A 144,179-nucleotide genomic window follows, 5' to 3' on the forward strand; every position below is an offset into this window, starting at 1 on the left:
GTTTCACAAAACAATGTTTTTCCAAAAGCACACGGAAGTGTTGTAATTCTTTTTCAAAACATAAAAAGCATCTGATACCTTTATTCAAATTCAACATTTAAAACTTAAACAACAGAGTTTCAACCTCAGGTTCCACTGGGGAAATAATAACATTACAATTCCAACACACTCAATTTATTTAAAACATATAAAATCCCTTTTTCGGGTTCCCCATCCTCGCATCTACTGTGCTCCATCTTCTTCTATCACCTCATCTGCTCCCGTATAATATCACACATTATACGATCATCGCATTCACATACACATACACAAACACACAACAGGGTGAGCTAACTTACACAAACATATACAACATCCATAGGTTCTCAATATCATATCATCATTCTCAACATAATTCATACACAATAAGCACACCCATTGAAACATAACATTACAATATTATCATTCCACAAATCATTACCCCGTTTATCAAAGTGTCATATCATACATTGCCCTACCTACTTAACAAAGCAGCGTAGTACTAATTTCCATTGCCGACTTACCAAAGTGGCACAACATTGTGATACTGTTTACTTACCAAAGCAACACAATATAAAGATTTATGCCTACTTACCAAAGTAGCACAGAACTACTGTCTACTTACCAAAGCAACACAGTCCATCTACTTCGTCTACTTACCAAAGCAGCACGAAGTACAGTATAGAGATTTTCGTCTACTTACCAAAGCAACACGAACCATCTCTTGTTAAAAGGAACATAAACTAATTTCCATGTATGGTTTTTAGTGAGAGCATATATTTCAGTAGCCATTGCCTCTTTGCAGTGTCACTTAGAGTAACTTCTTTGAAGGAAAAAGGTTCAGCTTAGGTAGAAACGTTGTGACAAAGGGAAGCATGATTAAATGAATATTTATCATAAGAAACAAAACGATGTATAAGTGATGACGGTAAAGTTGGGTTGTAATTTTTAAATTCATCACGCTTAAGCCCCAAAATCCTTAACATCATAGAGTATCGAGTTTTAAAAGATTTATCCAGTTGTGTGACCTATTGGCAAGTGCACCAAATCATTTATAGTTCAGTTGAATTAGGGTTATCGTATCCATAAGGATTTAGTAAGCATATTGGTAGTTTGTTTATAGGTTTGTGTATTTGAAAAATATTGATAATAGTATATATTATGTAGATTGAGTGAAGTAGAGGCTATGAGTGGATTTCATCTCATCCTCTTGTTAGCATAAAGCTAAAGAGCAGAAATTTTGATATCTTAAAGTCAAGTCTCAAGTGCTCTTATTGCAGGAAGATCTTCATGAATACTTGATTTTATATTAAAGCTTTTATAATTTAGTAGATTTATGTATAGGATGTGATTTATATTTGATTCTATGTTTTGTTTGCCTTAGGTTGCGTTAAAATATATTTTGAATCAGAAATCCTCATTTTATACTCAAGATAATTTATTATCAATTTATAATAATCGATTATCAGTAATCAATTATGACTTGCCACAATTGATTACAATGAGCAATTATGAGAATTTTTAAGCAAGTTTTTTTACCGTTGTGCATTCATTAAAAGCATAACTAATTACAATAATTGGATAATTGGTTATCACACGTTAATTAGTTGACAACGGATTTTTGGAGGTATCCTTGAGTGAGATCTCTATAAATTAGATTGGGACTCTGATTCAAAAATACGAAATATAAAATACGTAATAAGTGTATTTTGAAAAATCTTATCTACAGTATGCGGTGATAAATGTTCTAGGGTTTGCTGAACCCTTATGTTGTAACTTTGAGAACTTGGCGTGTTGGCATAGAGCGAGAACTTTCACAGGGAGTGTGATTGAGTGTTATTGTTGTTGCTGAGTTAAAAGCCTATAATCTTTCGTGAAGCATTCGAAGGAGGTGTCCATCCGTTGTGAAGATTCAGAGGAGGTGTTTATCCCTTGTGGGTTACAGGGGAAGTGACTTTCATCTCTTGGGTAACAAGAGAGGTGGTTTTTAAACGTTTACAAATTGTTTCCTTGTGATTGTAATTTGTAATTGTTGTGTGAGTAGTGAACTATTTATCTTTATTTGAGATAAGCGACTATATGTAGGATTGGTAAGATCCGAACCAGGATAAAATCATCTAAGCAAATTTCTCTCAACCTTACTCTCTTTATTTGTTATTATTATTTGATTGGTAAGTTTAATTGAGTAGAAATTAAAAGGCACACATTCGTATTAAAAACCCTCTTGGTTTGTTATTCGACGCTAACCATTTCGCTGCAGCCGATTTGACAATTGTTATCAAAGCTTGATTTGATAGTTATTCAAATGGCAAGATCATATCAAACTTTTGCAGAGGGTGCTTCTATCATAAACCACCCCTATTCACAGGTGAAAATTATGCATTCTGGAAGGTTAGAATGCAAATATTTATTGAGTCTATTGATGTTGATATTTGGGAAACTGTTGCATTTGGCCCTTTTGTTCCTACTAACAATATGCAGGAACCAAAGCCCCGTGTTCAGTGGACTGCTGAAGATAAGAAGAGATTTCAAAATGATGTGAAAGCTCGAAACATTATTTCATCCTACTTTAACCGTTGACGAGTTTTACAGGATCTCGGTTTGTAAGACCGCTTAAGAGATGTGGAAAGTGTTGAGAGTGACCCACGAAGGTACAGATGACGTAAAGAGAGCGAGAAAGAATACCCTAATTCAAGAATACGAAATGTTCATAATGAAGCAAGGAGAAACAATTTCAGACGTTTAGAAGCGCTTCACCAACATCGTTAATCATCTCATTGGACTAGGTAAGTCTTTTGAAAATGATGAGCTTAATATCAAAATTTTAAAATCTTTAGACAGGTCGTGGCAACCAAAAGTGACTACAATTTCTGAGTCACAAAACCTCAACACAATGACTATGGCGACACTATTTGGAAAGTTGAGAGAGCATGAGCTTGACCTCGGAAGGCTAGATGAAGAAGAAGTAAAAGAAAAAACTAAGAAAAGGACTCTAGCCTTAAAATCGGAGGTAGAAAGGAGCAAGAGCAAAATAGAAGATGAGGACTTAGAAGATGAAGAAAATTTGAGACTCATGATAAAAAGGCTCAACAGGTTCATGAAATCAAAAGACAAAGGAAGAGTCAAATACTAAAAGAGAGAAAATCAAGGATCTTCCTCAAACTATATATGCTATGGTTGCAGAGAAAGGGAGCCTTTAAAAGTTGACTGCCCAAATCAAAAGAATGGTGAAGAAATAAAAGAAAAGAAGTTCTTCAAGGAAAAAAAGGCCTTCATTGCATGGGAGGATGACAACGAAACAATTTCTAATTTGAGCGAATCTGATGAAGAAGCAAACATTTTTTTGATGGCAGACGACAACACTACTAGCCAAGTAAGTACATCTAGCCATTATGATAATTATAGTCAATTGGGTGAAGATGAATTGCATGAAACTTATGCTGCTTTAATAGTAGAATCTGAAAAATTAGATAAAGCTCATAAGAAATTGAAAAAGGATTTTAAAGAATTAAAATTTAACTTTAATAACGTTCTTGAAGAAAAAAATTTAGAATTAAATGTTGAAAATCTTTCTGAAGAAAATAAAAATTTAAAATCAAATTTTAAAAATATTCTTGAAGAGAATAAAAATTTGAAAAATAAAATTTTATTTTATGAAAAGGGTAAATTTACTAGTAATGATGAATGTATATCTTGCATAATATGAATAAATTACAAGAAACAACTCATGCTGAAAGTAGTAAAAATAATCCAAATGTTAAAACGGTTGATAAAAATGTTCCTAAATATAATTATAATTACTACGATTATAATTTTTGTAATAAAATTGAAAATGTTCCTAAATATAATTATAATGATTATAATTATAAAAATAAAATCAAGTATGTTCCAAAATATAATCAAAATTATTATGATTATAATTATAAAAATAGAAATTATAGGAACCCAAATGATGTTACTTGTTTTTATTGCATGAAAAATGGTCATACATCAAATAAATGTATAATAAAACATTATGGTGTTCCAAATGGAATATATGCATGGATTCCAATTATAAAATAATATGTCTCTAACTTTAAAGGACCCAAATAATTATTTTTGGGTACCAAAATATTTTTTTTTTCTATTTTGCTGGTTATTTCAAAATTAAGGAAGAAGTTTTTTGGTGTGCACCAAAACTTGGTAAAGTATGGTTTGTCAAATTAAGGGGGAGTTTTTAACTTGAAAAGAAAATTTTGTTAATTTTTTTTAACTACTTCTCTTTCATCCTTAAAGAATCAAATGCAATTTAATTATGTTTAAGTTACTCAATAATAGAGGAGTATTTCTTTATCCTGTTTTTATTTATTTATTTATTATGATTTCTAAATTTATTATATTTTCTATGTTTTGAATTATGCCTCCTATTTCCCTTTAATAAAAATTATGATAATTGTTATTTATTTGTTTATGACTTATATTCAGGGGGAGTTCTTATATTTAGGGGGAGAATTTTTTTTTAATCATACATAGTGCCTTTTTAATATTGATCAAAACGGGGAGAAATATGTTTAAAGGCTTAATTATATTTATCTTTTGTCTACTAATCCCTCTTCTTTAAGTTATGTATGAGTTATAGATCAGTACAGGTTACAAAAAGCTTTAAATTAAAATATTTTTTATCATCATCAAAAAGGGGGAGATTGTTAGCATAAAGCTAAAGAGCAGAAATTTTGATGATGTCTTAAAGTCAAGTCTCAAGTGCTCTTATTGCAGGAAGATCTTCATTGAATACTTATTTTTATATTAAAGCTTTTATAATTTAGTAGATTTATGTATAGGATGTGGTTTACATTTGATTCTATGTATTGTTTGCCTTAGGTTGCGTTAAAACTTATTTTCAATCAGAAAACCTCATTTTATACTCAAGATTATTGATTATCAATTTATAATAATCGATTATTAGTAATCAATTATGACTTGCCATAATTGATTATAATGAGAAATTATGAGAATTTTTAGGCAAACTTTTTTACCGTTGTGCATTCATTAAATGCATAATTAATTATCATAATTGGATAATTGGTTATCACACGTTAATTAGTTGACAACGGATTGTTGGAGGTATCCTTGAGTGAGATCTCTATAAATTAGATTGGGACTCTGATTCAAAAATACGAAATACAAAATACGAAATAAGTGTATTTTTAAAGATCTTATCTACAGTGTGCGGTGATAAGTGTTCTAGGGTTTGTTGAACCCTTGTGATGTGGCTTTGAGAACTTTGCGTGTTGGCATAAAGCGATAACTTTCACAGGTAGTGTGATTGAGTGTTGTTGTTGTTGCTGAGTTAAAAGCCTATGATCCTTCATGAAACATTCGGAGGAGGTGTTCATCCTTTGTGAAGATTCAGAGGAGGTGTTCATCCCTTGTGGGTTATAGGGGAAGTGACTTTCATCTCTTGGGATAACAAGAGAGGTGGTTTCTAAACTTTTACAAATTGTTTCTTTGTTATTGTAATTTGTAATTGTTTTTTTTTTTGAGTAGTGAACTGTTTATCTTGATTTGAGATAAGCGATTGGATGTAAGATTGGTAAGATCCGAACTAGGATAAAATCATCTGTGCAAATTTCTCTCAACCTTACTCTCTTTATTTGTTATTATTATTTGTTTGGTAAGTTTAATTAAGTAGAAATTAAAACGCACACGTTCGTATTAAAAACCCTCTTGGTTTGTTATTCCATGTTAACCATTCTGTTGCAGCCGCTCTGACACCTCTTCCATTGCACCATTATTGATATTATTTATGTACTTACACAAATAATTTACTGTCTTAGGAGTGTAACACCCAAATAATTTAAGGGTATTACTAGTAGTGAAAACCAAATTAATTCGATATATGATATAAACAACCAAACTTTATTTCAATTAAACCAAAGTACGGTTTCAAACTTACAAACTTTAAACAATATAGTCTTCACCATTTAACATAAGTTTGAAATTAAACTTACAAGTCTTACACAACATATTTTCCTAATGCAAATTTATTCTTTTTACAAAAATCCCTGAAAGTTTTTTCCCAGCATGTCTCTCAAGCTTTTTCAACCGCATCTGTAACATTATCTGCATATGTATAACATGAGTTATACGATCATAGCACAACCAAATAAGAGTAAGCTAACCATAACATACAATCATTAAACTTATTTATAATATATAATTCAATCATGTATTATTACAATTTATAAACACAATTATCCCGATGTCATTAATTCATTTTTTCTTAACTTCTTTTAAAATCATCCTTCTCATTGTCATAAATCTTACAAGTATGCTATGCTTACTCACGAAGCCTTATGGTCAGACCGCTCTCTGCTTGCTTCCTTAAGCCTTACCCGTATACTATGTTTTTCTTTCTGAAGCCTTATGGTCAAACCGCTCTCTTCCTGCTTCTATAAGAGTTATGAGTAATATGTTTAAGTCAAAGTCTTATGGTCATACCACTCTCTGCCTGCTTTCATAAACCTCATGGGTTGCTCTACTTATATCAAGGTCTCATGGTATAAACCAAATATATTACTCCCGGTAGTAAACATCATTTCATAATTAATGATTGATTATATTCACCCCAACATTTCCTAAAATCAACAATTCATATCATCTCATCAACCTAACTCAATCATGTTCGTTCTCTAATCATAAATTGATAATAACCCATTTTCGTGTCAATATCCAAAATAAAATAAACCTATTGCCAGATATCATACTCTTCTTACAATCTTATCTTTCCCATAACGAGTACAAACTCAACACAATTTCATCAATCATAGGTTATAAATCAGCCAAATTTTTTTTATGACATTACATAAAAATTTGTTCCTATACAAGTTCAACATTCACTACAAGAAAAAATCGAATTACATACAGCCAAAATCCATATATAATATTTGGTTATATACGGATTACAAACGGGCAAAAATCTGTATATAAAACTATGGTAGCTAGGTTATATACGGATATATCCATATATAAGTCATCTAAAGATATCAATCGAAAGAGAACCGTTTTCCTTTGGGATTGACACTTGAAATTGTTATCTAGTACAACCTTTCGGATATCTGAGAGTTGATTCATCTGCTTGTCTTCATATATCCTCCAGATTGTAGTTAATGAAGAATCCCATAAAGAGTGAAGCCTTGGAAGATTCATCAATAGCCGCTATAAATCGTTCTGCAACCTTTGTAATTGATGGGCGTGTTATGAAACGAAACAACCTCGCATAAAAGCTTCCGAATTGTAGGATTTGTAATAACCCATAATGGTCACAAAACAAGCACAAAACACTCAACTTGGAAACCTAAACACTAAACTTAAGATTCAAGAATGAACAATCTCATATTAGCTCTCTGAGACATTCAAGCAAACACTTTATGAGCAAAATCACAAAAAAAAAACTCAAGGCAATAATGAACGAAAACAAAACGCAGCTTACAACAGATCAATACATTAAAGGAAAAGTAACATTAACAACGCAACAAAATTGAAGAAAACTCAACAAAAATATGCAAAACTCAAAACAAAGAACAATCAACGTGAATCAATTCAAGACAAACAAATAAAAACAAGGAAAGCAATACTTATCTCTTGTAGCGACGCAGATTCGACTTGAACTACTTCGAAGCTTCCTTGATTAACAAACGCAACGGAATAATGAGACAAATCGAGATCTAGAGCGAAACAGAGAATGAACGGAAGAAAATGTTAGAAAACCCTAAACGATTGAATAAAAGCCAGAACGATTGGGGGAAAACTCTAAAATGGAGGACGAACCCTAATCTGGACCGAAGGAACCCTAAAAATTGGGAGAAACTCAATATGAACCGATTAATCGATTCAAACGCAAGATTGATCGGTACAAAAGTGTTTAAAATGTGCAAATGGAGGTTTAATCAGTGGAAATCGAAGAACAAACGGTAGAAAGGGTTTTAATCGGTAGAAAAGTGGTTTTAATCGGTTAAAAATGAAGGAAAAGTGAAGAGTAGGACAAAACCCTTGGATGTATATGAAAGTGAAAATAGAAGGAAGAAATTGAGATTTTTGAGGATGAAGTGATTCTGTGATGAACAAACCTGTGGATCTATGAAGAAAATATGGATGGCTGAGAGGCGCTCTCGAGAGAAAATGATGAAGACACGAGGCAGTGAATGAAAATGAAATGTGGTTGAACGAGAGGTAAAGATGCACAAAGGATGGCTTGCGCGGGAGAAGCTGTAACGGAGTTGCGTTTTGTCTTAGATTAATTAAAATTCGTATGTAAAGTCTGTATCTAACAGGATTCTTATCTACTGAATAAAATCCGTATATAATAATCTATACGTAAATGGTATTTTTCTTGTAGTGATTCAAGATCTAAACTGGTAAATTGAATCAAAATTTACCTATAATCTTGGGTAAAAATTTCAGTTCAAACTAACTATTAATAAAGTGAAAATTTGAAATTTTGCATTCGTAATTTAGGAACATAAATTGAGATCCTTAATAGACATCACTTGGTTTTAAAAAAATTGAACAGTCAATCAATATACATCAACAGGTTTTAGGAACTACATATCTAAATTTTAAGTTAAACTAATGGGTAACTATGTAGAGATTGAGATTTATACAACTCAAAAACATTATTCAATTTGGGTGTTCGACTCTATAAAAATGTGGAATTAATTCCTTTAAGTACAAACATCCAGTTACAAATCCGATTGATCAAAATATAGTAATATATTTCTAGAATCATTTATCAAAATTTCCAACTTAATCTATCAGTAAAAGAAGGGGAATTTAGATTTTTTTTATAAATAATTTAGATATAGAAATAAAGTGATGGTCATTCTACCCAAAATTATAATATTATTTCCTCTAAGTATAATTCTCAAATTAAAGATCCTAACCGTCAAAGTTAATTCCTGTGTCTTATAAACTATATATTAAATTTCCCAGACTGATCTAACGATAGACTAAGTAACAATTAGAGTTTTACTAAGGTAGCTTCAAAAAATGGAAAACATGATCAAAATTTTAAATTTCACAATTTGATAGAGTATTTACTCCAACATTTTTATAGTTTACTTATTCAACATAATAAAATGCATTCATCACATATTTCTTACAAAATGAATATATCACAAAATAAATTAACAATAATAAAATATCACTATAATTGGGTCACCGGGGAAGAATCAAATGTTTGACGAATCAAACTCAACCTAAACGCTAGTGTTTAAGATTCCTCTATCATAGCATAAAAAAGAACCTTAATATGAACGTTCTGGGGAACTAAGAAGTTGAATCTGGCATAGTCGATTAGACAACTTCTTATCCTTCCAGAAAAAATGCAAGAGAAAAAGAAACACAATAAAAGTTCTGGGAAAACAAGAAGTTGAATCTGGCATAGCCGGTTAGACAAATTCTTATCCTTCCAGAAAAATGCAACAGAAGCAGAATATCATTCTAAATCCATACAGAGAATCAAAATTCTAAACCTATTCAAGATTTCATATCATACAAAAACAAAAGACTCAAGGTTAACTTCCCTTACTTGATTCTCGCTCCTTCCTGGATGAAGCGCAACTCTTTATAAGCTCTTACTACCTTCTCTACAACTCATATTCTAGTCCTAATATCTCCTTATTTTCTACAACTCATTTTTATCCTTCCCCCAAAACTTCCTTTCTCACCCCTATTTATAGTTGAAGTTAGGGTTATTGTAGTTGTACTACATTTTATTGTAGCAGTACTATAGCAGTACTACAATTAACTATAGCAGTATTGTAGTTTGTACTACATTTTTCCTGTAGAAGTACTATAGCAACACATGATTCACAAGATATTCTTATGTAGCATTATACATATTTCACTGTAGCACTATACGTATTTTACAGTAGCATTTTACTGTAGCATTTATACATAAAATTATTTTTTATTTCAAAAAAATCTAGTATCTTAATTACAACTATTTTCAAGGGTCTTACAGGGAGTGTTCTTCAAATATAACTCAGTCCATTCCTGACACTTAGAGCCTGAGATAATCAAATTTCATTATCATTCCTTAATGATTGTTTGAATGAATCATTTGCATTAAGATCATGACTCTATAACTAGATAGAGCCTTAGACCTATTCCTGACATCTAAAAGCAAGAGGAGAATTAGTTAGACCACAATGTGAAACCAATTCTCTCCCAAGCAAGTAAAATAAGATGGGTGATAAGATTATCTAACAATAAGCACAAACTAATTTACAAACAAATTGAATGAGAGCATAACTAAATATCCAAAAAGTAAATGTACAAAGAGTTAGAATTGATTACATCCAACCTCGACACGAGAGAGTTCAATTACTCATATAATATTACAATACAATTCTAATAACATCTCAACAGACAATTTATAATGAAAAAATCTCTCTTGAACTTCACAAACTCATTTCTACTTTACTACTACATATTTGACCCTCCACTCAATACATAAAATGAGAACATAAAATATGTATTTATAAATAGATAAATAAATATATATATATATATATATATATTATATATATATATATTCAAGTCCTTGGTTTTTGTGGTTTCTACTTTTGTGTTCTTGATTTCTTTCTGCTGGTTTGGTATTGTAATTTGAGACTAGGGTTTGAATTAGGATTCTGAATTTTTGCTTAGAGGATGATGACTGCAAATAGGAGTTTTGATTTTTTTTTTCTTTTTGGTTTCTCTTCTTGGACTGAAGACGTTGATGGAGAAGAAAAAATAAGCAAATTAATTTGGGTAAAATTAAGAAAATTGCAAAGTCAGTTGAACTTAACGTGTCACACAATTCATAACTATATAACTCATTCAGTTTTGGCCAAAAAACAATTATACTATTAGCGTTTTTAACGTCATAAACAGAAAAGACTAACTTAAATAATTTTTACAAAATATAATATCACTTTAAATAAACTTAACAAACCGAGAGAGACGTATTAAACTTGTATATATTTACATAAGAAGGTAAGCGAAAAAAAAAACAGAAAACAGATTTAACATAAGTTGATAATACATTATCAATGCAGAAGAATAGATGTACTATCTCATCATTACTTTAAAATAAAAACAAAAATAATTAAATCATAGGTGGTGCAAAGGAAATTCCAACTTTCGAGAAATTCAGGGCGAAGACATACTGCATCCGTACTTTGAACAGAGGAAATCGAATTTTTAGAAGAGCGTTGCAAAAAGCTTCTTTTGTTTATGGGTCAGAGAGAGTTATTGTTGTTGAGAAAGATTATTGTTCTTTTATTCATCTTATTATTATTATTATCACTATTGTTGGAGAGACAACTTTTGTATTTCCAATAACTATGGATCCTTTTTATGTGATTGGCGTGATTAAAGGAAATGAAGAGCGATAACCCTTAATTTTTGTTTTGGTTACCAAAACTATTTGTCATTTTTTGTCATAGTTATTTGGATCCTATGCAAACTGTCTTCTTTTCACGGCACTGACGTGTCTTTTTCGCCACATTCACTTTTCCATTCGCAGACTATTTTACAATTTTTCACAACCACCACCACGCAAACTCAAACATGTGGAGTTTGGTTAACTACTGTTCAAGTAATGTTTTCGTTAATTAAAAGATTAAAAAAATAAAAATAAAACACAACAGACACTAGTTTGTTCACGTGTCTTGAGAAAATGTAGCATTACAATAAAAGAAATAAAAATATGTATATGTTTCGAATATAATTATTAGAAAATAATTTTAAGTCTAACTCAATCCATAAAATTGGTTAAAATAAGTTTCAATCATGATTTTGATACAAGTGGTTTTAAGTCTAATTCAATCCTATAAAACTGACTTTGTAAAGTAAGATTTATACACACTTATATATTATAATTTAACTTTAATTTTAATCGATAAAAACTTCCAACCGTAAGCAACCATTACAGTATATATATTTATAAATAATTGGTTTAGGACATTTTGTTTTCTAGTACAAAGACTCCGGTGTTGGCAGAACGCAAATAAATGGTTGATTTTTAGTCTTTTTGTTTTTTTTTTCATTTTACTTTCATGATAAAAAAAACTTTTTAAACCAAATATAAAATTTAGTTCTAAAATGTTTTTGGAAAGTTTGTAACTTTTTGTTTAAAAGGTATTTTAGGTGACTAAAAAGCTTAAGTTGAAGATTTTAAACTCTATTTTATAACAAAATTATTCTACTGTGATCTAAATGAGTAAAATATGAAAAGAAAAATTTACATTAAACAAATGGTTATGTCTTTAGACTCTTACATGTTATATATATATATATTATAAAAGAAAGCTTCATTTAAAATAGTAAACATTTAATGGAAAAATACATGTAATTCAACATATTAGGCTATTTTATTTACAATGTTTCGAAACAGTTGTTTTAACTTGAAAAACTTAAAACATCTTAATTATGCTCTTTCGTATTATATTATAAAAAAAAGTTTTATTTAAAATAGTAAAAGTTTATAGAAAAATAGATAAATTCAACAAAGTTAGGTTATTTAATTTAATATGTTTCATAACAAATATTTTAACTTAAAAAACTTACAATATCTCACTTGTACTCTCTCATATATATTATGAAGGAAAGTTTCATTTAAAACAGTAAACATTTAACAAAAAATAGATACAATTTAAGAAAGTTAGATTATTTCATTTAAAATGTTTCGTAACAAATGTTTTAACTTGAAAAACTTAAAACGTCTTAGTTTCATAATCTTTTTAAATGATGGCAAAAGTCTAATATGAAAGTCTGATTTTCTTCTTTTAAAATTGATCACATTAAAATCTTCTTCAACCTTAAGACTACAAATATGCTTTCAATTAACAGTTATTTCTTCCCTTGAAGCAATATCATTGATCAATATAAAATACCTAATTCAATCTCTTGAGTAACAACAATATGACACTTATAAATTCAAAAGAGAAAATAGTGGTATCACTAATCACAAAATTGATCAACTAAGCTCTTCCTATCATACATAACATCTTGTCCTTCAACTCTTGCAATTGCATTTTAATTTTTTTTATGATGGACCTTGAGCATTCATTTTTCATAACCCTTTTCAAAATTAGCACTTCAAATAATTGAAAGCCAAAGAACCTCTAATATAGTTCTAAGAAAGATTTAATGACTTATTGAGTTGGTTAAAAACTTTTTAAAAAGTATAGAAAATAACTCTTTTATTCAATTTGTTCTTTTTTCATCTTTTTATATTTTTATGGAATTGAGTATATTTAGTTTTATTTTTATCTACACTATTTATCTTTTCTCCACCAATTAAAGTATTAGTCACCGACACAAAAATAACAAATTATATAGTCTTAAAATAGTAATTTATACGGCAAACCTAACATAATTTATTCAAACAAAAATGTCTTCAAATATATTTTATTTATTTTAATAAAAAAGCTAGAAATATTTTACTACAACATCGAGGTAGAGTCGCTCTCAAATTATTAATTAGAAAAACACATCTTTAGAGCTTAAGGAATAAAGATGAGTGAAAATAGATTTGAAAATAAAATTTGTTAGAATTAGTGTAAGATTTGACCGACTAGATAAAGAAAATTATTTAATTGGTAGAAATTGAAGATTACCAAAATGTCCCTAGTTATTAAAGTAATATAAAATGATAATTTTAATGTTATATTTAATTATAAAAATGTTTATAAAGAGAAAAAAATTAAAATAAATTGTTAAAATAAATTTTAAAAATGTAAAAAAATTATAATTTAGTAAAATGAAATAATATTTTTTTAAAATGTAGTATTTTTGTAATATAATTTACTACCAAGTGATATGATTTTATTTGTTATTGAAATAAAATTTAATATTTTTGAAGAAATAAATAATTAACCAAAATTAGAATATTATATACATAAAAAAAAGTGTGAACATAATAAGATACAAATATATTTGTCATAGTTTATGATAAAATTATTTTGGTTAAGTAAGTAACCTATTGAAACAATACTGTATTAATTTTTTATTAGACGTTTTTGTGTTTTTTGTGTGAGATAATGTGAAGATAGAAGTGGAACCACAGTCTGAAGAATCATTCTCTTTGTGTTCTGACTTCTCAACTCAACCATTATCTTTATCTAACATGACGACAAAAAGGTTTTGCCGTAAAGATTCCTTAGTTTGATGCTATTCAACATAATAATTGGGTCCAAAGTCTGCTGTGTTTGGTTCATTGTCAAAAATAACAAAACTCATTTTGTCTACATCAAATATAATTTTATTTATGACTTAACTTTAGAGAATATATTTTATTCATTAATTAATCTATAATAGTTGTTTTAATTTTCTTTTAAATCTGACAAAATGATCTGTTTTTCTAATTTTTGCATAATCATGTTTCATAAATAATTTCTAAAATAGAGTTTTTAACTAACAGGTCAAGTCCATTTAAAAGTTACTTATACTTTAATTGGGAACAAAAATGGATTGTGCAGTTTATGCTTATGAAAATTGCTTCAGTTTCTGAGACCTCATATCAGACCATGCTATGCCCTTACTCCATAAAACATTTCCGTTCAAGTTGAATCATTGAAAAAATTATCAAATGAAGTGTTTGATGTACACTGAGAATCAGATCAGAGTTGAGGCAGTGATGTTCCTATCATCATAAGTTTATTTAGTTCTTACATTTTACAGTAGAATACAAAAGGTTTAAACTTAGCTACACCAACTCACCAGTCACACAATTAATGGAGAAAAGTTGTTGAATTCTCAAACATGTGATAGTAACAGAAGATAAGTGTAGTGTAGTTTTCAGTCACAAGATCAAAGTTACTCTCTTTTTCACTTTTTTGGGTACAACAAGAATGTGTTCTACATAAGACCTACACATGCATTACATTAGAAAGAATAATGAAATGAATCAAAGAATGAATTGATTTTGTACATTTATAGCTGATTTCTATGGCTAGATCTCAACTACACCCACAAACTCTGCTAAAACTTTCAAACTCACCTCATTTCGTCGCTCTCAGAAACCTCTAAACACAGTCATTTCTGTTCATATAAACACAATCAAATAATTAATACTTAGAGTTGCATACTTCAAGAGCTAAAAACTCTAATTCACGCATTTTGTTTTCCAAAACAACATAAAAAATTTTCAAACTCATATTAATGTGTTGAACATAGTAAAAATTATCGATGAAATTACGTCTCTTATGTTGAATATATATATATATATATATAGGGTTAAATATGTTTTTAGTCCCTAAACTATTGGCCGTTTCTGGTTTTCGTCCCTCTTTCAAAGTAAGGTACAATTTGGTCCTCATTCTTTTCGAAAACGTTCGTTTTAGTCCTCGAAAACTAACACCGTTTAAAAAGTTGGTCCTCATTTAGCAACAAAATGAGGACTAAAACCAAAGTTCCAAGGACTAAAACGAACGTTTCGAAAAGAATGAGGACCAAATTGTAGCTTACTTTGAAAGAGGGACGAAAACCAAAAACAGCCAATAGTTTAGGGACTAAAAACATATTTAACCCATATATATATATATATATATATATATATATATATATTATTTATAACAAAAAAATATAGACTAAACCTAAAATATAAATAAATAATAATAAATTAACTAAAAGATAAAGATAATATCTAAAATAGTGTATCTTGTAACATCCCAAAAATATAGTAATAAATCATATAATAGAATATTAACAATTAATAATAACTCAGATCACTCTTAACATTAAAAAGGGAGTACCGTTATGGCCGAACGGCCTTACATAACTTCAAACTAAAACTGTACAACTTAAGAGAAACTTTGACCTAACGGTTTACAAAACCAACACCGAACGGTCATAGAAAAGAAAGGAAAAGGGTGATCGAACGATCACCTTACCAAAACTACTCTACTGATCGAACGTCCTACTGTTCGGTCTTAACTTCAACATCCACCAAGTTCTCTTCTTCCAGATATTGCTCTTCCAACGCCTCTTCCAGCAGTGCGTCTCCTTCTGCTCACATCCACACGGATGATCATTGCAACGACAAGGACGGACGTACAAACGAGACAACACAAGGAAAAACACAGGGTAAGCTTATGTAATTTAATTCAAGTAATAACATACATTTTCATATGCAAGCACATTCAATTTCATTCCAATAAACAATTCAATCAAAACCCTGATACTAGACCGACTGTCCGGACTGTATGAATTCTGTGTAGCTACGACGTTCGTGCACCCGGGTGATGTAGTAACTGGAATTCTCATCAGCTGCCACCCGAGGTTAGTCCGTTCCGTCCAAAGTACCCCTAAGGACTAGGACCTCCTGTCGTTCCCACGCATGACGTACCCCCTCTACGTGAGGACGAGTACTCACGGAACATCAGGATGAATCGTCAGCTCAGCTTTGTCCACATTCATACTTTACGATATCAATATTCATCCAAGAGTCGTTCCTCCCTGGAACGCTCGTTCAACTTCACATCATTTCATTCATATCACATTCTCTTCTTATTTCGTACACAATCATTCTCAATTTCCATCTTTCATTATCACATTTCTCAAATTCATCTTTTATAATCTTTCACTTTAATATCATTTCCACCATCCATTCCAAGGACATAAATTACCGAACGTTCATCCCTCTTCATAATGAGGACGAACGTAGGAACGAGAGCGATAAATCTCCCGTCCAGAATAGAATAAGACCGATTACCATAATATACCCTATATGGCGAACGCTATTTACCACGTGAATCAGTTGAATGAACTGACTCTCGTGAGTTCTGACCCACACTCAAAGAATAGAGTAAGTACGTAGGCTCTAGGCCGGATCCAATTGAATATAAACACATCAAGACGTTAAATAATCATATTTAGAATAATTCAATTACAGAAACCTGATGCCCGTCAATGACCGAACACGATAAAAGGATTTACTGAATTTGGACGAACGCTATTCTTCATCAATATAGATTATATAAGAACGAATACGAGCGCTTGGTGTAAGACCGAGCACTACTCAGTACAAGCGCTATTCTCGTTTCTTGACACTTGGCGTCAGCGTAGAGGGGTTTTGGGTGCGTTTTAATGAGATTAGACAGGTGGGTTTTGGGTGCATATTTACGAGGTCTGACATATCTCATCAACTACGCAAGAAAATGCTTCTAATTATCATATATTCATTTGCATTAAAAATTTATTTAACTTATCAGTGTATTATAACTAAAGAGCCGCGGTTAAGTTTATTAGAGTGACTTATAATTCAGTGGAACGGTTTGATATGATTAATTTATCAGCAATTCATTATAGCTAGTAATCACAGTAAAATAATTAAAATATAAAATAAATATTTTTATAAGTTATTTAATTAGAGATATAAGTTGACTAATTAAAAAGACTTAAAAGCTATCACACAAGTGTGTATGTAGTGCGCTAATATGATGGTTTGGTCAATCCATCTCTTAGCATAATGCAATTTGAGTTTGTCTAACATGATGACTTTGTTTATTTTATTTTGCTTTTTTAGAGGCTAATAATAAATCAGATTATATTTATTTTTACAATTTTATTTTGTGACATCCCAAAAATACAATGTAAAACCATATAATAGAATGATCACATATAATAATATTACAACTCAATTCTTACAAAAGATAGGACGTACGGTTAAGGTCGAACGACCTTAACAAAAATAACAGGGAATTAAAATTGTACAATTGGCTACAAATATAGGACGAACGACTTATAACTCTACCTATGCTTAACGGTCACATCAAAAGATAGAGTAAACGTATGACCGAACGCTCCTACAAAAGAGTAGGCCAACAACTGACCGAGAGTCATAAGGTTCAACCTTCACGTCCGTCTCTTCTAATGCTTCATCCAACAACTCTTCTCCTTCTGCTCCCACCCATAGGGTGATCATCGCAATGACAAGGACAAACGAACGGGAATACATGATAAGATAGGAAATAAGGTAAGCCTATGTAATTTAATTCATGTATAAACATATATTTCACACAATCAATCAAACAAGATAATTCATCATTCGTTCATGCAAAGCCTAATACTAGACTGATTGTCCGGACTATATGAAATCTGTGTAGCTACGACGTTCGTGCACCCGAGTGATGTAGTAATTGGGATACCCTCAACAGCTGCCACCCGAGGTTAGTCCTATCTGCCCAAATTAACCATAAGGACTAGGACCTCTTGCCGTTCCCACACATGACTTACCCTCCTTTACGTGAGGACGAGTAATCACGGAACATCAGGATGAACCACCAGCTTAGCATGCCCACATTCATACTTTACCAATTCCAATATACATTCATGAGTCATTCCTCCCCGGAACGCTCGTCCATAATCCAAAACATTTCATCCATATCATATTCTCTTCATCTTTCATTATCAATCATCTCAATTTCACCTTTGTACAAAGATTATTAAGAACACTAAATACCGAACGTTCAATCCTAACTCAGAACAAGAACGAATACTTGGAGCGAGACAGAAAGGTCTCTAGTTCCAGAACAGATTAAGACTGAGAGGTTTTTATCGGGTTGCGAAAGAAATCGAGTACAATCATATATCACAAGAACGACTAGAACGAACGTTACTTACAAAGTGAGCCAATTAAATGAACTGACTCTTGAGAGCTCAAACAGAACACCGCAAAGACCATTCCAAATGTTAAGACTCTAGGCCGAAACTAATGAATACGGACACTTCAAAGAATAATACTTAGAAGAATTCACATGATGAAACCGTATGCTTATAAATACTTAGCTTATTTGAATTTAGCCATCAAGAAAACCGAATGCCAGTCAATGACCGAGCACGGTAGAGAGAAAACTCTATTGAAGTTGGACGAACGCTATTTTCATCAAGATAGATCATAAAAGAAAAGAGAATGAGCGCTTGGTGTAAGACCGAGCATTACTCAATACGAGCGCTTGGTGTAAGACCGAGCACTACTCAGTACGAGCGCTTGGTGTAAGACCGAGCACTACTCAACTTATAGTAGAAGACTTGATAAATATAATAATATACGATTTGGAATAGTGTTTAAGAACAAACGAAAATATACAAATACATACATATATATATATATATATATATATATATATATATATATATATATATATATATATATATATATATATATAATATATACACACAAAAACTTAAGTTTATAACCGAATACTAAGAAATAACTATGCTTGGCCGAACGCTCATGCATAGTATCTCGAAACGAAGACGCTCGTCCTCAACTAGGATTCTTCCCAAATGAAAGAATCCAATTCCAACCAAGTTCACTAGAAAAACTCGAACGGTCAAGGATCGTTCAGTGACGAACGTACTCTTTCATAGGGGAAATTCATACTTGGAAATCATTTATCTCAATTCAATTCTCACCATATATCTTCATAATTTCATACATTCATATCATAGTAAATTTCATATACTTCATACATCAGAACATAGCAACCATCATATTTCATATAGTCAAACATCTCAATAATCATGCTTCATTTTAATTTAGCAACTCAACGAACGTTCATGCAATACAACAACATACAAATTAAATTAGATAAGCTTCCCTTACCTCTGAGCGTGATCGAACGTTCCTAGAGGCAGAAATACGGTTCGCCCTACTACAAGTCCTTCTACCCTCAATGCTCAATACTTCTCCAAAACTAAACCAAACAAAAGACCAGAAATGGCTCAGAACGAGATGAACTCATGCAACCATAATATTGGTTTACATGTGCCAGAAAACGAATGGCTAAAGGAGAAGAAGAACTTACCAATTCAGAACCCGAAACCGATCGGTTCAAACTGAAGTTCTTGACGTCGGAAGTGCTTCTACGGTGGCTGAACGGAGATCGGAGAAGAGAAAGGGTGAGATTTCGTAGAGAGAAGATGAAGGAGATTTAGAGAGAAGGAGGAGAAAAATGAGATTTTCAGAATCTGGAAAAAAAGGGTGCATGCAGAGAGTGTGACATGAATTTTTTAAAAATCAAGTTCTCCTTACCACGTCAAAACGAGCGTCCGCTCATCTGTCGACACCTGTCTTCCACTATCTGATTTCCGGATCCTCTTCGCTTAACACTCGGCGTCCGTCATCTAAGTGTCGAACCCCCCTCTTGACACGTGAACTCCACTAAAACAAATCCTAAGTGCGTTTTAAATGAACTCTGACATATTTTAATTATAAAATACTTAAAAAAAGAATTTATTAAGGGACAAATTTTGTCAAATATTTATTAATAAATCAAAATCATCAATAATTTATCAATAATAAAAAATTTATTAACAAAATGTTATTTGATATATTAATAATTATCAACAATTAAAATTTTATAAATAATAATTCATCAATAATTATTTATATCTAAAATTTGTCAGTACTTATTCGTGATTAGATATCCAGATGTAATTATTTATTGATATATTTTGACTGTTGCTAAATATTCATTAATAAATATTGTAATTTAATTTTTTTTCCCTTCTCTTCATTCTCTTTCCTTATTTCTCCTCTTTCTTTTTCTCTCTCCTCTTCCTTTGTGTCGTTATCATCCTTATTATTTTCTTCCCCCAATTTATTTTCAATTAATTTATTGACGAGTTTACTGTGAATTTTAAAAGATTAAATTAACAATAAATTTCGTAACGAATTTACTGATAAAATTACTTATGACTTGAAAAATTAAATATTAACAAATTTATAGACGAATTTTAAAAAATTGAATCACCAATTTTCATTTTATTGAGAAAATTTATCAATGAAAATTATTGGTCTTAATAAACATTACAAATTATTAACAAATTTTATTAACAAATTCATTATCAACAACTATTTTTATTTATAATAAAAATTCTAATTTATTAATAAATTTTACAGATTCATTAATAATTCATAATATATTAATATATAATATTCATCTATATGTAATATTAAGTATAAAAAAGATAAACTAAAAAAAAAGGAAATAATGAAACTGGTTGTAGTTTGAAAAATAAAGAATCCAATGGAAAAAGAGCCAACCGGGCCAGAGCTATGGAATGGAGACAAGGAGCGGAAGAAATTTGAGTGATTGCCGATCCAATTTGACTCCCCAACATGGATCATTATGGTGTGGGACCATAAATCTGATACCTGCATCTTTGCATTAGATTGATTTGTGCATACATATAATATATTTTCTCATAAAAAAAAGTTATGTTATATTATATAGCACACTCATGTTCATTTAAGATCTTATCTGAGACACACATTACTCCCTCCCAAAACCAAATATTCAAATTTCAAAAATAAAAAAAATGTGGGACAACTTTTATAAATTAATAATGAATTTCATTGTCATTGTTCGTAATATACATGTATAGTATGATTAAAATTATTTATTGGATAAAATATCTTATTAAAGATATTTTAAGCGGTTAAGATATTTATGAGTAATTAACCAAATTTTCAGATAAGGTTGTCTTTATTTAGCTTATGAAACACTTATAAATATAATAACATAAGATTATTTGGGTTTTAAAAAAGAAAGTGAAAAAAGAAGATTATTTGGGTTTTAGAAAAATGAGAATAAAATATTAGTGAATGATTCATAAAATGTAATTGATGTGATAGAAAAATTATATCAATTATCTAAAAGATGTAAATTATTTTGAGTATTCTAACTCATAATAGAAAATTAATTTCTTACAGACCAAATTATGTTTGATTTGCTTAACAATTTTTTTTTGTTTATAATAAAGAATTGAAATTTTTATGCTTAAAGTGAAAAAATACATCTAACCTAAGTATTTTAGGAAAATATTTGTATATATTTAACGTTTTTTATAATATTTTATAAATAAGCATGGTTTACATATATATATATATATATATATATATACTTTTTAGCATCAGAGTTGGAAATAGAAAGAATGCTAAACATATATTTTACTAATTTAAATATTTTTAAAATTTCAATATACTTTTTTTATTGGATTTTTTAATTTGTAATATGTTAAACTCTGTAAAGGAAAGTACAAATACTAATGAATGTACTTTCTTTTTATTGAAGAAATCTCCACTCTAAATCCAAAATTTACGTTTATAAGTTTACTTTACTTTTTCTTTTTTATATAAATTCTACTTATATCTCTTATAAGTTTAACGTCCTATCCTAAACCTATTTTTTAAAATTATTTTATTCATGTGATATTCAGTGCTTCTCTCCGCATAATGGTGCTCAATCCATTAATATAAGAAAGTGAGCAACACATTTTTAATGGATTTTCATTCCAAAATGGTTCTTCTAATCTCCTTTAACCTTTTCACACTTTTAAATAAAAGTTCAAGCAAAATTTTACGTTTGGATGCCAAGTCGCGGTAAACGGTTTATTATTATATTTAGTTATTAATTATCCAAATGTTCGTTGTTACACTATCACTAGTCCTTATCATTAGTTTGTTATATTTGAAAGTTACCTCTAAAAGGTACTATGATACCAAAGTCAATAAAGATTTGACGGTTCAAATTATTAATGCGTATTAATTGTCATCATTTATCTTTTAACCTCAAACATGTATTTATAAATTTTGGAATGAGTTTTGGATTAGTGATGGCCTAATTATGGTCCAATTGATAATAATCATACTTTGTCTTAAATTAATCAGTGTTAGAGGTAATCTCTCTATAGGCTGAATGTTCCTTTGGTCTCGGAATAATTGTCATCATTTACCTTTTAATGGTAATTAATGCAAACCTTAACCACTTAACAGCTGTCGTTGTGACATTAATTGCGCATTAACTCTGCTCAATGGTTATCGGAACCGAGCGATCATGAGATGCTTTCTGGCACGTCAACCGTTCGGTCCTTTCCATCCAATTTGTCACCGTACCCGATCGGTCAGCTATAAGCCCGTAGTAACATAGGCCCCCCAAGCCCTAGCAAAATTTTAAATATTGCGTAGGGTTTTGAAGTATTAACCGATCGATTTTGGGTTCTCTTGTTTCATGGGCCATTACAACTCATCAATCGTCACATCCCTTCTATATTTGTAAAATGGCAGGAAAAGCGGGAGTCGAAGAGTCGCGACTGTAAAAAGAGCGGGAAAATTTGTAAGACATAACGTCACGACATTTGAATCGTCAGATCTTTTCCCTTTGGACACTCTAGATGAGTTTAATGAACCACCTTTACCCCTATAAATAAGGGTAGGGTCATCTCATATTTTCACTTTTTCCCTCGAGCTCTCTGACTACCGAGCGTTTTCCCTACCTTTCCCCCTTTCCAAAGCTTCAAACTCAGTCTTCCAGGTAAATTATGTCATCTTCAGTTGCTTCTGAGTTCTCCAGGAGAAAAGGTGTGGGGTATGCTGATGGCGCTATTGCTTCTTCTTCCTCTACCAACTTCGATTCCGCCAACAAGAGAAACCCTCCCGCCGATCACTAGGTTGAAACCCCAGCCTCTGAGAATTCTTCCCGCCTGCTTGAAGATAGTGGAAAGGAGGAGGTGGGAATAAACATGGATTATGCCGGCGCGTGGGACGGAAGGAGCAAAGCTCTGCCTGATGTCGTCGGCTATGACTGGGCTCCCCACAGGGTAAAACTTTATGCTTCCTCCGTCATCACCAGACGCACGCTAAAGGAGCTAGTCAATAGGCTTAGCTTCGTGAAGGCGGCTGGCGATGCAGACTTCTTTAAAGTGGCGCTCTGTCAGTTGAACGAGCGGGCGTGCCACGATCGGGAAGGGTATGCCTCAAACTTTTTCTATGCATATTCCTACTTGTTCCGTGACCTCAGATTCCTCTTGGCCTTTTTCAAATTTTCAAATGGGCGTTCTAAGGGAACTCAACATGGCGCCTACCCAACTGCATGCGAACGGTTGGGCTTTTATGCAAGCCTTCTCGGTCGTCTGCGCAACTCTCGCCCTTTGTCCCACTCCAGCTTCTTTTCTCTATTTTTTTCGGGTCTTGCCGCACCCCAACCAACCTTGGGTTTCCCTCATTTCAATCAAGGAGAGACAACTTTTCACGTTTTTCAACACCTCTTACAAGGATTTTAAGGGAAATTTCCTCAAGGGAAGTTTTGCTCTTTTTCAAGTCTCCCCAACCATCTTAGACAAGTAATAGATTGGTAAAAACCTCAATGTTATAAACTTTCTTTATTATATAAGTGTATCCTAAAACATTCTATTTTTCATAGTTCAATTACAATACATGTAATGTTGTTAGGGAAATCAACTATTAAGGTTAAAAAGCTTGCATGATTGTTCCTCAATGTTTGGTATTTTAGACCATATATTTATAATTGTTTTGTTCCAACGATATTATTTAATTATTTATAATTATGTTGATATATTGTAGTGTAATAAACAAATCAACTCATATGAGCGTGGTTACTATGTAACGCATTGAATGACAATCATTATTTGTACCCGTATTACAACTAGTTGGGAAACACTAATAATAGCATTGAATCAAATACTTTACAACTTTGTCTTTTTATATATTAATTGAAATTATTATATTTTGTGTAGAAATTCAAGAGTCTTATATTAATTTTCGATAAGTTCATTCATTATTTAAGGAAAACTTGTACAAAATATCTAATAAGAAATGTACAATAATATTTAATTGTTATAACGATATCATAATTTGTAAGGTTTTATGAGCATTTACCACATTTACAACTATCTATATTCTTATTTATTTTGTTTCTGTTCTAGATTTTGTGCAGATTTAATATGTAGTTTGAAAAAAAATATTTAAAAAAAATGCTAATATTAGACTTCGATTATAACCAAAACCAAAACAAAAAGGAGTATTCGACTTCGATTCAGGTCATAATCAAAACCAATACTAGTGCAGAAAAGGCCTTTAACGTCACCCTTTAGACGTTCGACCCTCGAATATCCCACGTAAAAAATGACCGGCGGCACTTTTGTAAATAAGTTAATGTTGTAGACGTCCGACCTGGCTAGTCTGATGGAAAAAATTTATGATCACCAAAATATGATGTCACAAACTTGTTTAACAATCGGCAAGTATGACCGAATCGTTTCAAGTAATAAACTCGGTAAGACCAAGTATCGTTCTCCCAAAGGACTCACGGCCTAGTTTACTTATGTGATTTGTTGATTAGCTAAGACTTAAGAACAAAATAATTGGATTTTACTATGCAAAAGACGAAAATAAACATGTATGCATGAGGTTGATCAATGGCTAAAACAAAAGACAAACACTTTCAATGAAATATATTGATGAATATGTTGTTGGGGGTCAATTTCATCTTATCCACTCTCATATATTTTAGGAATTCAACATTCAAGTCATCATTGTTAATGCCACTCTCTAAATTACCTTTCAAGAAGGCTTCTCCCTAATTACGAGTTCATACGATTCCTAGCATTCCTAATAATTAGTTTTTTTAGCACAGGAGCTTAAGGCAACCAATATACTATTGGGAGAAATTCCCCGGATCTAGACTTCCCCGTACGTTCCCGTATCGACAAAACCAATAATCATGCATTGAATGAGTTAAACAAAGCAAGCATTGAGCAAAGAGGAAAAACCCTAACTAATGATGAAAGAAAGCATAAGTCTTAGATTAAGATGCAAGCAAAAATTCCATATATGAGAGCTTCAAAAGATTACATTGATTCCCCAACAAACATACAAGGTTTAGTTCACCATATTCATGGTGAACCTAGATGAACAATAATGAAAGAATGAAAGATAAAACCCTAGAAAGGTGAAGAGGTAGCCTGAGCATCCAAGATCCTCCTTCAAAGAGGTGGAGAAGAGAGTGTTTGCTTTGTTTCTGCCAAAGATACCAACCCTAAGACATCTAGGTCTTTAAATAGGACATAAAAATAATAGAAAACGGGTCCAGGCCCAAACAGATCATAAAATCGCATAAAACTGGCCCAAAACTCGTCTGGTTGACTTTTTTCGTATTCTGGTTGACTGGTTGACTTTTTGGTTGACTGGTTGACTTTTCTGGTTGACTGGTTGACTTTTCTGGTTTCTGGTTGACTTTTCTGATTCCATCTCTCTCCTTCTTCACTTCTTTCACTAAATTCACCTTAAAACCTGCACAAAAACACTGAAATCAAGCATAAACCTGTCCAGCTCTCTTATTTCTAAAAATATGGGTAAAAGTATGATTTCAAGCTAGTTTCTAAGTGTAAAGGTTGCTTTTTGTGTCAATTTTAAGCATGAAAATAACAGTTTTTCAACTGTTATCATAGTCCCCGACGTCTGATGGGGGTAAAAATACCAAAAGTCATTTTATTTCGCAGTGTAGACATCCGGGCTCCTATGTCTGACGCCTAAAGACGTGACAGGTAGCTAAAAATTTGCCCTGTCCACTACTTTAGACGTTTGGGCCCCTAAATCGGACGTCTGATGGTGGCAAAGAATAACAAAAGTAATTTTATTTCACATTGTAGACGTCTGGGCCCCTATGTCGAATGTGTGATGTCTGTATAGGCTACCGGGCCCCATATATCGGACATATATAGCCTCCACAAAATTTAATTTTTTAAATACACATAGACATCCGGGACCCATGTGTCAGACGTCTGATGTCTCTATAAATGTCCGATGGGGGAGGTCCCCGATGTTTAATGTTGTTTATTACACTTTGCGCGAACTCGGGGTAGTTACGCGCACTATTCATCATCTTCTTCCTCGCGTTTTCTCTCGCGGCTTTGCATTTTTGGGTAAGTTTTTTCTCTTTTGGACCGTTTAAACTTACTTTTACTCCAATTAAATTAGTCTTTGATGGATTATCTTCCATTTGAATCGATTAAAGTGAGTTTTCATTGTGTTTTGGTGCAGTTTTGCTCGTTTCCTTGGGCGAAAATTTCTTATGTTTTGGACAACATTTGTTTGCGTTTTCCACTCCTCCAATTCCTCCATTACGTTTGTAATCGGTTAAGAATGTTAGCATTCTTGTTTAAAAGTTTTTGTCTATGCATGTTATGGCTTTTCGGTATACATGTTTTTGGCATTTGGATATGCATGTTATTAACTTTCGAATATGCATGTTATTAACCGTCGAATTTGCATGTTGTTGACTTTTGGATTTGCATGTTGTTGGCTTTTGGATATATACATGTTATTGACTTTTGTGTATGCATGTTATTGGTTTTTACGTATGCATGTTATTGGCTTTTGAATATGCATGTGATAAAGTGTTGTTGTGTTGTTATGATTGGTATGTTAGATTATTAGTATCTAATTGAGTGAAACTTAGTTCCCGTTTGAAATTTAACACAAACGATTAATCTTTTAATCGTTTGTGTTAAATTTTGAATTGTCCGATTGGACAGTTTGGAAACATGAATAGTTGAGTCAAACATAGACATATATTTTGCGCCATACATTGATGGGTATGGGTTGCTTGATGTAAAATTTCATTAAAGTTTTCTTAATTAGTTTACTAACTATTTATGAATCATGATAGGCCTTATTGGTAGCTGATGCTCATCATTCCCAAACAATGTAAAATTGTATGGTTTTGTTTGCTGCACAGGAAGATGAAAAATGACTTGAGAAACATGCTTCAAGGGTAAGTGTTTCTCTTTTTATGTTTCAAATTCATTTTGACCTTCAATTTTTATGATAAATATAGTTATATTAATATTACCTTGTGTTTTCAATGTAAATAGAGTAATGGATAAAAACCGAGGTCAACTAGTATATGTCCTGTAATCAAACGTTGTAAGTTATTTATAGTTCTAATTTATTTTACTAGTTATTGAATGATCTAAATGCTTGACTATTTAGTTTGTCATTTTAGTGTAACAAGCAACTAGATTCATGAGAATGTGGCTACTATGTCATGTCTTAGATTAAGACCATCATTCGAGCTGTCATTATAGATGACTGAAATGAGGTAATGATGCTTAACTTATTTAGATTCTTAGTTTCTAACAACTTAACTTTGTTGTAAGATAGGTACATAATGCATCTTTGTTCATTTTGCAGCGCTTCAAGAGTACATCTGCTATACTAAAAGGACACAATTAAGAAGATAAGACAGGAGTGAACAACTTATCTTCTGCAAAGATGGACTTAAATAGGAAGATTTATTATTGTTGTTCAACATATTTAGATTTAGTTTAACTTTAACTTTTGATATTTTAGGTTTTGGATTGTTTTTTAGTACTTTGTTAACTTCAAACGAGTTGATATATAATATTACAATGTTCTGGGACAATTTTCTGCTTTTCATGTGTGGTTTTATTGCAAAAATAAATAAATGTTTTTTAAAAAATACCCCCTAGACGTCTGTTAATGCCACATGGACGTGTATAGACGTCTGTCAGTGTATACAGAGACGTCCAATGAATTACAGAGGCTAAATTTGTTCTAGGGTCTTAGACGTTAGACCTGTTTAGTCGAACGTCTATATAGACGTCCGACTAAACAGGTCAGACGTCTCATCAACGTCATCCATATAGAAGTCCGATACGGATCAGACGTAAAAAGCCCAAAATAACGGGCGTCTAAAGTGATTTCTGCACTAGTGCAAATTCCCTTTCAGAAAAAAAAAACCTTTAAAAAACATTAGATTTTGATTATCTATATAATCGAAGCATAAATAGGTATTCAGCTTCGATTCATTAAGAACCAAAGTCGAATACCCTTTAAGAAAAAATATTTTAAAAAACTACAATATGTTTAAGTTATCCCAATAGCCAAAAATGAAAAGATATTTGCTTTGATATGAAGAAAACCAAGATCATAAACCCTTTTTGATTTAAAAAAATTATTTAATTTGAAAGGTCTTTAACTTTGATTTTGAAAAAACCGAAACCAAATACCCTTTAAATTATATAATTATTTTAAATTAAAAAGGAATATATAATCTCATTTATGATTACAATCAAAACCATATGAACAATTTTTTTTATTTTTTATTTTTAGTTTAATGGCTTCAGCTATTTTAACTAAAGTAAAATACTAACTTTTTTTATTTCGATTTATAATCGAAACCAAAAACCCTTCCAATTTTATATCTTCTTAATTTGTTTCAATTATAAAATTGAAACCAATACTGAAAACAACTGTATTGTATCATTTCCCTACAGTCATGTAATTATTAACTTAACAATACTAAAATTTTCTTATTCAAATAGTGATAATTTGATGAGGTAAAAGACAACTTTTCCCTATTATTTGAATGCTTCACATATACACAAAACATTTTGTTCTCAAATATATATATATATATATATATATATATATATATATATATATATATATATATATATATATATATATATATATATATATATATTATTTATTCTCAAAAACATTTAAACAAAATAAAAGAATCTTAACTGTACATATATACCCAACTTATTACAAATTTTATTTTATTTATTCAAAATGAAGATAAGAAAATATTAACCATATTACAGGCCTTAACAACCCATTTTTAGTGTAAAGTACCTTCCTAAGGTAAACACATTCTTTCATGGAACCAAAAATAAAAAACACTCAAGATATTAAAAAATGTTTTATATCACAAACATAATGTTATATAAAACCTGTAATAATCTCAACCTCTGGCAGAATATTGACTTTTATGTACTGCTTATAGTCCAATCGTGCAAGAACGAGGATATATACGTGCTTATTGAGAGAAGTGAAATGAATATACTCTAACCATTTTGTGTCTAAAGACAAAACATCTTAAAGCCAGCAACCATGTGCAGAGGGTGGCTACAAGACAAACCCGAAAACCATGCACAGATAACCATTGACTTTGGTTAATGAAATTTCTTTTCCCCCCTTAATTAAACCTTCCTTCGAATGCAAATAATTTGAGTTGTTACCTTCTAACACAAGAAACAACAGAACTGTGTAAGGAACTGTTTACCATATATCGACAGTTGGTTAGATAATATAATATTAACACGAAACATCTTCACATCTACGATGTTTCCATACAAGACTTTATTTAAAGGGATCGGATGATACTACTTGAACCAACGAATTCAGGCTGCGTGTTCATACTTTGATAATTGAACTCAAAAGTGTGAACATTTCCGATATAATGTGGTTATATATAATGGGAATCAGTCCCCGGCTATTCTTTCTTTGGCAAAATAATGGAAGTTAATGCTTCAAAACGGCTCAATCTAAATATTAAAACACATACGTTGTTTCCTAAACTAAACTTTTAAGAATTCTCTGTGTTTGCATCTCACTATGATTCGTTTGATATATATGTTAAGAGACATGCATAATTCAGAGAGTTATAACTATACAAGAAACTTGGAAGGGGTTGACCTAAGAAGATTATGACAAAAAGGAATACAATTATTCAAGGCTGGCATGTTCTAACCACTACAGAATTGAAAGACTCAGTTGATTATTCTTTGGTTTTATATTCTAATAATTTCAAAACCGTGTCATGACTGTTCATTGGTTGGTGCATATTAGAATGAAACTATAGCTAATAGCTATGCCCTATGCATGCATATTGCGTCCAATGATTGAAGAGATGCATGGAATTATATTTGCGCATAACTAGAAGAAACCTCTCCCACACAACTAAAATATACATAATATATGCTTTAGAATGGTGACTTATAAGGTCTATAAAAGGGAGCAAGGTCCTTCTAGCTAAGCATTCAATTTCTCAAGCTAATAAACACTATATACTTACTATAAGAGAGTGAGTTAAGAAGGGTTTCATTTGAATATGAAGATCGGAATTTTGCTATGTGTTGCACTTTTTCTTAGGGTTTGTCAAGGAGGTAGCCTGAGGAAAAATTTCTACCGCGATTCCTGCCCTCAAGCCGAGGACATCATCAAGAGCCAAACACAACAGCATGTGTCAGCTAATCCCAATTTGCCAGCCAAGTTGATTAGATTGCATTTTCATGATTGTTTTGTCAGGGTATATACAAACATATTACTATCAATTCCATTGTTTTACGTATTCATGTTTTCTTTTAAGGGATATTTTTATCCAGTTTTGGTACACAAATTTTACAACATGCAAAAGTGGTAAATGTTTTGGAGCTATGTAACAATGATAATGTGTGTATATATATATATAGCATAACATGGTTTCACTGCAAACGGACATTTCAGGGCTGTGATGCGTCGGTTTTGTTGAACTCTACTGCGAATAACACGGCAGAGAGGGACGCTATTCCAAATCTTTCTTTGGCTGGCTTTGATGTCATAGATGCCATAAAAAGTGCAGTGGAAGCAAAATGTCCCAAAACTGTATCTTGTGCTGACATACTGGCATTGGCAGCAAGAGACGCTGTTTCTGTCCAAGTAAGCTAACTCTTCATATGTCTACTCTAGTTCTACTACATACATCTTGAATTTGTTTCAACACATATATATATTCTTATTTCCTGACAGCATGTTTTCCTGAGAATTTTCAGTTTAATAAACCTATGTGGGAAGTTCTCACTGGTAGAAGAGATGGCACGGTATCGACAAGTAACGAAGCCTTGGCAAATATCCCAGCACCTTTCTTCAACCTCACCCAACTCAGACAGAGTTTTGCTAGCAAAGGTCTCACTTTGCACGATCTGGTTGTATTATCAGGTAAGGTTCATGATATTAATTGCTAATACAGTACACATTAATTAATTAACAGTCTAATTAACACCCATATATATGATTTTCATATCTTAGGGGCACACACAATTGGAGTTGGGCATTGCAACTTGTTCAGTAACAGGCTTTATAATTTCACCGGGAAAGGTGATCAAGACCCTTCTTTGAATGCCACCTATGCTGCGTTCTTGAAGACCAAATGCCAGAGTCTTAGTGACAGCACCACAACGGTGGAAATGGACCCTGGAAGCTCGACCAATTTCGATAGTGACTATTATCCTAACCTTCTCCAGAAGAAGGGTCTGTTCCAGTCAGACGCTGCCCTTCTAACACTGGATCAATCAGCAGATATAGCTGGAGAGTTGGTGAATGAAGCCAAGTTCTTCACAGAGTTCGCACAATCAATGAAGAGAATGGGAAACATTGAGGTCCTCACTGACTCTGCTGGACAAATACGGAACAACTGTTCTGTTGTCAACTCATAAACAAGTTCACCACTAGTTTCTGCTCTTAATTTCCTTCAGTTATATCATCTGCCAGTTGTTCCTTTCAGTTGTTTAAATGTCTTTTTAATTATAAAAGAATGTGTTTGTATACACTGACGTCGACTTCTCACATAGATCTATTACATCCTTTAAAATAACAACAACATATTTTGAAACTGATTTATTTGGTGATATTTTGACACAATATTATTAGATGTCAACAAACAATAGTGTTAAATCTCTATGATATTATTTATTAATATAATTTTCATATTGTTATAAATTTCTATAAGTTATATTACATGTTTATTCAACAAGCAATTCATATTTTATACCAAGTATATAATAAATACTCTTTGTAATAATGGTTCTTGTGTATCATATTAAGAATCGAAAAATAATCAAAAAAGGATTCTATTTGACAAGGTTTCTTTTTATACCTATGAACTCCATTGGACCCAAAAATATTAAGGTGGACCATGAAGACTAAAGTGTCTATTTTCATGATATTCAAATTACACAGACAAGAATGCAATAAAAGGCCAATTATGAACACAAGAATGCCAGACAAATAAAATTAAACAGTAGGCTGCCTTAAGACTTGAACGAGCAACTAGCAACTAATGATGTCCAAGCTGTGCTGTTCTCCAACGTAATCTCCCAAAACAGGATCAAATATACATGAAATATTAAACGCAATATCTAATTCCAAATTCCCACCAGTGAAGGAACATAGCATGAGAAAAATGCTTTAGAAAAATATCACTCAGGTATTTATTAGAATAAACGTATTATTTACACAGAACAATAACAAAACAGACCAAGTGTAAGATGGATCCACAAAAAAGACTGGATAGTGTCCAGTTTTGAAATCACACCACTCATCAATGTTCTAGCTGTATGTATTAAAACTAGAATTATTAAATATAAAAACTAAGTGAGGGTTGAGACTTCATCCAGTTCTGACAAAATTGGAGAGGATCCTAGTCCGTTTAAGATTAACCAATTTTGTTAAAGAGCACACGGGGGCATATTAACTCCAACCATCACTCGGCAGATTTTGCGTCAAATTGCAACAAATTGTAGGTAAACATTTCTAGACATGGTTTTTGATGGAAAAACAACAGACAAAGTGTAAGGCTAATTAAATACAACAAACCATTCACAAAATGTTAAATCCACAAGCAAAGGCAAGCACGCAAAAGCTTGAGGCTCCCAGTTAGTGGCGTCAAAGGAAAATAAATGTAAGCAATCTTACCCCCAGCAAGCAGAGAAACTGTCACCAAGATTTAAATCTGTAAACCTCTGGATCACTAAGCAGCAACCTTACCAAGGGTACATAGGAAAAGGTACATTTTTAAGAGCACGCTTAGACTGAAGTCAAAATAATGAACTACAATTGCCAAGTGCAGAACAATATCCCTCGAGACCTCAACCGTAGTTAACATATGAACTTCATAATGTTTATGACATATACTAACATTAACTCCTAAAAACAAATTTGGTGATCTTCTAGCAAAGGTGAAATTATTATTAACAGTTTAAGAATATGGATTTGATATTTTCACATGTTAGTTCGTGATGAGAGAGATGGAACTATGTTCTAATGACAGCAAAGAAATAAAAAGATAGAGGATTATGCGATAGAAGATATCACATTAAAATGGGGGCAGACAAGAGTTGATCGATATTCTAAACATAAGCCATTTTGATATATGGGCAATGTTAATCTACAAATGCATACACTTAACAATCTTACATTATGTCTCCTGCAGAAGAAGGCAATCCATTTTATAAATCAAATCACCACTGACCCAGAAGATCACCAAATACTTTAGAAGGGAGCTTTCAGCTGAACAAGGGCTGGTTCACGCATAAAAATTTGCATAACATACCAAACAAAATCAATATTTCAAAATGTAATATATGAATAGCTGTGGAATAACAAATATTCTTTTTGTATGGACTGCATAGTATGACTTTATGTATAAATGGTTTCAATTTCCTTTGCTTGGCTTGTAATCAGGGTCTGTGGTCATTAAAGCCAGTAGCTTTGTTAAAATCAATAACACAAACAGAATAATAAAGTACCAAAATCAGCTGCAAGTACTCATTACCTAACTCAGCAATATCTGAAAGCTATAAAATAATTACTAATTAACGCTAACATAATATAGCAAGAAATAGAACCCAGCTTCAGATATCCCATCCAATTAGAGATAAAAAGATGACCACATAGACTTGGGCTTCCAACCACAAATTCAGGTTTTGTATCTAAGATATAATGCTGGAGGGCGTTAGCTTCCAAAGAAGACCAGACCAAGAGATCAAACGAGTGAAGTAACAGCCAACAGTGTGTGGTTCTATACCTATTGCAGCATCAGCATTCAACTATTCCTTCATAAATCCTCCTATCATCACTCAGGCACAGCAGAGAAGTAAATACTAGACACTAATGAAGCCAGAAACTCGTAAGCCCCGAAGGTTTAGATTCTCAAAGTAAAGCTTAAAATATCCCTTGCAGTACTTTCAATGCTTTATAGTTTAATTTGAGTTGATTATGATAATTGCTAAATCATTGGATCAATCCATGTACATTATTTATAGCTAAACCATTGATCCACCTAGCCTGAAAACTTATCTGACTTCTTATTGAATATATAAAATAAATTTGTACGTCAACTTAATGAATAAATAAAATCACCATGAACTCATTACCAACTTGCCTTATTAAGTCTATCTAAACATTCATATGCATATGAGCAACCCTTTTAAGAAAGGAGTAATGATACATTGCAAAGCATAGCAAAGACGCATTTTAACGAGTCATTTTGCCAAATTTTTGTTAACAAATTCGATGTACTGTAACCACTGCAGTTCAAGGTTCAGTGATTTAATACAATAGCATATTACATATCTATTTAACAGTAGGCTGCTAGAAAATTTGGATACCTGCTAGATAGGCGCACAAAAGAGCTCTAATTTAATAGCACTCAATCTAATTCTGAGATCAGAAACACAGCAATATCATATACACAACATGCTAGAGGATACGCATGTTGTGAGGACCATCATACCAAACAAAATTATATAAATTAGATGATAGATGGAAATGCAAGTTGAATCCCTTAAACACAGCTGGCAATAATTTAAAACATTTCCTGATGCTTTCCTAGGATCAAATTTGCCAACAAAATTCTAGAGAACCTTACATTGCTTAAACCAAATTCCAGGAATAAAGAATACATTCTTAGATAAAAAAAGAAAAAAGATAGCCTAACAAAATCAGCTCATAGATGAGAAACCCAAAATTTCATCTTCCAGCAATCTTCAACAAAGGAGAAATTATACCCTGTATCTCTTGCAATGACTGTTGCACCCGAATCTCCTCCTCAACAGACCTCTTAAGATTTCTCACATGGCTCTTGAGGGCTTGAGAAGCTCTAATGTCATCCGCCCTCATTTCAAGAACTTTCTTAGTCAACCCCATAAGCAAACTGGAATATCTAGGCAGGGTACAATACTTATGCAAGAACACCATGAGGAGTTCCAGCTTCTCCACACCCAAGTTGGAGACACACTTGAGCAACTTCTTTCTAGCCACCAATTCCTCCATCACAGCCAACACATTCTCGGGGTTCTTACTTTCCAACACAGACACCAGAGCCTCCGCGTGCTCAAACTTATTCAACAATTTGTCATGCTCAGCCAACTTCACCTTCTTGGGCTTCATAACCAAGTAATCCCCTGCAGACGGTTTCTCTCCCTGCCCTCTCTGGAAATACCTAAAATGTGAAGGCCTCAACACACTCTTCTCGGTACGCTCCACTGGCGCAACTCTCCAAAACGAACTGGACTCAATCTCCTTCTCCTTTTCACTCTCCTTCACTTTCCTTTTGCTAGCATAGATCACCCCATTGGAGGTCCCAATCACTCGCGTTGAACAATCCGGCGAGCAACCAACAGACAAAAGAGGCGCAGGAAACCTCATAGAATGTGTAACCTTGAACGATCCATAATCAAACACCTTCAAGTAGCCATCCAACCCCACACTCATAATCCTAAACTGATTCGATTCCTCTCCAAAATCATTCCCAATTCTACCAACACATAACGAAGTAACTGTCTTGTTGTGACTCTCCATGGAGAACAAAAGCCTCCCGCCGCCTATCAAGTCCCACAGCTTAACGGAATTCCCACCCGCCGTCGCAACCATCCCTCCGGACGGCAAAAAAACAGCATCTTCCACGGGCGCTCCGTGGTTGACCTGCACCGACGACTTCGAATCCCTAACCCTAACATCCCAGAGCTTGACAACGTGGTCATAGGAACCGGTAATGAAGATATCGGAGTTAACAGGTGAGGAGTCTCCGCACCGGACATAGTCCTTGTGGCCGACGAATTCTGCGACGGAAGCCTCCTCGGCAACGTCCCAGAACTTGACAAGGGCGTCGTCCCCGGCGGAGATGAGGTGGAGCTTGTCGAGGATGGGGAAGTGCACGAAGCGGACGGGACGGGTGTGGGAGCGGAGGCGGCGGAGGGGGGTGCGGGACTTGGCATCAAAGACCTGGACGAGGCCAGAGAGGTCGGAGGCGGCGAGGAGAAGGGCATCGGAGCGGAAGGAGGCGCAGGAGACGGCGTCGGAGAAGGAGGAGATGGTAGCGGTGGGGGAGAGGGTTTGGGAGCTGAAGAGAGTGAGGGTGGCGGAGTGGGCGGCGGCGAAGGAGTGAGGAGGTGTGGGAGAGAAGGTGAGGGAAGGGACGGAGATGAGGTCAGGGATTTGGCGTGTCTTGAAGGAAGACCAGTACTTGGATTCGGGTGTTTGCTTTGGATTTCTCGCTTTCGATTTCAGCTTCGGCTTCACTCGGAACCTCCTCTCAACTTTTCCTTCCTCCATTCTTCCTCCTCGCAGCCAACTCGGGTTTAGGGTTTAAGGCTGCGTCATAAACGTCTTTTTGTTTCAAGCCCCCTATACCAAAACAATTTTACCATCATATAATAATATAATACAATCAAACATTAATTATTTATAAATTAAACTCTTCCTTACACCACTTTTTAATAAATCCTTTGTCTATTTTTTTTCTTATTCAATTAAACTAGTTTATTGTACCCAGTCAAAAGATTCACCAATTTCTCACCTTTATCTCTTGTCCACCATTTGAAAATTTGGTAAGAATTCCGAGGTTGAGTTATAATAATTAGTAATTATATACACATAAAATTAATAATACATTAAAAATATTAAAGTTTTATTTTACTATATAATTTTAAAATATTAATTTAAATTATTGTATAAGGAATTAAAAGGTTGAAGACTAATTAGAGGAATATTACCACTAATAATAATTAAGTCATTTCATAATTGATATTAAGTTTTATATATATACAATTTTCCTTAATAGAATAAAATAATTTTTAAAAAAATATTTAAAAAGTTTCATCTTAAGAACTTAAAAACACATACATTATAATTAATATATATATATATATATATATATATATATATATATATATATATATATATATATATATATATAAAAGAATCATCATCTACACACAATATTTGTATGATTACTAGTCACTACTATTAACATCTCAACCAATAACTAACAAGAAGAAAAAACAAATCTCAATTTATTCATAGTATATTAGGATATTCATCAATATAACAACAACAATCTCAATCAATCTAAACGTTTATAAGAGTAAACATGTACTCTAGACACAAATTCTATTTGCAAAAGATGTATGTAAATATGTTGGATTCAAATCAAGTCTTAAACTTGTTATGTGATTTTACAAAGGATTGTAGAAAACTAATGATCATGGCTTCACGTAGTCTGTCTAACTTACCATAACAAGGTTAGTTCCTATCAATCATCTAAGTTACGACACTATTTCATACCAATTCCGCAAATAAAGAATTTCTTTCAATTCTTACCACATAAACCTCATTTTTTATGAGTCTGTGAGTTTAGTATAATTAAAATAACTTCAAGTAAGAATTCATACTCAAATGCATACACTAACACCATACAATATGAAAAATATCCTTAGAAATGACCATATTCATACATATTATTCACACACAAGATAGAACAATTACAACTCCATAGATTTATGGCATAAAGTGACTCTAGCTCTACTCAACCTCATACTAATGTGAATCCAACCAATTGATGTGAATCTCATTTGCACAAGGACTAATTTAGGATTTGTTAGGAAACCTTGTAAAAAATTTGGAAAATTGGTGAAAAGATTAATAGTAATTTAGAAATGTTGATATCTTCAAGAATCACTTAATTTGGACATGACGAATGAAATTTATGACTACAAGATAAACTTGGAAAAAATTACGAAAGGTGGATGAAAGAATCACTCTTTCCAAGAGAGACAACACATAAAGGATGAGAAAGTCCTTCGATACGACCAAGGGTTCTTGAATCACTCAATAACTTATGAGAATCACTCTTACTAAGATAAAAGAATTAAAACTCTAATATTTCTACATAAAACTTCAATTTTTTTAATGAAAGTAGTTCAACTTATTAAAAGCTTTCGCTATTCAAAATACAAAAATGTTAATGGATAATTGTAATTGAAATGTGGCAACCAAAAGTCATCCAAAAGCATTCAGCTTTGCATCTTTTTGGCCTTCCAAATGTTGATGACTAAGTTTTACAAATTTAAATAAAATTCATTAATTGATTAACCCACACCATAATTTAGTCAACTAATTTTACAAAGGATTGGGTCATTATTTAAACAAACTAATTACTTAAAAATGGCAGGAAAGCTGCGAGAAAGTGACGTGTCCTCATCATTGACTGGATTCACATCACATACCTAGTAGATATATGGCTATACTCAACCTCATACATAAAATCCCGGTTAAATTTCATCTTATGTTCTTAGCTCTACTTTCTCACTTAACCATCAAGGGATTCACCCAACAACTCTAAGTTTGTCGTTTTCTCAAACTCATACTCGCTCAACAAATCCTTTACTCTGCCAAGTGAGACACCCCTGAAGGTATGATGGCTCAACAAGATCTTGATTTTCCTATCAACTCTCGTTCTACTACTCACTATTTTTCATTTTAAAATTTTTCCCTAACAAAGAGTAAAGTTGCCCAATGAATTGAGTTTCGGAGGTAAATCCCCATAAATTTGCCTAGTGTGAACCAAGCTCGCCCAACAACCAAGTTATCCCCGAGTCACTAAAACTTTCAGAAATCATTTTCATTCAGTGACGGGTTCACTCACCCAATTAACAAGACCATTACGAGTTGGTTTCACCAAATTCACCTAGAAAATTCTACCATACCCAGTGAGTGAACCCACCTGAACTCATTGGATTTAGAATTTTTTATTTTCGTCCAACAGGAGACTCGTTTGCCCATTGAGTTTGCATAAAACTATAAAGCCAATAGATATATTAGATCAATCATTTGATTGCTCTAAGAACTCTTACACATTCTTTTGTTCAAAAATAACATATATATATATATATATATATATATATATATATATATATATATATATATATATATATATATATATATATTCTTACAATGCTTGGACAAGATGCAACAACATGGTGGTCTCTTGGCTTGTGCATTCCGTATGTCGCAACATCCTCTAGATGGACAACGCCCAGGCCATATGGGACGACTTGAAATCAAGATTCTTCCAAGGAGGTATGTACTATTGAGAGAGATAGAAAACCATATGTACGTTGTGTTTGTTTCAATTTGTTCATATGGAATCAGATTGTCCAACAAGGTATAATATTGTTATTTTATTGCTTGCCAAGATATACTTTATCTTCAAGTATTGTCCTACAAGGTATATTTTTGTTCTTTTATTTACTTGTCAAGATATACTTTGTCTTCAAGTACTATAACGTTTAATTCAATGGTAAGGAATATCTTATAACGTGTCAATAATGATATAAATGCTTAAGATACTTTTTACCTAAAAATGAGTTACCCTTGTATACCTGGTTTTCATTAATTACCCATAGGGACATTTAAAATTCTTCACAAATGCCAATGATTACTCTGTTGTAGCGGTCCTAACATTAGGGATGACTTATTTCTTTATGGAAGCTAGCCAATCCATGTCCAATATGTTTCTCGTCTTATACCTTTAATCCCTATCTAAGATGTTCTTGTCTCATACCTTTATTCTTTGTCTGAGATGTTCTCATATGTATGTGTTTATATATATATATATATAACCTAGATATATCAAGCTCATCCTTGCATCTCATATTCACTAAGTGATATGAGGATTTCAGATGGGTGGATTCGTTTGCTTACGGATCTATCTAGGTTAGAATGGTAATAAGTAAAAAATTTGGGCAGAATTAGTTTTAAATTTGGTGAAGAAAAGACAATAGGTGAATATGAAAGGTGGAAGGAAAGAATCACTCTTTCCAAGGCAAACAATACACAAAGGATAGAAAAATCCTTTGATATAGTTAATTATTCTTAAATCACTCAAGAACTTAGGAGAATCACTCTTACTAAGATAAAAAAGATAAAGCTCTAATATTTTTTAATAAAACTCAATTCATATTCATTTGATCAAAATAGTCAAACCATCAAAATTACAAAAACAAAATTAATTGCAATTATATTCCACATCCACTAAACTAATGGTTGATTGTAACTGCAACTGTGGTAACCAAAAGTCACCCAAAAGAATGCAACTTTGCATCTTTTTGGTATTCCAAAGGTTGATAACTAAGTGGCCAACTAGGCTTTTATTATAACTTGAAATAAAACAAAAAAAAAGACTCATTTAATTGATTAACCCAAAACATAATTTGGTCAACTAACTTTTCAAAAAATTGGACCATTATTTATATAAACTAATTACTTAAAAATTGCATCAAAGTGACATAATATCATCATTGGTTGGATTCACATCACTAGGTTATCTTGATCAAGATGTATTAAACTCATCTTTATCTCCCAGAATCATTAAGTTACCTTGATTGAGATATCGGGCAGGCTAATACTTACACGATCCTACACTATACACAATTTATTTGGAATTATTTGCCAAGATAGAAAAGTATGAAATGGTTGAAGGATTTCCGAGCATTGGTGAAGAGAAGAACTATCATTGTCAATTGTTGAATGTGATTTGACATTATTTATCCTTGTTTAATTTTATTATGAATGTGAATTTTTTGAGATTCAATAAAACATAATTTTTTTTGAAATGTAAAATAATCTAATTTAGAAGTTGAACAAAGCACTATTATAACAATAATAATAATAATAATAATAATAATATTAATAGTAATAATAATAATTTATATAAAAATAATAATAATATTATTAATATAAAATAATATAATAATATTAATTATATTGATAATAATTTATTTAAACTAATTATATTTTATTTTAAATTAGTATTAATCACAAAAGTAAAATGGACAATCATATAATTTTATCAATTAAAATATTTTTTAATTTATCAAATCCATCTTATCCTTTACAATTTGTTGTAAAAAATAGATATATTTTCCTTCATTTTTTACTATTTTTCTCATCATCCAAACAACCTTATTTTTTTTATCTTTTTCTTTCAAATTCACTTAAATCCATTATTTCAAATTCATATTTGAAAACAAGTCTTAGAAGAAAGAGCTTAATACACAAACGAAGAGATTAGTTAATGATGATTTTCTCAAAACTCTAAACTAAAATTCATTGACATAATTGAGATTCAAAATAAAAAAAAAAAAAAAGATAAAATAAGATACTCATCTCAAACCAAACGACAAAACTAAAAGACAATCAATCACGATGAGAAATATTTAAACATAAAAAAATTTCAATTTAATCTTAAAAGTCTAAACATAAATCTAAAAATGTTTGCTAAATAAATTCATTTATTAAGTTAATCAATTGTTAGAAAAATTGTTGGTAATAAAATTTAGAAATTTAAATTAATGTTATAAGTATGACTTTAATATTGAAGTTAATAATGTAATAGACAATCAAAATTATTAAAAAAGTTGTGTTTCCCATAATAATCAATCGGAACCACTATCTTACTCTTACCCTTCATTCTCCTTCTTCCTTGTACTCAGCAATGCACCCATTGAGCAAACTTGTGATGAATAAAAGCACAGGAGATGGAGAAGGAGCAGCGGAGGATAATATATTCATGAATAAGGGCAATGAATAAAATAGATGCGTGGAGGAACTAAAAAGTGAATATTTGGGAGGAGAATTATATGAGAATGTTAAAACATGGAGGATGAAGAAGAAAATGTCTCTTTTTGAAAGGAAAATTGCCTTTATATATTTTTGTTGAGACCTTTTCTTTTTACTAGAGAGGGGATACTCTCTTATAAACCTCGGAAGCACCGACTTTCATGGACGTGAAATACTAAAAATTCAGAGACTCGAGAGACGATTGATCCAAAGGTTATGAACATTTATATAAAGAGGAAAAAATATTTCTCTATGATACAATATATACTAATCAACGGTATTCCCTCACTAAGTCATACATCCCATGTTTAAGGGGAGCTGACACTAACATCTCTTCCACTTTATCCATGTCCCAAGCCTTATAAACCCAATCTCCACACGATAATCATTCTCTAATTGGCTAACATAAAATAATGTACTCTCTCAAGCTATTTGCATGCTAATGAGTTTGCTTTTCTGAAACTACAGAAGAAATACAGTACAAAATATGTATTCAGTCAACAATGGCAAGTATATTTGGTTGGCAGGATATCAAGCGATAATGAGAAATCCCCAATGTGCAGTACTTATTCATGTCCTGAACTGTCTCATATATATGCCAGTGAACCACGGTCAAGGTCTGGTTGAGGTCTACCCCGAGTAGGAGTTGGTGGCCTCTGAATATTAAGCTCCTGACAAAAGCAATTATGCAACGAAAATGAGAATTACAGTGTAACAAATTCAGTTTAGTAAATGTTAAATATAATTTTCTGCATAAGGGGGCTCACCTGCATCCATGTCTCATCCATACCACGTTCGGGAGAAGTTTCAGGAGACTGAAGGGGAGGTGGTAAAGGATGAATTAATTTTGGAACCACAACCAAACCCCTGCCAACTACCAGTATAGCTCCCGCATTGTTTGCAGTTCCTAAACAGCACACATCATTAAGATAGAGATGCTGTAAGATGCAAATTAGAAAGCACCTGAGAAATTATGCTTACCACAATAGTTAGTAGCAGAAAAAAGGGTGATTAGTTGTCCCTGGGCAAATCGTTCAAAACCATCCATGACACACTCATGGGCCCTTATAATGAGCTGTAATTTATTTTTCTTGCAGAAGTCTGTGACGCGATCAGGCTGCATAAAATAACACAAGTAATAGGTCAGCTTCCATTTAAATAGCAAGAACTTTGAGGCATGCCCGCCATTGCCTAATATTCCATTGTAAAAAATATAATGAGTTAATTGGGTCCAAAACAATAGTTAATATTTCATAATAGTTTTGCAGTTCAAATGGTGTCTTAATTACTAATATAAATGGAAAGTAATATTATAATTAGTTTCCAGAGATGCAACAAATCAGTAGGCACTAGGGCTAGGTAATCAAATGGTAGAAATTGAAATTGAAAAGAATAACGCCCAAAATACAACAGAGATTCTGTTTATTGATTTTTGACATATAAATGGAAAGGGGGGAAGGGAAGATGAAACAATGGTTCTTCCAACACGGAATGTGGATGACATGCATGATAGTAAGATAAATCATCAACTAGGACCACACCATTCATACAGTAGTTTGTAATCTTAGCTGTAAACACGAGGATACATTTTCATACATCATAACCTAAAAGAGGTGGGATTCGAAAATTGACAAATAAAGATAACATATATACTTACACCAAAAGTGACAAGCCCTGGGCCTCTAGCATTTGGTCTCAAACCCTCTACACTGTCATTTTCTGTGGGATCAGACCTACACAAACCCATAGAAATTGTAACAAAAACAGAACAGAAAAAGGTGACCCAAGGCACATCACGCCCAACAAGTGGGGTTGGGGGAGGGTAAACGTTCCCTAACTGTTGCATTAAGGATCACCCTCAATGAAAAGATTGAGAGTGGGGGTGCAAACATAACAAGAAGCCACATGACAAAAATAGAGGATAAACAAAGAAGAGGTACCATAGAAGGTCCATTAAAATAATAGATCCTGCATCCATTGTTATGGGTCTTTCAAGCTTCTCTATTTGTTCTACTGAATTGATAGATCTTCCTATGCCACCATGCATACAGATAATTTTCTTTTCAACAAGAGCAGCTAATGGAAGATAGTTAAAAAGTTGATTGAATCGTGTCCATGCCCATATACCATCATTTTCACCCTAAAATAACGTAGTCAGTTGCAGAGTTGAATCAAAAAATTGAATGAATACAACTTGTTTAAGTCTCTACCATTCTTTCAATGCACTCAATACGAAAACCAAACAATGCATTTATGTCAGCAGCTTCGTGATTTCCTCGTATCAAGTGAACATTATCAGGATATTCAATCTACATAATAAGAAGAACGTCAGTAGTCAATTACAAACACAAAGAAAGCTAAATACAATAATACCAGACAAACAACATAAAATTAAATAGTAGCCTGCCTTAAGAGCAAGTAGTAAGGTAATGGTTTCCAAGCTGTGCTGTCCTCGATCAACGTAATCTCCCAAAAACAGGTAGTCAATATAGCTGAAACATTACACTGGTTAGCTAATTCCAAAATATTCGTACTAAGATGCATGGCATGAGAAAAATGGCTTTGAAAAAAATCTCACTTGGGTGTTGACTAGAAGAAATGTATTATTAAGTTAACACAAAAAAAAAAACAGTGTCAGATTAACCAATTCTTTTAGGAACATATGGCACATATTAACTCCCAACCATCAGTTGGCACATTTTACTTCAAATGACATTAAATTGTAAGTAGTAAACATGTCTAGACATGGCTTTTGGACATGGCAGTTTTTAAACAGTGTATAGTTAATAATTAAATACAACAAACCATTGAGAAGAAGAGAAAACGACAAGCAAAGACAGACAACACAAAGTTCAAGGCTCCCACTGAGTGAGTGGGGCCAGGGGAGAACAAATGTCAGCAATCTTATCCCAAAAAGCAGAAAAATCGTTACTGAGATTTGAAACTGTGACTTCCCATCACAAAAAGCAACCTTACCAACACGCAGAGGTATGTTTTCAAGAGTTAATTTGTCTTAAAACTGATTTCAAAAGAATAAACCACCGTTACTAGTGCAGAATATTATCCCTTAAGATCTCAACTGTAACTAACATATAAACTTCAAAAAGCTTTTACACACTAACAAATACTCTTAAAAAAGAATGTGGTGATGTGCTTGCCAAGGACAACCCATTATTTTAAAACTTAATATGCATGGTTGACCTTTAAAACAAGCTAGTTCATTATCAGAATGATGGGACTAAGTTCCGATGACTACAAAGTAATAAGATCAAGGATTACATGATAGATATCACAGGAAGTGGGCCAGAGAAGATTTGGTTTATACTCTATCTATACTTTGCTATTTTGATACATGACCAATGTCATTCTACCACGAATATTTGTAACAAACTTACGTAATGTCTCCTGCAGTAGAAGGAAATCCATATTCATCAAATAGCCGCATCAAATCACCAAACTGACCATGAAGATCACCAAATACTTTAACAGGAGCTTTAAGCTGAAGAACAGTTGGTTCATGCATAAATATTTGCTCGGCTGCATAGCAAAGTTCACCCACTTCATAAGAATCCAAGAAGAACCGCCTGTTTGCAGGAGCTTTCCAGTTGCGAGGCCTAAGCAAAGTTGAAATTATCTGGCAAGAAGAAAACGAAAATAAGAGATTGTCTTTCTTTTTTCTTTTTTGATTGGTGGTAATAAGAGATTGTCTAATATAGAAATATGGTAATTAAGTGGGTAGAGACTAGGCAATATATTATGTCAAGCACTATAAACAAAGCACAATAAAAAATCAAATAATGCTTGCCTTTTTATGTAATCCCTGAGGAGATTTCTGCCTGGTGAACTTCTTTGTAGAATATGGCAAATCATTATTTATGGGAATCATGCGTCTACTTTCATTTTCAAATTGATCTAGTGATAATTGCCTCACCATTCCACCCAGGTTACCAACAGCCTCTTTCGCAACTACAACCTGTAATGAATGTACATGATTTTACATGCTTGATGATAGATTTGATAGTTTATAAAAGAAGGAAAAAACAAGGTAGTTAGTACAGTTGTAATTACATAACTGTAACAGATTAGTATAAATGGTCTTATTAGGAGGTGAGCAGAGAGTTTTTTGGGAAGGAAAAGTTCAGGATTATTGTGCAGAGTGAGGTTCTCTCAAACAACCTCTGGGGAAAATATGTTGTAACATTCTAAGCCATTTTTTATGTCTATTACATTGTTAGGTGCAGAATTGAAAATAAAGCGGTAAAGATTTACAAGACAGTCTTGTTTTCAGTTGTACTTTTCGTAGTTCTATCAGTTGAGAGGAACATTATCAGTTTTAAACAAGGATTCCAAACACATACAGCTCTAGGATGAAGGCGAACATCTCCCTCTGTATCACTTCCATCTGAAACAGTTTCAGGAGCTTGCGAGTTGTCATCTGATGCAGATGTTTCTTCAGCAGGACTACTGGATATGGCCTGCACAGCTTGCCAGACAGCAGTAGCTGCCTCGGCTTCAGCAGCTGATGCTTCCCTCAGTTTCTCCAATGAATTTCTGTCCATGCTGATAAAATGAACACATCAAGTTGTCATAAAACTGAAATAGCCTGAGCATAAGAACAGTGAAGTAGAAGTGTTGAGCTTATAAAGAAGGAAGCAATAAATGATATACCCAAAGCCACTAGATGAAAGAATGTCTGATCCACCATCCAACTTTGGCGTTGTTACATTATAATTTAAGTTAGATTGACTTGGTTTGGAGCTTGTAACAGATGAAGCTCTATCAGGAGAATTAATGTCAGACTGCAATGGTGAATTTTCAGCTACTAAGAAATCGTCTAGTAATATATCTGCACAGGATAACATGTTTCTATTAGTATTGATAAACAAATAAATTTTTTTTAACATATAAGAAACATTAGTGTTAAGACAAATTGTAAAATGATCTCAACACTTGCACGCCATAACACATTGGAGTATTGTAACACCTTAGCTACTTCAATAGGCATTGTTTTGCTTCTACCTAACTATTGATAACTGAAAATTAATCAACTCAAGGCATTATAATGTGTAGCCCTAATGTCAACAATGCAATCAGAATATTTCCAGAAAAAGGATATAAAAGAGCAAGTGAGCAACAAAGGCTAAGAAAAATAATTATGCTAAAATATTTTCAAAAGAACACAATCATTTTTCAGCAAACCAGCACAAGCGCATGACATGTGAAAACCTATTTTGTGATGGCTAACTATAAGACCATGCTAGACAAACTATTTTTCTTGCTATGATAATAATATGGAAATCAAAAATTGTTATATTGCTAAAGTCATTGAACATAGACTAGAAATTAGTTAAACAAATTTGTATCAATTTAATTACAGCCAAACAGGTAGGACTTAAGTAACCCAAGGATCCTACATATTCTTGCTAAGAATGCACAAAGAGCTAGAGTCCACAAATCAGCCAATATATATTTAATCCGTATATTAGTATGGCAGACTGCTTTGATGATGTTAGATTTCATCTTAAAATCAATGTTGTAAAATAGCTGTCATAACAGCACTATTACGCTGCAGAATTCATTAGATCCACAATCACAACTCTGCTGCAGTGCACCTTGCACCAGAACGATAATTGTGGCCTCTATGGGTGTAATGGTTGCACACATGATATGGTGTCACAATCTTGAGAGATGGATGTGGGACTGCATAACTTATTTCCCATACTCAATCCCATTATCTCACTCCCCCCCACTCACTTAAAACCTATTAAACTTCTCCCGTACATATACCTCTGTTCATGTCTTCAAGCAAGGATAAAGGAAGGAATCATCCACTCCTCTGTCAGCTCTTGTTCACCTCCCCATGCAACCTCTAGTCATCTTTGGCGAGTCTCTAGCGAATAGAACATCTGAGTTAATATTATGTCAATATTTCTGCTTTTTATTAGCACACAACTCAATTTTTTATACATATATATTATATATAACATAGGTTAAATTACCCTTTTAATCCCCCCATATTTTAATTTGTTAAGTTTGGTTGCTCAATTATCAAAAGGTTCAGGTCATCCTCTAATTGCCTAAATACATGCAGAGAGGGTTTCCATCTGTTTCTCACTATGATGTAAGCTCGACAATGATGTGTCCATTTTCCACGAGTATGTTAACATAAGTCAAAGACAGAACAGACCAAAAATGCCACATTGCACATATTTTGGCAATTCTAAGACTACATTCAAACTTCAACAAATTAAAAATAGAAAAAAAAAACGGAGCAACCTAGAGAGCAATAATATCATATATTTCAACCTCTATTTGCCTGCAATGCTATCCCGTATATGATACAATGGACTTTTGGCTTTCTACCATTTTAGCAAGAAGTGAAATTTCCCAACATGTATATAAACTCCACCCTAATAATTGAGACAGGAAATGTGGGTTCTCCAACACTCCACCACAACTACCTACTAGACCATGTGAAACACCACAAAAAATGACAAAGATCCCCTCCACAGACCACAGAAACTATGGATATGGATCATGGGCTCTCATAAGAAGTTGTAGACTCCTCATAAATTCAATTGGCAATAAGTCAATTGGTACACAAGTACATGAACCAAGCCCTAACAATTGAGGTGGGTGATGTGCACTTTCCAAAACCCCACCCACCATAGCTGCTTGTTAGAGACCAAGCAATACATGACAAAAAATGAGAAAGATCCCCTTCACTAACAATGGAAAATTAAGGTTGGGTTGAAGGCTCTAATATTATATTCGATTTCCTCTTAAATCCAATTGGCATTAGGGAAATTGTCAATAGGTATATAAACCGCACCATAATAATTGAGGTTAGCAGTGTGGAAGATTCTACAGCCCGCACTCCCCTCCATAGAAAACTAGCTCAATTGATACAACACAAAAAAAAAATGACAGATTCCATCAACAAACCATGTAAACAGAGGACATAATACACTCCAATTCTCCTATTAAATTCCTTTTTAAAATGAATTGGAATTAGCACAGTTGGTTGCAGGTGTATAAAACACACCCTAATAATAGAGGCAAGTAATGTGGGACTTCCAACAATGGCACCTTTGTTGTGTAATTCATAAAGACTAATTCAATTGTAATAAACACAAGACAGATTCTATCTATTCTTGTGAGCTTCACTGTTTTTGTAATAACGAATTCAATATGCCTCATTCAGTTTTTCAAGTCCCAGTAATCTCTCAAATCTACAATTTCAACAGCATCTCTCATAATGCAAGTACTTAGTTCTTACCTCCTCTTAGCCCACCATAGATAAATATATGAGTACTAACAGCTGCTGCTGCATGGCGACAACGACGCATAAGCTCCAAAGAAGGGTCATAATCATGACCTTTGTTTGAGCGTGAGGAGGATACAATGCCATTTCTGTCCAACCAAACCCCAGCAGCAGTGTCCAATACTGTCAAAGCAAGAAAAGAAAGCATAGGCATGGAGTGAAGGAGGGAAATAGAAAAATAAAAAATGTGACAAGAAATATACAATAAAATAATTGGTAATAACATAGAAAAGCAAGTTACCTGCAATGGATGCTTCACCTTCCACGGACCGTCCACCCCTAAGAACACCTCCCGTAACATGTAATCGTGCACCAACAAAAACCTGATAAAATGCAATTTCACATACAATCAAAACACAATCTTCAGAGGTGTTAGACCATCCAAATGATATCTCCATATATCACGTGATTATATCAAGAATATTTTGGCCTTCAAAGATTCTTAGATGATCTCTTATTAATTCCATATATATTAAATTAGGATTAGGAGTCTTCTACTAGAGCTTAGTACTTTATCTTTTCTATCACATCTTTCAGAACAATACTGATTTTATGTTGGTCAGAATAATCTGTTTTTTCCTACTTATGTACCCAGATACCAAAAATTTCAACAAAAGGAATAAGTTGGTCAAGAACAATTGACATCAGTTTCGAAGTAGAGAACTCTTACACCACTTCTACGGCAGTGATGTTGTTTTGATCCAACAACTACATCAAAAACTTGTTGAAGAATATAGAATTAAATAGGAAAGAAAAAAATTCACTTTAGATTCTTTTAAAATTTCAGTCTCTATTTATTGTATGAAGACAAAATGATGATACACAAAGAAAAGTAAGCTAAACATTCAACTTTTGAAGAAGTAAAACACAATATGAGAAAACACGTGTGAGCAATAGAATAATATTTCCAGACAATATAAACCACAAATAGCTTATTAGCACGATGGACTACGTGAGCTAAATGGCTTAAAACATTTATTTTAGGTATTGTGTACGAAAGATACCTTTCAGGTGGCTATGAAATATAAAGCCTAGTTATAAATCCTGGGTGGTGACAGAGTAGTTGACCCTGAAACCCCCATAGCTGGATGGCCACTACTAATTTTTCATATATAAATGAAATAACTTATATAACATGCATGAATGCTAACAATAAAAAAGTAACCATAATTAAAGGTATATTCATAACTAAAAATTAAAAGCCTTAATTTTAAGCTAAAAACAAAGAAGTTAGTAACAATTGTCAAGTAATAAAAAATGACAACAAGAAAGACCAGCATAAGGTTGCATATCAGAACAAAAGAATGAAATAAGGAATATAAAACAAAACATAAAAACTTCTTTCACGTGAATAGAACAGACCCCAAAGAATGTGAACAGAGTTGAGACCAGAGAATGGTCCGCAAAAATTCTTGACAACAATGACATCAGAAGAGCATCAAGCATTTGAACGAAGAAGTTAGAGAAGGTGTTTGAAGAGCTCAGGAATAAAAATTTTGTAAAAGTGAAAAGCTTTGTTTTAAATTAGGTCGGAAGATTCTAAAATTTTCAAGAATGTTCTAGAACAAGGAGTTTAAATGTCATAAACTAATTCGAACTACTAGCAGTTAGAGTTGGTTTGTGCACCTAACTACCTCATTATCACACGAGACAAGGAAGCTGCAACTTCCTAAGATTCCGTGCATGTTGATTTTTTTGGCCAACTCATTTAAATGTTTTTTTTTTGTTTCCCTCTTTACTTCTTGAACACACCTCATCCTATGCTACAAACAAAAAGCTCCCTCATGTATTTGAGCTATATGAGAACTAGAGTTTTTGTGAGATTTTCAAGTGTCTTCAAAGTTTGGTAATCTTAGCTTAGCTTTGTATATTAAGGAGTTTCGTCAAGTGGCGAATCAATAATGCACTTTACAATAGGAATCTCTCACTTACCGCAGCATGTTGATACCTTGGTGAAGGGGAAACTCCAGGTGCAAGGGTCCATTCCCACTGGCCATTCCTATGCATGAGCAGTCCATAGGCATCTGCTAGTGGCTACAAAAGAAAAATACAATATATGCCATTATATTTCATAAATTGGCCAGAAGAAGATTCAGAAGTCAGAACAATACCATAACAAAGTAAACTTTTCTGCTTTCATATAATTACTTGTCACAGTACACTACAACTTAATGCAAATGGAATGTTGAAAATTAAGGTATGATAGATTAGCACATTAAGTTTTCTAAAAGCAACAGAATATGATGATCTGATTAAAGGAATGTGATCAGTCGTACAGCTCCAGAAGAGTCTCTTCCACCACAGAGTAAAAACATCCCATCTGAGCGGGCACTAGCAGTTGCATACCTATAAATTGAGGTAGAATAGTGAAAAGATTCAATACATCCATATGTGTAGAAACAATTCAGACAGTTAAGACTTCTTTAGCAAGGACGACAGATACACTTACATTCTTGCAGAAGGTCTGTCACCTTCTGGATTCAACTTCTGCCACACATAAGGTTTTTGAGCAGTATCCAAAACCCAAGCATCAGATACAACTCTTTTCCCTGACATATGGTGTAAAAAATTAAACTATTTGTTATGTAGCACAATACAAACAACATACACTTTCATCACAGGAGTAACAAAGGCAATCATTCTATATCCAGACAGAAATAAGCACGAGTGCCAAAGGGAAACAACTCAGAGAAACATCCACTACCAATTAAGCTGTATTTATCTTCAAAATTTTGAATTAAAATAAGATGAAGTTATTATGTAATAAGAACTGAATAAAAGAGAGTCAAACTTTAAAGCACCAATTATTCATAGATTATATTGTGACTTTGCTTAATTTTTTGCAGACATTCAGCCTATTGAAGTGTGGAAAACCTAGATCCACAAGGAACTAAAGCACAAGACATTCACAACTGTGATTGGGTTCCCATTGGGAAGTTCCAAGTCACAGTCCTCGTATAAGCTTGTCCAAGTACAAGCTTGTCCAAGTATAAGCTTGTCCAAGTATAAGCTTTTCTCAGGCAGCTTTTTCCCTAAACACAATTTGAAGGTTCCAAATTGAAATTAAAAAAAAATACCGTAAGTCTATGCTCTATAATTTTGCCAATTCAATTGTTCCATCAATAAAGTCTATGCTTCATATCTTGTTTTATTTTCTACAACTAAAATATTCACCACAGTTTTATTACAAAAATTTGAGAAAGGACAACCCAGTATTAAATTTGTCTCACCATCATTTCCACTGACAGTTACTAGGTATCTCTGAGCAACCAAATCCATTACATGGCCATAACGAGGTCCAGGTCCTTGCCCTTGTACCACAACCCTACAATTAAATCAATTGCAACATTGACTAATTGCTTGATTTTGTCAAAATTCTAGATGTAGGGGAAAATAAAAATCTATTTACAACCAATATCACCTGTGCCATTTGTATTTATCGTTGGTCAAGTCAAGCACATAAAGATCATCAGTAGAATGCCCAGCTGGTCCTATCCCACCCTACCCAAGGAACCAGTCAAAGAAATGTTAAGATGGCTAGACTAGTCAAGAAGATGAATCTCAATCTTCATTATCAATCCTAATTCTGACAATCACCTGAAAAACAACCATGGTACCAACTGCAGCAGCTGCATGAGCAGCTCTAGGAGAAGGCGGCTCCCCGGCCGGTTTAAGGCTAAATACTCACAGCAGAAAAATCATTACTTTAGTACCAATATTTAAAGAAAAAAAAAATCTGAAAACACATACAAATGAGCTGAATTCAGAAAAATTAAGAATTGTGAAATTGTGGAATCAACTCACCTAGTCCATTTTCTAGTTTGCACGTCATATGAATGAACTGTATTTGTGACTCCAGCTAACCCTGCAAGGTAAAACACGGAAATTCAGGCCACCAAAATCGGAAAAGAAAGAAAATAGAGTGTTTATGAAGCAACTTACTAATGCCAGGAGCGGAGGAAGATCCTCCTTCAATGGCAGTGGCGCCGCCGAACAGGATCAAACGAGGACCCTGTGTCTTGGTGGCAGCAACTGCAGTGAGGGTGTGTCCACAACGAGGACCAGGCGCGTCCTCATCGGTATCCCAGAAAGTTTCCAAATTTCTATAGGTGGAAGCAGGGTAAAGCCACGGTTTCGACCCCATCAATTTCTCAAGAATTTGAGGATCAGAGAGAAAAAGACAAGAACCCTAAGATTCAGCAACTGTGATGGTGGGCCCGGACTTCCTCCGGACCCCTTGAATCTTATAGTATAGTACAATAGAGTACACCCTCTCCCTCTCTTCTTGACCTGTTTAATTTTCCAGATCAGAAAATTGATTAGAGGCAAATATAAGAGATTGAGAATTTGATTAATTGAGAACAGAGAGATTAGAAATGAGGGTTTTGGTTTGGGAGTAAAGGAGTTACAGAGCAGGAAAGAAGAGAGGTTATGGTAATTTATGTTATTCCAATGCCACACAAACATAAACACAAACACAAAGAAAGCCTTTTGAATAAATAAGGAAGGAAAGACACATGGCAGAAGTCAAAATAAGGTTACAGGCTGTCATTTGTGAAATTGAAAATGAATGTCAAAACGCTCGACCATGACACTTCCAACTTCCCCAATTGTGGATACATACCAATTTGTGTTTGTATTGTACTAATACTACTATTGACTTATCCTCTGACAAAGGATATGTTTTCTCATCGTTCAGACATGGAAGTTAGTTTCTTTCGGTGGTTTTATCGCATGATGCACTTTGCCTTAAGATCTTTTATCCTCATTATTTTAACTCCTTTTCTCTTGAAAGAAAAGGACATGCATTGCAGCTTCAATATCCTCTTCCAGGAAAATTAGATTCCATTTGTTTATTATTATTTTTTTCTTTTTGGAGTTCTATGACAATGATACACACATATCTTTTATTAAAATTTATTTCTTTTTTTCTTTTTATCTCTTTCTTTAACCTATTATCTTATAAATTTATAGGGTGTTAGATAAAAATTTAGTGTCTACATCAATGATTTTCCAAGTAGAGCTAGATGTGCTTGCAAAAGTCTTGGAAGAATATTAATGAAATTATTATTAAAATACTAATAAAATTATTATTATTATTATTATAATTACAATTTAATTAAAAATAGTTAAATTTAAAAAAGTGGATACATACAAAAAATTGATTAAATAAGAGATAAATAAAAAAATGAACAAAACTAATTATTGACAAAAATAAAATTTTACAGGTTGAAGATTTACTATAATTTACTTCAAATTCTATAAGAAAACAATAACACACCCTCGATTAAAGATAAGAGAATATAACTCATGATCTTAAATTTATTTCCAAATAAATAAAGAGGATATAAAAGAATTGTAATGATATTTGAAGAAGTTCACATTGGTTATAGTAGAAATTGGAGGTGTCAAAGAGTTTCACTCCAACGTGGTGAATTGGTCATTAGGATGTAATTGGTCTGGTCAAATTCAAAAGCAAAAAAGGTGACAGTTTAAAACAATGAGGGCAATGAAAATGAGATGAAAAGGGTCTAAGAATAATGAAATAATGAAATATGATTAAGAAAACTATAAAATATGATAGTTGCTTTCATTTAACAGAAAAAAAAAAACATACTTGTCAATGCTTTATATGTGCTACATATTGTCGGGGAAAAAAACAACTTCATGCAATATAACATGTTTTGTTAGTTAGTACATTCATTCATTATTTTCGTCCATATAAAAGAAAAAACTAAGGTGTCTACACAAATTAAATGGAATACAGCGTAAGATTGATATCAGGGTTTTAGTAAAGAAAAAAAAGAAGGAAGTTTGCCAATTAAGTACCTAGAAGATGCATTTAACATGCAAATATATTTACAAATTGACAATTCAGAAAATAAATACTAATGTGCCAATAAACTACAGGACAAAAAAGTGTTGTCAAACAGAACATTTATAAATGTTGTAACAAAACACGATGTTACCATTACCTTTTTCTTTTCGGAACAGTAAAACCCTAGATCAAAGAGAAAGATATGGTTATGAATATTGTTTTGGATATAAGATCGAGATCAATAGTTCAATGTCCACTAAGTCACCTAAGTCGAAAGTTATTTTTAATTCTAAGTTTTTATTATAACTGTTCATCTAAGTCATTATAAGGGTACATTTAAAAAGTAATTTAATGTCAAAGCTTAGTATTATAGTTTAGATATTAATGTTATAGTAAATACTTAAAATATCATCTACCTTTTTATCTCAAATCTATATTTATAGATTTTGGAATGAGTTTTTTGTTAGAATCGATCTAATTACGACCCAATTGCGGGTAATTATATTTTACTTCTAAGTTGGTCAGCATTAAGGTTAAATGTCTTAATCATTGACCGATCGGTTCAGCTCCCTTACCGATCGGTTCAGCTCCCTTACCGTCCGGTCCTACTGATGGCTAGTGTGTGCATCCAAACAGGATGTCACCACCCGGTTTGCGACTGAGTAGACGATCTTACGATACAAATATATATGTGCGAGATTGGTGGCAACCGCACATTATCCACATGATTTCTTCCACTTTTTATATTTTCTTCGTGGGAGGTACCTCCACACATGGGTTGTTGATTATATCACTCACCACCCCCTCCCCCAAAAAAAACACAATTTGATCTTCTTTCACTTTCTCATCTTCTCTTTTTTTTCTTCCTCTCTTCTATCCTGGGTTATGTTGCTCTTTCAAGAGTATATCTTGCTAGTTTCTAAAGTGTACTTCATCAAACATAAAGGTAGAAAATCATTTGAATAAGAAAATTAAAGTGATTAAATTAGATAGAGGTGATGAATATGTATTGTTCAATGAATATTGTGTTAGAGAATGTATTATCCATGAAGTAACCCCACCATATTTACCTGAGTCTAATAGAGTAGTTAAGAGAAAGAGTAAAACTCTTAAGGAAATTATGAATGTCATTCTTATTAGTTCTAATGCACCTGATAACATTTGGGAAGAAACTCTACTTATTGTATGATTTTTACAAAATAGGACACCTCATAAGAAAACTAGTAAAACTCCCTATAAGTTATGGAGAGGTTATCAACCTAATCTTAAATATCTAAGAGTGTAGGAGTGTCTAGCTAAGGTAATGCTACCCGATCCTAAGAAAAAAAAATCTAAAATCTTAATTAATAATTTGATTTATAGATTTTTTATTTGTTTTACTTCTAATATTTTTTATTAACTCAACTTAGTTTTTATTTTTTTTTTTAATTCTATTGAGTTTTTCTTTTGTAAAAAAGTTTTAATATTTTCTTTTTCGTTATTAATGCTCAAAAGTGTGGTGCTAAAATTTAAGTTTTTCACATGTCAAATATGTTCTATTGAAAGTGTCACGTATCAAAATCAGAGGAGTTTCTAAGTAGAAAATGACAAATTTTTAACGGATGACAGATCTAGATCTTAACACGTAACACTTCTAAATAATGTTAATGTTAATTTAATGGAATGAGTCACACTAAGTCTTTCTACAAAAATAGGAACTTAATTGAGTAAAAGACAAATATAAATACCTAAATGAATAAAAAACCTAAGTATATTACTAATTAGTAGATGAGTGTAAATCTTATTTTATATTTCTGTTTACAACTCATCTATCATATTAAATATGTTATGATTATTATATAGTTAAATGTTTATATTTTAGAATGTTATATTAATTATCAAGAGTAATTTAATATACAAATATAATTATTATTCTAATTTATCTAATTTAAGACATTAATATATATATATATATATATATATATATATATATATATATATATATATATATATATATATATATATATATATATATATATATATGTGTGTGTGTGTGTGTTTTTAAAAAAATGGTATGCCGCATTGCTAACCTACCAACCCACCTTTCACCTAACAAGTCAAAAATTTTAACTTGTTTCAGTACATCTAATTTGACATTGGACGTGTATAAATTACCACCTCTGTTTTTATTTACTCTCTTCAATAATTTTCTTCTATAATTTTTCCACAAGAAACAATATATTTATAATCACACTTATTTCTTGGCAGTTTTTGACATTATGTTACTAAAAATTTTAATTTATATTATATTTAAGTCAATTTAAAACAAACGGAATATGGATATTTAATTTTTACCTTTTTTTTCTGTCTTAGTTTTTTTCCGCTAACAACTCATTTCCACACCACACATTGTTTTCTCTTATTTCTTTGTTTAAGCAATGGATTGAAGCAGTTGGCCTGATCATTCTTTTCGTCAATGATAGAGAACAACTATTCTCTCCAGATCCATTTTCCTGAAAGCCATCATTTATTGTTAAACTCACCTGGTGAAGTGTATTTGTCTAATGTTGACATCCCTAACTATTGTAGTAACAATCACTAGTGCATAAATAGTGTTTAACGTTACGCGTCTAACGTCTAACGAAAGAAAATTCAACGTAAAAAAATGATCGGTAAAATTTTTGTAAATAAAACGTCATTATAGAAGTCGGTTCCTCGAGAGTTAGATGTCAAATAAGGTATAGACGTCGGTCCCCCCAGATTAGACGTCAAAAAGGTCCGAAAATACCTTATTTTATGCGTCAATATTAATTTTTTTACAACATAGACGTCGGCCCCTCAAATCAGACGTCAAATCCTCCTTTAGACGTCGGCCCCCCTAGATCAGACGTCAAAAAGGTCAGAGAATGTCTCATTTTAAGCACCAATAGTATATTTTTTTACAACATAAACATCGCCCCTAAATCAGACGTCAAATCCTCTTTTAGACGTCAGCCCCCTAGATCATACGTCTAAAAGGTCCGAAAATAAACGTCGGTGCTCCCTAGATCAAACGTCAAATCCTCTGTCAGAAGCTGCAAAATTAGAATTGAAAAGTCACTTTTCAGACATTAGATGTCGAACGTAGAGAGGGATGACGTCTAATACACATTAGACGTCAGATCTCCTTTCCCAGATGTCAATGAGCTGCGAAAATACCCAAAATGTAGCACCAAAATGGATTTATTTTAGTTATTAGACATTGGATCTGGAGGAGGGAAGACGTCAAATGCCTTTTTAAATCCCAAAAACTCAGAATGCGAGCCTCAGTTTCTTTCGCATTTTCATTTAGGTTTTTTCTTCGTTCGCGTTCGCCATTGGTTCTATAAGGTATGTTTGATTAATTTTCTTCCAATTAATTTATTTTTGCACCGATTAACTTTAGTTTGCACCGATTAAATTTCATTTGCACTGATTAATTTTGCATTATGATGATGTTTTGTTCGTGAGTTGATGAATCTTGGCGGCGACAGCGAGTGCTCAATCTCCATTGCTTGAAACTCATAGTATATACACTTTTATGACGTGCTATAATGATTTTCTGTATTTTAGGTGTGGTAATAGTGTAGAAACAAATTATTTTTGTAAAAAAAAAAACAAAAGGGACGTCAGTTTAGGAGGGGTCTGACGTCAAAATTGACGTCCGGGGAAGGAGATCGGACCTCCAATTGACGTCTCCTAATAAGACGTTGGATCTGAATTAGACGTTGAATGTCGAAAATAACAAACGTCAAAATCTTTTTTTGCAGTAGTGAATTGTAGGTTAATGGTATCCTAATATGTCATTGACATCCCTAACTATCATATTTGTCTAATGTCACTCTCATGTTCTCTCCATATCAATTGTTTTCAACTCTACCTTTTCTTTGTTTTCAAATAAAAAAATTTCGCACACAATTAACTTTCAAATAATATTGCATAATAGATCCAATTTTAACAACCATTACTTACAAATACAAGACTAAGGAGTAAAATAATTGTTAGGTTATTATATATGCTATAAAAGAAACTGATCTTTTATGTTTGGGAATGAAAGTACCTATGGTTGGAGGGATTAATTATGTAAGGTAAATGAATTTAAACACTGATTAACTTTTAATTCCATGTTAGAGAATATCCTAATTTCATTAGGAAATTATATTTATTTATATTTAGTTTTAGTTGTCACTTTTAATGATTAAACTTCATGTTGCATACCTTTCACTAAATGGCTTGTACGATTATCAATCAATGTTTCCTTGATAAAATATTTGTGTTATCAAAGCATTTCAACTTTAACCTTAGTGCATTTCGTTTACAAAGCAATGATGTACCAGTTAACTAAACAAGAAGTACTAAGTAGAGGTTGATAATTGTTTGGCAAGTATATCAAGTCGTTCAAGTAATACAGTGAATTAAGTTAAGAGTATCGTTCTCACAAGGGAATTTGAGTCACATTATTCAATTAAAATTACTTATCAAGATCAATTACTGATGATAACATTTGTGATTTCAATTTGGAATTTAGCATGAAATTAACAACGTAAAAAAAATTAAGATTGAAAAATACGATAAAAGATCACTAGAATTGGTCTTTGACTAACATTACAATAAAATCTTGGAAACATACATTCTTTGTTCAAGCATTCACATAAGAGTATCTTGATTTAATTCCTTAAAACAAGTTCTAAAATTATCTATTAAATTATTAATTCCTTAATTAATTCAGCAAATAATTTTTGCATTAAATTCAGATGTTGAGAATGACCAAAAGCACAAAAGTTATTCTTAGCGTACATACTTTTAGTTTCTTTTCTTACGTTTCCGGTTCTAAAAATATTTCCCAGTACAAAAGAACTTTTAAAGAGAATTATACTTCCGTATAATCAAAAGCAAGTCAAGAAAAGAACAAGAACAGAAACATATATTGCACAGGAAATTTACATTAATGTATCGTCATACAACCAATTCCAATGAACAAAAAATTTAGCCTATCCTAAACATCTCAAACGTACTCTTTACAGCAATTCCTTGCAGAAAGTGAAGTCTTGATGTCTTGAAAGGTCTCCTGAGTGTCTCCTGAAGTTCTCCAGTATTTTTCTCGTTTTGTTTGTGTGTCAGAAGATGGTTTATGCCTTTCTGTCACGTCTTTTTAAGTCACCTAACTTAATTAATTTGCTCAGCGCACAAGCATGTGTGCACTCTGCGAATTTTCAAACTGATGCTTCTTTAACTGGTGTTATTCGCTTAGCACACATGTGATGGTGCGCTATGCGAACTTCTTCCTACTAGCTCTGCGAATTTTGGCTTGCATTGAGCGAGAATTGGCTGACAGAGTCCAAATAATACACTCTTTCCTGTACAATATTTTACATAACAATCTACTCCCTATTACAACTTTTCACTGAGGAACAACATGAATAATTACAAGATTGAGCTCATTTATAAGTGTAAAAACAACTCTTTTTCACACTTATCAACTCCTTCAAACTTGAACTACTTCATGCCCTCATGAAATCACAGAAGAAAATGAACAACACAACAGACCTTTGACATTTTGATAAAATGACTTTGCACATCAGAAAAAATCACATGCACTCCCAAAGATTTCAAACAAATATGACATGGTGCATTGCTCACAAAATCACCTGTGCATAGAATGTGAACAACCAGATCAACATTTATCATTACTCACCACTCAAGTGTTTGTTGGACTTGTTGTTGGTATGAAGACTTCCCTCCTTGAGGACTATAACTTAATGTGCATCCATATATACTTTATTTTCTAATTTTTGTATATAGAAAACTAATTATATGGTTTATATTGTACTAGATTTTGATATAGTAGGTGCATTTGAACAAAACTACAACGCTAGCCTATACATTGAGGTAATGTATCACTTTTTTTTAATAGACATGAGGTTGAAGAAGGTGTATTAGAATCACAACATGGAGGAAATATTATGGATAAAGAGTTGCTTGATTTATTGAAAGATAGGGAGAAACCACTTTATGATGGATGCATAAAGTATTTAAAATTTTCTTTCTTGGTGAAATTATATCACATTAAAGTTTCGTGTCAAATTATCAACAAAGCAATACACATGATCCTTAAGTTGTTGCAAGATGTCTTTAAACATGCAAACATCCTTTCATCTAATTATAATGCAAAGAAGCTCCTCAACAAGTTTGACCTTCATTGTACTAAGGTTCATGCTTGTCCTAACGATTATATGTTATATTAGGGAAAGGATGAAGGTAAAGAGGTGCACAACATGTAAGAGATCTAAATGGAAGCAAAAGGGTCATGAAACTACTACTGAACACAATTTGATAAATGAGAAGCAATAAAAACATTTGCTAGCAAAATTTTTACAATACTTTCCATTGATCCTACTATTGAAAATGTTGTTTATGTCTTCAAAGACATTTAAGAGTATGGTTTAGCATACTAAGAATAATACCAATGATATGTCGATGAGGCACCTTAGAGATTCAAAGGCAGACTTTTGATCTAAAATATCTTGATTTTGCTTCAAATCCTCAAAATGTACAATTGTCCTTAACAAGTGATGGTTTTGATTTGGATCTTTGAACAATAGTTATAGTATTTGGCCATTAGTTCTCATTCCATACATTGCTCCTTCATGGATGTGTATGAAGTAAACAAACTTTATTCTCTCAAGTATAAATCCTGGAAAGTGAATGTCAGGTGATGACATCTACAAGTAACCCTTTACATTAGAGTTGAAAAAGTTATGGGAAAAAGGTGTTGAAACATACGACTTCAAAAAATGAAGTGTTCAAGATGCAAGTATGTCTTTTATGGACCATTAGCAACTTTTTTGGTCTTAGAATGCTTTCAAGATAGAATACTTAGATTAGCCTAACTTGTCTATCTTGTAATTTTGATACAACTCGACTTTGTCTTCCATTAATAAATGACGTTTTATGGGTCATCGACCTTTTTTTTAGAGGGAACAAATTTTGATTCAACCGAGTCCAATTTAATGGAAACTTTGAGAATTTTTTTGAGCAAGTCAATAAAATAAATATCACATTTGAGAATAAACTAAATCATTAAACAAATGAAAGAGAAATTGGAAAAAAAGCACCACTACATATCAAATGAACAATGGAAGAAGTAAAACATATTATTTCAACTTCCATAATGTGAGTTTAATTTATTGCGATACAACTTGGATGTCATGCATACTACAAATATGTGATAATATAATTTTCACATTGTTAAATGACAAAGACAAAAGAAAACATCATCATGTTGAGGCTCGAAAAGACTTGCAAGCAATGGGTATAGAATAGAACTTTGGCCACGAGATGATGGCAAAAAGTTTTGTGTAGCTTTGTTTATACTAAAAAAAATAGACATTTTATTGTACACTTTGAAAATTTTTAAGGTGCCAACTGGATATTCAACATCTCTATGTTGATATAATTGTATTTTTGTTTCTTATAATTGTATTTTTGTTTCTTATAGGTCTTTCTCTCCTTTCAAGTCTCTTCATCTTTTCTCTCTCTTATTTTTTCCTTTTTTTTAACAACAATGAATTGAAAAAAATATCAAATATATTTTTTAATTTTTAAAATGAATTATAAAAAATTTTAAAAATAAGTAATGCTTATTTGTATAAAGTTTAATATCAAGCACATGAAAGAAATTCAATTTTAGACTCTAATATTTGAAAGGATAGAAAAAATTTTCTACCCTTGTTCGGACGAGTGAAAAAAAAAGAATAAAATAAATAATAAATAAAAATATAAAATATATTTTTATATTTATTACAAAATAATTTTTTCCTTTTTCAATAAAAATAATATTTATTATTTTAAAAATCAAATTAATTAATTTATTTATAAATTGTTCTCATATATATATATATATATATATATATATATATATATATATATATATATATATATATAATTTCAATTGACATCTAAACATTAACAATTGAGAAATAGAGGAGACTAGTAAGAAAATATAAAATGAATATGCACAAGTGAAATGAAAATTTTAATAATCAGTACATCTTAGCAAAAAATCATGTAAGTAATGGTATTAAACTAAAAAAAAATGTATTTATTTATAAATTCGTTAAAAAGTAAAAAATCATGTATGAGCTATGGAACCATATTTATTGATTTTCTTGAATAGTGTTATACTATCTACAAATTGTTCTATTAGGTTTATAAATAAACTATTAAACAAAAATTAAATATATTATAATTCCCATTTACAATATAAGTTAAGTATGATGATTTGTAACTTATTTGAAGAAATGTTTAAATTTGTTCTAAGTTTTATAGAAAAAAAAAATCTAAGCCAATTCTGAAAAGATATATAAAAAAAGAAAGAAGTTAGATAAAAGAATATGGAAAGAATAAATTTTATATTTCATTTGTTTTCATAAATACATTGTGTGAACGAATGGACGAACGAGTGTGTTTCATCATTGTTTTTAGTGATTAGAATGAACTTGTGGGATGGTGGCTTATGGTAGTTGGATGATAGTTTTGTGTGAACCTTAAAGTGGATGGGAACCATGGTTGGAATTGGTTATGGGTTGGAAGGGAACCGATTCTCTTTTGTGTTGAAAATAAGAAAAACAAGTAGATGAGAATTGGTTCTCAATGGGAAGATAGTTTATTTCTTGTGTTGAAGATGAAAAATAATATATAATAAATATCAATAATAATAATATATTATTTTTAATTATAAGAATAAAATAATAAATTTATATTTTAATTTATTAATTTTTTTATCATTACATAAATCAAATTAGTTTGAAACTTCACCAATCTATTCACTCTTACCTTCAAGTCTATTATTACAAGAAAAATACAAACTTTAATTTCAAATTTATTCTAATTTATAACTCTCTCCAAATATTTGTATAAAAAACTAATTAGTTCACTACGAGCTTAACAATTAGTCTCTTACTCAAAATAAGAAAAATATTGCAGTACATGTTCAATAATTTATTTCATATATTTTAAAAAAAAATTATCAAGCCAGTAACATTTACAAAATAATATCTTACAGGTGTTGTCTATAAGTAAACATTTATTATGTGGGTTCCTTAAATTTGGGATCTTCCTTAATCAGTAACTATTAATAATATCTTTAGTATATCATCATCAAAATTGATGGTAAAAAGGTTCAATGAAAGTGATTTGAAAAAAAAAAATCGAAAATGATGCAGTGCCTATAGTTGGAAAATTTCATTGGCTTTCAAATAAAGTCTTTACAGAAGCAAATTTGATAACTTCCATGTCACGACATAAATCGAAAATTTTAAGGGAAAGTTCACGAATTATAAAATAAGATAATATTTTCCTGATTTTTATTAGATATTTAATAAACTAATTATTTTTGTAAAATTAACTTAGACAAGTCTATTTTTTATAAATATATATTTTAAAACTTTGGTTAGAAAATTGTGTGGTAATATTTTATATAATACTTAGAAAAACCTAGAGAGAAGAATTGACTATGTAAGAATGAAAAATAATTTTAGTAGAATAGGTCATATGTGTCCTTTGAATAGGGACAAAGCAAATTTTAGTTTTTGGCATTTGATAGTTATTTATCTTTCTTTTAGTCCATGACTTGTTTTACAATCTTTGGAGTTACGCAGTTCATACCTCAACAATGCCATAAAGTTGAATAAAAATATTCTAAGAATATGAATAAATAATTTAAAAAGTGACTTTTGGGAATAAACTAATAAGAAGGCCACGTCAAAATGATTAATATACCAATCTGTCTCTTTCATTAAATGAGAATGACGTTGTGAATTGTGTGACATTTAATTCAACAAGAGAACTCTATAAAATCTGAGTGTCAATGTTTTATTTAAGGTACAACACTGATTTGCAAATTACGTGATTTTGTGGAAGTTCTGTGCCTAGTCGTGTCTAGAAATTTTGAGATACATGATTGAATTTATATGCAAATTTAATTTTAATAGAATCATTACTTTTTTGTTTTGTATTAATTACAGTATTATTTTTCGAATTTTTGTAAATTATTATTTTTAGATATTTCAATTTTAATGTCTAAAATAACAAGTTTATTTAATATACCTTTTGTGTATAAGAACCGATTTTATGAGTATTAAATGAGAATATTTAAAATAATACAAAATGAGGTAATAATTTAGTTAAGGTTGGAAAAGTTATAAATAGAAAAATAAAGAAGTAATTTTATATTTCGTAATAGTTACTCTGTGAAGCATGATTCCGAATTTGAATATGGATAAATTAGGCATAAACCAATTTACACACATATAATACATACTTTGGATTTATTAGAAAATTTTAAAAACTTGTAACATCTCGAAATATTCCAAAATATAAAATAAATATTATAAAAGAGTTATCACAATTTTAATAAAATAGACTACTCGACAATCAGAAATATAAAATTATTTATAGTCATCTAAGTACTATAAAATAAATTTTATATACAAACTAGTTAAAGCAAAACTTTATACATCTACTAGTTATAATAAAACTATCATCTAAGTACTATAAAATAAATTTTATATACAAACTAGTTAAAGCAAAACTTTATACATCTACTAGTTATAATAAAACTATAATATGTTGATCCTTCCTCCAAGACTTACTCTACAGACTCCTTATTGTCATCTGCTCACACCCACTAGATAATCACAGTCAAGAAAGAAACACAAGAACACACAAACAATACATAAACAGAAAGGATAAGCTAAAGATACAAAAGAATTCATATAATACATTTGTAACATCCCAAAATTTCACACTTGATAATTCATAATTTATATATTGTAACATTACATTTACGGTAACATCCCGTAATTTCACTCTTAAAAATTCATAGTTGATATATGTCTATACATGTTTTAAACTCAGATTTCAACTAGAAAATTATAACTTGAGTTCTTCTACTTTATTCTTCTATCTTTCTCTTCATTGGCACTCAGTCAGACGACATTCCTTCATATGCTCCCGTATAACGAATTATACGATCATCGCACATACCCAAACACAAACACAAACAAGTAGGGTGAGCTAACATGCAACCAATCATTTATAAAACATGCATAATTACTTTGATGCACTCAACAAACCTCATATAATAATTATGTCAGACACCCTCATACCATCATACAACAATCGCATCATAGATACTCATCCATTACTCAACAAACCTCATATAATAATTATTTCAGACACCCTCCTACCATCATACAACAATCGCATCATAGATACTCATACCATCATACAACAATCGCATCATAGATACTCATACCATCATACAACAATCACATCATAGATACTCATACCATCATACAACAATCACATCATAGATACTTATACCATCATACAACAATCACATCATAGATACTCATACCATCATACAACAATCGCATCATAGATACTTATACCATCATACCACAATCGCATCATAGATACTCATCCCACCATACCCCAATTACTAATAGACATTCGTCCCACAATACTTAATGGATACTCGTCCCACAGTACTCAATAGACACTCATTCCACAATGCCCAATAAACACTCATTCCGATGATATGTTAATGAGCAGTCAACGGGAGGTTACACACTTGTGATGCCTTCTTAGTCCTCAACACTATGTCCAAAACCAGCACATAGACCAGGACCTCCTGCCCTCCATACCATCCATAAGGTTAGTCCCCGACGATATGTTGATGAGTGGTCAACGGGAGGTTACGCACTTGTGATGCCTTCTTAGTCCTCAACACTATGTCCAAAACCGGCACATAGACTAGGACCTCTTGCCTTCCATACCATCCATAAGGTTAGTCCTCAACACTATGTCCAAAAATGGCACATAGACCAGGACCTTTTGCCCCTCTCACCACATAATTCATCCTTTTCTACTTGAGATTGGATGATTATTAGAGTATCAGGATAACCTCCAACTTCAGGACCCTCAACATCAACATATACACACATACCATGACATTACAAAATCTCTCCGGGAGACTCATACCATGCTCACATTCCTCAACTCATATTATACCCTTACGAAATCTCCCCAAAATACTCATATCATGTTCAGACGCATAAATTCAAATCCAATATAATAAAATCCAATCATCACAGAAATAATACAAAATGAATATATCACAAAGTAAATTAACAATACTAAAATATCACCATAAATGGTCACCGGAGAAGAATCAAATGTTTGACGAATCAAACTCACCATAAACGCCAGTGCATATGACTAGTCATAACTTACTGGATTGGACCAGAGCTGCTCTATGATCAGGGATGTACCAACTCCGGTTTTTAAGATTCCTCTATCCTACCATCACAATTATAATTCATAATTCCATATCTACCACAATAATATGAATTCATCATACATTCTCATTCCAACGAGATATATTGCACAATAGTTTAACAATACATAATCTCTTCAATAGGATTTAAGTTAAAAACTTGTCGAGTAGACTTCCAAGAAAGAGAGGTGCGTCACAATGGACAACTTAAGTACCAAGTCTTTCCTTAGCCAAAGTGTTCCTCAACTAGTTTTTAACAAATTTCTTATTTACAGATTCAAAACAACAACATATAATATTAACACAGAAATTCAATATAGATAGATATACAGTAAGCATTAACAGTATTCACACAGAATTTCAAGACATGAATAGTAATAAAACAATATTAAATCATAATATAAAAGCTTAGAAAGGTTATCTCCCCTACCTTTATTCCAGACTTCTCTTGCTCCGAATGTGTTTTCCCCGAAAACCCTCCAGAGCCTTTACTCTTCTTGCAACTAAAAATTTCTTCCTAACTCTTTCTTCTCTATTTCTCAAGGTTTCTCACTTTATTCTTCCTCTCTTTGTGCAAAATAGCCTCCCCTCTCATGGCTATTTATAGTCCAAAAATTTTACTATTCATCAATTTTTTAATATTATTTATTATTTTAATATTATTTTATTATATTAATATCTTAATCACCACTTACATAATGGATTCCTCAATAATGCCTTCAAATCTGAAGTGTTTTATCCACTATCAATATTTAATTTTTTTTAATTTTTGTTTTAATTTTTTTTTAGAAAAAGGTAGAAAAGAGCTTGTACCCATGTTCTTGAAATCAGTACAATTTTCTACCATTTAAGCTACCAAAATTTCTATATTTAACTTATTAATTATATTTTTCATTCACAAAGAAATTTATTACTACTAGTAATAAAATTGTTACAATTAAGGTAAATATTTTTCATGGATCTTACAACATTAACAATTCACTCATGAAACATAATTCACATACTAAAATCCAAACATCATAATAAACACGTCAAGACCTAGATTGGACTATTCGAATTTAGTATGAATGTCAAATTAAGGTATGCACTTATAGTGATAATATATCTAGCTAAATCCAAGCTATCACACAAAGTTAGTCATTTATAAGGTTTTTTGCCAAAACAAGGTCCCTATACAAAAACCTCTTACTACTCTCATCACATGTCTCATCCCTCTCTACTAGAGAATGGATGATCATTAGAGTGTTAGGATAAACTCCAATACGTAATTCCATACATTTATACACGCAACACTAGATAACAACATTAAGAAATTTCTCCTTGGAATTCTTTTCAACAACCCTTCATTCACATAATTGGTTTCATATAAATTCAGTAGTCAATCATTTACATTCATTAAGGTATCACAAACAATGAATCAAAGATCACAAAACACCCTAAAATTGAAAATCCAAAAACCTAATCAAGAGCGCTCAATGCCTGGAAAAGGGGTGCCCAAGCGCCAAACTCACTGTAATGAAGTGCCTAGTGGTACTCAAGGGCGCTTAGGCAAATTCCTCTCGACAAAAGGGGCGCTCGAGCGAATTCCTCTCGGTAGAAGGGGCACTCGGGTGAAATCCTCTCAGAAAAAGGACGCTAAGGGGCACTTAGAGGATGCCTAACGTTACAACATATTCTGATTTACTTCTAATTTGACCCTCTTTACCCTCTATACATGTTTAATTGATCTATAGGACCTTCTGGACATTGTGAAACCTCTGAAAATACATTCATAGCTTAGAATAACTACCATAAACCCATTTGATCACTATAAACTACACAAACTCACCTATACTCCTTCTACTTCAAAACCTTGAAAACTAAGGGTCTAAATTATTTTGAATACTCATAACAACTCACCCCAAACCATCCAATTCATTGTATTCCTTAAGAAATTCAACACTTAAAACCCCGTTTAGACAAAAAAACATGCAAATACACACTCATTAACCACTATTGGATTCCACATCATATTTTTTACTAGTTTTAAAGTTTTAATAAGTTTTAAATGACATAGAAATTGTCCCCAAACTTCTATTTTCTCTAACCAACTATTTTCTCATAAATTCACCTATTGAAACCCTTAAGATACCCTTTAACAACATGATAACCATTCCATGATGACCCTCATTCCACCTAAACCATTTATCAGTTCATTCTTCTTCTCAAACAGTCACAAAAGACCCAATTACATGTTCTAAACTTCAAATATTCCCTTTAGACCAAAATTTCTAGATTCATTCATTCATTATTTTTAGTTAAATACAATTGGCACCAAAACCAACATTCCATACACAGACAACCATATATACAACAACATATATTATCATAATCAAAATTCATACATTATAATCCAATTTAAGTACAAACACTAGATTCTCTTACCTCTAAAGAGTTATCACAAATTTCACATTGATTCTAAACCTTTCTTAGAGCTCAAGGAACTCTAAAAACGCTTACAAATCACATAAATGAGATCAGAGAGAATCCTTAGTACCTCTTATCAAGAAGAAATCAGAAGAAGAGATAAAAGCACACATGTGATGGAAGATCACCATGCATGATCTCAACCTAAAACGAAAAGAAAAAAGGAACCGAAACTTACTTGCTCAAAACTAAAAATTGATCGGATAGAAGTGAAGATTACTCCGTCGTGATCTTCTAGGAACTGCCTGATCGTCAAATAAATTATCGAGGAGTTAAGTTTTTTAGAGAGAATCTAGATAAAGTTAGAGAAAGAGTTTTAGAGAGATGATTTTTGTTTTAAGTAATAAGACGAGTTTAAGAAATTCTATTTATTTTATTGAATTATTTTAACTTTAAAACATTTAATCTCATTATTTTAAATCACCTATCAATTTTAATACTTTATTTTCTAAGTTATTGCATAATTAAATTTTTATTTTAAATTGTTTAAATTTTACTAAAAAAATTAATGATATAGAAACTTTTGGAGTTTTGATTTGATTTTATTTTATAGTTTGAGTTGTTTAACTGGGTTGAATGTTTTATTGGATTTAATTTATTTTCCGTTCATATATGTGCATTTATCTTCATATATTTATATTCTATTTTTATATTTATATTCCGTTTATATATTGTTTCAAACAATTATATATATGTAAAATTGTACTCTCTTCTTATGGAATAAGAAATACAATTCATATCCTTTCTTTTCTCATAACATGGTATCAGAAGAAAATTAATTTTTTATCACGTTCTTCCGCAACCAATTCTTTTCCTGTCCAGATCTTCATTTTCTACCTTTCGTTCTTGGCTTTTCTGCCTTTTTCTTCTCCTTTTATGGCTACTCCCTCTGTTACTCTCGCATCGTTGCAAGATACAACACATGACTATTACATTCATCCTAATGAGAATCCTTCATTGGTGCTTGTTTCCCCGATTCTTGAAGGTCACAATTATCATGGATGGGCTCGCTCGATGTCTATGGACTACAAATGAAGAATAAATTTGGCTTTGTTGATGGTTCCATTCCTTGTCCAGCTGGTACAGATCCAATGGTTCAAGCATGGAAGCGTTGCAATAATCTAGTTTTATCTTGGATCAATCATTCTGTTTCTCATGAGATTGCTACAAGTATTATTTGGATTGACTCTGCTGCTACGGCATGGAAGGATCTCAAAGATCGTTTCTCCCAAGGTGATTCTGTTCGAATTTCACAATTGCATCAAGATTTTTATTCAATGCATTAGTCTGATCTAAGTGTTACTGCATATTACACTAAAATGAAGATTCTCTGGGATGAACTTTGCAATTTTCGCCCTATTCCTGAATGCCAATCTTCTGCTTCTTGCTGTGTTGTTTCTAAGACAATGAAGGAATATCGTGAAAATGATTGTGTTCTTTGTTTTCTTAGAGGCTTGAATGATAATTACTCTGTTGTTCGCTCTCAGATCCTTCTCATGGATCCCTTGCCTTCTTTACCCAAAATTTTTTCGATGATAATTCAACATGAGCGACAATTACAATCAGGAATTCTTTCTCAACCTCCAGTCATGGCGTCACAAGTTTCTCAATCTAAACCTTCTTTTTCTACCTTCAATGGCAGAGGTAAACCCTCTCCTGCCAATGATTATGGCCGGGGAAGATCTTCATATCAAGGTTCTCAAGCTCGTTATCAAGGTTCTTAGGCTTGTTCCTCAGGGGGAAGGTTTGGTGCACCTCGACAATGCACTCACTGTGGCAGGACAAACCACACCATTGATACTTGCTTTCTAATACATGGATTACCACCTGATCTCAAATCCAAAAGAGTCCACAATGTTACAACAGATTCTTCTACAGTAGTTCCTTCTTATAATAATTCTCCGGCACAGTCACATTCCGCAATTTTGGGACTTTCTCAAGAGCAAATTCATGGTTTATTGGCACTTCTTCCTCAATCTAATCCCACAATCCCACATTCTACTAATCTAGTGAGCTCTCATAATGCTTCCACTTCTTCCCAGGCTCAAGGTAATATCTATTCCAAATGGATTCTAGACACAGGTGCTACTGATCATATATCTAATTCTTTGTCTCATTTTATTTCTTATCATAGAATCTCACCAATTACAGTATCACTACCCAACAAGAACTCTTCATTTGCTCATTTTTCTGGCACTGTTTCACTTAGCCCACACCTTACTTTACATAATGTCTTGTTTATTCCTAATTTTTCTGTCAATCTTATTTCGGTCACAAAGTTAACTAAATCTCTATCTTGTAAACTTAACATTTCTGAATTTTCCTGTGAAATACAGGACAAGTCAACCCTGCAGATGATTGGCAAAGCTGAAGAAAGAGATGGCTTGTATGTCATGATAGTTCCTGCACCCACACCCCTTGGTTCACCAGCTGCTATTACTTCTGAGAATTCTATTGCTTGTTCTACAATAAGACATAACTCTATAGATATTTGGCACTATAGACTAGGGCATCCTTCTTTTTCTTGTTATACCAAATTACACAACATGTATGCCACTTTACCCAATACAAAATACACGCATTGTGATGCTTGTCATTATTCTAAGCAAAGAAAATTACCTTTTCAATTAAGTACTATTGTTTCAAAAGCTCCTTTTGATTTAATTCATGTTGATATTTGGGGGCCCTATAGTACTTCTTCTGTTGATGGTTTCAAATATTTCTTAACTATAGTGGATGATATGTCTAGATACACATGGATTAAATTAATGACAAGTAAATCAGATACAAGATCACAACTTATTGGCTTTGTTTCTTATATAAAAACACAATTTGGCATTGATGTAAAAGCTGTTAGATCAGATAATGGTAATGAGTTTGCAATGACAGATTTTTATAGACAAAAAGGGATACAACATCAATTATCATGTGTTGAAACACCTCAACAAAATGGAGTCGTTGAGAGAAAACATCAACACATTCTCAATGTTGCTAGATCTTTAATGTTTCAATCCCATTTGCCCATAATTTTCTGGTCTTTTGCTGTTCGTTATGCTGTGCAACTCATTAATATTTTACCTTCCAAAGTTTTGACATATTTTTCTCCATCTCAGCTGTTACACAATGTTAAACCTGACATTACTTACTTACGAGTTTTTGGCTCACTTTGCTATGCTTCAACTCTTCAAACTCATAGAACAAAATTTCAACCTCGTGCAAGAAAATGTGTTTTACTGGGTTTTAAAACAGGAGTGAAAGGCTACCTTTTGTTAGATTTCAATTCTAGGGAAATTTTTCTATCAAGGAATGTAGTATTTTATGAAAATATATTTCCTTTTCTTACTAGTGACAAGCACTCACCTATTAATACACAAAATTCCTTGGATTTTGTCACCAAAATTATTTCACCTCCATCACCTCTTTTCTCAGAAGTTACTGATCAACCCTCTTTACCACTTACATCTCCTCCTTCTATTGTTTTCGACCCTGTTATTTTCTCTTCTCAGCCTGTTTCTGTTGAACCTGTCACTGCTACTCCACAAAGGAAATCAATTAGGCCAAAACATACACCATCTTATCTGCAGGACTATCATTGCAACATGTCATCTACTTCTTCCGCCACTCAGTCATCCACAGGTACCTTATATCCTATCTCTTCATATCTATCATATGATGCATTATCATCTCTTCATAAATCATATGTCCTTAATCTTTCCCAAGTTAGTGAACCTAAAACCTATAACCAAGCCATCAAACATGATTGTTGGAGAAATGCCATGGATCAAGAAATTGCAGCTTTAGAAAATACCAAAACTTGGGTTTTGACTGATCTACCTAATGGAAAGCAACCTATCGGATGTAAATGGGTATACAAAATAAAGAGGCATGCTGATGGGAGTATTGAACGATACAAGGCAAGGCTTGTAGCCAAAGGCTACACACAACAACAAGGTTTAGATTACTTTGAGACTTTTTCACCTGTTGTCAAACTCACAACAGTAAGATTGGTTCTAACTTTAGCAGCTTCCAAACATTGGTATTTACATCAACTAGATGTAACTAATGCCTTTTTACATGGGGATCTAGATGAAGAAGTATACATGTATCTTCCTCTTGGTTATAAATCTGAAAAACCAGGACAAGTTTGCAAGTTGTTGAAGTCTTTATATGGACTCAAACAAGCCTCTAGACAATGGAATTACAAGTTGACAACTACTTTACTTTCTTTGGGCTACACACAATCAAAATCAGATTATTCACTTTTTGTCAAAAGTGATTCTGCTCATATTACCATCTTACTTGTTTATGTAGATGATATAGTTTTGGCAGGTGATGACATCCAGGAAATCCAAACTGTGAAGGCTCTATTGAATGCAAAGTTCAAGATTAAAGACTTAGGCCAACTCAAGTATTTTCTGGGCTTAGAAATTGCAAGATCTCAACAGGGCATTAATTTGTCACAAAGGAAGTATGCTCTAGAGTTACTAGAAGATGCAGGATTGTTGGGGTGTCAACCTGTTTCTACTCCTATACAGCCAGGCACAAAATTTTCCAAGACAGAAGGGAAACCCTATTCAGATGTGCAGGCCTATAGAAGACTTCTTGGCAGGTTACTATATCTAACCAACACAAGACCAGATTTATGTTTCGCTGTTAATACTCTCAGTCAATTTCTTTCCAATCCTTTGGAAGATCACTATGCAACAGCAATAAGAATCCTGAGATATATCAAGAACAATCCAGGACAAGGATTATTCTTTCCCTCCAACACAGAACATGCTCTCAAGGCTTTTAGTGATTCTGATTGGGCTGCTTGCCCTGACACTAGAAGGTCTGTGACTGGTTTTAATGTGTTCTATGGTGCATCATTAATTAGCTGGAAATCCAAGAAGCAAGGTACTATATCTAGATCATCAACCGAAGCAGAATATAGAGCTTTAGCTTCCACAACATGTGAAATTCAATGGCTTCTGTATTTGCTCCATGATTTGAAACAACCTCTACCACAACCAGTTTCTCTGTTTTGTGACAATCAATCTGCTATACAGATTGCACAAAATCCAGCCATGCATGAAAGAACAAAGCATATTGAAATTGATTGTCATCTCATAAGAGATAAAGTTCAAGCTGGTGTAATTAAGCTCCTGTCCATTCCTACTTCAGCACAACTTGTAGACATTCATACTAAAGCTTTGCATCCAGCACAATTTCAATCTTTGTTGTCCAAGCTGAGCATTAAGGATATATATGCTGCAGCTTGAGGGGGATATTGGATTTAATTTATTTTCCGTTCATATCTGTGCATTTATCTTCATATATTTATATTCTATTTTTATATTTATATTTCGTTTATATATTGTTTCAAACAATTATATATATGTAAAATTGTACTCTCTTCTTATGGAATAAGAAATACAATTCCTATCTTTTCTTTTCTTGTTTAGTAATTAATTCATGTCTTAAAATTATGTTCTTCTTGAATTTTTTGTTTTGAAATTTTTACATATTGAATTTGATATTGGATGTAATTGTTTTCGAGAAACTCTTTAGTATTTTAATTTATTGGATCAAAATAAGTTATTTTGAAAAATAATTAATATGAAATTTGGTGGTTATATAATTAATATATATATATATATATTTCTTCTTCTTTTCTTATTTGTTAGTTTATCTCTTAGTTTTATTAGTGTTCGATTTTAATTGATGTAATCATGATTTGACGAGAGAATGCACGAGATATATACATTATGATATATAAAGATGATAATTAGGTTAACATATTAAATATGTTATATTTAAATCTTATCTAAATATAAAATATTTTAAATAGATTTACAATTATACACTATTTTATTTTTTAAATATTTTAATTTATAATTTATTTATTTCGAAATATTTCTTAAACATATTTAAAATATTTTATATTTAGATAAGATCTAAATATATCACGTTGAATTAACATAATTATCATCTTTATATGTCATAATATATTAAAAATTATGTATATATTTCGTCAATTAAAATCTATAAATGTTTACACTAATAAAACTAAAAATAAATATTTCGAAATAACAATTATACACTATTTTATTTTTTAAAACAAAATAAATAGTTAAACTGTCAATATTATTTTCAAATAGAGGAAGACTTTCTAAATAAAGGATCATATAAAGTAATATTTTATGGTATAACCCGGGTTCTTATAATTAATATATTTATTTGGAAAAATACCATCAACATAGTATTTTTCATTTCCTTAATATCTAATTTTAATTTTTTTAATTTAAATAAAAACTAAAAATAGATTTTATATTTAAATAATTCAAACTTATTTTCACTTAAATAGACGTTAATCAATTTAACATATTTAGGGGACAATAGTTAGTTAAATGTGTAATTTTATTTTTATAACACATCAAAATCTTTAGTTTTTGGACAATACAATAACAAAAAATTCCATAATATATTCTTTCTTGTTGCATATTTAGTATATGGTTATATTACATGTTCTAAATATACACAACAAACATAAATAACCAAAAAAAATGTGTTTTTGAAATATCTACAGGATATATTTATCTCTTTTTCTGTAAAATCATAAGTCATATAAAAATATAATCACAAAATATTACAAAAAATTTCAATAATTATTAAAGAGGTAATAATAAGTATCAATAATCATAAAGTCATTAAATTTATCAATCATAAATATATAATAACTGTCATTAATTTTAAATCTAAAGACTAATAATATTTGGATTGTCTTACAATCTACTTTCTATAATATAATTTAGATGTGAGTATGTTGCTTAAGTGACAACTCACAAACTTGAACGATAAAGTTTTCTCTTAGACGATCCGACATATTTCTTGAGCTTCATTTGAATGTTTGAGCGATGCATTTATGAAAGAGAAAACTGAGCCATCATCAACCAACATTTCATTACTTAAGTTTATAGTAAAGAAAGAATCAACACTCACTCTCTGTGTGCACCAAGCCATCGAGTTTTAGAATCACAAACAAACTCTGATTTTTCAGTATTTGAGTGACTAGCTGTCACTTCAATGATGAGAGTTCCAAAAGGAGAGAAAATTGCGTCTATCTCTTACTCAAATTTCAGGATTGAGTGAGAACCTTTATCACTCAAGTAAAAGAATATACACTTTAACAATTACATGAATGTTTGAGTGATAATGATTTGTACTTGTAATAAAATTCTTTAGACATCGAATAATAAAACTCCAACATATAAGAATCAAACTCAGTTTATACAAAATTCTTTAGACATAGAAGAAAATCTCACCTAATCAACCAAATCCCTAATAAAAAACTAGACCAAATAAGATAACTTTTTTTTGTTAATGAAACTTGTAAAACTCGATAAGACTTTCCAAGCTTCATACTCGGTTGTGTGCCTAATCAGGCCAATGAAACGAAAAAAAGAAATGATCATTTTAGAACTCATGTTTGCAACTTGGTCTTATGTCTGAAATTTGAGCCTTTAAGATCGCTCCCTCAGGGCGTCACCATGATCATTTAAGTTGCTCAAACCATAAAAGGCTTATTCGGCAATGTAGTGATATGGAAATGATATGGTGGGATTAGACTCCCGGATGCATAAATTAAGTGTCAAATGAAATTCTTGTCTAAATACTCAACCCAAAGTAAACATAAAATGAATGATATTACAGTATCAATTTCAGAATAACTGTTGAGATTTCGCTTATCATTATTATTGAATTGGATTTGTACAGCTTCATTTCTCATTTCATCAACCAAGCAATCACCAAGGAAGATTCCACACTACACATAATATATACACAAAACAGAGATTTGGATTCAGTGATACATGAGTGTGTTAGATTTAGAAGGAAGAGAAACCTGATTTTGGAAAGAGTCGAAAAAGTGAAGAGGGTGAGCTGCAAGATAGGGAAAGGATTTGAGATGTGATTGAGAAGCACCATGAGTGATCAAGAAGAGAGCAAGTTGCAAATGCCCTGCCTCAGCAGCACAATGCAGGGGAGTGTAGCCAGCATCATCCACAGTATCAACCTCAGCACCGTGTTCAAGCAGCACCTTCAAGCTCTTTATTCGACCCTTGAATGCAGCCCAATGCAGTGGGGTCCACCCGTTCTGGTCCCTCACGTTCACACTCGCCCCTTCCCCCAAACACCTCTTCACGCCCTGAACATCGTCAACCCTCGCCGCACGCATCAGCGCGTCGCCCAACCCCAGCAAATCCACCAAACGCCTGCGCGCGTCGGACTCTTCACTCTCCGCCGCAACACAAAACGCCGTTCTCCCCTCCCTGTCCTTCACGCACTTCACGTCTGAGCATTCTAACAAACACTCCACGGCCTTCACGTGTCCCTTCCACGCCGCGTAATGGAGCGGGGTCCTCCCCTTACAGTCCACAAGATTAGGGTTTCCTCCCATCGAGACGCAGAACTCGATAACCCTCACGTGCCCCTCCCTCGCCGCCACGTGAATCGGAGTTCTCCCCTCCGAGTCCACCGAATCCACCTCCAACTTCTCGTCACAACGATCCAGCAGAAACTCCATCACGTCGATTCGATCCGTTGCCGCGGCCTCGTGCAGAACTGACTCCACGATTTCGCAACCAGAAGCTTCCAGAAGCTTCACCACGTCGAGGCTCCCCGACCTGATTGCGGGTGGCATGAGGGACTCTGCCGTCGCGGTAGCGTCCGCGCCGGCGTCGAGCAAGTAGGCGACGGCGTCTGCGCTGCCGTTTTCGACGGCGGGTTTAAGCAGTTCCGTGAGCTGCGATCTCGTGCACGCCGATATGGCTTTGGTGAAGAGGTTGTGGGATTGGGGTTTTCGGGAGATGAGGTATTCGGCGACGTGGGGTCCGACTAGGGAGATGGTTAAGACGGCGTCCCGAAAGACGTGAGGGCCGGGTTTGGAGAAGAGGTGGCGGAGATGGTCGACGGTGGCCTTTCCGGTGGGGAGCATGGTGGCTCGGACGGTGATGGCATCGGGGGGGTCGGAAAGATGGGGTTGGTCGGAGGTGTGGGAGAGGTGTAGAGTGTATGATGCGGACGAGAGTGGTGGAATTGTGGAGAAGTGTTTGTTGATGGAGAATAGAGATGGGTTTGTGGTGGTTAGAGACACTGCCACTGACATGGTGTGCATTAGATTTGTTAACTTAAAGGAGGAGCTGCACTTTTGGCCCTTTAAGAACATCACCTCGACTTCCTTTGCTTCTGCTTTCACCAGTCTGTCCATCTTCAATCTGGTTGATTGATGGATTGATTCTGACTTTGAACTTTAAAGGGTGCTTGCTTGAAAGAAGGTGATTGATTCTTTCGCTGTCTATTTAGTCTATGTTTTTGTGAATTAATTAATATATGTGTAGCATGCTTGTTGGTTGGGGTGTGACCGTGACAGGGAAGGTGGGAGACGTTGACCATGACTGCTTGAGACAATGGAGAAGGGTGGAATAGTACTGCGCCGCTTTTGAATGTGTTGAAGCATTTTTAGCCACGACCCGAGACTCAAGAATGTTATTCTTATTCAATTGCATAAGACGCGGACAAGAGTTGCCTGATTTGAAGAATTTGCCAGTAAGATCTACTATTCTGGTTAAAAGTTTTATTCATTTTTTAATGAAAATTTCAATTTCAATAAAAATTTAGATTGCAAATATTTTTAGGAAAGGCCTCAGACTAATTCTGACCAAGTTAGTTGGTGATATGAGTAGGTCTCTGAGGATCATCGGTTTGGGTTTGAACGAGTTACTCAATATCATGTTTGCTGTGTTTAAACGGGTCACTCAATATCATTGTCCGAGTACTTTTGCGAACAAGATACACTTTTAATAAATTGTTTCTTTTAAACTGTACCACTTAGATAGTGGCCTTTGGATAGATAGGGTGTCAGGCAACCCACTTTAGAAACCAAGCATATCGAATGTGCGGGATCTACTACCTAAAAACTTTGTTAGAACAATAATGGTCTCATCATCTATAAATGAAGAGGGAATTTAGCATATATTAGAATTGATTTGGGTTGTTTGTTTCTCAATGATTCAAATGATCGAGTACTAGACTAACAACCAAAAGTCAGTATTCAAGTGTATTTATTTACTGCCAAATATATTTTCTATTATTTAACCTTATTATTGATGCCCTGTACATCTTCTGCACGAGGACTTTCTTTTGGTCTTTGTCAACTAATTAAAGCTTATTGTCAAGGAGTCTATGAGTTTGCAAAGGAGACTTCATTCTTTTTGCACCTCGGTTATAGTGACGCTTTTCCTTCTGATAAGAACACAGCTCATTATGAACGCTATGGTTTGGAGTCCCCCAATAATTTTGAACTTGAACATTTTAGAGCCCATTGTATGATAGGTAAAACTGTTCCTACTTCTGCAAATTCAAACAATGAGGAATCAAACTAGTGCCACTCCATTGGAGGATGATGGTGAGACTTCCACCTTGCAGCGAGTCATGTTAGCCAATGACCTACGATAATTTAACCAAAAAAGCAAAACAAAGAGCAGAGGCAGCCTGACAAGCAGAAGAAGCACACCTTAGGGAAGCATAGGAATCTCGTCTCCATGTAGAAGAAGCTTTGAAGGCTCATGAGCAAACTTATCACACCTTCGCAAGCTGCTAAAAGAGCCAAGGTGGTGACATAAGTGTTTTGTCGAAGAAAGAAATCACATCTAGTCTTTACACTCCTACGACAACCGCACTTTAATACTATGGTCCAAATATTCGAGGGATATTGGCTTGAAACTATGGACATCGGGTTGCCTAATTTGAGTAGTCCAAAATTGTCATTAATTATGGCATATACCATTTTTATGTTGGTTTTAATTTATAATTTTCATTGTTGCCTCTCGGTCTATGTTGAGGGAGGAACCAATAAAGTCAACTAAGCTTGTCCTGATTGATTTTCACCTCAGCATAGACTAAGTAACAGACACTACGAACTAAAAGTGACAAAATGACATTATAATTAGTGAGGATTTTGGACACTATTAGATATATTGTATTTTATGTTAATTAGGGAAACATAGACTTTTGATCTTGTTTGATAGTGGTGGATACGGTTGATATTGGTAGATATTGTTCATATTGCTTTTTAACAATATCTTCTATTTACCATATTTGTGTTTGGTTGCCATATATATGTTAGAAGTGGATTTTAAGCCTAACTCAACCCCACAAAACCGGCTTGTAGGGTGAATTTTGCACCCAGTTATAAACTATGAATTGGCCTTATCTCTAGTTGATGTGAGACTTCCAACACCCTCCCCTCACGCCGAGGTATATATATCTCGAGCGTGGGATTAGACATTTTTAATGGGTGGTCCGATAACGGGTGGAACAATATGCCCAGCAAACAACGAATATCGCTAGGATAGGCTCTAACCATGACTCTGATACCATGTTAGAAGTGGACTTTAAGCCTAACTCAATCCCACAAAACCGGCTTGTAGGGTGAGGTTTGCACCCACTTATAAACTATGAATTGACCTTATCTCTAGTTAATGTGGGACTAAAAACAATATACATGTATTATTCTTCATTATAAATATATTACCCTGTGTGTGTTTTAGACATAAGGGAGATTAATCCTATACCTAGTTTTACTATATTCGATATGGTATCTAGAGCTGAAAGCTTTTAATAGTAAATATTTGAATTTTGAATTCATTGAGAGAGGATTCTATTGGTTCTTATCATATAATAGTGGTTCTTATCGAAGATTGAGATCTTTGTGACGAATCTACATTGACTCATCAATCTGCTAGATTGTGGCGTCTCCATCTTTGTTTTATTTTCAGATTTTTTTCTGTTTTTCTTTTTTATCCTATGGGAGGAATCAAATTCAGAAATGGTCATACTCTTTTTTGGATAGGATCGTATCATCTGGGCAACGATCAATAATGCTAAAGTTGTCTCCTTCTCTTTCAGGATATGTGCTTGTTGCCTTCAAACCTTGGTGTTTTAGGGATTTTCTCTCTCTTCTTCCATGGCGTCTTCCGATATCTCTTTTGCCATTAGTGTGTCTGACCCGTTTGTCTTTACTAACTATGTTAATGTGTACTTGTTTATTGATAAGTTAGATGACAATAATTATGTCACTTGAGTGTCAAACATTAAACTTTGGCTTGAGAGTCAGAGACATCTTAATCATCTTACTCAAAAAGTGACTGATATTGCTCTCGGTGATTTTTCTCGTTGGAAGATAATTGATGCTCAATTATGTATGGTTTTCAAGAATACCATCCAATCTTCTTTAAAACCAATGATACTTAATGTCTTTATGGTGTTTGTCACACGATCTTTTCAATGTTGTTGTTCCTCGAAATCAAGACTCTGACTAATTATTTGTGTAAGATCCATGCTCTTTTTCATGAATTTAATGATGTTTTACCTTTTGCCTCTACTCCAGCTCAAGAAATAGAACAATGATCGAAGTTCTTCATGTAGGATTTACATAGACTTGTTGATCAATATTCCCATGTTTGTGATTAGATTTTGGGTTCCCTTGTTATAGCCATGGTTATCAAACTCGCGATTCAACTCGTAGAGTCATCCGAGTTTACATTCCCACACTCATATCGAGTTAACTCGGTAGTAAACTTGTTTTTGGAGTAAACTTGTTAAACTCGTTGTGAACTCGACTAAACTCGTGATCTAGGAAACGAGTTGGTGAGGCCATGTGACTTTTCTTCATATCTAGAAAGACAACAAAGATTATAGTTTCCTATGTGATATTAGCTCGACGTTCTTCTCCTCTATTGTGACTCGTGATAAGGGTTCCAACTCTCTGCATTGTCACTCTTGCGACTCGTCACGTGATCGTTGATGCAGTGTAGTTCTGTTATGGTTATTCTCCGTTGATCGTGATAAGGGTTCCAACTCTCTAATAGTAACAATAATATTTCATTAAAAAATTTAAAAAGTTATTTATAAAATCATATAACAATAAAATATTATATTATTTATAAATATTTTAATATTTTTTATATAAAGTAAACTCTTATGAGTTTACGATTTGAGTTTAGATTTGAGTTTACCATTCTCTCATGAGTTTACGTAAACTCTCGAGTTTAACAACTTTGTTTATACCCAAACTTACTTTTACTTGTTCCACCCTTTTGTGTGTGCCAAGTAAACCTATCAACGATACACTTGTTTCTATTGATGATTCCTCTATTTTGGCATGTCAACGTGATGATCGCAATCGCTCTCGCAAGCCAGGAAAAGGGTGTCACAAGTGTGACCATTGTGGCATGCTAAGCCATAAGATTGACAAGTGTTATGCATTACATGGTCGTCCTCCTTGCTCTATTGCTGTTGCTTAGACTGATTCCCCTCACAATCATCTACTATTGATCCTCCATCTGGTACTGTCGATTAATCTGCTATCTTCAATTAATTTCTTAAATGGTGTGAGGATCGTCAACCCTTTAGTTCCACTGCATCTGTTGCACGCACATGTACATCTTTTGTTGGTCTAACTCAATCTTTATCTATTGGTCCTCAAGTTCTCGACTCAGGAGCCATAAATCATATTGGTAACAAATCTTTGTTTTCTTCTTTATCCTCTCCAAATAATTTACCCTTTGTTACAGTGGCTAATGGGTCTAGGGTTTTAGCTCATGGTGTCAGGACTGCTAACCTTTTTCCATTTGTATCCATTGATAACGTTCTTTACGTTCCTTGGTCTTCTTTTAACTTATTAGCCATCTAACTCGTTTGCTTCATTGTGTTATGTTTTTTACCAAAACTTCTATTTGTTTACAGGATTGGAATTCGAGACAGGTGATTGGCACCGAGTGTAAATCTCATGATCTTTATCATCTTTACCTTTCTACACATGTTGGCACAGTTATGGAGTTTCCATCTCTCCTTCGTGCTTAGCTAGGTCATCTTAGTCTGACCAAATTATAACAACTCGTTCCCAGCTTTTCCAAATTGTCTAGTTTGGTGTGTGAGTCGTGTCAATTAGGAAAACATAGTGATAGTTCCTTTCCTAGTAGTGTCTCACAACATCCTTCGACCCCTTTTGCTTTAATTCACTCTAACATTTGGGTCCTAGTCATGTTAAGTCTAATTTAGGTTTTCAATATTTTGTTACTTTTATGATTCCAAATGTATTTGGTTATTTTTAATGAAAAATCGTTCTCATTTATTTTATATCTTTCAAACTTTTTATAATGAAATTAAAACTCAGTTTAATATTTCTATTCAAACTTTACGAAGTAATAATGAGTGTGAATATCTTTCAAATTCTTTTAAACAATTTATGGCTTCTCATGGCATTCTCCATCAAACTTCATTTGTTTATAGATCTTAACAAATTGAAAGGGCATTTAGGAACAAAAATGGTAGATTTAAGATTTAGGAAAATGGAAAGTGAAACTTGATCAACTCCCTTTGAGGAAGTTTTAGAGCCATTTGCCAAGGTTATGAAATGATGGTTTCTTTGAAAAGAAAGGGATGAGAACAAAGAAGCATTACCAGAAATGTGATCACAATCACATGATGTACTTGGATAGCTTTCATGGATTGCAAGTTGTTGATGTACTTGGAGTTTCAGGTGTTTGTGCCAAGCTATTGAACTTTAACTTTAGATACTCGTGATATTCATTCTCAATGAATTTGGAGTCAGATGTTTCAAACTTAGAGACATTGGCTGTCTTCAAGGGAAAACCATGTAGAGAGTAACAATTTTCTTGGGTGTGACCTATCCTTCTACATTTTGTGCACTGAGGATGCCCTCGACCTCCACGTCCTCCTCTTCCTCACGTGGAAACCATGACAAATGGTTCTTCTAGTTCATGAGCTTCCTTAGATTGAGGCATTGAGACTTGAAGAAGGCGTGTTGTCAAGCAATCCATGGAAGGGACCTTAGTCCAGAGTTGATCTCTCACAAGATTAAAGTCTAGATGCAAAGCACAAAGGATCAACACCATATAATATTTGTCCAGTTTCTTCTTGATTTCCTCCAAAAATTTGACTTCCAAGACCATCTTTAGTTATTCCAAAGCTGATTAGGCTTCAGTCATGAACACACCATATCATGGTTAGTCATTTTGAGAGATGCAAGCTTGTTTACAGAGTCATAGAGGTGTTGGATATCATTGGAGTATCATGTTTAGCAAGCTCTAAGGGATATCAGAAGTCTTGGTTACATATATTGTCACAATAGGGCACACAGTTAGAAATCTGCTTGTTTTCACTATTAATCTTTTTCAACAAGCCCATGGCTCCAGTCTTGCTTATTGTGGTCAATGTGTCCTTGGCCAAAGAATCACATTTTAACACATGCAGCCTACAATAGATAATTTTGTCCATTTAGTTTCTCGGAAGAGTGGACATTTACATAAATCAATCTCAATCAATATGATGGATGTTGGGTTTTCAACAAACACTCCCTAAGACAACTATAATGTTCATTTTGGGCAGAAGACAATGTCCTGACCTGAAAACCTTGCGTGAGTACAACGGGATCTTGATCTGGTTTGAGATAAACACTCTAGGTGGAGATTCTTCCAAAGTCAACCTTGCTACGTGTTGTTGAGTTAGCTTCTAGTGGGAGTCATTTTTTATATATGTGTTAGAACACAAGAAACATAGACATCCCTACAACACAACGACAACAAGGAGGAGGGGTTCAAACAAATCGAAAGGATTTGGTGTACCTAGGATTTAGAGACAAAATATGGAAATGTTTGCCCAAGTAAAAAGTGATAAAAGAAACAAGTAGAAACCCTTTTGAAGAAGTGAAGTAATCTCTTTTTTCACACAAGTTTGAGCCTCATTAAGTTGTTTTTTGTGTCTTAAACCTCTCCAAGCATTACAAAATATTTGCGAATCACAGTTTGTCATATGTACATGTGTAAAACCATTTGCAGTGAACGATGTGACATTTCCTTTCCCATCACGCCACAACTAACGACCTTGTGTCCCGTTACAATGAATCTTCTAGAACTAATCTCCCACCATTTCGCTCCCTTAGACAAATTTTGACTAGGTTAGTTGGAGCCTATCCAGTCTCCTCAAATTTGCTCAAGAATGAGGGTTTGTTACCCTTAGGAAAACTCTTGGACAATTTCCCAGTAGGTAGTCAAATTCAATCTGTCACCTAGGCTCTATATTGAGGGTTTGTGAACACTCAGGAAAACTCTCTGACAAATTGTAACTAGGTTAGTCGACACCTGTCAATTATAAGTCAATCTTTCAGGCTCGTTGATTGTTTTTGAGATAGTCACTCAAAACCAGTTTACAAACTACACAAACTCTTGATAAATTGGAACTGTTTTCTATTAGACCAGTTCATCTTGATTCTGGACCCTCGATAGTTAAGGTGTGAGCCAACTGTCTTGGAAACCAAACATATCGAACATGCGAATTCCACTACCTAAAAAATTGCTTAGATACCAACATCTATAAATAAATGGAAAATTAACATAATAGGTCATTGTGAATTATCTGATCTGAAGTTGTACTGGTAGTTATTTGGTCTTCACGAGGGATATTCACATGAAATTCAAGAGAATTCGGATAATATCTCTCACGATCAAGCAAATCCTTATTTACCATTAAATGCTAATTACGGAGTGAATATGAACTATTAATGGGTTTCTTATTCTTGTCATCGTTTTAATAATATTTTATTAAGACAATAAAATCAATATAATAAAACTATATTTTTAGGGAAATTAGGAGTGACAAATTCCTTATTATTGTGACTTAATTACACACCCAAGAAAAGAAAACTTTGTTTTAAATATAGGAGATTCCAGACCCAAGATGTTCAAGACACTAATATTGAATGTTCTGACTTAAAGGGTTTCCTAAGTTCTTAGCTAGAACACATTCAGTTTTTCAAAACGTTGGACATGGGTGAGGAGGAGAAAAATAAAGCTCTTGACTTGTTGGATTGGATTGTCATATACTAGTACTGTGTCCTCTGAAATTGAAAACAGGGCATCTGTGTTAACCGTCAAACGATATTCTCTACAGATACAGTTTTTGGCCGTACGTGAACGCAACTACCAACTTGATTAGTAGTTAATAGAATAATGCAATGGTTCCAACCTCAAGGATCTTATTTTTTTTCTTCTTAATACAATGACGTCATTGTCAGCAGCCTTGTGTCAATTCTTTTTATTATTTTCAATTATATAAAAAATTAGTGCCCCTATGGACTATTCGAGAATTTCCTCCGACGTGATGCAAGTTTTTTTCTTATGATAATTAGGTCTCAAAAATGAATTCCCACGAATATTGCCAATGAAAAGGCATCTCTTTTAAACAGTTGACCCGGCAGTCCAAAGGATTTGATTTTATAAAGTCTATTAACCTTGCTTGGTGAAGCATAATTTGTGGTTTCATTTCTATTTTGATGAGCATCTTATTATTAAAAACCTTTCTTTCTGTTTATTAAATATAATCTTGGAAATGCACAAAAGCACAGATATTTGTATTTATTCTCACTTTGTGAAGCTCTTAAATTTGGACTAACTACGGCTTGAGTTTAACCTTGGGTTTTCGCCGATCATAGATGTTGATATGTTTATATACTATACTGTCAACACTCAGGAAATCAACTTGTTTACATGTCTGTTGTAATGGTCCTACGGGTTGAACAATAGAAGCCCTTATAAAGTTTTTCATGGCACGAAACCTGACATTTCTTACTTGAAAGTTTTCGGATGTATCATTTATATGCATGTAAATGAAAATAAACGAAGCAAGCTTGACCCTCGCTCACGTAAATGTATCTTTCTGGGATATAAAATTGATACTAAAGGCTGCATAGTCTTAGATGTCAAAACTAGAGAAATCATGATATCTCGTAATGTTGCCTTCAACGAGTTTAGCTTTATTGGTCTCTACTTTCCTATCAAAAAGGATGATGATCAAGAAGAGGAAGAGGATCATAACGCTCTCTTAGATCCTTTTCCTTATCAGCAAACCAGGACAGACGTAGAAGAGAATAATGTTGTTGACACCAATGTTGAAGCACAAGATCTTAGAAGATCTAACAGAAAACACAAGTTACCAATCTATCTGCAAGACTATGACCATCAAATTCACGAAACCTCATCTTCCAAAGACAGGAAGATCAAGTATCCCTTAAACTCTGTGATATCCTATAAAATGTTATCTTCCAATCACTTACATTTTTCTCTTTCCATATCCTCACAAACGGAACCAAGAAACTATGAGGAAGTTGTTTTATTCCCAGAATGGAAAGAGGCCATGCAGGCTGAACTTAAGGCACTTCAAAGCAACAACATGTGGACTATAGTTGATTTACCTCCCAACAAGAAACCAATCGGATGTAAATGGGTCTATAAATCAAATATAGAGCCAATGGAGAGGTTGAAAGGCACAAAACAAGGCCAGTAGTGAAATGATATACATAACAAAAGGGAATTGACTATCAAGAAACCTACTCACTTGTGGCAAAATTCACTTGGTTCGTGTTCTCTTAGCACTCACTGTTGTAAAAGGTTGGCATCTTGAACAATTTGATGTCAACAATGCATTTTCGCACGGTGATTTAAACGAGGAAATGTATATGAGCTTGCCACAAGGTCTTCTTCATTTCAAAGCAAATCATGTTTGCCGTTTGAACAAATCCTTATGAGTTAAAACAAACTATTAGACAGTGGTTTGCTAAATCGAACTCCTTTTTACAACATATAGGTTTTGTTCAGACCAACTCTGATCACTCTCTTTTCATTAGAAACACTAATACCACTTTTTCTTGCATTACTTGTTTATGTGGATGATATTCTCCTCATTGGTGATATCATGCATGAGATCATATATCAAGGATTTTCTTCATAAGACTTTCAAAATGAAAGTTCCAGGAAAGGCTAAATATTTCCTTGGTCTTGAGATAGCTAGATCACATTGAGGCGTTCATCTTTGCTAAAGAAAATATTCCTTGGACTTGCTTGCTAATACAGGTATCACAACGTCTAAACCAAGCATTACTCCTATAGCAAAAAAACGAGAAGAATATGTTCCAAGAAGAACTTGATGTGCAAGACGTGGAAAGCTACAGAAGAATGATAGGGAAGACATGGCTATCTCTTGAAGAACCATATCATATATGAACATGACTAAGTAACCAATCCATTTGCAATTTTTCTCCGTTATTTTCGGACACGAGTTGAAATTAGCATTCAGTAGTTTGAAGGGATAACTAGATATGCAAGTGATTGGTGTGAAATTTTTTTTATTCGACAGATGATTTTTATAGTTGTTAAGTGTTAAACCGTTTCTAATGACTCACTTCATTGTCTCTAGGTGCCAAACCCTTTCACTTTATTGTCGTTTCTACAGAATTTGCCTGTTTACAACTTTATACATTCTTTTGTTCTTCTCTCTATATATAAACATTCTTTTTTAATACACCTGGCCAAAGGACCATGATATTTTAACAACTTTTTTTAACAACTTTTTGACAACAGACTATGTGTCACTATTTTATTGGTCTGAAATGGACCAATCACAAGTTACCACATAAGTTGTTGTAAAAAAGTTGTCAAAAAAAGTTGTTAAAAAAATATTTTCTTTGAAGTAGTTATGTTTCCTTTAAAATAATTATGAACAAATTTGCAAATCCCAATGATATGTTTCATCTAAATGAAATGGAAACTGTATGAACCTAATTTTATAATTAGTGTTTCGCCAATAATGTTATTTTTCCAAATATTGAACTATTTATTTTAGGATTAAATATGTTTTTAGTCCTTAAACTATCAAGCGATTTTAGTTTCAGTCTCTCTTTCAAACTATAGTACACTTTGATCCTTATCCTTAAGGAAACTATAATTTTTCGTCCTAAAAAACTAGTAGCGTTAAATTTAACATGATGTGGCTAACGGAATGCTACGTGTACATTTAAAAATTTGGACTCTTTTCACAGCAACGACCATCTCTTCTTTTTATTCTTCGTCATCAACGACCAAGCTACATTTCAACTTCCTCTCTCTTCCTCTTTCTCTCCTATTAAAAGGTATCGCATTTGCTTCTCTCATCTTAAAAACATTTCCATCACATTACCTCCAACCATAAACACACACACCTCTTCAAAACCCCATTCATTCATCTGCAACCAAAACCCTAAACTGTGCCATGCACCCTCACTCCTCCTACACCTTCGATTCCCTCTCCAAATCGTAGAACTATCCTCCACCATCTAATCTGCCAACAACCCTTCCCAAATAGCATCTGCCTGCGCCTTCCCAACCCTAATCTCCAAGCTCTTCGACTTTGACGACCCCGCTTCCGCCAATGCCTGGATCCAACACCGTCACTCCCACGACCTCGCCCCAAACCTCTTCTCCCTACTCTCCCCCAACACTCTTGCCTTTGTCATTGCCGCTGTCGACCGCCTCTCCCTCGTTAAATACGTCTTCCCCACCGAACGACTCCCTCAATGGACCCACTCCCTTCACCAGTAATTGTAGAATTGTGATTAATAGGATAGTAGGAATATTGTGATATGATGATAGAGGAATGAAGCTAATAATCAATATTTTTGACCTGTTATTGCCCCCTTGCTTATCTGTAACAATATAAAAGAAAAATAATTAATTTTCCAAATTACTTTCTGAACTAGGATGCTCTATTATAAAGATGTTGCAGCTAGACAACAAAACTTGAATGTGCACCTCAGATTTCAAATCTATAGAGTTACATGGCTGTGAGTGCATTAAACAGAGTAATATATTAATACGTAGGTGTCAAAACAAGGTCAGAAAGTAGCAACGAAAGCAATTCACAAAGGAACCCATATTCATAATGTTGAAGTGTTATTTCTTATGTGTGAGATTTTGCATTAAGCTGGAAGTGGTGGTTCTCTTCTCTCATTAAAGTTAAAGTGATTGATTTTTGAATGCATGCTCACATCAAAATGCGTGATATCAACTTTAAAGTCACAAAATTGGTCTTCATATCGGTGCAGACTCAAGCTTTCATATTCTTTCTCTTAGATATGTTTTTGAATGCTTTTGGCTAAACAAAACCAAGCCACGTAGATAACTCTTTCTCCCTTACTTTTTTTTTTAAAAAGAATGAAACATAGTGTAGTAATATGTTTCTGGTCCTGACAGTGAACGTAGCCCTGACAGGTCTGCAATACCTCAACACTTCCAAAGCAGCAGTTTTCACAAGGCAATGATGGAACGTGGTGGATGGGGTGATACTGATAGCAATAAGAGCTCTAACAGAGATAGAAGCCAGAGTGGGGATTAGGATTTTTGCCGAAGAACTCGATCGCTTCGAAGCCGCGGAGAAAGTGATTCTTGTCGACGCATCCCTCTCTGACGAGCCTTCGTGCCAATCCACTTCTCTCTTCAACCCTCCTAACAATCCCGCTGAGTACTTTTCCACGGTTGATGAGATCATCCACTGGATGGAGCATTTTTTTTATCACGCCACCCTCCTCCGCCGAGAGACGCATAGGGCCCGCCATTGTGGACCGGGTAAAGAATGCAATTCAACTTGCGATGTCGCGACTAGAGGACAAGATGTGACACGTGCTGATTTGCATCACGATCCCACTTGACACCGTGAGCCGTTATGGTTTGATAAGGAGGGTTTCGCTCTCGTTCTACTCGCACGACGACGCCATCGACGATACCCTAAAGAGCTTCGGTGAGGTCGACTCGAGTCGCTTCCACAAGCGAGACGCTCTAGATGAGTGTTTAGTCATTCTGGGTGTTGAGCGCCTGAGTATTGAAGAGGTTCAGAGGGAGAGAAGCATGATTGACTCAGTGTCTGGCGTGGTTTAGGGTTTTGGTTGCAGATGAATTAATGGGGTTTTGAAGAGGTGTGTGTGTTTATGGTTGAAGGTAATGTGATGGAAATGTTTTTAAGATGAGAGAAGCAAATGTGATGCCTTTTAATAAGAGAGAGGAAGATAAAGGAAGTTGAAATGCAGCTTGGTCATTGGTGACGAAGAATAAAAAGAAGAGTTGGTCGTTGTTGTAGAAAGAGTCCAAATGTTTAAGTGTACACGTAACATTCCGTTAGCCACATCATGTTAAATTTAACGTTGTTAGTTTTCGAGGACGAAAAATTATAGTTTCCTTAAAGACAAGGATCAAAGTGTACTATAGTTTGAAAGAGAGACTAAAACTAAAATCGCTTGATAGTTTAGGAACTAGAAACATATTTAACCCTTTATTTTAAAACATCTAGCATCTGAGTGAATCTCACTCACACGTTTTCTCATTGAAAAATTTGGCCAATTAATGAACTTTGGTTAATAAAGTAGTAGCAAGGACGCGAGAATCTCGGTTTTATTGTCATATCAGTCATTGATTAATTTTTTTTTCTAGGCCTCGATTGTTTAACCTTACGGGGTTGTAATTGAAATGTTATTCCCACACATCACTCGAAATATATCTGGTATTTCTTTTTATATTTTCGGAATTTTAAGAATTTTGAAAGTAAAAGAAAAATAAAAATAAAAATAGAATGGAAGTTGGAGTGTAGTTAAATAGTAATTTTCATGTGAAATATCTTTTTACCACATTAACATGGAATAAAAGATATTCAAAATAACGGACCTTTTCCAAAAGTAAAAAGTATTTAGAAATACTTTTTCATAACATCTTAAGAAACTTAAATATTACACAATTTTCATCCCAAAATGTCATACATTCAATGAGATATGTTTATCTAAAAGTTTTTTTAGAATCATGAATTAAGGTATACATGAGGTTAATACCTATTTCAGCTAAACTTTGGGCTAATACCTATTCTAACTAAACTTTAGAAAAATAAATTTATGTTTTTTTAATATATTGCTTTATTTTTCATTTTTATTTAATGTGTGATTGAAATTTACTTGAATTCCTAACAATGTGTAGAAGAGATTTATATTTGAAGGAGAATTTGTTAGGAATCCAAGTGTGTGTTTCAATCTCACATTGAATAAAAATGAAAAAATTGAATAATATATAAAGAAAATCGACAAACTTATTGTCTTAAAATTTTGAGTTAAATGTTGTGTCATAAACTTTTATATGGTTTGACTCATGTTTTAATGATGTTAAATATTCATTGTGAATCATCCCTTGAAATATCTAACAATGCTTCATACTTTTTTGTGTAAACAACATGAGGAGAATACTTTGGATATTCTTTTTGTTGTTGTTAAACTACTATGGTTTATGCTTTAACAAGATTTTTTAGGTATGAGTTTACTATCTCCTTGTGATACTACACTATTTCTTAAGACCACAAGTAACCCTATGATTCAAGATATTCGATAATAGATGTTACATATAATATTTGGAGAGTGAATCAATCATATATTATTTAATGGCACATCAAATTATCAAGTAATTCTTCTTAAAAAAGTATGAATAATAACTTTATTGACTTAACTACTATTTTGAAGTTTTTTGATATCTTACAAGATCTCAATTGTTTAAAGTTGGTTATGTTAAAACCAACACTAATGAAACTACTAAAATGTATTTGCATCATATTGTTTATGGCACTATTTTAGAGGAACTTGTGAACATTACATTGATAATTTCTATCTTTGTCTTGGTATTGAAAATCCTTTTATGTGAAGCATGTGATTTTTATTTTAGCAATTGGTAACTATAGACGGTTGTGGTTAAAAAGTAACCCTACCTTGGTTAATCAAGATTTTTCCTTTCCTCGTTGTGTATCTTGGAATCTTTAAGGAATATGGATGAAATGAATTAAAAATTATGATGATATCAACTTTAAGATTTCTCACATTTATTGAAAAAGAAATTGTTGTGTCAATATTCTAACTAATATTGAGATTGATAATAAACTATATTTTAAGTTGCTTAGGTCATTATCTTATTATTAGTTTAGATTTCTTTTTCCATCTTAAGCATCAATTTTCTAATTTTTGATTTGGTTTAGTTATATCATTTGTGGGACAATGGCTCTTTGTTTTTTAAAAAGAGTTTGATTTGGTTGTTGTGCTTTTGTATATGATCCTATCTTGGTTTATCAATATTTTTCGCCTCCATGTGTACATTGGGCTCTTTGAGAAAGATGGACGAACAACATTAAAAATTGTGATGATATAGATTTTAAGATCTCTCATATTTATCTTAAAGATAATCATTATGATAATATTTTAACTAATCTTGAGATAATAAACTATATTTGAAATGGTTTAGTATCATTGTCTTATTATTAGTTTAGATTATTATTTTGGTAGTAAGTAAGAACTCTCTAATTTTTGTTTTGGTTTAGTTATATCGTTTATAGGACAATGGTTGTTTGTTGTTTTAGCATAGGTTTGAGTTTTTCCCTATGCTTTTGTATATGATTTTAGTTAGACTAGGTTATGATTCTAATAATTAGAATCAATATCCTTGATATTATGCCATGACTTGATTATCTATAATGTATAGTTATCGTTATAGTTATGGTGATAAATTATTTCCTTATGTTGTTCATTGTAATGAATGTTAGCTTTATTATAGGATTACAATTCTATTGCAATGTGTGTGTGTAATAAACACACAATTTATTATATGAATAATCAAGTCAAGTTTTTACACTTTTCTCTTTCTTAGTGTTAGAGCTTTAAAGGTTGAAAGCTCTGGATCTAATCTTGTCTTATGAAACCAACATAAATAAATAAAATTGACCAACCCATAACGGTCTCTGTCAAGCCGGATAGAGATAATTATCTCCTATAAAGATCACTAGTTCTTTCATTGATTAGAGGTTGCAAACTTGATGTACATGAACAAAAGAATGTCCAGAATAATGTCATAGGTTATGAATAACTATTAGTTAAAAAATAATTGTGGAATTATGATAAAATATATGAAGTTATTAGTTAAAAAATAATTGTGGAATTATGATAAAATATATGAAGTTGAAATCTTAAGAAAAATTTATAAAGTTTATATCTCATGGTTAATTTTAACCATAGTACAGAAGGGCATTTTATCTAGAAAAAATATATTTTTTTTAATTTTAAAGTTATTTAAATCAAAGTTGACAAAAGGATCTTTCTAAAAAAAACTAAAAGTACTTAAATTATTGTTTTTACGAACTTAAGTTTTAAAATTTATGTGGGGTAATTTGTTTTTATAATTTTCTTAAGGTTTAATACCTCTTTCGGTCCCTCGAAAGGGGGCAAAAGTTCAATGTGGTCCTACCTTTTTTTAGAAGTTCAATGTGGTCCCAACTTTTGTAAAAAGTGTGCAATCAAGTCCTTTTTGGAAACGGCGTTGAGTTTTTAACGGAGCAGCTGACAGGGTGGATTGAAGTTAGCTACGTGGCTGTGTGTGGGTAATACGTGGCTGTGAGAGGGTCATACGTGGCTGTGAGAGGGTAAATGTGAGAATATTACTGAGGTTAAGAAATTAGATGTTAGGGTTTGAGTTGCAGAGAAATTGGTAATTTGGGATTTATCATCGTGGAGGAAGTGTGTTGAAATCTGAAGCGCGAATTGGATACCGGAAATCTGAAGCTCAAATTGGAAACCGCAAATCAGGTTAGGGTTTATGTTTGATAATTTTATGACATGTAGTTGTTGTATATGTTATCACTGTTGTCGCTTTATAAGGGGTTTAAGTAGGGGTGAAAAGTTGTCTTGTTTTGATGGTTCATAGTGGTCCCATAGATATTAGTTTAACTTAAATTAGTGGTCCCCGTTTGCATTTGCAGGGTTGGGGTAGGGATGGGTGAAGACATGTTTCAGGTTGTGGTCCATCACGGTGGGACCTTGATCAAAGAAGTCCCCTTTAAGTATATGGACGGGGAGATAGTTTATTCGGACGTAGATCCCGATAAATGGTGTTATTTTGGAGTATTAGGTTCACTTAAAGATCTGGGTTACATGGAAGTAAAAGAATTATATTACAATATCCAACATGTTTTACATAAGCTTGATGATGATAAAGGAGCTATGAACATGATGAAGGTGGCTAATTATTTGGGGAAAGTGAACCTGTATGTTGTGCATGGGGTGGACGAACCAACTATTGTAGAAAATGATGACAATGAGATTTTGTACCTATGTGAAGGTCCAGCAGACAGTGGTGAGGGTAGTGACGTTGGAGGAGAAGCACATGTTGAGGGTGACAAGGAGGATGCAGACAGTGGTGAACAGTTTTAAAGCAAATGGGGGACTCATTTCAGCATTTTTAAAACATCAGGGGACTGATTTCAACATTGTTAAAACATCAGGGGGACTGATTAGAACATTAATCACTGAAATTAACTCATTAAAATAGTCAATACGTAATACATTGAATTGCTTAATTGATCTTACACCTTTCAAAATATAGGATGTTACAATCTAACTAAATCAACCTAAACAGAACCTGAACAAGGCACACCACAATACACACACACAAAGCTACAACTAAGATCTTCATCATTTTCTGCAAGTCCTTCACTGAATTTTCCAGCTGACTTATCCTCCTCACCATTGTGCAATCTTTTTCATCAACTTTCTCTTCAACACACCACTTGAAAAAGTTACACGAGCTGCCAATTGAAGATCCACCCTGTTATTCACCAAGTTAGGGAATCTATCAACAAATGCATCAATTCAAAAAAACTTTAACTCAAAAGGGTATACTTCAAACCTTGTAACGTGGACAACCCCAGAAATTTCTCCCAGCATTCTTTGTAGTTCTCGCCACTTTGGTTACAGCAACATCACCACAATAACAAGTAGGGATTATCCCACCTCCTCTCACACCACAACCATGGGACCACCCAGAAGATCCTTTGCCCCAACTTCTCGAACACGACGAACACCCTTCAGAAGAAGCCATTCGTATCTCAAATTACCAATTTCTCTGCAACTCAAACCCTAACTTCTGATTTCTTAATCTCAGTAATATTATCACATTTACCCTCTCACAGCCACGTATGACCCTCTCACAGCCACGTATTACCCACACACAGCCACGTAGCTAACTTCAGTCCACCCTGTCAGCTGCTCCGTTAAAAACTCAACGCCGTTTCCAAAAAGGACTTGATTGCACACTTTTTACAAAAGTTGGGACCACATTGAACTTCTAAAAAAAGGTAGGACCACATTGAACTTTTGCCCCCTTTCGAGGGACCAAAAGAGGTATTAAACCTTTAAATATTTGAGGGCATAAAATTGGTTAGAATTGATAAATTCTGATTCAAACACTTTTTGGTAAATTGTGCAAAATTTATAGTTAATGATGAATCGCTCATCAAATTATGTCAAATGCACTTACCAATTTAAATTTTGCTCAATCAATTTAAACTCAAGGCTAATAGATAATTTAATTAATTAAATTAGCTTAACGAGTTTAAATTTACTTAACAAAAGTACTATAAAAATCTTATATTATTAACAAACAAAAATTATTAATAATAGGAAAATTTTGTTAATAATTTAAGTTTATTGATGAATTATTAATAATAAGAAAAATTTGTTGATATATAATTTATTGTGGAGTGACCGTCAATAAATTTTATTGACAAATTTATATATAATTATCAATAATAACAAATTCATCTATATATATATATATATATATATATATATATATATATATATATAGATAAAAAATGTTATTGATCTTCTTCTTCCTCTTTTTTTTTTCTTTCTCTCTTCCTTGTCGCACCTCCATCGTCGTCATCATTGTTGTTGATGGACGAACGCCCGAGGAGAGATCGATTGAAGATGCGCGAACACGAACCGGACCTCCTCGAAGCTCTCTCCGACGAGTGAAGACGCAGCGGAATGGAAACGAAGCTCGAGATTGAAGGGAAAAAAAAACGGAGACCGGACACTGGAAAACCTAGGATCTAGGTTTTAATCGGTGGAAACACTAATCGGACACGAAGAAACCCTAAAATGGTGATGAGGCTCAATATAAACCGATTAATCGGTTCAAATGATTCGGATGATCGGTGAAAAGTGAAGGTCAAAGGGATTAAGGTGTTTGAACGGTGGAAAATGGTGGAAGGAAGTGGAAACCCTAGAAGAAGATGTGGTAGTGTAATGAACGAAGATAAAATACCTTCGAAGATGCGTATGGAATGTGGATCTGTGGTTGGAGACGAGGAATTCTCGAGAGCGAGAATGAGATGCTCTGAGATGTGGCTGGATGCGCGAGAGAATTAAATGCACAAAGAAATGAGAGGTGCGGTTCTGCGAGAGTGAAGGAAGAATGAAGATGTGGATGTCGAGTGCTGGATGACGCGTGGCTAAGGAAACTGACGCCACTGAAGTAGAGGGGAGCAATGGTGACGTGAGAGAAATAAGGTGGAGCACGGTGGAATTCAAGGAAAATGAAAATGGAGGCAGTGTGCAGGGAAGGTGGCTAGAGGGAGTCTTTGGACTCTCTAGCATATGACTTTCAAGAGAGAATTATTTCTGAATGTCAGAAAATCAAATTCTCATTAAGCTCAAAAGCGACAATACAATAGAGGAGTTGGGTATTTATAGTAACCCATGCTCCTTAAGAGCTAAACTATAAAAAGTAAAAATACAAAAGGAGGACTACGTCAAGTAGGATTCCATCATGCCCTCCCTCTTAAGAAAAGATTTGTCCTCAAATCTGGCAATCGCCTTATGAAGAAACTCCACACAATCTTTGGGAGCATTGCCATCTTGGAGTGGCCTTATTCTTTTAGATCTAGTTTTCTTCCTCTTGGATCAAACACGAATCTGCAATACACATCAAATATATCTTCGGTTAATATCAATCCAAGAAAGAATTTTTCTTTAAAAACAAGAGAATAAGAACATCTAATACTTTGATTAGTAATCTTTGAAAATCTTAGAAGTCCAAATTCAATTTTATCTTGAGTTAATTGTTTTCTTAAATATAACAATAACTCAAGATTTGAATTGTCATATTTTGAAAATGTTTTCATGACAATTGGTTTGAAAGAGAAGTCAAAAATTGAAAAGTAATCAATTATTGGAAAAGAAGTAAAGATTTGGAAACCTTCCCTTTTAGGTTCCACAGTCTTTGAAAGAATAGGATTTGTCATTAGTAACAATTTCTCCTTTTCTTTCTTCTCTCTTTCTTGCCTTTCTCTCTTTTCTTCTTTTCTCTCTTCTTCTCTTCTTAATTCCTCTCTTCTTCTCTCTTCTCTTTTCTCTATTTGCTCTCTCTCTCTCTTCTCTTCTTCTTTCTTTTCTTCCTTTTCTTTTCTCTCAATCTCTCGTTCTCTTTTCTTATCCTTGATCTCCTTAAGTCTTGCCCCGAATTCTAATTCTCTACGAAGAAACCCATGATCATTTAAACTCTCAAGAAATAATTTTCCATCATTAATGCAATCCCTAATTAGTTCTAGGTTTCTTTTAATGCTTGAAGGCACAAACTTTCTTCTCATGCAAGCATTTAAATCATGTCAATCACGTATGGAGGACTTTCTACCTTTCCTAACATGATATTGTCTTTCATCCCACCACTCACTTGCATGCTCTTCTAACTTAGAGAGATATATGCTAAGGACATAATATTCACTCTCTTCATAAAACCAAGGATTTATTTTATCAATTTCTTTTTCCCAAGCTAGGTATGTTAATGCACCTATGTCTTTACCAAATGATGGAAGATTCCTAGCTTGTTTAAACATTTCATCAACATTTTCTAACCTAGAAGACCTATATGAACTATAAGAAGACATCTTTGTTTTTAAGAGTTTTCTTAATTTAGAGGGTTAAAAACTTTCACCTAGACAAGTCCCAGGTAAGAGAGGTGAGCTAAAGAGCTGCTTAAGTACCAAGTCTTGCCTTGCCAGAAATGTCTTAGGCTACTAACTAATTACCCCTTAAACTAAAATCACCTTTAAAATCAAAGAACACCACTCAAAAACAAACAATTAAACACAAATAAGAGACTAGACTCTCGGACTCTAATGTGATAAGGCTTAGAGTTTAATCCCTTTTAGCCTAAATCACTCCTAAACGTGAACACAAACTCAAACAAACAAAACACTAAAGAAACCAGCGGACTCTAATGACCCTTACGAGATACACAAATCAAGCCAATATTTAAAGTCTACTCCTATGGTGAAGCTTGTAGCTTTGGCTAACAAGACACATTCACCTGTCTAGCTATGCTAAAAAAAATCAAAGCAATCAAGAAAAGTTGCCAAGAGTTTGAAAGAGCACCAAGGACTCTTCCAAAGCACTTGGACTTTATAAAAGGCCCTTTTACAAAACAAAAGCTAAAACTAACAGTGGGCTAAGACAAACCCATTACAATTCAGATGAATCAAACAAATACAGAAAAAAAAATAAAAAATCAAAACTATGATGCGGTCCTAGACCACTTCTTCATCTTGCACGAAATCTTCCAGAGGCCAAATATTCCTTTCAATTCTCGGCCTAGATCCAAAAACTAGCTTATCCAATCCTGCAATCACACATGCACAAAACTGCTATGAGTATTCACTTGGTTAAAACAGATTGCAAAAGAGTATATAGGGTAGTAATAACTTCCCTTTCTCTTGGCTGCACAAGCTTTCCAAGCTTTCCACTAAGATTATGCTGCTGTTCAATTAAACTCCTGCACAAACTGAATTCCAACCAAATCAACAATTAAACAATTTTAATCCTAACGATTGCAGGCCATACTAAACAATTTAAGCATATCAAAACAGTTTGAGATAAAAGAAACTCCCTTTAGTTCAGATGGTTGCTAGCCTGCTCCAACTACACTTTTGCTCAATTTTGTTGTTGCTGGAATCAATGCTTTTGAATCTCCTGGCCAGTATAATCCTACAATCACAAATCACAATTGGAATCAATGTGCCTTATCTACACACAGATATCAAAAGGATTAACTTCACACAATATAAAAGATTCTTCCCTTTTCTCCTAGTCTCGTACACTTGATGCAGCTATATAAATTTCTTTTGCTCTCAAATGACAAACTGCAATCAAATATTCACACTCAATTCAGCAGAGTAACCATCAATGCTATCAATTTCCAGTTAAGACAGAAACAATTAAGCAATCCAGAGGTAAGAAAGTTAAACAACTCCCCTAATTAAATGGTTGGTCTAGCTTGCTCTAAACTCTACTGAGATTCTGCTGCTACTTTAAAGTCTTGACTCCAAATATTTATCAATTCTGCACACAACAACACACCTACTCTACATTTTTTTTTTCTGCACTGATTCAGTTCAAATATGCACATAGAAATTACACCAATTCCAGCAAAATACACATAAACATGGATATTAAACCAGATGCAAATGGGTGTAATTCAAGGCTGAAACCAAACTGAGTAAACAATCATTCCAAGCTAATCAAATCAATGGAGAAAGATTAACATGATGTAATGCAGAAATTGGCAGTTAAAACAGTGTTGATGCAGAAATGAAGAAGTTCAAACTGCAATCAAAACAGGTAAAGTAGCAGTGATTCAACAAACAAATTAAGGTTCAAAATGAATGCAAGTGCAGATTAAAATGAGTACAATCACAGCTGCTTTAGTTTGATCACTCAAACTCATTTTCCTGCACAATTAACAGTCAGCAACAAAGTTAGATTAACAATGAATTCTCTATTTCAAAGTGCCAAGGAATTAGGCCAAGTCAGCCTCACAAAACTCACAACACTCAAGGCTTCTCTTTTGAAATTTAAAGCACATAAATGAAAAGATTTGGAAGGGAGATTCTCCCTTGGCAGTTCAAGGCTTGAGAGTCTTTTAGACCACCACCACCTAAGATGCTACCAAGCACACAAACCTCCTTTCAAATTCCAGAAAACCAGAGTGTACAAACTTCTCAATCAAGAATGGCTAGGCTAAGGTCAAAATCAGAAACCAGAACAGAAAGGACAACCACAAGAATGGAATGACAACACAAAAGAACAACTGACTCAAGATTAACTCTAGACCAGATTACAAAAGCAAACAAAAGCTCAATTAAAGAACAGCAGAATAGAATGCACATGCATTGAGACAAAACCAGGAAATTCAATTAAGACAAACAAGAAACAAAGCTTTGATCAAAGTAAGCACAACAAATAGAACCTAAGGAATAGAACTAGAACAGATTTTAAAAACAATAAAAATCACTTTAAGTTGAATCATACATGACCACACAGATTTGCAACTGAAATAGAATAATGCATTGCCAATTGCTCTAAAATGTTCACTCCAATCCAATTATATGATAAACCAGAAAAAGGAGAGAAACATTAGGAGTGAAACTGTGTTGTGAATTGCACTTGCCACTTGACTCTTTATGTGGTTCAATCAATACTTCTTTTCTAATTGCTTTTTCTTTTTCAAATCACAAGAACTCATGCTTTTATACTTTCACTTTCTTTTGCTACAATTCACAACATAGAATTTGACTTCTATTTCAATTCAACTTCACAAGATATAAGTCATGATAGAAACAAATGATTCAACTAAAAAAAAAATTACAGAATTTTAAACAACACCAAATGCAAGACACAAATGACTCTAGAATTGAATACACCGAATTCCAGCAATGATCTACTATTGAAATGAACAAAAATAAAGCAAATGACTCAAGCAAGGAAATATGCAGTTCGGCCAACTGCAAATAAGACTCTACTAGAGTTTTCTCAGTGCAACCAAGCTTTGCCAAAGCAATTCATTGCTTATATAGTATGCACGTGGTACTGGCTCAATCAATCAGATGCATCTCAATGCCAAATTCTCAGTCAAGTGCAGAAATAAGCAGAAACAAATTAGGCACTAAATTAGTGCTGTGAACCAATGCAAAGCTATCAACAAACATTAACATATTAAAAAAAAAAACATGAGATTCATTATCTCTACCACTGAAATCTGCCACCAAGCTCATTAATACAATGTCATAGCTTATATATGGTGAGCAGAACTTACTCAGTGCAGGCAACTCAAATGAATCACAAAACATAAGCAACAACTAGTTAAGCTCGAATTCAAATAACAATTAAAAACAAACCACAAGACTAGAACATGACAGAATAAGATTCAGAAAATAAAAGACTCAAACAAATTGGATTCACCGAATAAAATGATATAAGACTCAAAGCACAAATTTAAGCACAGAATCAGAAATTGGAAACCTAAACACATGAAAACACATATCACTGAATAAGATGCACAATAGTTCAACTTCAAACCAGAACAAACATATGGAATTGATTCAATGACGTACAAAAGTTAAACACAAGACAGTACAGGAAAATGATGAACAACTCAGAAATTGACGGAACAAAACGCAAAGAATCAAAATCAAACCGAGACAAAATAAGATGAATGAATAGAGACGCGAAACAACGCAAGAACAACAAAAAACTCGAAACAGAGACGCGAAACACTTAACTCAGAATTAAACCAAAGCGAAAAGACACAAGGAAATCGATACTTATCTTCGAAGCGTGTTCGACCTTGCTCTGATACCACTTGATGGACGAACGCCCGAGGAGAGATCGATTGAAGATGCGCGAACACGAACCGGACCTCCTCGAAGCTCTCTCCGACGAGTGAAGACGCAGCGGAATGGAAACGAAGCTCGAGATTGAAGGGAAAAAAACGGAGACCGGACACTAGAAAACCTAGGATCTAGGTTTTAATCGGTGGAAACACTAATCGGACACGAAGAAACCCTAAAATGGTGATGAGGCTCAATATAAACCGATTAATCGGTTCAAATGATTCGGATGATCGGTGAAAAGTGAAGGTCAAAGGGATTAAGGTGTTTGAACGGTGGAAAATGGTGGAAGGAAGTGGAAACCCTAGAAGAAGATGTGGTAGTGTAATGAACGAAGATAAAATACCTTCGAAGATACGTATGGAATGTGGATCTGTGGTTGGAGACGAGGAATTCTCGAGAGCGAGAATGAGATGCTCTGAGATGTGGCTGGATGCGCGAGAGAATTAAATGCACAAAGAAATGAGAGGTGCGGTTCTACGAGAGTGAAGGAAGAATGAAGATGTGGATGTCGAGTGCTGGATGACGCGTGGCTAAGGAAACTGACGCCACTAAAGCAGAGGGGAGCAATGGTGACGTGAGAGAAATAAGGTGGAGCACGGTGGAATTCAAGGAAAATGAAAATGGAGGCAGTGTGCAGGGAAGGTGGCTAGAGGGAGTCTTTGGACTCTCTAGCATATGACTTTCAAGAGAGAATTATTTCTGAATGTCAGAAAATCAAATTCTCATTAAGCTCAAAAGTGACAATACAATAGAGGAGCTGGGTATTTATAGTAACCCATGCTCCTTAAGAGCTAAACTATAAAAAGTAAAAATACAAAAGGAGGACTACGTCAAGTAGGATTCCATCAGTTGTCATCATGGTCATCGCATCCATCAGTGTCATCTTTGACTCATCCTCTTCCTCTCTCACCTCTTCTTTCTCTTCCTTTTCCTTTTCTTCCTCCTCCTCTAATCTGGTAGCCATTATATATCATGCACCTTCGTGTCACAATCGCACCTCCACATAAGTACTGAGCCGCCACACCTCCTTTGTTGCCAACAACTTCAACTTCGACCTTCTCCTTCTTCTTTTCCTCCTCTTCTTCTTCTTTTCTTCTTCTTCTTCGCATTCATCTCCTTTTAATATATAAAAAACTCATTAAACTCAACTGAACATTTATCGCTTAATTTACCAACGAATATTTTTGTTGGTAATTGAAATTATAAATTAATGATGAAATTTAATGATAAAAATCTATATCGGTAATACAATTATAATTTATCAATAGATCTTATTGAAGAAAAAATACTCATTTGGTAATTTAAATTCTAAAATCTATCAATAAAAAAATATTGAAAAAATTATTTTTGTCAATAAACATATGTATACCTTAATGTATTTTGTATCTATGTTTCTTAATATTCTTTTATTTAAATATTAGTGAATTAAGATTTGATTGTATATACATGATTATGTCACTTTTTTATGATGAGAGATGATGTGAAATATGTATAGTATGTATAAGTAATATTTGTAAAACCTTAGAAAATGATATTTTATAAGTTGTGGTAGTTTAAAACTAGTGAGACTCGGTTATTTTAATATTAAATGGTTTTATTATAAAGTTTTGTTATAAACAATTTTCATTATTTTAAAACGTATTATTTCTCTAGAAACTATTTTTCTAGAGGTCTCTGTCTTCTCTCTAAAAATTCTAACTCATCGATCATTTGTTTGATGATCAGGAAGCTCCAGAGGTCACAACGAAGTAATCTCCACATCTATCGATCAATTTCTAGCATAAAGCAAGTAAGTTTTGACACGTTTTTCTCTTTCGTTCCTAATCTGAAATCATGGGTAGTGATCCCTCATCGCATGTGCTTTATGGTAATCTGAAGTACTATTGACTCGTTACGTTCTCAATTTGATGTTTCGCAGGTGTTTCTAGAATTTCCTTACGTTTTAAGCAATCGGCGAGACATTCTTAGAGCTTGATAGTTCCTTGTGAGGTAAGGGAAGCTAGATGTTTAACCTTAAATTATGTTTGTTGGGTAATTTTAGTTTTTGTATGTATGTGAAATTGTTGTTATAATTTCAATATTTATGCAATTGTTAGTGCAATCAAATGAGTATATTTGGTTATTTGATGATTGGTTTCTGATGGGATGAAATTGAGATGTTATCGTGGTCATGAAATTGTATGTTTTGAAATGGTATTTGATGTCTGAAATTGGTTATGAAGTTATGGAGTTTTGAATTTTCAAAGTGTAAGTTTTGGGGTTAAAAATGAGGTTTTGGTAGGTGAGTTTATGAGATAAGGGTTGGAAGGGAAAATCAGAAGTTTTAGGTTGTGATTAGGTTATATGTGACTTGTCTAGAAATTGAAATAAGTAAAATCTAATGTGGAAGTGGTAATTGTTTAATAAGTTGAGTTCCATAGCAAATGTTAGTACATTATAGGGGTTTTAGATAGTGGAAATTGAAAATAGAGAGGGTGTGAGGAGACTGAAGTCTTGAGGTGTGTTATTGAGTCCATCCAAACTTTTTCATGCCTTTCGTTTGCAGAGTTTTGAGTTATAAAGGGTAGATTTGAGTTTGAGCACTTTTGGAGTTGTCAAATGGTTGAGTGCACCTAGTTTTGAGTTTAATGATCAAAGGAGTACTTTGATTTAATTCTAAATATGTTTTTCCATCAATTATAGGGTGTAAGGAATCCATTTGATCGTTAGAACAAAGCTCTAGTGCATCAAAGGCCAATGTTGAAAATGTGCAGTTTGCTTACCCTAAGTATGGAGAGCTTACCTAAGTAACTTAGAGGAAAAATCCATCAGTCTAGTTAAGGTTGTTTGTGGATAGGAGAGCAGATGACTCTACCTGAAAATTTGGAGATGTCTTAAGGGAGTTGTTCTCTCATCTGTTCTTTAGTATGTTTTAATTTTCGAGGACGAAAATTTTGTTGATGGGGAGAATGTCAAACTCCTGAAAATAACATGTAGAAGGGAGGGACAAATGTCTCAAATAAAAGAGTTTGAGCATTTTATAGAATTTTTCCTAAAGCACAGCTCATCCCATTCTCTTAGAATTTATATCTCTCTAAAACTCAAGCCTATTCTTTTCTCCTCCTTCTCTCTAAAAATTCTTCATCTCATCCCATATTTTCAATTATCAGACCACACTTAATCACCCCTGGTATCAAGAACTTCAATCTTCACCGATCTAATTCAAGTTTGGAGTCGGTAAGTTCATCCTCTTCCTAAGAAATCTGCTTTCGGGCACATGCAAGTCAAATCTCTGGTTACATGTGTTCATCTATTTCATCTTCACAAATTTTGATCATGTTTTGGTCTGTTGGTTGATTATTCTTTCTTGATCGGTGGGTTATAGGTATTGTAGAAAGTTTTAGTTTTGGGGAAAACGATTTCTGCTGTGAGTTGAGCTTGTTGTCCGATCAAGAGGTAAGGGAAGCTAGTAATTTAATTACGTTTTCTGTATTGGAATTGGTTGTTTGAATGTATGCATGTATGATTGAATGATTGTGTTGTTGATTTATGTGTATGATCGAGACCTGTGAACCGTTTAGTTTTTGTTGAAATAGTGTTCGGTCTGTTCTTGGTTGGAGAAAGTGAATGAGTGAAATTGAGAAGTTGAAGCTAAAAATGAAATTAGGTAATGAATTGTGTCTGAGCATGTTTAGTTAGACTTGTTAGAGCCTTTAAGTTCTTCTGTAGGGTATAAAAAGTGAGAAATCTGACTTTGGGTCCTTGGGTTCTTATTTTGTGTAAATTGAGGTGAAATCTGTCATGAAACTCTTTAGTTTGGTGTTTTTGAAGTTTAAGTATATCTGATTAGGTGTGAATTGATATATAATTCAAGTTTTGAGGATTTGAAGTTAGCCAAAGTGTTTAGAAATGGTCATGTTGGGTGTTATTCATAATTCTGCAGAAGTTCTGCAGAATGCTGAAATTGTTAGTGTTGACCGTTCGGCCTTTTTCTGCTCTCGGTCATAACTAGGTCAGTCTCTTTAGAGACTCTCCAGTTCATGATCGTTCGATTTCTTAAAGAGTGTTCGGTCTTAGATTGGTACTCGGTTTCTTAAAGAGTGCTCGGTTTGTACTGACACTCGGACTTCTGAAGAGTGCTCGGTCTATACTGACACTCGGTCTCTCGAAGAGTGTTCGGTTGGTACTGACACTCGGCTTCTTGAAGAGTGTTCGATTTGTACTGGTACTCGGACTTCTGAAGAGAACTCAGTATTGTACGTAGCGTTCGGTATAAATTGTAAGGGTTCGGTTCAAGGCGATAGTGTTCTGTCTTAGCCAGTAGCATTCGGCATAATCCAATAGTGTTCAGTGTAAGTTAAAAAGGGTTCAGGGGTTTAACGTTCGGTCATGTTCACCATAGGGAAACAATATACTGTTCGGTCATGTTCACCATAGGGAAACAATATCCCATTTAGTCATGTTCACCATAAGGAAACAATATCCCTTTCGGTCATGTTCACCATAGGGAAACCATATCCCGTATGGTCATAGGAGGTGTTCTACCGTCATGTTTTGTTCATAATAAGTGTTGATATTTCCGAGTCAATTGTGCTCAATGGTGATGTTTGTCCTACTGTTCGGTTTGAAGTTATTTAAAGGTGTTATAAATGAGGAAATATGTTGTTAATGAGGTATGGTATTTAAAATGTGATATGAATGGAATAGTATTGATATGAAGAAGTATGATGGAATTATAGTATGATGTGATTGTATTATATGGATATGAACGAGTGTTCCAAGGAGGAATATCTCATAAATGATTATGAAATTGTAAAGTATGAATATGTTCAGACTAAGTTGTCGTTCATCCTGACATTCTAATGGTCACTGAGTCTCAAGTAGAGAATGGTGGCGCATGTGGTGAGAATAGCAGGAGGCCTGGTTGCGTATAGCTTGGGGTTCCAACTATCGGACTAAACTCATGTGTAGACTTGGGTTTCTAGCTATAGTGAGGGATGAAGGGCTAACCTCGTGTGGCGGCTTGGGTTTCCAGCAATGGTAATTCTGATGGTTTTCCATATTACCTTTCCACGAGTGCAAGAACGTCGTAGCTACATAATTTATACAGTCCGAACAGTCAGAGTGAAAAGCGGTCGGGTATAAGATGCTTATATGAGTTCGGTATATGTATGATTGTTTATATGCTGGTATGAATTGTATGCTTACATAGTTAATTAAATTACACTAGCTTACCCTTATTTTCCTATCTTGTCATGTTGTCCGTTCGGTCGTCCTTGTCCTTGCAATGATCACCCTTTTGGGTATGCAGAGTATTGCGCTGGCAGGAGAGGAGGGTTTCAGCTAAGAGTAAGATCGTTCGGTCTTGTATTTGTTTTTTTTTTACTTTTAGTATAGGACCGTTCGGTGTAATACACTGTTTGTACGACCGTTCGGTTGATACACCTCTTGTATGACCGATCGGTCTGCTCTTATGATTTGTATTAATATAGGTTTCTGTAAAGTTTTTAATTTATGGTTATTTTATGATAACTGTAAGTTAACTTTATTTCTTGTAACTGTTCTATTTTATTGTAAATGTAAGAACTCTTAAGTATAGTTTACAGTTATATTTTTGGGATGTTACATGTTGTCATCATCAAAAACAGATATCACAGAGATTGTGGGTTCAGCTAATCTTGTGCTCCCCCCTATCAACAATCTCAACACCAGCGTTGAGCGCCCCTTAGCTAGTTTTTGAGTTTTTCAGTTTCGGGTTTTCCTGTGTTTTTCTTAAGCACTGTTTTAGTTTCCTTGATGAAGTTGAAATGGTTTTATATGAGTTTTGATATGTTATATGAAGTATATCTATGTATATGATTATGTGTGATATATGATGAAAATGATGAATTTGTGGTTGATCATGTGAATGGTTAATGGACGTAATTCCATGACTCGTGGAGAGGTTACATGGTTGTGTCCTGTATTGTTGTTATGAATGTATGGAGCTTTGAACTTGTGGTTTATTCTGACACTCTAATGGTCATTTATTCTCAAGTAGAGAGGGGTGAGTCATGTGGTGAGAGTAGCGGGAGGTTCTTATCTGTGGGATTTGATCATAACCATAGGCAACTGAAATGGACTAACCTTATAGGGTAGCTTGGATTGAGCCAGTTGTATTACCACTACAAGTGCATAGACTACCAATACTTTGACATTCATATTGTATCCGGATAGTCTTGTTTAGGTCTTGGCATGTTTAGGATGATTGGATTGTTATGTTTGATTTATGCTTAATGTTTGAATTACGAAGATAATATATGAATTGTCTTTGTATCTCTAGCTTACCTTTACTTTGTATTGTCTGTCTATGTGTTATTTTCTCTTTTACATGATCACCTTAATCGGTGTGAGCTTAGGAAGGAGACATCTTTTCAGTTGATCTGACGAGCGATGAGGGTAAAATAAAGGGAAAGTAAGATGATTTTATAGGTGTAGATCTTGTCTTTGCGAAAGTTTAAGTTCTATTTATTTGTTCTATTATCATCTATGTAACATTTTATTTTAATAACATTATACTATTAAAATATGATGTTACAATACTTAAAGTAACATTATTATTATATATATATATATATATATATATATATATATATATATATATATTTTTTTTTTTTTTTTTTTTTTGAAAAATGAGGAAGAAATATTTTATGTTCTAATATACTTAAGTTACACAATTGAGGTGCTATATTCTTCACATGTTAATAAAATAGTGTTGAAGGAAATTCTATCTTTAAAATAATGGTTTAAATCTCAATGTATGATTTTAATGGAAGAAATATAATTTTGAATAAACACTTACAACAATTTTTTCAAGATAAGTTCTCTCATGACCGACAGAGAAATTAATTCTCACTTAATTGTTCTCTTTTTTTCTTTTAAGGTTTAATCATTTTCGAGGTCCCTAATTTTGTTGAGAAATCTCAATTAGGTTCTTAGTTTTTTTTGAATGGAAGAAATATAATTTTGAATAAACACTTACAACAATTTTTTCAAGATAAGTTCTCTCATGACCGACAGAGAAATTAATTCTCACTTAATTGCTCTCTTTTTTTCTTTTAAGGTTTAATCATTTTCGAGGTCCCTAATTTTGTTGAGAAATCTCAATTAGGTTCTTAGTTTTTTTTTTCTCAATGGGTCTCTATTTTCGAAAAATTAAAGCAATTAGGTCATTGGCGTTAGTTTCGTACCAACACCGTTAAAGATGTGTCACGTGTCAGTTCCTGGTGTTTTTGAATTTTTGAATTTTTTTTTTATTTTTAATTTAAAAAAATAAAATAAAAATGCCACGTGTCAAACTAATATTGTGCCACGTGGCAATGACAGTGTGACATGGCACTAACAGTTCCACGTGTCACTGTTAGACCACATGTCATTGCATTAGTCTCAGTTTGGTCTTTGTATTTTTATTTTGTTTCAATTTGGTCTCTCTATTTTTATTTTGTCTCAATTTAATCCTAATTTTAAAAATTAAACAATTTTGTCCCTCTCCAAATTCAAACAAAATTTAATTTGTATACAAATCTTAACAAATATTTATTAAAATTGATATTTTTATTAAATATTTTTAACAAGATTAAGTTTGTTTATATTTTATTTAATTAATTATTTAAAGGTTAATTATGTTCTTTAAATATACCTAAGAGTTAAAAGAAACCAATGACATAATATGGTGGTGTGAATTTTCGAAACGATTTAGGTCATTGAACAAATTATTGATGTGAAATTTCATTTTCTTTAAATAAAAAATTGCAGCAAGTTTTCGTGAAAGCGGTAATTAAAAGTAGTTTCTTCTTTCATGATCTTCCATGGAAATTTTCTCCACGAAAATTCATACCAGCATGTTATGTTACTCTTTTTTCGAATCCTTATAGGTATATTTAAATAACATAACTAACATTTATATAATTAAGTAAATATAAATATAATTAAACTTAATCTTGTTAAAAATATTTAATAAAAATATCAATTTTAATAAAAATATTTGTTAAGATTTATATACAATTTAAATTTTGTTTGAATTTGAGGAGGGAAAAAATTGTTTAATTTTTAAAATTAAGACTAAATTGAGACAAAATAAAAATACAAGATTCAAATTGAGACAAAATAAAAATACAAGATTCAAATTGAGATACAATAAAAATAAGTAACCAAATTTAGACTAATGCAATGACACGTGGCCTAACAATGACACGTAGCACTATCAGTGCTATGTCACACTATTATTGCCATGTGGCACAATATCAGTTTGACACGTGACATTTTTAAATTTTATTTAAAAAAAATTAAAATAAATAAAAATAATAATTAAATAATAAAAAATAATAAAAAATTTAAAAAAAATCAGAAACTGACACGTGTCACCTTTTTTAACGATGTTAGTACAGAAATAACAACAATAACCTAATTGGTTTAATTTTTTAAAAATAAATATGCAACTGAGAAAAAAAAAACTAAGAACTTAATTGAAACTTATTAGTAACCTCGAAAATGATTAAACCTTCTTTTAGTTATTATCATCCATTAAAAAGGTTTTGTTCATGGTGCTGCTATTTGTACTACTTTTGTTCTCTTCGCACCCTCATATTTATTCTCATACAGAGGTCCTTCTTTTAAATACATCACCTTCTCTCTACAATCTCATCACATTTATATATAATCTATTTTCCTTTTTTCTTCTACGAAACTGTCTCGTTCTTATTTTCATTGTCTTCTAAGTGAGTTTTTTTATCCTTCGTTACTTTTTCTCATATAGCATTTGGTTTGTTACCTGTTTCTTGGTCTGGGTGGGGAAAATATGAGTGTGAAAGTGTTGGAAGAAGTAAAGGAAGGGCTAGTTTAGGTATTATACAAAGTTTTGAAAGAAATTGGAGGTGTGAAAAGTATAAAGGGGAATCAAATAGAAACCCCATGGGGTTTGGTATATAATTGCTCATTTCTTTCTTTCCCCTCATAGTTTCCATGTGCACCTTTAGTGGTGCTTAAAAGACAAAATTGCCCACTTTGCTGTGTCACCCCTTTTCTTTTTTCTACTCATCCTCACCATCATCCTTGTTTATGTGTTATCATGAATTAACTTAATAAATAAAGTGTTCTAGTATAATACAAAGGTAATTTTTTGCATAAAAAAGTCTTTAAAACTGTGTAATATGGAGTGTCTTAGTAACTTGTATGACAAATAAAGAAAACTAAAATATTAGGCTTAATTCTTCATCAACACTTTTAATTATCTATCAAAAACTTGAATCTTCATCAATAGCTTGTAACATCATCAAAACATATTGAAATTTTAAAGTTCTTTTTCAATATCAATATATTATACAATCTAAAAGTTAAAAAATAACTTCTAAATTATGAAATCTGAAAGCCACTTTCAATTTTTTTTATGAAAAAAAATTACTTTTAGATATTATAATTCAAAAGGTTTTATAATGTAATATATGGCATTTAGATTGAACAATCTAAATTTTCTCATCTCGCAATTTTTTTTATAGTAAGAATTTATATAAGTCCTTAATTTTAATTGGAGAAAAATAAAAAAAAAATATATTAAAAATAAGAATATATAAATTTGAAAAATGTCTATTCATTTCTCCAATGTCTTGTGCTAGATAAGCAACCACGTTTTTCTTTTCCTCTTACATTGTTCCAACAACTCAAGTTAGATATGATCTTATCCTAATTAAGATATGTGTTGCATATGCTCTTAACGTAGATCTATGCATCATCAGTAATATTTCAATATTATTTCCAATTTTAATTTTCAAAACAAAATTTTAGAAACTTACCACTACAGGATTTGAAAATATAATGTTTAATTCAATTATATAATTCTAAAAGCATAAAATATAAATAAGAGACGGTTCATGATATAATTCTTTTAAAGCGCATATAAAAGAGTTTATCATACATAAATTACTACGTCAATTTAAAATATTATCATTTAATTGTTTTTATTAAATACGTGGCTAAAAGCCCACCAAAAAAAAGCTATACAGCACACGACAAAAAGGGAGCAGCTCCGGAAGAGTCCTCCACTAGAAGACGAATCAGAGAAGCTTTTTTTTTAATTATCACCATTAAAATTAAAAAATGCATCTAAAATTATATTCTAAAACCAAATTGTTTTTATTTTCTTGAAATACAACAATAATTCAGAAAAAAAAGTAATTTGTATTTTGATTTATGTCTATATATATATATAATATGTGTGTGTTTACTAAGTGAAATAAATTAAAAGAAGATGTAACTTTTTTCTCATTACCTTTTCTTCCTAAACCAAAGACTAAGAATATTGGATAATATTCTTTTGATCTGGTTGTTTATAGAAAATGGTTGGGCTTCTAAAATTGGCGTTGATAAGGTTGGTGTTGTTGTTTATTTAAATATTTTGTTTAAAAAAAGAAGAAAAAAAGAAAAAGTTTAAGAGAAGAGAAGAGAAGAGAAGAGAGACGTATGTAAACAAGGCCAAAACGGGGTTGTCAATAGCCATCAAGAAAGGTTGTGTACAGAAGCTTGTACGTCACAAGTCATTTCTCCCTGGCTCTCAATACACCAGCATACAGACAAAACAGGGAGAAGGGATAAAAGAAAAATAGCGACTGAAATGATTTTTCCCAAACGCCACAACCAATTAAAAAACACCCCATTATTATTTTCTCCTCATATATTTAAATGGTGGGTCCCATTTCAACAGTTTAATTCGGCCGCCAGCTTTGTCGTCTCTTTCGTCTCCGTCCATCCCCGTCGTTCCTTTGCGTTTGACTCTCTTCCTCCTTCTTCATTCTCTCCCTTCTCTCTCTATTCTCTTTCTCTCTTCACCACTCTCCTTCTCATCCTTCTTTTCCTCTTCCTCTTATTCTGATCTCTCTGCCTTCTTCACTCTGTTTTCTCTCTTTTCCCACACTTCAAACTCTCCTTTTCTTTCTTTAACCGACAAATCAATCCAAAGGGAGCCATAACCCGTTACTCGTTACCCACCACCGTTTGTTCTTTCTTCTTTTGCCCAAGGTGAGAGCTTTTCTATTTCTTTAACCGCTTTTCGATGTTATGAGGCGGCTTAAGAGGTTGGGCATCGTGACTTGAGGATCACTGTTGCTTTTTTAGTCGATTCGGTTTTAGCGTCTTCGGTGTAGAGGTAAGGGAGGTGAAAACAGAGATGACTGGCACTGATGAAGTCAACCTCAGTGAATCTAAGGTAACATATCATCCATCTTTTTTTCTTTATTTTTTTTTTTAACTTTCTATTTTATGTGTGCCTGGTTGTATATGTTTCTGTGACTTCTTTGGTTTTTTATGCTGATTGCGTGACGAGGGGTGTTGTTGATTTTTGGGGAAAATTTTAATCTTTGGCTTCAATTGAAAGGCCAATGACTGAAAACGTATCTCAGTTACAGAAGGTTGTCTCTGTCTCTTTTATTACCTTTCTGGGTTTGGTTAATAATCATGGTACCCGTGCGATTAGGAGGATGCTGTTTTTGGGATTGTTTAGGTTTTTTCTTGTACTTTGTATTTCGTCCATGTAGGCCTCTTGTTTCTTTTTCTGGAAAGTTGGGAAATTGGAGTTTGATTTGGTGGCGCAAGTCGAAAATTCCTCTTTTTTTTTCCTAAAGATTTGTAAGGCTCGTACCCTTTTGTAATCGTTGGTTCTGGTCTAATTTGTCAGCTTTTCTCTTGTTGATCTGCTAATAGTGTTATGATATTTTTTGCCTGGTGCCCGTTTTATCTAATTAAGGGGAGAAGCTTTCAGCTCAGTGACCTAGTTACCGGAATAGAGGAATCAATCAAGAGTCTCTTTTTTATTTTCACTACAGTGTTAGTTGATATGGATAAGGTTTCTTCTAATAATATTCTCAATCTTTTTGTAGAGTGTTGTTCCACTCAATACTTGGGTGCTTATCTCCAATTTCAAACTTGCTTACAATCTACTAAGACGTTCTGATGGAACGTTCAATCGAGAGTTGGCGGAATTCCTCGACCGCAAGGTCCCGGCCAACGCAATTCCTGTTGATGGGGTGTTCTCTTTTGATCATGTTGATAGAAACACCGGTCTATTCAATAGGGTGTATCAAGTAGCTCCTCAAAAGGAGACTAGGTGCAACATAATAGAGCTGGAGAAGCCCCTGAGCACCACAGAGATCGTTCCTGTTATAATTTTCTTCCATGGTGGAAGCTTCTCTCATTCATCTGCTAACAGTGCTATCTATGACACTTTCTGCCGCCGCCTTGTGAGCCTTTGCAAGGCTGTGGTGGTTTCTGTAAACTACAGGCGATCGCCAGAGCACCGTTATCCATGTGCCTATGATGATGGCTGGGCAGCCCTCAAGTGGGTTAAGTCCAGGAAGTGGCTTCAGTGTGGAAAGGATTCCAAGGTTCATGTGTACTTGGCGGGCGATAGTTCTGGTGGTAACATTGCTCATCATGTGGCTGTGAGAGCTGCTGAAGAAGATATTGAAGTGCTAGGCAATATTCTTCTCCACCCACTGTTTGGTGGGGAGAAGCGAACTGAGTCAGAGAAGAAACTGGATGGGAAGTACTTTGTGAGGCTGCAAGACCGTGATTGGTATTGGAGAGCTTTTCTTCCAGAAGGAGCAGATAGAGATCATCCAGCTTGTAACCCCTTTGGTCCCAAGGGTAAAAATCTTGCAGGTCTCAAGTTGCCCAAAAGTCTTGTTTGTGTGGCTGGTTTGGATCTTCTCCAAGATTGGCAATTGGAATATGTGGAAGGTCTGAAGAATTGTGACCAAGATGTCAAACTTCTTTACCTTAAGGAGGCAACTATCGGTTTCTACTTCTTGCCAAATAATGATCATTTCTATATCCTCATGGAGGAGATAAAGAACTTCGTCAATTCTAACTGTTAATATACTACTTAACCTTACTTACAGGATCCCATACATAACTAAAAGCCTGACATTTCAGCTGGGTAATCTCTTTTTTTTTTTTTTTTCTATTTTTGTATCTTATCTTTTTCTCTTTCCCTACTTTATAGTGGTGGTGTGTAGTTATTATATAGTTATGTAGTGTTACTCACTGTCATAACATCATGGTGGTAAATCTGAGCTTTGTGTGACTGGTAGACTACTGCGTCATGTTATCTGCTCTTGTCATCTGAAGGGTAGCATAAATCAGTCTCGGCAGATTGAAGTGGCAGAGTTCAGTTCATTAGTGGTGTTGGGCTGAATCTCAAACGAACCCTATTTGACTTTTTCAACCTCTATCGGATATTGCTTGGTTGATCACTTTGGTTCAGTGGATGCATTTGATTTTTGTTGTATAACATATTGAATGGGAACTGGAGCAAATCCCATCCTGTTATGAACTTGTATGTTATATAAATGTAATGCTTGTTTTAAGTTAGATTTTGCTTTGGGAAGAAGCTATATATACTGCATCCTGTTTAATATCACAAGTGGTTTTGGTTCATTGTGGTCTTCAAAGGAATGTTTTTTGGCTGCCAGGTTTGCTCAAAAATAAAAACTCATGTTTTCCAGTTTCTTTTTGTCTTTCCAAGGACTATCTTGATGACAAAGAATAAGGTTGAAAGAACTATGATAATGGCTGAATATGACACTGTTTTCTGGCCTTATAGATCTTAGCATCCGGAACCACCACGAACGGTGAAGTGTAGGAGATAAAGTACCATATACACAAGTGGTTTAAAAGATGAAGAGTGTGAATTATTGTGTGGATTTTGTTAGAATTATTTTCATTTGTGTTGGGTTGAACGTTAGATTCGCCTCCAAAAGTTGATACCAAAGTCCAAGATGGAAAAGAGAAATGAGTTTTGTCTGGTGTGTACTTAATCATAATGAATAATGAAACGTGTAATGGAAAGAGTGGGTGGGTGGGAGGAGGACCATCCTCGGTCCTTTGATGCCTTGAGCAAATCTCATTTCATCCACTAAAAAGAGATGAAAACAAGAACTTTCACAAGAACTGTGGAACAATCGTGCTATGAGTATGGAGACCAACCCAAATCATGACCCATGTCTGCATTGGAAAGCATTATAGTCCACTGTTTGCTACTCCACCTCTGAACTTGTTCAATCTTTAGATGCAAATTTTTAAACTGCAAGTTTTTCAGTCCAAGATAAGAGAGTACTTAAGATTTTCATTTAGCATCCAATGGGGTTAGAATATGATGAATTGACATGGATTCATCTGGTATTACTTGTGTTTCAATACAATTTGTAATTGGTGAAACATCTGCAGTGCCAAATTTATAGTTTTATCTCAAAAGACTTGTGAAACAGTCTAATCTTGTTTTTTTCCTCAATACAATTGTTATTTTTTCAAATGTATACCAGTTTCACATTTTTGGTGATAATAAGATTTTTTGGTTGAAATTATTGTTTATAATGTTGTTAAGGAGTGATAGATATCTGTTTCGACTTAATAAGTTAGCATTCACTTTCTCAAATTTTTACAGTAGTCTTGCTTGTAAAATTAACATTTGACAAGTAAAAATATATTTTTGAAGGGTTATGGTGATAATATATTCTCTATAAAATTTCCATAGCATGTATCAATTGATATTGGTGTTTTAGAGGTTCTATAGGTATTCTTAGAAATGTTTTTGATACCTTAAATTGTTTGGTCTTCTTTGTCGAGACAATCAAATGTATTTTAAATTGTTGGAGGACTTCATACTTTTGTTTGTTTGTTCTTATTTGTCAAGACATTAAATATATTGTAAGAAGGCTATGTTTTCTGGCCAAATTAATATATACAAAAAAATATTAGAGGTGTAGTGTATACATAACAAAAAATTTCTATAAATCTAAACAAGAAATATTTATTTTATATTTATATTATTATGTTATAAATAATTCATATCATTATATGCCAAATATAAAAACATTCAAAACATTTTATCTTACATATGTTACTTAGTCTATATATCAATTTTAAGTGAGTGAAACTTTTTTTGACTGAGCTTATATAAAATAGAATTTAGGAAAAATAAAAAAGAAACTCGAAAGATAAGTTGCTAATAAATATATCATACATAACATGTAAATGGCTCATTATATATTATATTATGAAATTGTAGATTTTTTGACGAAACGAAATAGATGCGACAATAGTATCAAATTGTAACTTTCTAGTAGTTATTCATGTTGAACTGAAATTAAAGATAGTTTATTGATATTTATTATCTTTTTTTTTCATAATAATTTTTTTACAATTAAGTTATATTTCAAAAATCTAGTGTCTTAACATAGTTAAACATAAACTTACTTAAAAAAAGAGTGAATTTTGCAAATAATATCACTATTTCTTATCTTAATCATTATTTTCTCGTTAATTGTTAATACTTTTCATTTAAAATGTAACCTACTACAACATACATGCAAGTGGAATTCATTAAAATTATTGCACCAAATCATAAGATTTGATGGAGTTTAATTGTTTGTCTTCATTCGAAGATATATGAGAGTTTCAATTTCTTTTAGCTTTTGCTCAATCTTAATTATTTACTAGCCGAAATAATTTATTTATTTTAAAGAAAAAAACAGTGCATATGTTGTATTTGTATATAATAGTGCACACAAAATAAATAAACATACTCGTATAAATTCATAATAACTCACCTATTATATTATAAAAAATCGATATTTAATGGATTATTATTTTAAAAAATCAACCCTTCTTTAATACATTTATAGATTCATATTTAAACATTTTTCCGAAAATTATTTAATTTAGAATTAAATATATTTTTAATTTTAAATTTTGATATAAAATTAAAATTTACTTCTATATCAAACTTTAAAACATTTTAGTCTCACACTTTCATATAATTTAGTTTTAAAATTTAAAAAATAATAGATATAATTATCTTTACTTAATTATATTATAACTTTCTTAATTATATTATAACCTTTTTAGCATATTAAATGACATTTTAAATTAACGTTTAAATTGTTTACCTGTTTTATAAGTTAAAAAAATTATATTTATTTATTTTTAATTAAATAAATTAAAATTTAAAATAAAAATAACAATCAATTCAAATTTTATGTTCAAGAATGGCATACTTAATCTTTTAATTTATAATCACTATAAAAATATATCTTTAAACCGTCATATTGTAAATATTTCTTTTTATATAAATACGCCCAATGTTCTAAATTAAATATTTACTTATTAAAAAATAACTCATCGTGGTTTAAACTCTTTATTTAAACAATGAGAATGTGAGATAGGTGAAATTGTAACTATTTCAATTAAATCTATTATTAAATCAATAAATAAATATCCATGACTTTTGTTATTCTTATGTATGATAAGTTTTTCCATGCATATAAATTCTCACTCCATATCTATCTATCCATCTATTTATTTATATATTTATTTTTGAAAGAGAGTTTTTCTGTATGGTCCATAAAAATCAAATCAAACATTTTATCTTTTAGTTTTCATTCTAATTCACTTTAATAAACATTTTCTTTTCATCCACACATCTCTCTCCACGTGCTATCTTTTCCTATCTAACAAAAACTTACATTTGCAAAAGTGATTTATTTATAAATATTTTTCTCACAAATAAATACATTGATACGTTCTACACAAACCCTACAATTTTGATGTTTGTATCAATCATTAATCTGAAGATAAACGCACTTAAAAGAAATAATTTTGGAACTTTTGTCTTGATAGCTTTTATTTAAAACTTTTGCACTTTGTATGCTATTTTCACCCTTCTTACTCCCTTCATTTCAATTTTAACTAATTTCTACCTCCCATTCAACAAAATATTTTTGTTCTCTATAAATTAGATGACACAAAACTCAAAGAACATTTGTGGATAAAATCCGCATTAGGTTGAAAAATAATAGTTTAATGAACATGTATTTAGGTAAAGAAGGAGTAGTAAAATACTCATCTTTTGCAAGTTTAAGAATTTGAAAGCTTTTAGTATGAAAAAAAGAAAACTATTTTAAATTATTTTTACTATAAATACCCATTTAAATTTTGTGTATTTTTCGTATAAATATATCTTTCATAGTTATTTAACCTTAAAAAAAATGTTTTCAATATTTTCTTTTTAATTTTGTTATAGTTTAACAAATAAATAAATTCAAATACACGTGAACATGCATTTAAGAACTTTTCTTTTCTCAAATTCATAAGCTATTGTTTACCACCGAGTTTAACTTTTACACAAAGTTAGTTAAGGATTTTGAATATTGTGTATTACCGAAAAGTTATTTATAAAACAATTCTTACAAATAGTAAATAATCATAATTAAATATGTTTGTAATATTTAAAGTAAAGTGTATTGAAAATAGAAATAAGAAATAAAAAAGAAAGTGGTGGATATTTGAGTTTTGCGGCTTCTTCTCCCTGCACATGCAAGGTAGAGAATTTTCTTCCCCGTCACCCTCACTCACCCACCCACTTTATCCAATATTTAATGGTAACAGTGACATTATGCATATATCTTCGTCTGGAGGATTGATTGGATTTTATTTGTGTGCCAAAAGCAGAAAAATCCCTCTTATGTTACCCTTTTTGTTGCATATATTCCTCAGAATCGTCCCACACAACCCTTAAATCACTCTCAGCCAAAGCTCTTAAGAGGTATCACTTGTCACTATTCACTATACTATTTTTTATTATGTCAATGATTTTCAAAATTAAACCCTGAATGCTTTCTCTAATTCATTTTTATTCATATTAATTGCGACGTTTCTGTTGACTTTTACCTGTTCTAATGATGATTTTACCTATTCGTGGTGGAATTTTTGTTGTTAGGGATAAGGGGAGTTGGAGGATAATTCCTAATTGATTCCTGTTTCTGATTGCTTTCTCGTTAAATTTTAGTTTCTGAGGATGTCCACGATGTTAGTGGAACATGGAAAGGGTTTTGAGTCCCGCGAGGTCGTCTTGTTTTAGTTTCGTAAATACTCTTCACAATTAGGAATGTTATGCTGCTTACGAATTTGCTTGCTCTCTGGAACCTTATATGGGTTGTCGAAAGGTCGTTGAATTTCTGTAAATTTAGTGCCTCAAGACACGATAAACCAAACCAATCCAAGTTGAAAAAGGCCATGTTTAGGAAAAGAAAATAAGAATCTAAAATGAATACTTATTTTCTTCTCTCATAAATTAAAATTAGTTTAGCAGAAATTAAAATCAGTTTTCGGATAAGCTAAAGGAGAGCCCTAGTCTGGAAAGCTGTTCCAACAAAATCAATACTAACGTGCAGATGTTTCTCTCAGGGAAAGAGCTTAGCTTGACTCAACTGTAGTGTTTAACTTTCTACGAGAAAAATGAAACAGATTTATCTTTGTTTCATTTTTTTTTCTTTGCTAATGGTGGTTTTTAATTATTTATATGAGAATTAAATCTAAAAATTTACTCAATTTTTGTGGCTAATGCTTCTTTGTTTTCAGGTCTGATGAACACTGATTTTATGAAGATTTTGCAGAAAATAAGATGCTCCAGCATTACAAAGTTTTGTGTATTTCTGTGAATAGTTATGTATGCCACAGCCAGTGCACTTTACATTGACGAAATGGGTTATGCTATGAGTAGACTAGAGATAGATTCTGATCATTGTGAAGATGAAAATGCTATCCATGAAGAGTCTAGCAGTGGGCAATCTAAAATGCCATCGACATTTCTGGACAATGAAATATCTCAGATAACAAAGCTGAAGTCAAACCCCCATCAACAATTAGTCCAAGTTGGAACTGGAAGGCCGCAGTTGCCTGTTTCTCCTGTGAAGATGCTGGCAGGTCGAGAATCAAATTATTCAGGACGGGGAAGGTTTTCTTCAGCTGACCGCTGCCATCTTTTGAGCAGATATTTGCCCGTAAATGGTCCCTGGCTTATTGACCAAATGTCTAGTCGGGCATATGTATCCCAGTTTTCAGCTGATGGTTCTCTTTTTATTGCTGGGTTCCAGGTAAAGTGTTTTCAGCTTCAACCTGAAAATGCATGCTATAGTTTTGATTACATTTAAATCACATTGCAGGGAAGTCATATAAGAATATACAACGTGGACAGAGGTTGGAAAGTTCAGAAGAACATTCTAGCTAAAAATTTGAGATGGACAATCACTGATACATGTCTTTCACCTGATCAACACTATTTGGTATGTTACTGGGTTCTACGTCTTTTTATTCCTTTTATTTTCCGTAAAGGTACTATTATCCGGCTTTTTCTTATGGCATCTGCACTCTTCAATTTCAGGCTTATGCCAGTATGTCACCCATTGTACACATTGTAAATGCTGGATCTGCTGAAACAGAGTCCTTAGCCAATGTTACAGTATTCACATCTAACACTACTCCTTTTTTAGAATTTCATATGCTATAAAAAATTACAGAGCAATAGATAATGAAAAATTGGATTTCAATCTATCAGATTCTGTTTAGTGATATTCCTTTTCCTATTTGTAATATACTTTTATTTCTTCTAATATGCAGGAGATACATGATGGTTTAGATTTTTCATCAAATGATTATGGAGGGTACTCATTTGGAATTTTCTGTGTGAAATTCTCGAAGGATGGAAGAGAATTAGTTGCTGGAAGTAGTGATAATTCTATATATGTGTATGATCTTGAAGCAAATAAGATCTCACTTCGAATTTTAGCTCACACGGTATTGCTACTAGGCACAACTACATTTATTTAGTTTCATATGATTTGGGCTATTGTTTGATATCTATTGGTTTATGTAGTTATGTTGCAGAAATAATTAAGTTTCGTGATTCCATAATATAATTGGAGTATCGACAGATAGAATTGATTGTGCATAACATGAAGGGGGCAGTCTTATATTCTGTACGATGGATTGGTCTACTGGTTATAAACCATTTTATGTATTGGCAGTGCCTGTGAAATTCTATTTTAGGTTTTCTGTCATTGATATATTCGTAAATAGATCTTAAAATTTATAAAAAATTTGGAGAATGTGGGTAGATTTTTGTATCCTAAGGTGGAATCTCAATTTCATTCCTAACTTATTTTTGCGCACACAATGCTACTTGTTTTCTTTGCTGGTTTAAGTGCAGAACTCAAGATCGTTTGAGAGAATAAGCTTGATTATAAAATATGGAATTGCCTCTTGTAATGCCTAAGTTCCTGTACTATCGTTTTGGCTGAGGGATTTAAGGTCTAATCCTCTATTTAACTTTGAAACATATGGAAGACTAACAAATATGATTCACTATGTTGGTGTATAAGTAAAGAAATAGATAATCCAGAGATGGTATGGATGATCTGGCTGGATAACCACTCTTATTCTCAGTATCCCTACCTTCTCCAAGCCACCAAAAGCAATAAAAAAAATGTCCAAGCCAAAAGAAGAATCGGATTGGACTTATATGATATGTCTTTCTTCTTTTCTTTTTTGGTTTTTGTATCGAAATTATTTTCCTGTTGTCTGATCTCTGATGGTTAAAAAATATTAACCAACATAGAGAGGTTCTAACATTTTGTTTTCATTTTATGTTGCAGTCTGATGTGAACACTGTATGTTTTGCTGATGAAACTAGCCATCTTATTTACTCCGGGAGTGATGATAGTTTTTGTAAGGTTTGTTCAATACCATGCGATTTTTTTGTTTGTCAAGATATTATGTTCTTTGTCCTTGAATATCCACATCTTTTGGTTTTAAATGGAAGTGGTGGCACCTTTTTACACAGGACGTCAATCTCATAGTCATACAAGGTTAAATAAATATTGAACCTGAAGTTGTTTCTAGTTAAGTGCGGTAGTTCTTCTCTTTGGCCATAGTCACTCATTTCAGAAATTCCATGATTAATCACTAGAGTTGTTTTAGTTTCTCTTCTGATTGTTGGTGAGGAACACATTGTAATATACAAATTTGATTAGGTCTGGGATCGACGTTGCTTAATTGCTAAAGCCAAACCAGCAGGGGTACTGATGGGACACCTTGAGGGCATTACATTTATTGATACTCGTGGAGATGGGCGTTATTTCATTTCAAATGGTAAAGATCAAACTATAAAGCTCTGGGACATACGCAAAATGTCATCCAATGTTACCTGGTATGCTCCCCACCCACCTATCCACCTCTAATATTCTGATGTGCACATTTCGTCTTAACACGTGTGTGGAATAAAAAACATGACTTAAGGTCATACTAGGATAATAATAGCTGATAATTTTTGCAATGCTAGAGATGTTTAACAAGATACGGCAGTTATACCAACATTTCTTTAAGGTATCATGTTGGAGTTTGAATTTATATTAATTCTTAAAAGAATCTATAAGTTAATTATGATATATTATCTGATTATGAGGCTGATTTTTTTTCTTGGAATTATCTATGAAGTATTCTCACTACATTTTTTTCAATGCAAAATACTGGAAGTTTTATATAATTTTGTTACAGAATGACGTGTCATGTTGGACTCATGCTTCTGTCTCTATTTGTTTTTGCATACTTGTGTGGGTAATTGAAACTCTTAGAATGATTTTCAGAATTCAGTCTTGCATGTGATATTTATAGATTTTTAACCTAGCTAATGATGTCTGTTCCTCTCCGGGATTATGATGTTTCTTGATGAAATTGTTGTCAATTCATTGACATACTATATAACATAATTTTCTTTCTATTCCAGCAATCCTGGGTACAGGAGTTACGAATGGGATTACAGGTGGATGGATTATCCACCCCAAGCAAAAGACTTGACTCACCCTTGTGATCAATCAGTGGCTACTTATAGAGGTCATTCAGTCTTGCGCACTCTTATCCGTTGCTATTTCTCACCAGCTTTTAGGTGAGCACTAAGCTGGCCTTGCTGTGTAATTATTCTTCATTTTCTTGTCATGATCCTCTTTTGATCTTTTTCTTAAAGCTTCAATTATTTGTCATAGTCAACCAAACTGTTTGTAAAAGTGTGCTTGGTTTTTTGAGGGGGAAGAATAAAAACAAGTTCTGTCAGGTTCATATTTGGACCAGCATGCAGCTTTCTTAACATATTAATTATTGTACTTTTAAATTGGTTTTCTTCAGCAATATCTTTTGGCTTCTATATCGTTTGGGGATTTGATTAAAGTTGTTAGACTGATATTATCCTCAAATTTACAGCACTGGGCAGAAGTACATCTATACTGGATCACACAACGCATGTGTTTACATATATGATTTGGTATGTAATTTAATTTCTTCTGCTCTAGCATTATATCCATGTTGTATGATTGGCACAACATTATTTAGGTACTATACAAGTTACCAAAAAGTATATTTCATAACCAATTTAATGACATCAATACCTATATATTAAACGGCAATCCACCCATTTTATGTCAATCCCTGTTAATTTTTTGAAGTTAAAAAATTATTGTGTATTTGAACACGAGTGATAATATCAAGGTTTGAGTCTTCATTACCCGTAAATGGCTTGCCTAAAAGGATACAGATCACATGAACACCCTTTCGGACTCCATTACATGGCTACTGTTAATAAAATTGTTGGGGAAGAGCGGTGTAACGTGATGTATATTTTCTTGGGCACTATGCATGAACAAACTATATCATAATCGGGGAATTTTGCAGTTAGATTGAGCTGCTGTTTGCTTATTTTACAAAGAAACAAAGACAAAAAGTTCAAGCTGGTTCTCTTTTGATTTGATAATTCACTACAGGTGAGCGGAGCTCAAGTTGCGACACTGAAGCACCATAAATCACCAGTGAGAGATTGTAGTTGGCACCCCTTCAACACCATGCTTGTTAGCTCCTCTTGGGATGGAGATGTCGTGAAATGGGAATTTGCTGGGAGTGGTGATAGACCAGCGTCTTTGAGTAAGAGGGTCTGGACAAGACACTTTTATGATGAGTACATATGATGTCAGTGAATTAGTTATGGAATGCTCTGGGGCATGCGTACCCTGTTGTTAATGAACATGTATAGGACGTTTTAACATAATAAGGCATGACATGAACAGCCATAAGGTCTTGGTACATAAATAAACATGTAAATTGAGATTGGAATTGATTCATTAGTACGTTATGCCTGGAACAAATTATTAGTATTGTGCAATGTGTCATTAATTGGTGCGGTCTTCTTGTGGTGATCCTAGACTCCTGCATGGTGCTTTGGCTGAATCATTTACACGTACATTGTACCCCTAATTATTGTGGATCCCCTTTTGTAAATATCAGGAATAAAGCTAATAATGCTTCTGGTTTCTTCCAAGTTAGGCCGTTCTCCTTCAAATAGCTGTAAAGGAATAGAAAAAACAGTGACAGCATACATTTGCCCAAACGCCACTGCCAAGATGCCTATATCACTGTGGTTGTGCCGTTGTGGATAGCATGGGAATCTTATAACTCCTTTGTTGTCTTGTCTTAGTGATTTATCTAATTATTTTGTTTGTTATGATACCTTAGTTCCTTGATTTTGATAGACCTCATAATAATTGTTATAGAGAAGCAGGTTGATTTATTTTTGCCTGCCTTTTAAAAGCAAAAGTGTTCCAAAAATTATGAGTTTTAACCTTTCAAAGAATGGAGAAATTTCTCATTTTGTTGGCCTTAGAATAGCTTTTTCTCCGAGAGGGTCACACTTCCGAAGGCGCTATCTTAACAAACAGTAAAACTATGGGGGACCCTCTTTCTGCTGTCTGACTATTGGTAAAGCAAAGATGTTATTTTAAGCCACAAACAAATTATAAGATGATAAAACCTGAGATTCCACAAAGAAAACGAGTGAGATGTCGAGTGAATTAAGTACACCCAGTACGATGAAGGCAACAAAACATAGAGGACTGGGTTGGGGCCTCCAGCAGAAAAAGGCTACAGGTTTCCATTTTTTTGGCGACAACGGTCTGATAAAATTTTAGCAAATAATTTATTATTTATTGGCAAATTGCAAAAGATTGTTATTTACTATTCCCCAGAAGATTTTGCATGTGAAGATTAGAGTACCGAGAAAATTCTCGGAGGATTGGCTACAAAAAATGAACTTGATAATAGATTTAATCATATATTAGCAGATATAGACATGCATTATGCGAAAGTATTTGACTAATGACCTGGACGAACATCCAATCCAATAAAGCAACAACCCGAGACAGACAGATATATAAGTGGCTGTGGATGGTTGAAGGTGTGGGTTACGTTGTTTTCGATATGTTATTAGTGTTAGGTTGTCTAGCTGCTTCGTGTGTCCTGTGGTAAATTAAAAATCCAGCCATACCTAAACTTGTTCTCTTTTCCTTGTTTTCATTTACATTTACCTTTTCTTATTATGCTTTGACATTAGCTGCTTCATGTGCCCCTTTGTAAGATTAATCCAACCCTACCTATTCTCAGCTCTTTTTTCTTGTTTTTTCACATTTGCTTTTTACCGTGATGATTCCTTTGTCGCCACAGTCGCACACAGAGGGCGGAAAAAGAGAAAGTGTTGTCAGTCCAGACCCAAGGCTCAAAAGGCTTACAATTGCAATGCAAAAGAGATATCCCCAAAATGGTTGTCGTCCCTACAACCATTTTCCATTGAAGGGAGCAGCGACTCGTGCCCATGGAAAGCTTAAAAAGCTGAAGAAACGGTAATTGCACCGAATGGCCACCACTCCACTTCCCACAAAAATCTGAAAATTGTGATCTTCCAAAAATAATCAAAATAATGATGGAACAATAACCAATTGGGATTGATATACATGCATCACACCAAATTTTACATCTCCACTATGATCAAATATGTACCAAAATTATGAATAGACAGGTGCCAATGCCATCTCACACTGTGTAATCATTAGAAGCTTCCACCACGACACTAGCAAGCAGCATTTTAAATGAGCATAAAAGAATGGAAAAAAAAAATCTTTCCCAATGGCAAGTTACCAGTGATGACAATAAAAATAAAAAAGATAATGCAAATATTAACTCACAGGAGATGGCATAATAGAGTTTTAATTGATCGAAAAAACCTGGTAATAATGATCAATAATTTTTTCATTGTTTTTCATAATGGATCATATTACATTAGTAATATAGATAATAATCATAACATATATGATTTGAGAAGCTCCCGGAGCAAAACAGCTAAATTGTCTAAATCTAATCCAAAAATATTCACAATCTTCTCATTATTCATTCCCTAATAACCACCACAAAATTAAATAATAATGAATCAGAAAGCAAGAGGAGAAATAAGGAAGAAGGAAAGAGGTAAGATTTTGACTTCATGGGTCGGGTCGGATCAGGTTTTCAACTGGTTGCATTGCGCAGTAGGCCTGGTTTTCTGCTTGCCAGCCCTCAAGGGGCAGGGCGTCTCAACGGGCGGGACCATGCAATTATACTGCAGACACAGGGAGCTTCTCTCTGGAATCACCGCCGTTGGGCTTATCTCAATCCCCGTCAGATAGTTATGCTGCAAGTAAAGTATCTGAATGCTGGCGTCCAGCAACCGCTCCACGAAGCTAGCCGGTACCCGACCAGAAAACCGGTTGTTATTCAGGTACAGGTACTGCACGCTCGCCAGCATTGGAGATATCTGACCGGACAACCGGTTGTAACTAAGATCAACGGTCGGGATGGACACCTGCTCAACGGGCTGGACCGCACCCGAGAACTGGTTCCTCTCCAGCTGCAGATTCGTGAGCGGGAAGGAAAAGATCCGGTCCGGGATTGGGCCCGTGAACTGGTTGAGACTAAGGTCCAAATAGTTAAGCTGGTCGAGGCGGCCCAGGAGGCGATCCATTGGGCCGGTGAGCTGGTTCCAGGCCAGGGAGAGGTACTGCAGAGAGGGAGGGAGCGAGTTGGGAGGGAGCGAACCGGAGAGAGAGTTATGCTTTAGGTCGAGCCGTGTTAAAGTGTGTGACTCGAACCGAGGGAGCGAACCGGAGAGGCGGTTATGGCAGAGGATCAGGTTAGTCAGCTCCGGTAGGGATCCCACGGTTGGAGGAATGCGTCCGGTGAGTTGGTTGTAGCTGAGATCGATGGTTCTGAGGCCGCGTAACTCGCCGAGCTTGGTCGGAATTTCGCCGGAGATGAAGTTACGGTTGACGCCGAGAAACCTGAGGTTCTTCAAATCGGAGAGGGATTCTGGGAGAGGACCGTAGATTCTGCCGGGGACAACGGTGAACTCGGCGAGGGCGGAGAGCTTGCCGAGGGCGGGGTCGAGGCGGCCGGTGAGTCCGGGTGAGCCAGCCCTGGGATCACCGAGGTTGAGGGAGATGACCCTGTCGGAGTCGCAGTAAACCCCGGCGAAGTTGCATGGGTCTGCGGTGAAATCCCAGGAGGAGAAGAAATGGGAACCGGGCATGTCTTCGAGGGCTTTACGAATGGATTGCAGAGCGAGGAAATCAGCAGGGTCTAAAATAGCCTTCACATGTAGAAAAGAGGAGAAAAGCAAAAGGAGAAGAGCACAGACATTTTTGCAGGTGGCCATTGAAGCCCCAGTGGAGGAAGAAGCAGAAAATAGGGTTTTATAGAGAAAAGAGGAAGCTGACCAAGAACTGCAACTGGAGAACTGGAACAACCAACATCTAATAGTCAAAGCCCTTATTTAAAGAAGGCAATTAGGCTTGCAAGAAAAGCAACTCTCCCTACACCACTGTATCAGAATCAATGAATCAATGAACGAACGAATCAATCTTTTTCTGTTGGCTTCTCAGAGAAGGCGCAATATCATGCCAATGCTAATCACTACCAAAAGCTCATGCTTTTTTCTTTCTTGTACTTCCACTCTTTCTCTTCCGACCAACCAAAACTCCATTAATCAATAATAACCCTTTTTTATTATTTTTCTTTCTCGGGAACAGTTTCCATCAAACGGTTGTCCGACCCTATCTGGCATCCGAACCTCAGCCTTGCCTCCATGTCATCCTCTCCGCGTCTTTGCTTCGGCTCTTCTCTCTCCCGAACCATACAGCAGCTGTCAAAATGATTGGATCGCTTCGACACGGGGAAAATACATGCCACGTGTTTCTCCAACCAAAGATTATGTGAGAAGGGACGCTGCGAGTCTTTTGCTAATATATTAAAATAAATCCTAAATCTTACTTAACACAACTTTCATAAAATATTAATATTTACTAATTGGAAACGAAATAAAGATAAAATTAAACATAAGAATTAATAATTACGTTAAACTGGAACAATATTTTTCTCTAATTTCTTTCAGAGAAACTAGTTGTATATACGAAGAAAATTAATTTTTCTTTTTAAAATAAGCACAAACAAAACATTAATTTTTTTCCCATATCTCTTTTTTCTGGTTTCCTTGCCGTCTACTCAATTAATTTTTACACAAAAATAATTAGCAATGTAGAAGTGAGCCAAAAAGGCCAAAAGCTGGGTAGCAAGATTGTCAGGAAGAGAGGGAAAAAAAGTGTGGGGGCTCTTGAGTGGGTGACAGCTAAGCTATGAAGTTAGGATTATTTAATTTTCTTCAAAGCTTCTTCTGTACAGTTTTACTTTTACTATGCAGCAAAATGGATGATAACAAATAATAAATGTGTATTCCTTTGTTTTGCTTCCATTTCATGTAGGCAACTACAATTCAATACATTAGAATTCAGTAGTTTCATATAATTGATGCATCACTTCCATTACTACTCTTAGGACTTGTTCTTTTGAGTAGATTTGAGAAGATGGATTTGAGGGGATTTGAGAAGATTTGAAGATAATTTTTTTTGTCGTTTTTTTGAGCGAATTTGGAGGTAGATGAGAGTGAATTTGAAAATAAAATTTGTGAGAATTAGTATAGAATTGTATTGACATGACAAATTAAAAAAAATTATTTTCAAATTCACTCTAATTTACCTCCAAATTTGCTCAAAAAAACGACAAAAAAAATTGTCTTCAAATCCTCTCAAATCCCCTCAAATCCACTCCCTCAAATCCACTCAAGAGAAGAAGCTTAGTGTTTTTCATTATTCATCCACTTCATGCGTCGCTGCATAAATGGCATTAACAAGAGACTGAATTTACCCTATGATTAAGTCCTCCTACCCCAATCTGCATAACATTAAAAATCAAGCTAATAAACCAACAAACACTTTTTACTCTTTTTTTTTTTCTCAATTGCTTATAAGAAAATAAACTCACGCTAATATCTCTTTTCTCTTGGATCAAAGGAGGTGGTTTGAAGGTGAAGTAAGCTAAGTCAAACACATTTTTGGTCAAAGATATGCATGCACCAAAGCTTCTTTTGCAATTCACATTCAGCTCTAAGCTTTCACCGATTACCGTATAGAACAATGAATTTATTCTCCTTGGGTACATAATTCAAGTCAACATAACAGAATCAGTGCAGCTATTTCATGTGCTAGGGAAAGTTTGTTTCGTTTTCTTAAATTGTTCAGCTTTTCTTCCTTCAGTACATATCACTATCCTTTCTTTACCCTTTTCCTGTGCTAAAACTACCTCAGCTCTATTTGCGTGGGTCAAAAGCAATACAGCTGTAAAATTGAAAGTAACCCCAAATATGGCTATTTGAGGTTGCATTAGAAGTAGATACAAGACATGGTGAATTTTGTCAAAAGTTTTGAAATCAGTTTTCATTTTTCACCACCAGATTAACTATTCTGACTCAGATATATTAATTATTCTAGCAACAATGTTCCTAACCATCAAGCTGTGACTAATAGTTGGAGAGTTAGCTTAATAACTACACCCAACTAAAAGAAGAAAAGAACTACTGTAGCCTAGCACTCTGGATTCTACACTGATTTACTATCTTTTCTACTACATCCTTTAACGTCAAGAGCAAGTTTTGTCCCAACCCCACTAGAAAATTGCATCTTCTATAATTTATTGTTCTTTGACCTAATACCTGAGTAAGATTTGGTTAAATAGGTATGAACTCTGGTTGAAATCAGTGAAAAAATGGGTTTCGGAAAATGACGCGTTATCTCAGACAAAAACATAACCTGTCTAGATATTAATATTGTTGATAACTGTGTGCAACTCGAACTCAAATCCAGCCAAACAAGTTAGAAAACATTTTTATTTTATAAAATGTAAGAGAATAATGTCTGTGATGAATTTGGTCCCAAGAAAATGCCACACTTCATATATATGTGTAGGTGTCCAATTGAAACCACTCCACATCAATTATTTACCATAGAACATGGTGAGAGACAGTTAAGAGGAAAAAGAAAAAATCCACATGACCCCCAAATGGTCCTGTTTGAAGTTTCGCACACCAACCACAACAACCAAAACACCTACTTATTCTGTTACATGGAGTGTATAATTTAAGGACTTTGAGGTTGTGCCTTTTGAGAATTGCGTGGTGATTACTCAACTCTAGTGTGTTCATCCCGCATGCTTATTAATGTAACTTCCTTGTACTGTCTTTTTCTTACAGCTTTCTCCTTTCATTCCACTTGGTTAGTTCCCAATGAAGTTACTTTTCTTACTAAACATTGGTAACTTAAGTTGAATGTACATGAGAAAAAAAGTTCGAAGGAATGTTGTATAACTTAAGGGTTGTTACATTGGACATGTGTTTGGTTTCACTCTTATAACTTTAAATATCTAAGTTTCAGAGTGTAAAATAGAGAAGTTATTTAAAATAGTTTTAGTTTGATTCAACATGTAATACATATGAATGTGCATATTTAGATTGCATTGTTTTCTAAATGTAAGGATGGCAACAATTATAGATTTGAGAATTTATTCATTATCTTTATATATATATATATATATATATATATATATATATATTAAATATTATATAGACAAATAATTTTATAGAGGGATTAGTCATGAGTTTTGTCCTCTCCATCGTAATCAAGAATTTTATTTCTATAGATACTTAAAAAAGTCAACTATTTACTAAATGTTTTAGTTTAGTTTATTTTACTTCTTTAAAATAACTTTCTTGGGAGTAATCAGTTTTAGGGTCTTTTATTGGTTGAATTTAATTTGCATGTATATAAGTATTAGTCAACTCTGACACTTGAGGCTTAACGGTAACTATGTGTAACCAAATGATTAAAATTCTAAGATAAATAAGATTAGAAAAGATGGATAGAAAACAAAATTAAAGAAAACTTAAATTGAAAATATAGATAGCCTTCATAATTTTCTTTTTATCAATCACTCTAATTTTTTTACGTCCATTTACTTTTTATTATATTTTTTCTTTTGTTAAATGCTGTCTTGAATTTTGTCTTCATGTGATAGGTCATTTTAGGTTTTAGACAATTATTTCTAATAAAATTATCAAAATGGCTTAAAATTAACGAGTCAATTCGACCAACTATGGATTCAAGTCGGATGGGTTAAATTATTTTTACAAATTTCAGTACGGGTCAAAAATGGACCCAACCTACTAAGAATTCGACTCACTCGGGTTGAACCCGTGGTAAGCTCAGTTGGTGATAAAAAAAAACCTAACTTACTCTTAACTTAACAATCCAATCCAAAACACAAACAAACTTTAAAAAAATATTAGGAAAGAGAGACACACGCCCATGACATTTCATTCACTCTCTACCTTTGTCTCTTATTAGTCATTGATAGTCTAGGATTTTTGAGTTTCTCTTCCAACTTTGTGCAACTTGCAATCAAAAGACACACCACGACCACACACGACATACGACGGGCCATTGCCACACACCATCGACATCGCAAGGTCACAATTTGACTTTGTTCGCACCTTTGAATCCTTTGTTGACACTTTCTTTGATTTCTGCCATTAAACACCAACTTCATTGTCAAATGCTAACTCTGCCATTAGCTGCCACTATCAAATGCAACAGTGTCGCAAAACACAACTTTGTCATTAAATGTTGCTATCAAATGCAATTGTTATGTCAAAACACAACTGTACCGTCAAATGCAACTGTTATGCCAAACATAACTCTACCATCAAATGCCATTGTGAAACACAACTTTGTCGTCAAATAACGGATATGTGTCTTTGAGGCATGCTTTGTAAAGGTCTATGTAGAAAACCACATGCGACATTTGTCGTTGGCCTTTTTCACCTTGACAACATTAGGAAGCCATGTGGTGCAAGTGATCTCTCTAATGAAACCGACTTCGAGAGTGTTGTTACTTCATTATTGACAACTGCTTGGCGCTTTTCTCCGAGCTTTTTCTTTCTTTAAGCCACAGGCCTAGCCTTTGGAAGGATGGAAAAATGGTGGCACAAGAAACCAAGATTAATACCTGGCATTTTAGTTAGACACCAGGCGAACAAATCCACGTTTTGTTTAAGAACTTCCATTATTTGCCCAAGAATTTATTCTTCCACATTCATAACCTAGGATGGCTTGGTCCCTAAGGTATAACTTTATATTGGTTCATCAAATGAAGGTCGGTCGTCATTTGGGAACTCAGACTTGGGATCAAGGTCGAGAGTGTTGCTTTTTAAGCTTGCTTCCTTGCTAGTGATCTGAAAATACTGACCAACGTGATTGCTGTAACACCCTACTATTTTAAGGGGTATTACTGATAGTAGAGACTAAATTAATTTGATATCTCTTATAAACAATCAAACTTTATTTCATTTAATCCAAAGTACAATGCCAAACTTACAAACTTTAAACAATATAGTCTTCACCATTGAAATTTCAACTTATAAGTTTTACACAACATAATCTTCCCAATACAAATTTATTCTTTTTACAAAAATCCCTGAAAGTTTTTTCCCGCATCTCTCTCATCTCTAAGCTTGTTCAACCGCATCTGCAACATTATCTAATCACATATAACATGAGTTATATGATCATAGTACAAACAAATAAGGGTAAGCCAACCTTATCATAAAATCATTAAACTTGTAATAAAAATATTTTAATCACGTATTTCTGCAATTGATAAAATATCATTATTCTGATGTCATTAATTCGTCATTATCAAAGTCATCTTTCCCATTTCCATAAATCTTACAAGTGTACCATGCTTACTCATGAAGCCTTATGGTCAGACCGCTCTCTGCCTGCTTCCTTAAGCCTCACTTATATACTATGTCTTACTTTCTGAAGCCTTATGGTCAGACCCCTCTCTGCCTGCTTCTATATAACTTACGAATCATATGTTTATGTCAAAGCCTTATGGTCAGACTACTTTCTGCCTGCTTTCATAAACCTCAGGTGTTACTTTGCTCATACCAAACTCTCATGGTATAACTCGAACATACTACTCCCGGTAGTAAACATCATTTCATAAGTAATGATTTCTCATATCCACTCCAACATTTCATAAAACCAACAATTCATACCCTCTTATCCACCTAACTCAATCATGTTCATTCTTTAATCAAGAATTCATAATAACCCGTTTTGGTATCAATAAATTAAACATATTACCATATATTATGCTTCATATTATAAACTCATTTTGCCCATAACGAGTATGACTCAACATATTTTCGCCAAACAAAGATCATGGATCAACCAAAATATATCAACATATCGTAGGAACTACATATTAAAGTCTGGGCTCAATGTAATAATAAATAAAATATATATGAAATTTTTACCATGATAATATTATGCATCTACAATCAACTTGTTTTATTTTATTTTCATCCTAGTAGAAATTTTTCTTTACTCCAATTGGTCACCGGAGAGGACACAGATGTCTGAACGCATCAAACTCACCTTCGACGCCAGCACATATGACTAGTCACAACTGACTGGACCAGGCCAGGGCTGCTCTATGATCAGGGATGTGCCAACTCAGGTTTTTAAGGTTCCTCTATCCTACCAACAAACGGAGGCCCTCAATAATTAATCAATTTATTTATTTAATTTATCTACCTTGTTGTCTTATGCTCTAAATCTAAAATGCCTAATTTTAATATTTTTACTTCTTCTCACAACAACCTCAAACAGTATCTGTATATCTATTTAATACTCATATATAAGCAATTACAGAACCCTTACTCCAGACCTTCCAACAAGATCAATTTCAGCCAACAAACTCATTCAATAAATTCATCACATCTCAACATGTACAATTTAACAGTTTCAGTTATAACACCCAATATAATAAAAGTCATAAAACAGTTTCGCAAGAGAACACCAGTTCAACATTCGTATATTTATAAATTCATACAAAAATAATTAGTTGCCCTTACCATCAAAATAATATTAATATAAAAATTCAAGGGAAACAAGAAGTTGAATCTGGCAGAGCCGGTTAGACAACTTCTCATCCTTCCACAAAGATGCAATAAAAAAATAGATAAGACAATAAAATTTCTGGGGAAACAAGAAGTTGAATCTGGCAGAGCCGGTTAGACAACTTCTAATCCATCCAAAAATACAATATAATTAAATAACACTAACATTAACATGTCTGGGGAAACAAGAAGTTGAATCTGGCAGAGCCGGTTAGACAACTTCTAATCCATCCAAAAATACAATATAATTAAATAACACGAACATTAACATGTCTGGGGAAACAAGAAGTTGAATCTGGCAGAGCCGGTTAGACAACTTCTAATCCATCCAAAAATACAATATAATTAAATAACACGAACATTAACATGTTTGGGGAAACAAGAAATTGAATCTGGCAGAGCCGGTTAGACAATTTCTAATCCTTCCAAAATACAAAAATAAACAACTAATAACATACAAAGGGCATAACATAATCAACATCACATTTTACAACTATCACACTTGGATATCAACACAAAAGCATACTCTCATTTAAATTCAAGATCATACAGAAACAAAATACTCCATATTCAAGATTTAAGATCAGACAAAAGCAAAATATAGCATATTCAAGACTCAAGATAATACAAAGGGAAATACTCAAAGTTAGCTCCCCTTACCTCTATTCCAGACTTAGTTTCTTCTTCTCAAACCGTTCTCCAGAAACTTCTAGAATTTCCCCTCTTCAACTAGAATTTACTCCAACTCTCTTCTCTCACAATTTCTCTAGAATTTTGGTGTAAATTTCCAGCCTCCTCCCCTTGGCTATTTATAGTAAAAAAATTTACTATTCATTTTTACTATTCATTTTTACTATTCATTTTTTTATTCATTTTACTATTGCAAAAATAATTTTTTATTTGCAAATTGGTGAATTCTGATCTCAAAGCTACGTGTAACACTTATCCTTTCCAAAAATAATTTTTTTTTTTTTTTTTTTTACTAATCACTTTTTACTATTCACTTTTTACTATTCACAATTTACTATTCACTAATTTTTTTTTTTTTTTTTTTTTTTTTAGTAACTAACAAATATTTTCAAGGATCTTACAATCTCCCCAACAACATTTATTTTCGTCCTCGAAAATTATTTATTTAAACAAAGACTATTTAACAAAAGATTACTTACAAAAGAAATATGGATTTTCGAAAACCATTGCTTTGATACCCAATAGTGTAATACCCCAATTTAGGCGTTACAATTTATTTTTCCACAAAAATACATATACTACTTTTCTTTAACAATTTTCAACACCAACAAAATATTCAGTGATTTATTACAACACAAGTCTTCTAAAATAAAATTTCACACAGTTCATAAACTTCTGAAATTTAAAATTCCACTTATCAAAGTGTTACAACTTCACCTCATCTGACTTACTTACCAAAGTAGTACAAACCAAGTTATTCTCTCTACTTATCAAAGTAGCACCGCAAGACATTATTGTCTACTTACCAAAGCAGTACGGTATAATTAATTTGCCTACTTACCAAAGTAGCATGAAACAAGATCTTTTGCCTACTTACCAAAGTAGCGCAACAAGACAATACTGTCTACTTACAAAGTAGCACAGTATAGTTAATCTGCCTACTTATCAAAGTAGCCCGATTTATATCATTCTCTTTATCTCTTCCTTCATCATCTCATCCTGTCTACTTATCAAAGTAGCACAAATTAACCAAATTACCTTTTTCAACATATTATTTATCGACAATCTGAACCAATCAAACTAGTCAACAACATGTTTAGATTATATGGTAAGATTTTCAGTCCAATCCAACGGTTAATGAGGCAAAAATCATAATTTTTGTATAAATGATCCAAAAACATAAATTAAGCAGTATTGAGATCCCTGAGAAGATACGAAATTAATATCTCTAAATCTGTACCTCCGATCTAGAATCCGAACGGTCGAAGTATTCCACTATCTCTTAGGAACAACATACTAAAAATTCAGGGTAATCCAACGGCTAACTAAGTAGCTATGGAGGTTTTACCGAGGCAACTCAGAGACAGAAATTTAAGTGGTTCTCGGTTTAACTCAAAATGCGGAATTAATTCCTCTAAGCACAGATATCCAATTCCAAATCTGAACGGTCAAAATCACCTAATATGTCTTATGAACTACATACTAAAGTTTGGGCTCAATCTAACGGTAGATGAAATATATATGAAATATTTACCATGATAGCTTAAGAACAGCAATACAGTGTTCATCCGATTGTTTCACACTTTCGAAATTTCTTCCTCTAAACATAGACCTTCAATTACCAATCCGATCGGTCAAATTGTATTAATATGTCCTAAAAATCATATATCCAATTTTGAGGTTGATCTAACAGTCCCATGAGTCAGAATCTATACTTTACCAAGGGAACTCAATAATAGAACTGTAGGGGTAATTAACTCACTCAAACATGCAGGATATATATCTCCAAGTACCGACTACTAATTACAAATCCGAACGGTAAAAGTGTATTAATATGTCTTAGGGATCATATATCAAATTTTGAGGTTGATCAAACGGTCCAATAGGTCAGAATCAATATTATACCGAGATAACTCAGTAACAGAACTACAGGGGTAACTAATTTACTCAAACTTGCAGTATTTATTTCTCCAAGCACAGACTTTTATTTTTAAATCCGAACGGTCAAAGTTTAGTAATAGGTCTTAGGATTCACATACTAAATTTTTAGCTAAATCCAACGGTGAAAACAATTAATAGAAATTTGTCACCACAGTAACTCGAAAATGAGAAATTATAATCTTGAAAAACCAAATTTTACACAAGTCAATATATAACTACCATTACCAATTTTAACACATGCATACTCATATTCATGATCATAATCAAGAAAGGATTAGCTCCCCTACATCAAAGTCAAGCAATTGGAACCATATTTCTAACTACAAAATTCTAGAAATTAAGTTGAGTTAGCTCCCCTTACCTCTTGAAGGCTCAAACACCTTAAATTCTTCTTCAAAGAGAGCAACTCCTCTCCTCCTTGCTAGACCAAGTCAGCCTCCACACTTAGGACACTTAGGATTTCGTTCACCTCCCACCAAGGACCTCTCTACTCTCCTCCAAAACTCTAAATATGATTTGGAATTAAAAGAAGATGCCTTAGACAACTAAGGACCTATGCACTTGGCACTTAACAATAATAAACAACCAATGGACCATTCTAAACCATTTTCCAGCCCTAAAACATGGTAGGAAAGTCTCCAAAGGGTCCCAAAATGTTCTCCTAGTGCAGAACACAACTTACTCACTCCAAAAAGTTGCAACTTGTAAAAAAAATACACCTAAAATTAAGGTTGGACGCTAGCCCCTGGACAGCAAAACTGTCACGTTTTCCCCAGCTCGGTTAGACCCCTTCCCGAAGTCCAAAATATGCGTATGAGTAGTCAAATTGAAGCTCTTTGAATCTAGTTTCCAATAAAATAAGAATCAACTCAATTGATATTTTACTAAGAATAATAATTTCACTCCCCAGAGTCCCAAAATATTTTCGAAAACCATTGCTCTGATACCAAAATGTAACACCCTACTATTTTAAGGGGTATTACTGATAGTAGAGACTAAATTAATTTGATATCTCTTATAAACAATCAAACTTTATTTCATTTAATCCAAAGTACAATGCCAAACTTACAAACTTTAAACAATATAGTCTTCACCATTGAAATTTCAACTTATAAGTTTTACACAACATAATCTTCCCAATACAAATTTATTCTTTTTACAAAAATCCCTGAAAGTTTTTTCCCGCATCTCTCTCATCTCTAAGCTTGTTCAACCGCATCTGCAACATTATCTAATCACATATAACATGAGTTATATGATCATAGTACAAACAAATAAGGGTAAGCCAACCTTATCATAAAATCATTAAACTTGTAATAAAAATATTTTAATCACGTATTTCTGCAATTGATAAAATATCATTATTCTGATGTCATTAATTCGTCATTATCAAAGTCATCTTTCCCATTTCCATAAATCTTACAAGTGTACCATGCTTACTCATGAAGCCTTATGGTCAGACCGCTCTCTGCCTGCTTCCTTAAGCCTCACTTATATACTATGTCTTACTTTCTGAAGCCTTATGGTCAGACCCCTCTCTGCCTGCTTCTATATAACTTACGAATCATATGTTTATGTCAAAGCCTTATGGTCAGACTACTTTCTGCCTGCTTTCATAAACCTCAGGTGTTACTTTGCTCATACCAAACTCTCATGGTATAACTCGAACATACTACTCCCGGTAGTAAACATCATTTCATAAGTAATGATTTCTCATATCCACTCCAACATTTCATAAAACCAACAATTCATACCCTCTTATCCACCTAACTCAATCATGTTCATTCTTTAATCAAGAATTCATAATAACCCGTTTTGGTATCAATAAATTAAACATATTACCATATATTATGCTTCATATTATAAACTCATTTTGCCCATAACGAGTATGACTCAACATATTTTCGCCAAACAAAGATCATGGATCAACCAAAATATATCAACATATCGTAGGAACTACATATTAAAGTCTGGGCTCAATGTAATAATAAATAAAATATATATGAAATTTTTACCATGATAATATTATGCATCTACAATCAACTTGTTTTATTTTATTTTCATCCTAGTAGAAATTTTTCTTTACTCCAATTGGTCACCGGAGAGGACACAGATGTCTGAACGCATCAAACTCACCTTCGACGCCAGCACATATGACTAGTCACAACTGACTGGACCAGGCCAGGGCTGCTCTATGATCAGGGATGTGCCAACTCAGGTTTTTAAGGTTCCTCTATCCTACCAACAAACGGAGGCCCTCAATAATTAATCAATTTATTTATTTAATTTATCTACCTTGTTGTCTTATGCTCTAAATCTAAAATGCCTAATTTTAATATTTTTACTTCTTCTCACAACAACCTCAAACAGTATCTGTATATCTATTTAATACTCATATATAAGCAATTACAGAACCCTTACTCCAGACCTTCCAACAAGATCAATTTCAGCCAACAAACTCATTCAATAAATTCATCACATCTCAACATGTACAATTTAACAGTTTCAGTTATAACACCCAATATAATAAAAGTCATAAAACAGTTTCGCAAGAGAACACCAGTTCAACATTCGTATATTTATAAATTCATACAAAAATAATTAGTTGCCCTTACCATCAAAATAATATTAATATAAAAATTCAAGGGAAACAAGAAGTTGAATCTGGCAGAGCCGGTTAGACAACTTCTCATCCTTCCACAAAGATGCAATAAAAAAATAGATAAGACAATAAAATTTCTGGGGAAACAAGAAGTTGAATCTGGCAGAGCCGGTTAGACAACTTCTAATCCATCCAAAAATACAATATAATTAAATAACACTAACATTAACATGTCTGGGGAAACAAGAAGTTGAATCTGGCAGAGCCGGTTAGACAACTTCTAATCCATCCAAAAATACAATATAATTAAATAACACGAACATTAACATGTCTGGGGAAACAAGAAGTTGAATCTGGCAGAGCCGGTTAGACAACTTCTAATCCATCCAAAAATACAATATAATTAAATAACACGAACATTAACATGTTTGGGGAAACAAGAAATTGAATCTGGCAGAGCCGGTTAGACAATTTCTAATCCTTCCAAAATACAAAAATAAACAACTAATAACATACAAAGGGCATAACATAATCAACATCACATTTTACAACTATCACACTTGGATATCAACACAAAAGCATACTCTCATTTAAATTCAAGATCATACAGAAACAAAATACTCCATATTCAAGATTTAAGATCAGACAAAAGCAAAATATAGCATATTCAAGACTCAAGATAATACAAAGGGAAATACTCAAAGTTAGCTCCCCTTACCTCTATTCCAGACTTAGTTTCCTCTTCTCAAACCGTTCTCCAGAAACTTCTAGAATTTCCCCTCTTCAACTAGAATTTACTCCAACTCTCTTCTCTCACAATTTCTCTAGAATTTTGGTGTAAATTTCCAGCCTCCTCCCCTTGGCTATTTATAGTAAAAAAATTTACTATTCATTTTTACTATTCATTTTTACTATTCATTTTTTTATTCATTTTACTATTGCAAAAATAATTTTTTATTTGCAAATTGGTGAATTCTGATCTCAAAGCTACGTGTAACACTTATCCTTTCCAAAAATAATTTTTTTTTTTTTTTTTTTTTACTAATCACTTTTTACTATTCACTTTTTACTATTTACAATTTACTATTCACTAATTTTTTTTTTTTTTTTTTTTTTAGTAACTAACAAATATTTTCAAGGATCTTACAATTGCATTCCTTGTTCCATTGCGGTTCTAAGTGTAGTGAGGCAGGTTACTTGATTGCTGCTGTCTGGGGTGAAATGTTGGTGCCTACCAAGTTGGTAGGAGGCACATGTTGTGTTATCCTTAATCAGGAATTCATTGTCACGTGCAAAGTAGAAATGACAACCATGAGGTTATTCAACATCTTTCGTTAGTAAGAAGTGTCGACATGCACCAGAAGGTATTATATCATTACGATGTGATGTTCCTTTGGTATTGTAAAGGTCATCAACAAGTCAATATAATCTTTCATGTGGCCCCACTCTCCTGCAAAACGGAGTAGAGGTTTTGGGTAAGGCCAAACCAAGTTGGTCGGGATGTCCAACTTCTTGAAGTCGTGCCAGAATAGGACTATAACAAAGCTTTCCTAGTCGAGGATCTTGTGAACTTGCTAATTAGAGATGATTGTTGTGATGATTATTGGGTCATTCTAATATGTGAAGGTTATAGGAGATAAGCATAATTGTGGGAACTAGCTCAGCGAGTTTATACTCCTCTAGTATCTTATTTGGGTTTTCTGGGAGTTTCCCCCTTTAGCAAATCCTCCTATGGCGATATGGACGTTTCCCCTTGCCTAAGCGGGGTTTGGTTGTGCTTGGATGATCTAGCTTCAGACTACTAGCTACACAAGAGGTAGAGTAGGTTATTGAACCTAGACATGATATTAAAAGTTGGGTTTGAGCACCATGGTTGTTTGGTCTAACTATCCTCGACCTCGTCCCGTGTAGCCTTCGCGTCCTCCTCCTCAGCCTCATCTTCCTTGCCCCTTGCCTTGACGACTGTTGCCTCACGAACCGAGCCAAGGCGCCCAAGTGGATCAACTCTTCATTGAGATCCATAAGGAATTGACACTCTTTTGTGGTGTTTCCTATGCTTTGATGGTTAGAACACTTTCTTA

At 33.3% G+C, this 144,179-nt stretch overlaps 9 protein-coding genes across 9 annotated transcripts; 4 read left to right on the forward strand and 5 right to left on the reverse strand.

The window, feature by feature from the left end:
- The first annotated feature begins 30,681 nt into the window (after positions 1 to 30,681).
- On the forward strand, positions 30,682 to 32,247 carry LOC148194347 (peroxidase 3-like). The gene is made up of 4 exons (XM_088096958.1): positions 30,682 to 30,971; positions 31,169 to 31,360; positions 31,474 to 31,639; positions 31,730 to 32,247. Exons 1-4 carry the CDS (start codon positions 30,774 to 30,776, stop codon positions 32,134 to 32,136), a joined length of 963 nt encoding a protein of 320 aa, XP_087953084.1. The 5' UTR covers positions 30,682 to 30,773; the 3' UTR covers positions 32,137 to 32,247.
- A 2,963-nt stretch (positions 32,248 to 35,210) lies between these two features.
- On the reverse strand, positions 35,211 to 37,105 carry LOC148194348 (protein SLOW WALKER 1-like). The gene has a single exon (XM_088095794.1). The coding sequence runs from the start codon at positions 37,031 to 37,033 to the stop codon at positions 35,450 to 35,452; it is 1,584 nt and encodes a 527-aa protein (XP_087951920.1). The 5' UTR covers positions 37,034 to 37,105; the 3' UTR covers positions 35,211 to 35,449.
- Positions 37,106 to 42,581: 5,476 nt separating this feature from the next.
- On the reverse strand, positions 42,582 to 54,349 carry LOC124827019 (serine/threonine-protein phosphatase BSL1). The gene is made up of 22 exons (XM_047299989.2): positions 54,328 to 54,349; positions 53,646 to 53,993; positions 53,508 to 53,568; positions 53,301 to 53,379; positions 53,125 to 53,204; positions 52,934 to 53,028; positions 52,153 to 52,252; positions 51,980 to 52,049; positions 51,636 to 51,737; positions 49,945 to 50,026; positions 49,659 to 49,826; positions 47,048 to 47,225; positions 46,738 to 46,939; positions 46,185 to 46,352; positions 45,775 to 46,013; positions 44,787 to 44,871; positions 44,590 to 44,688; positions 44,320 to 44,519; positions 44,037 to 44,112; positions 43,361 to 43,496; positions 43,147 to 43,286; positions 42,582 to 43,050 (listed from the first exon to the last, which is right to left on the reverse strand). Exons 2-22 carry the CDS (start codon positions 53,845 to 53,847, stop codon positions 42,967 to 42,969), a joined length of 2,646 nt encoding a protein of 881 aa, XP_047155945.2. The 5' UTR covers positions 53,848 to 53,993; positions 54,328 to 54,349; the 3' UTR covers positions 42,582 to 42,966.
- A 16,976-nt stretch (positions 54,350 to 71,325) lies between these two features.
- On the forward strand, positions 71,326 to 75,398 carry LOC148194349 (uncharacterized). Its single transcript, XM_088097197.1, has 8 exons — positions 71,326 to 71,565; positions 71,650 to 71,968; positions 72,062 to 72,373; positions 72,476 to 72,555; positions 72,661 to 72,818; positions 73,671 to 74,466; positions 74,860 to 75,220; positions 75,373 to 75,398. The coding sequence occupies exons 1-8, from the start codon at positions 71,326 to 71,328 to the stop codon at positions 75,396 to 75,398; spliced, it is 2,292 nt and encodes a 763-aa protein (XP_087953323.1).
- Positions 75,399 to 77,990: 2,592 nt separating this feature from the next.
- LOC124827020 (protein VAPYRIN-LIKE-like) lies at positions 77,991 to 81,423 on the reverse strand. Its single transcript, XM_047299992.2, has one exon. The coding sequence runs from the start codon at positions 79,569 to 79,571 to the stop codon at positions 78,165 to 78,167; it is 1,407 nt and encodes a 468-aa protein (XP_047155948.2). The 5' UTR covers positions 79,572 to 81,423; the 3' UTR covers positions 77,991 to 78,164.
- A 15,234-nt stretch (positions 81,424 to 96,657) lies between these two features.
- LOC148194350 (uncharacterized) lies at positions 96,658 to 97,137 on the reverse strand. The gene is made up of 2 exons (XM_088096614.1): positions 96,946 to 97,137; positions 96,658 to 96,864 (listed from the first exon to the last, which is right to left on the reverse strand). The coding sequence occupies exons 1-2, from the start codon at positions 97,135 to 97,137 to the stop codon at positions 96,658 to 96,660; spliced, it is 399 nt and encodes a 132-aa protein (XP_087952740.1).
- A 17,350-nt stretch (positions 97,138 to 114,487) lies between these two features.
- Positions 114,488 to 117,145, forward strand: LOC124834231 (gibberellin receptor GID1B-like). The gene is made up of 2 exons (XM_047308881.2): positions 114,488 to 114,983; positions 115,654 to 117,145. The coding sequence occupies exons 1-2, from the start codon at positions 114,945 to 114,947 to the stop codon at positions 116,647 to 116,649; spliced, it is 1,035 nt and encodes a 344-aa protein (XP_047164837.1). The 5' UTR covers positions 114,488 to 114,944; the 3' UTR covers positions 116,650 to 117,145.
- Positions 117,146 to 121,217: 4,072 nt separating this feature from the next.
- On the forward strand, positions 121,218 to 126,847 carry LOC124834229 (transducin family protein / WD-40 repeat family protein). The gene is made up of 10 exons (XM_047308879.2): positions 121,218 to 121,376; positions 122,192 to 122,706; positions 122,776 to 122,895; positions 122,994 to 123,071; positions 123,230 to 123,406; positions 124,264 to 124,341; positions 124,642 to 124,817; positions 125,394 to 125,552; positions 125,864 to 125,924; positions 126,421 to 126,847. Exons 2-10 carry the CDS (start codon positions 122,278 to 122,280, stop codon positions 126,619 to 126,621), a joined length of 1,479 nt encoding a protein of 492 aa, XP_047164835.2. The 5' UTR covers positions 121,218 to 121,376; positions 122,192 to 122,277; the 3' UTR covers positions 126,622 to 126,847.
- A 1,863-nt stretch (positions 126,848 to 128,710) lies between these two features.
- Positions 128,711 to 130,500, reverse strand: LOC124834230 (uncharacterized). The gene has a single exon (XM_047308880.2). The coding sequence runs from the start codon at positions 130,167 to 130,169 to the stop codon at positions 128,979 to 128,981; it is 1,191 nt and encodes a 396-aa protein (XP_047164836.1). The 5' UTR covers positions 130,170 to 130,500; the 3' UTR covers positions 128,711 to 128,978.
- Between the last annotated feature and the right edge of the window lie 13,679 nt (positions 130,501 to 144,179).

The sequence above is a fragment of the Vigna umbellata genome, chromosome 8 (genome assembly GCF_029865625.1).
Source record: "Vigna umbellata cultivar VRB3 chromosome 8, Vumbellata_1.0, whole genome shotgun sequence".
Taxonomy (NCBI): domain Eukaryota; kingdom Viridiplantae; phylum Streptophyta; class Magnoliopsida; order Fabales; family Fabaceae; genus Vigna; species Vigna umbellata.

Bases quoted from the DNA above. Each gene is read 5' to 3' on its own strand.
- LOC148194347 (XM_088096958.1), top strand. From the start codon at position 30,774: ATGAAGATCGGAATTTTGCTATGTGTTGCACTTTTTCTTAGGGTTTGT. The intron at 30,972-31,168 runs GTATATACAAAC...CGGACATTTCAG, and splicing joins TTCATGATTGTTTTGTCAGG to GGCTGTGATGCGTCGGTTTT. The intron at 31,361-31,473 runs GTAAGCTAACTC...GAGAATTTTCAG, and splicing joins GAGACGCTGTTTCTGTCCAA to TTTAATAAACCTATGTGGGA.
- LOC148194348 (XM_088095794.1), bottom strand. From the start codon at position 37,033: ATGGAGGAAGGAAAAGTTGAGAGGAGGTTCCGAGTGAAGCCGAAGCTG.
- LOC124827019 (XM_047299989.2), bottom strand. From the start codon at position 53,847: ATGGGGTCGAAACCGTGGCTTTACCCTGCTTCCACCTATAGAAATTTG. The intron at 47,226-49,658 runs GTAAGAACTAAG...TATCCTGTGCAG, and splicing joins CTATGGTGGGCTAAGAGGAG to ATATATTACTAGACGATTTC. The intron at 46,940-47,047 runs GTATATCATTTA...TCATTTTATCAG, and splicing joins CTTTCATCTAGTGGCTTTGG to CATGGACAGAAATTCATTGG.
- LOC148194349 (XM_088097197.1), top strand. From the start codon at position 71,326: ATGGGCTCGCTCGATGTCTATGGACTACAAATGAAGAATAAATTTGGC. The intron at 71,566-71,649 runs GTTCGAATTTCA...ACTAAAATGAAG, and splicing joins GTTTCTCCCAAGGTGATTCT to ATTCTCTGGGATGAACTTTG. The intron at 75,221-75,372 runs GTACTATATCTA...TCTGCTATACAG, and splicing joins CTGGAAATCCAAGAAGCAAG to ATTGCACAAAATCCAGCCAT.
- LOC124827020 (XM_047299992.2), bottom strand. From the start codon at position 79,571: ATGGACAGACTGGTGAAAGCAGAAGCAAAGGAAGTCGAGGTGATGTTC.
- LOC148194350 (XM_088096614.1), bottom strand. From the start codon at position 97,137: ATGGCTTCTTCTGAAGGGTGTTCGTCGTGTTCGAGAAGTTGGGGCAAA. The intron at 96,865-96,945 runs GTTTGAAGTATA...GGTGAATAACAG, and splicing joins GGGGTTGTCCACGTTACAAG to GGTGGATCTTCAATTGGCAG.
- LOC124834231 (XM_047308881.2), top strand. From the start codon at position 114,945: ATGACTGGCACTGATGAAGTCAACCTCAGTGAATCTAAG. The intron at 114,984-115,653 runs GTAACATATCAT...ATCTTTTTGTAG, and splicing joins TCAACCTCAGTGAATCTAAG to AGTGTTGTTCCACTCAATAC.
- LOC124834229 (XM_047308879.2), top strand. From the start codon at position 122,278: ATGTATGCCACAGCCAGTGCACTTTACATTGACGAAATGGGTTATGCT. The intron at 122,896-122,993 runs GTATGTTACTGG...CTTCAATTTCAG, and splicing joins CACCTGATCAACACTATTTG to GCTTATGCCAGTATGTCACC. The intron at 124,342-124,641 runs GTTTGTTCAATA...AAATTTGATTAG, and splicing joins GTGATGATAGTTTTTGTAAG to GTCTGGGATCGACGTTGCTT.
- LOC124834230 (XM_047308880.2), bottom strand. From the start codon at position 130,169: ATGGCCACCTGCAAAAATGTCTGTGCTCTTCTCCTTTTGCTTTTCTCC.